This window comes from Dasypus novemcinctus, chromosome 2 (assembly GCF_030445035.2).
Source record: "Dasypus novemcinctus isolate mDasNov1 chromosome 2, mDasNov1.1.hap2, whole genome shotgun sequence".
NCBI classification, from domain to species: Eukaryota; Metazoa; Chordata; class Mammalia; order Cingulata; family Dasypodidae; genus Dasypus; species Dasypus novemcinctus.
Window position 1 is genome coordinate 184,810,418 of NC_080674.1, and position 144,179 is coordinate 184,954,596.

Genomic DNA, 144,179 nt, shown 5'->3' on the forward strand with positions numbered 1-144,179 from the left:
CGTCTGCTTGCCAGTGAAGTGGCTGGAGCCCATTTTCGACGTGATTTTGGCTTTGCTTTCCGGCTTCACAGCCAGCCCATCCCCCCACACCACCCCCAATCACTCGTCATTATTATCTGCCCACGAGCTTCAGCCCTTTGAGCTTGAGATCCCTGCTGTGGGAGAAAAGCCTTGTCACGGCTCTGGAGGGCTTGGCTCCAGAGAGGAGGCCTGCAGGGTCTTCGGGAATGCAGACCATTGTGGAGGGAAATGCTGGGATTCCACAGACCTGGGCTGTTGGGAAGCTGTGTGTGACCTCGGGCAAGTGGCTCCCCCTCTCTGAGCCTCGCTTTCCTCCTCTGTGAAATGGACCTAGTCATGCCTACTAACAGGGCAGTGTCAGGATTAAATCAGAGTGACGTCATCTACGCCAAAGGGCCTGGCACATAGAGGCCCTCCCCCAGTGCCAGGCTCCCACCTGTCCTGGCCTCGGTAGATCTCATCAAGGAGCATGGAGCCACATGGCGCCCAGCTCCTCACTTCACCACCACCTCCAACACCACCTGGAGGGCCTCCATCTTCAGGCAGCCTTTTAAAAGCGGAGGAGCCATAGGAAGCTCCTGGGCTGGGAGTCAGGAATTTGAGATTCATGCAGGCCCAGCTTTGCAACACAAACTCTCTCCATGACCTTAGGCATCTTCCCTCACTCTCCTGGCCTCCATTCCACTATGGTGGTGGTGGTGTGTATGGGGGGGAGTGCGTGGTGTGAAAGCCACAAGAGCACCATGGGGGGGGGGGGCCAATTAGGGAAGAGGAACTGATACTTGCTGAGTGCTCCTCCCAAGTCCTGGGAAAGCCAGCATCTGTGAGCATTGTACACAGCAACCCAATATGAGTGGTGAGATGGTGCCCAATGTGCAAAGGGGGAAACTGAGGCCAGCCAGGGGAATGGTCACACCCTAGTCACACAGATTGGAGAAGGAAAACAGAGGATCTGGAATCTGAATCCTACTTTGTCCCTGTAGAGTCTTTACTTTTCCCCTACTCCTTTCTCCTCCCTTCTTTCAGGGAGGACAGAGCCACCTCAGAAGACAAATTTGTGAGCAGTCAACACTGACTTTTCCAGGTTGATAAAAACAAAAAAAACAAAACACTACCTCAACAATCCTTAACATCATCTTGAGGCGGCCTTGTTAGTGTCTCTATTACACACAGGAGAAACTGAGGCTGAGGTGAGGTGATGTTCACTATTTTAAAATTAGAATACTCATTCCTTGCTGGCGGCAATATAAAACGGTGCAGCCACTGTGGAAGACAGTTTGGCAGTTTCTCAGAAAGTTAAGGATAGAATTACCATATGACCCTGCAATCCCATTTCTAGGTATATACGCAAAAGTATTGAAAGCAGGGATTTGAACAGATATTTGCACACTGATGTTCATAGCAGCATTATTTATGATAGCCAGAAAATTAAAGCAATCCATGTCCATCAATGGATAAACAAAAGGTGCTATATACATACAGTGGAATATTATTCAGCTGTAAAAAGGAATGAAATCCTGATTTGTGCAACAATGTGGATGAACCTTGAAGACATTATGTTGAGTGAAATAAGCCAGACACAAAGGGAAAATATTGTATGAGCTCACTGATATGAAATAATTAGAATAAGCAAATGCATAGTCAGAATCTAGAAATTAGGTTACCAGGGGACGGGATGGGGATAGGGAATGGGAAGTTAAAAAACAGAAACAAAAACCAAAAAAACACAACACTTTGACCCAATTCAAACCACCAAAGTTTCTGGAATGAGTTCCCTGGAAAGGGTTCTATGAATGTCCATAAGGAGAGATGGATCTGTGTTTGGGGAGAGTTTGATCTGGAGAGGAACCCAGTACAGATGGGTATTTAACAAAATCCTTGGATTCTGAGTCAAAGGGCAGACTGTGAGTTCATGGGAAAACGTTCACTCATTCATTGATGGACTCATTCATTTACTCCATTTACGCATTCACTCATTTGTTCAGGATATATGTCTTGAGTGCCTAGTAGTTGGGCAGGACTGGAGTCAAAGCAGAGAACAAAACAGAGTGCCTGGCTTCATGAAGCTTACACATATGAGAGGGACACCAAAATGCATAAACAAAATGCATAAACCCCTTGAGGAGGCGGCGGGCGCTAAAAATCGCCAAGACCGCGAAGTGAAGGGATGGAGAAGGTCTCCGAGGCGCGGGGAAGCACGCACCTCTCACGTCACGCGCAGGGTGGGCACTCCACCAGGGGGCGCTGCGGAGACCCGGATGAGCCACGGGGTCACGTGGTGCAGGGGGCGGGGCTCTCCATCAGGGCAGTGTGGGCGGAGACCCGGATGAGCCAAGGAGCTGGCCTGTGGTGTCTGGGGACGGGCATGCTTGGCAGAGGGAACAGAGGGTGCGGAGCTCTGAGGGGTGGTGAGGCGACCAGGAACTGGAGCAGAGAGAGCAGGGAGAGAGTAGATTGTCAGGGTCAGATTGTGAGGCCCTTGTGGGGCCGCCTCAGAGCTTCGGATTTTATTGTGAGATGGAAGCCGCTGGAGAGCTCTGGGCAGAGGAGAGAGGGAAACGATTCATATTCCCAAAGGCCCACTTCGGCTGCTTTGCAATGCTTTGCAACGGCAATCGTGGGGCAAGGAGCCCCCAGGACGCTGCCGAAATGGTCCCAGGGCCGAGATGACGTGCAGCGGTGGGGGTTCAACGTGTGCGGGTAGCCGTGGCAGGCTGGAGGTTGGGTGGCTGGATTCCTCACTGGGTGGATGGAGCGGATGGACTGGCCGTTCGCAAGATAAGGGGCCACGGCGGTCAGAGCCCCGGGTGGCCTTTGTGCTGCCAACCAGGCGCTCACATCTGTGCATCACTGGGTCCTCAGGACAGCACTATAAGGTGTGCGTCATGAGTGGCCCTTTACTGTGACCCTCTGAGTTGCGTGGGCTCTCCAGGGCGCACAGCGTTAGACCCCTAGAACTTTGACTGGGTAAGACAACCTCGTAAAGCCGGGTGAGCCTCGGGAGTGCCCTGGCCTCACCGCCCCTGCTGCAGTCGGCGTGGGACAGGCTCTCCCGGATGGCACTCAAAAGCCCACATCGGGCTGCCTTGCTGCTGCCGCCTGCCAGTGCGCAGTAACACGGAAAAATGCTGCCCCGGCCGCTGAGCTCCCAGTGGAGCCTCGGCACCTGGTGTCAGTGCATGAGTGTGTGAGTGCGGTGGGAGGGACAGGGCATGGCGGCAGGGTGCCTCGGCTCCCGTCTAAATGGCAGAGCCTGCCCTTACGGCTGCATGTGCCGGGAGGAGAAAACAGACCATCAACCTTCTCTCCCCAGGCTGATTAGGGAAGGGAGGGGGGTTTAGACACAACACAGTTGTCTGGGGCCTCCCGTGCACTCCCAGGACAATAAATGTGAATTGAATGAAGAGATGGATGGATTGTTCTTTTGTTTTGAAGCATTCTACCTTCATTGCATCATTGACTCTCACAAAACCTCTGTGAGGTCGTGAGTCCAAGTCTCATTTTACAGTGAAGAAACCAGGATTTAGAGAAAGGAATGCTGAGCTGATGGTAGCCTCCCATGTGGGGGATAGAGGAGCTGGACAAGAGGGGGAGGGGCAGCCTGGGTCTCTGTGCAGGCTTGGGACCCTGTCCTCACTCCATTTCTCTGCTGTGCTGAATTAGGGAGGAGAGCCCTGTGGTGTCATTTAGACCAGGATTCAAGACCCTGCTCATCCCACCTTCACTATGTAGTCTTGGGACAGTGTTTTTCCTTCCATGACCCCCAGCAGTATACTCTGAAAAATGGAAAATATAGTACAGACCTCAGAGGATTTGCCCAAGAATGGGATGAGACCATAACAACTATACAAACTGTAATAATAAGAGCTGATACCCAGCATTGTTCAAAGCTCTTTCTTGGTATCATCTCATTTAATCAGAACAAAGCCAGATGAAGGGAATACGATTATTCTCCCTATTTTACAGATGAGGAAACTGAGGTTCTTAGTGGTGCAATAACTGAAGTGTTACAGCCAATTGGCCTGCATGGAAGTGTGCTGAGTGGCTAATATTGTTATTCACCATCTTGAAATCAGTGCTTGTGGGGTTTGAGGCCCCTAAGGTTTGAACCTCAACTGCCGCCTCTTCACCTTCACCCCTCAACTCCCTGCGGAGGAGTTCCAGGACGCTGAGGTGCGGAGGATCTTGCCGGCTCAATGCTGGGTCTGCAGGTGCCTTGGCTGAGGCAACACTGCCCTCCAGTGGCGAGAAGGCAGCATAGCCTCTGGTGCCTGTGCTCAGGCCGCTCAGCCCGCAGAAGGCCCGGGGAAGGTTGGTGCTCTGTGGTGGTGCCAGAGACTCCTGGGAAATGAGAGCTGAAAGGTCTCCTGTGTGCTATAAAATTAATCCTTGTCTGTGCATGTCCCCGTGCAGGGAGTGAGCAGGTATTTTTGAGGGGTGGGGGTGACTTCTGACTTCTGGAGGCAGTGCCTGCTCTCCCCTGCGGCAGGGGCATGCTGGTAAAGGGTTAACAACCAGCTTTCTGTGGGAAAAGCCCTGATGCGCGGCTTTTGCAGGTTTCCAGCAGGGCCTGGCTTACAAAACGGCTCCCGGCAAAGGAGCCACACTAGGCGAACACAATGTGGTAACGTTAGTCAGACACCAGGTGTGCGTAGCTTGGACGAGAACTAGGACGAGAGAAAAAAAAGTGAGCTCTGACCAGTCAGCCTCAGACACGTTTCCTTCTGCCTCAGTGTTCCGGGAAGCCACCAGAACAGGTCTGCACCTGACAACCCCCAATTCCCTTTCTGATTTTTTTGACTGTACGTTCCCAATGCCTCCTGAATGCTTTGGAACACCTGCTTTTACTTAGTGCTGCCCAACTCATGAAATGCTACGCTGTAAATTAAGCTCTCTTCTTTCTATTTGCAGTAGCAATTCTTTTTTTAAAAAAAAAAAGTCTATTTGAGTCTTTCGCCCATTTTCAAATGGGGCTCCTGTGTTTTTTTTTAAGGTGGTACTGGAGATTGAACCCAGAACCTCATGTATGGGAAGCAGGTGCTCAGCCACTGAGCTACCCCTGCTCCCCAGTAGCGGTTCTTTTGACAATGGTTGGTGTTAATGCAGAGAAAGGCTATTATTTCATCAGTACCTCTAAAGGCGAGCATAACTAGGGAGGGGCGGGGGTTGTTTTCCAACCTCCCCGCTAAAATCAACGCAGGGAGCACAGAGCATCAACTGGGCCCAGCTGGTGAGGAGTCTCTGCCCGTCCCAGCCTCCTTGCTCAGGACTCAGCGTGAAGGCATAAGTGAGGCATGGTCTCAGGCCTCAGCAGGGCCGGACTGACTGTGTCCACGAGCAGGGCATCCTCGGCCAAGTCCCTCACCTTGCTAAACCTGGACTGCCAGACTCTTGCTCACCATGAGAGGCCAATCAAGTTCCCTTTCTCTCTTACCTCCTTTATTCGGAATGTTTCTGCTCATTCATTGACACCCAAATCTTCCCATCTGCACTTTGCCATCCCCCTAAGTCAAAGGCTCCCACCTCAGAAAGGAAAGATGCTTTATCCCGGTGCCAGCCGTGAACGGCGGGGTGGAACTGCAATCCTCCTCGCGGCTCTGCCTTCTGCTCCCCGGGCACAGGTTTGCCTTTGGAAACTGAGAAAGGACAGAACCGGTTCCTGGAGGATCATCAGTCTCCACTGCGGAAGCCGACAGACTTCCTAGCAACAGCAATTACCTCCTAATTATCCGTTCTTGTTTACAGGCCCCTGATGGACAGATGGAAGATGACATCACGGCTGCACCAAGCTGTTGTCCTTGTCAATTCACATTTCCTGAAATGCCTTCTTGCGCTGCCATTGTGGTACTCAGGGAGAACCGAGAGTAGATTCCAGAGGAATGGATTGTCTCCCAGAAGAGACTGGAAGGATTCTGGAGTCTCAGTTTGTTTTGGCTACTCCTGTCATTTCCCATTCATCCATCTATCCATCCATTCACTCACTTACACACGCGTGCATGTGTCCTTTTATTCCCAAGTCCTGAGGGAGTTCCAACAGGCCCTCTAAGCCTGGAAGAGCCACAAAGGGATGGAACCACGGATGGTTCATCACAGTAAACGTTTGTCAACTGAATGAATGAATGAATGAGTAGCTATCGAGATGAAGTCCATGCCTTCAAGGGAAATATAAACTCATGGCAAGAAGTACCATTGAGAGTGGGCAGGGCAGGGATCAGACCTCGTACATTATAGGTGGAGAAACTGAGGATGACCTGAGGCTAACGAATGAAGGTGCTGATTGCGGTAGAGTGATCTAATGAGCATCAGCTCATTATTTTGAACATCGATAATGTTGGTTTCCATGTACAGACCGTATTTCGGGATAACCAAATAGCTGGTGAGGATAAGCTCTTCTTTCGTGGAAGAATCAAAGTTAACAAATGCAGAAGGAATGACAGAATTGGAAAGTCAACCTTTCTCATACCAAATAAAACCCAATGCTCATTAATGGCTGCTAAAACTCTCAAGGCACAGATTGATGTGGGAGTTTATCCTTGATGGATCAGCCTGACACTATCTTGACCCGCTGAGCAATTTTTGTTGTTGTTGTTTAAAGATTTGTTAGCTTTATTTTACTTTATTTATTCCCTCACCCCCGGGTGGTTCCCTTGTCTCTCTGCTGATTGTTTGCTCACCTTCTCCAGGAGGCCCCGGGAACTGATTCTGGTACCTCCGACATGCGAGGTGAGTTCCCAATGGCTTGAGCCACATCCGCTCCCCACAGGCTGCAGTGACAGCTGGTTGGTGGTATCTGCTTGTTGCAGCAGGGTCAGCATCTAGTTCTCTGTGGCAGGGACAGCATCTAGCCTGTCTTCTTTTAGGAGGTACCAGGATGTGAAGCTGGGACCTCCCATGTGTAGGCAGGTGCCCAACTGGTTGAGCCACATGCACTTCCCCCACTAGGCAATTCTAACATCACCAATGGTGGGACAACCAGTCACGAGACATCTCAAGACAGTAAGAAGCACACAGCACCACCTATAAAGCATTTGTGCCAAAAATAACTGGAATCTAATCAAGCTTCTGGAACTAAGTTTCAAGACATATGTGAGAGAGAGGAACTTGTAAGCAACATCGACCAATGAGCCAAAACCATAAGGTGAGAAATTCTACAAGAAAAAATGACCCAGTTTCTTCAAGAAATGAATGGCACGTGAAGAAAAAGAGGAAGGCAACTTTAAAAGAGAATTGTGACATGTAAAAATGCAATGGTGGATCCTGATGCCAACAACCTGTTATAAATTGGCATTTTTGAGACAACTGGGGAGACCTGAACATGAACTGGGTATTAGCTGTTATTAAAGGAAATACTTTTTATTTTGTCTCATGGGACTTGGGCTATGTTTTTTTAAAAAATACGCTTAAGTGGCAGAAAATCATCTAAAATAGTGTCCAGAGTTGCTCACTGATGTTGACCAGTACTTTACCCTTCCTGCAAAGCTCTTTAGTTCAGTAGCAGTGCCACAGCCCCCGTGGTTGGGAAGGCAAGGAATTTGAACCTCTTGCTCACCTCCTCCCTCTCCCTCACCCCCTCCCTCCATGCTCCTCTCATCACACTGCCTCTTGATGCCTGGGCTCTCTCTACTCTTTCCCATCTCTAATTCCAGCACTCTCTTCCGGGTCACCTCCCACCTGGGCCACCACAGCCACTGTTGCTCCCTTCTAATTCATTCTGCACACAACAGCCAATGTGATCCTTTAAATGCCAGGTATTTGAGTTAGAATAACACTCGATGCTCTAAAGAGGAACGTTAAAATTCAATGGCTTCCCCCATCCTGTTTTATTCATGTCTTATGCCACTGTCCAATGTCAGCGATTCTGACTGGCAGGAAACATTCATGAGCTAATTTAGGAACCAAGATGCCTTTCATCTTGTGGCCTCACCTTTCCCCCAGGGCTTCAAAATCCCCTGCATCCTGTGATGGAAGGGGAAGAGAGTGCTAGGAAGGTTGACTTGATTCTTAAGTGCTCCATCCCAGAGGTGATGTGCATCACTTCTGCCCACATTTCATTGGTGAGAACTAATCACATGGCTACCTCCAGTTGCAGGGCAGTCTGGGAAATGTAGTCCCCTGGCTGGGCAGCTGTCCCCTGAGAAATAACACCATGTAAGCAACTCCACATGCAGAAGATGGTTGTGTGGGGTCATATGTATAAAGAGCCTAGAACCATGCCTGGCACATAGTAAATACCTAATAAATGTTATCGTTCATTTCCATTTAAGTAACATCAACACGATATTTCAAAAATTCAAACACTATGAAAACGCATACAATCAAAATTAATTCTCCCTCTCATCCCAGACCTCCAACCCTTTGCTAAGGAAACTGGTATCATTAGTTTCTAAAGCAGCCAGTGTAGTATGTGGTATGTAAATAAAATGCAAGCATCTATCTTTTTTTTTAAGTAAAAACGATACTCTATTTGCTTTTATTCACATAACGATACATGCTGGAGAGCATTCCAAATTTTCATACTTATATCTGCCACATGCTTTTTAACAGAGCATAGTTTCTGGTAGAATGGCAGGAAGGTAATTTATTTCACCAATCTTCTCCTGATCAGGAGGACATTATGTCATTTCCATTTCTTTGCTTATTTGGTAGAAGGAAGAAAAAAACTACTAACCTCCAGGCTGCCAGGCTTTGCATATAAAAATGAGAATGGAGGCTTTGATTTGGTGAGCTTTGCTAGGAGCTGTCACCGGAAGGCCTGGGTCTCTGACAGGTGTGTGCTCAGAAGCCTCTTCAAGCTCCCTGAGAATCCAGCGAGGACCCCTGCTTCCGCACCCTTCACCACCCAGCTGTTCAGAGGTTTTCGAGGGCACTCAGGATCTGCTGAATGGGGGCAGAATGGGAAGGGCATCTTCTATTTTTCCCCTCTTAGCACTTGTTCTTTCCATCCCACAGCCCCAGTATTTTAATGGGTGCGTTCGTGTGCACAGAATGTCATTTGCATGCAGAGAATAGCAAGAATATCCTGGCCACTTTAAATCCCACTATTTAACATATATGGTGTTCAGCAAACAGTGCCATGTGTCAGTGCCTCTTCATTGTCTAATGAGTACAATCAAAGCACTCAGGTGAAACTGGTATAGGTATCGTATGTGTGTATGAAAGTGCAGTCGATAGAAACTTGAGTTATATTTGCACTTCGAGTATTTAATGCTTTTCTTTAGTTGAGAGGGAGAAAAGTCTCTTCTAGCAGAGTGCACAGCTCTCCTGTTGCTCACAGGGCAGGAGGGTGCACCACGTTTAACTTCTGAAACGTTATTAAGAAATCGATGCATGTGTGTACTTATAGTTCATGTCCAGACAGGTTGACCAGTAGTTATTGCACACGAAGAACATTGGAATTAATAAAAGAATGGCACATACGCATTATATCCCATAGCGTGGATAATGTTACCATGTTCTGTTTTTAAGGGATGATTCTTGAAGGATGAAAATTAGGGCTGGGGTAGTAAGTGCAGTACACATATTACCAGGGTACTGGCATGCCCCGTCCCGCTGACCAATAGAGACTTGGAGAAGTAGAAGAGACCTGGATCAATAATTTGGCTAATTAAATAGACCCTCTCTGCTGCTTCTGCCTTAACATATTTTCTTGGCTGCCGCTGAGGCTCTCTGTCACACCATGTGACTGCTTCCAAAAAAAACGTGCCCAGGGAGGGAGGCCATAGGAAGTTACTTAGAGTGATACTGGGGATTGGCTCGTACCTCCCCTCCACAAAAGTCATGAAGATACCATTAGGTAAGGTGAGGACTCACTCATGAACAGATCTTCAGAGATTCTATTTAGTTGAGGCCACATTGAATCGGGGTGGGCCTTGGTCTACGTGGCTAGGGTCTTTATGAAAAGGGGAGAATTTTTGGACACAATCAGTAGAAGCCAGAAGTTGGTGGAAACCAGAGGAGCGGACAGAGAGAGAGAGAGCTCGCCATATGACGGAGGGTTGCAGAACCTAGATTCTGGGAGAGGACATGGCCCACCAACGTCTTGATGCTGGACTTCTGGCCTCCACACCTGGGAGACAAAGAATTTTGTCGTTTAAGCCAACCCATCTGTGGTATTTGTCACAGCAGCCCTGGCAAGCAAGACAAGGGCCAACGATCCTGTCCCAGCTCCCACAGTCATAGCCCTCGCTCAGTGCAGGCTGGGGATGACGTGCCCAGTGACCCCTCATGTCCCTACTTCTGTGTCTTCCCGGAGGTTTCCATGTCTCAAGCCCAAACCCAGCCCTGCAATCACTTATCCATTCATTCCACAAACATTTCCTGAATACTCATTTCTGTGGGTAGAACTGTGTCCCCCGAAAAATATGGTGAGTTCCTAACCCCCAGAAACTCAGAATGTGACTTCATTTGGAAACGAGGTCTTTGCATATATATTTAATTTAGGTGAGGGCACACTGGAGTAGGGTGGCGCTGAATTCAAAGTGAGTGGTGTCCTCATGAGGAAAGGAGAGGACACCCACATACGCGCACACACACATACACGGTAGAATATGGTTCCCTGCCATTACCAGAAGACAGAAGGAGACAAGGAAGGATTCTTTCCCAGAGCCTCGTAATTTTTGCATTTACCGACTGCAAGTGTATAGAATTGCAATGTCACATGGATCCAGGGAGAGGTGACGACGGGGCGACCAGCTGATCTCAGTTTGTCCTGGACTCTGCTGATTTTAAAGCTCAGTGTTCCTGGGCAGTGGATGTAGCTCAAGCGGTAGAGCACCTGCTTCCCACGTACAAGGTCCTGGGTTTATTTCTTTGGTACCTCCTTAAAAAAAAAAAAAGGAAAAAACCCACAATGTTCCACATCCGAGCAGTTCTTCCAGGCCCAGCCAAACCAGAACGTTTGTCACCCTAGGAAGAACCGAGGCCAATAATTCAATCTAGCACCTTGAGACGCCCATTTATTAAATAGCAGCAGTGTGCTAGGCCCTTCCTCCTTTACCTTCTCGTTTAATCACCACGGTAACCCTGGGAGGCAGCCGTTATTATCACCATCACCGAAGAGCTGCACAGACGAAGGCACAACGAGGCTCAGCGACCGTCCCGCATTGCACGCTTCGAAGGTGAGGGAGCTAAACTGGGTTCTAGAGAACTCTCGGGTTCCCCAGAGGCGCTGCCATGCTGCCATGAGGGCAAAGGAGGCTGCCACCCTCTTCCCCTGATGATACCCGCGTGTCCTCATTCCTTTTTATTGGAGTGGTTCACCAGTTCTCAAAGTGGGAACCCTGGGGCATCTCGAGGTCCTCTCAGGGGGGCGGCAAGGTTGACATTTGCGCTGATGGTGAAAAAGCAAGAGGGTAAAATTGCTCGCGCTTTAGTAGGAATCAGAAGGAGTGGTGTTAAACGGTTCTAGTCATCATTGTATTCTTCAGCACCATGCACTGGCTGCGAGAACAAATGCAAATTTCACTTAAGAATGTTCTTGGTGAAGCAGTACAAATTATGATTTAATAAATCTCGGCCCTTGAGTACATGGCTATTAAATCTCTGTGTGACGAAACGGGAATCAGCATGGAGCATGTCTGCTGCATATGGAAGTTCAAGGTTATCTTGAGGAAAATTACTTATAATTTTATGAGCTGAACTAGCCTTTTATTTTTTTATTTTTTTTGACAACCGTTTCTCTTGAAAGTGCATCTGACAGATAAACCAAGGTATTCAGACTTGAGTGAATGAAATGAGTGCATCACATCAAGGAAAGAAAGGACAGTATTTTTTGCCAATGATAAAACTGGATCTTTCAAGCAAAAATTAGTATTTAGGAAAGTCTGTATTCGCTACCATGAGCTTGACAGGGTTCCAATAATACCTTCTGCTAAAACATGTGGTCGTGTTAGTGAATTTGATCTTTTGATATTTTACAATGAAATGTGACAACATTTGGAAGGTCTGCAGGATGGACTGAGCCAATGTTTTTCAAACTATGAGTGCAAGGTATTGCAAAATCATGCATAGGGAAAGGATCCATCCAAAATGCAAGACAGAACAATGGATTTAATGCAATTGGGTAGGGAAAAATGCAATGATATGACTTCAGCTTCCACGTTGCAGCTAATCTTTAAGAAAGTGCCAAAGAAGAATGTACACAATTATCTGAAACAAGGCTATTAAAATAGTCCTCCCTTTCTCAACAATTACACTTATTTGTGAGACCAGATGTTCTTTCTATATTTCAACCAATAAATATAACTCAACAGATTGAATGCAGAAGCAGATCTGAGAATCTCCTTGTTTTCTATTAAGCCAGGCATTAAAGTGATTGTCAAACAGGCATCAAAGCCCCTCTTCTCATTCCATATTTTTTCAGGGTTTGGGAAATTATTATTTTTTCATCAAAATACATTACGTTAAATGAAATGGGTTTAAAAATGAACTGCAGTGAATATTTTATAAATGTATTCATTTTAATTTCTAATCCAGGAAATACTATAAGCCTTTCCCAGAGCTAGGGAGTGCAGGGCAGCTGGGAGCAGATGCGTGCATGCCCCCGATTCCCCACGAGCAGTTTCCTTAACCTCTCCCAACCTCACTCCCTCCTCTGCAAGCTGAAGAAAATATTCGTACTTATTTAAGAAAAAATGAGATCATGTGTGTAATGCACTTAGCACAGTGTCTAGTGCTAAGTGCTCCATGAAAGTCTTTTCTCCTCCTCCTTGTGACTGTCACATGCATCATTATTATTGGTATCACCCTCTTCCTGACTGTTAATGTTTTTATTATTAGCGTTAAATGCCAGCCCTCCTCACCGGAGCTGAAGGCCTCTTCCCCGGAGCTGCCTCTCTCGGTGCTCCCAGCAGAGGGCGCCCCTGACCGACGAAGAGGCCTCTTTCCAGCTGCCTTGGGCCCTGCTTAGCCACGTCTGCAAGGCGCCTGGGAGGGGGCTCTCCACGTGGCTGACGCGCCCTGACCCACTGTCACTGCCCCCACCCGCCTCACTGCCCCTCGTGGGGCTTTCCGACAGGTGGCAATGACTTCAGCAGGGTCGTTAATGAACGCTTAGCAACTCAGGGTTTCCAAAGGCGTCTTTGCATTCCCGTAGCTTCATCCTTACAAGAACCTGGGGAGTAAGACGTATGTTTAAACCCACTTTGTGGCAAAAGCATCAAGCTGGAGGGGGAGCGTTTTCTCAACGTCGTTGCGCTGTCTTCCCCGTGCGCAGTTTCTCTGTGCCAGGGCCTCTGCCCAGCTCTTGTAGGCCTCGTTTGGGTCCATCCTCACTGGACCTTACGAGGGAGCAACAACTGCTACTTCTGTTTTGCAATGGAGGAGCCGAGGCCGAGAGAAGCCAAGGAATTTGCCAAGGAGCCTGAGACACGATGTAGCTTCCCGAACTCCAGAACTCTTGCCCACCAGCCTATACGAAGAGCGTTCCAGAAGGTGCTGGAAGGAGTAGGGGACCATACTGCTCTGAGGACGGTGAGCCCCACCCTGGCTCTCATGACCCTCCATGCAAAGGAGGGGGGACTGGTTTTCCTACCAGCTTCATAGGATGATTGCTGAAGCTCATTTGAGAGAGAAGGTGTGACATTGTTTCCTAAACTGAGATGGCGGGAGGGGATTCGAGCGTGAGCCCACGTCTGGAATTCAGGCAAGCCTGGGCAGGCCTTCCAGGAGTCCACAGAGCACAATTCCTGGTTGGTTGTGGTTGACGGTGGAGAATGAGGAAATGGTTTTGCACACTGAGACTGGGGAAGGCCGTGGCCAGGAGCCCCTGACTCAGCTATGGGGGTCCAGCCCTGTGGGGAGAGGGGCTGGCCAGGAGCCTGAGGGACCCTAGGTAGTGCCTGCAGTGCCAGCGTGGGACTACAGCACAAAGTGACTTAGTGGGCAGTGGCCTCGCCAGGTGGCCCGGGGCAGAAGAGGAAAGGGCTGTGTGGGCTCTCGGGAGACTCCCTGGGGCTCCTGGGAATGAGTGAACATGTGGAGGGATGGCAGAGGGCGAGGAAATCTGGACTATCCCCCTGTCTACTCCCGCAAGGAGGATGAATCTGAGAGCGGCTGGAAGTGGCAGCTCAGGGGAGAGGCTGTCCTGAGCTAGGCACCAAGCCGGGGCCTCCCCACGCCTCGACCCTTCCTCAGAAGCTCCCTCTAAGGCCAAGGAGCCTAGGATGGTAGCTTGATTTTTCGAACCCGATGGAACTGGGTTTAAATCCCAGCAATGCTATTTACTAGATGTTAGATTTGGGCAAGCATTTCTAGAAAGCCTCAGTTTTCTCATCAGCAAAATGGGATGATAATGATATTTATGTCATAGAGCAGCCATGAGAGTAAGACGAAAGCACACAGGGGCACTCAGTAAAGGGGCTCCGTCATCATCATCATTTACAGTTGAGGAATTCCAAGTTGATGACCAGGTGGCTCTTTCTCCTTCTACCTGTCTGCGCCATCCATCTTTCCTTTCAACCAATCGCCACATCCTCTTGAGACTTCTTTATAAGTCTCTTTCGAGTCCACACCCTCCTTCCTCTCCATACTTGCACTTCCCTGGGTCATTCACGCTTGAGGTGGCCTAGACTGCTTAGCAGAGAGGCCCATCACAGAGATTTGACCCCCTCCTCTATTTACAACCCTCCAGTTGGGAAGCAGCTGTGGCTCCATCATGTGGGCTCCCGTCTACCATGTGGGAGGCCCTGAGTTTGTGTCCGGGGGCCTCCTTGTGAAGGCAGGCTCACCCGCCCACCACAGAGAGCTGCCCAGCCTCCAAGCGCCGCAGAGTGCCACCCAGCCCGCAGCCACCACGGAGTGCCACCCAGCCCACAAACGCCACAGGGAGCCGACTCAGCAAGGTGACAGAACGAAAAAGGGAGGCAAGCAAAAACACAGAGGAGTGCCCAGCAAATGGACACAGAGAGCAGACAGCAAGCAAAAAGCCACAAGGGGGCGGGGGGAGAGGATAAAAAAAACCTCCAATGGTCTCTGGCACCTTCTGGAAAGAAAAAAAACCATAGTGCCTTAGCAGGGAACTGTTGTTTGCCAGGAATTATTAGGTTGAAAATGACAGAAACCCAAGTCAAAATGGCTTAAGAAAATGAAAAGAGGCTGGGAAGTGAGTCCGTTCAAGTCCTCCTAAAAGCAGATGTCAAGAGGGAAATAGATGGGGAAGCGATCTGTTGGGGCTACATCTGTGAAGGTAAAGGAGCAGGAGCTGGGGGAGGCAGGGCCCTACTGGTCTGATCCTGTGAAGGTGAGAGGGAAGCAAGGAAGGTTGGGTAGGAAGAGGCTCTAGTCTATAGTGCAATTTCTAAAAAAAAAAAAAAAAAGGGCTGGCCAGGCCAATGGGGAATCCTAGAGGCCAAGTCATAGCAGTTGGGGGACCCACTGGATAATACTAGCACCCCAGGTTCTAGTCATTGGCTGGACTGACTGGGAGCAGCCCTGGGCTGTGGGGAGGGAGGAGCCTGGCCTCAGAGTGAATGCAATGGGATACTGAGGGGCTGTCAGTCACTTTGCTCCCTGAAAAAGAGATCTGAGTGGCACTTTTCCTTGGCTGCCCTGTATGGTGGCCTTACACAACCAAAAATCCAGAATTAGTGTTGGGTCCACCTAGGTTTTCAGATGTGGTCTCCACAATACTTCATCTCATGGTCTTGCTTTCCTTGGAGTGGACTCTATTTTCAACTGTGTTCTCTCCACATGGAGGTAAGAAGGTCTCCACAGCTCAAGGCTCACCTCCTCTCAGGTTCAACTCCAACAGAAAAAGCCGGTGCCTTTCTTTCCCAATCATTTGAGCCAGTATCCCAGGAATACCTCTGATTGGCTCTGATGGAGTCATGTGCCCAGCTCTAAGCCAATCAAATACTAATGATGCATGTGACAGGGGGATCCTGGCTAGGATGATGCCATGCTCTGATTGGCCAGCCCTGGGTTGCTGTCCAATCCTGGAAGAGGTGGAATCAGCTCCATCCCAACCACAGAGGGGGAAGGTGGGGGTGGGAGGAGAGGGGCGCTTCCCAAGGAACAGAGGGAAAAACTGGGCACTGTACCAGAAGAAGGGGGCCGGTCTTTGAGTAGAAACAACAGAAGTCCCTTCTCTTTAGGTCATTCTTTACATTTCCCCCTGAGGCACATCCAGTGCTGTTTCCGTTGTCTCTCGATGGGCAACAAATCACCCCTAAACTTAGTGACTTAAAACACAAGGACCTATTATGTCTCAGAATTCAGGAAGTCCTCTGGGCAGTTGCTCTGCCGGGCTTGCCTTGGGTTGCTCATGGGACTGCAGTCAGCTGGCAGCTGAGCTGGGCTGGAAGGCTTCCCTCGCTTATCTTGTGCCTCGGGCTCCTCCACGTGGCTTCTCACCATTCACCAGTGCGCCCGAGTCTCTTTAGGGCAGGACGCTGCTTCCCAGAGTGGCCGAAGCCCCGCCTGGCACTCGGTCCCTTCTACCACATTTGCATGGCCGAAGACCCCAGGACAGCCCAGATCCAAGGAGGGAGGACAAACGGCCTCAGCCTCCTGAAAAGAGGAGCCACACAGAATTGGTGATCACCTTTAATCCATAAAAATAGAGATGAGAAAGGGAGGTGGTTCCGAATTTGGCCAAAGCAGCTGCCGGGCTGAAGAGTTTTCCTCTGCCCCTTTCCTGACCAGGGCCACGGCGCTGCCGCTCACGCTCAGCCTCCTTCTTTGGAGATCTGGGGTGCAGCTGTGACACCTGTAGGGTGCTGGGCCTGGGTCATAGGCTCAGGCAAAGCGCTTGGTCCCAGCACCCTGCCAGGCTGTAAACCCCTGGGGAGGAGACCCTCAGGACATCTTCACCCTGGAAAGGGCAGACCCAGCTTGTCACCCTGCTTCTGCCACTGGTGTGGGTAAAGCCCCACAGCACTGAGGACCCGACCTGTCTTGTTCACGGCTGTCTCCCCAGCACCCAGAACAGTGCCTGCCCTAGAGTAGGTGCTCAATAAATAGTCGTTGGTTGAATGAGTGAATCTCTCTGAGCATTGTTCATCTGAAAAACGGTGGTAGCAGCAAAGGTGACCAGCATTACATAGGAGGAAGATTGGTAATGCCAAGACCCAGTTCCTCTGAGGGCCTCTGAGACCCCATGAGGCCTGTCTCGCATACCCCTCCAGCCTCCTAGCATGCCAAGGCCTGTGGCTTCCTGCACCCCAACTACTGAGGCCTGGTTCCAGTTTCCCCAACTCACCTGCCTCCTCACCGCAGGACCTTTGCATGTGATAAATGCACCTCCCTTCTCCTCTTAGTTAAATACTGGCCCTCTCTGATATCTCAGCCCCATTAGCTCTTCTTGGGAGAAGCTTCCCCTGATCTTCTGTACACATGTCTTTGCAGCACTGTCTTTTCTTCCTGACTCTTCTCAGAGGTGGGAGCTACAGATTTGCTTATTTCCCTTTTTTGGTTAGTGTTGGTGTTCCCCAGCATATCATTGGCTCTACAAGAACAGGATGTGACTGGTTTACTCTATAGTGTACATCTAGAACTTAGTGCAGCCATTGGACACACCTGGGGACTGGGTGGATTGATGGCTGGATCAGTGAGAGATCTGCTGGCAGGGTACACTGTGCCAAGAGAGTCACTCAGTGACTGTCTGTCCCTTCAGTGGGTATTCGCAACTATTTATGTAAATGAGTGAAGAAGGGAATGAGCCAGGGAATGGCTGGAACTGATCCGTAGCACTAATTTGTGGGAGAAGATGGAATCAGAAATGTAATTACAAGGCAGTGAGCACATGTCAGAAGAATTTAAGTCAATAACTACAACAGTTCTCCAGCTGTCCCTCTCATTGTTCTTGAAATAAGAGAATTTCTGCTGATGAGGTGGGAAAATAAATTAAAAAGCCACATGAATGAGGAGCAGCCACTCATGAGCCGGTGTCCCTGGAGGACAGACTGGAGCCTTCAGCGACTCCGCAACAAGCTGTCGCCGCAGCCCGGAAAAGCCAGCAGGGCTCCGCTCCAGCCATCCCAGCCATGCTGAGCCAAAAATGTACCCAAGTCCTGTCTGCAGTTGACCTCGGCCCCAGCGCCTTCCTGGGCATTTTTGAGGAGGCAATTGGGAAACTCAACCCAGATGTGGGAAAGGACATGGGCTGGGAGTGAGTATTCAGACACACACCTTCCCCAGCCTTCAGCCGGGGCACCGGCCGGCAGACACTCCGTGAGGCCCACGTCACACCCCAAAAACCCCCGGCAGGCTGGGCTGGGACTTGAATCCCCACACCAGTACGTTAGAGTTGAAAGGGGCCCGTGGAGCCTCCAGGCCTTTCCTTTTTGACAGATAGGGAAACTGAGGCTCGGAGAGGAAACAGGGCTTGCCCGAGGTCACATAGCAATCCAGAGACAGCTCTGTCCTGCAGAGCCCTACTGGAGCCCGCCCGAGGAGAGGGAGCAGTAAAAATACCATCCTGTCTTTATCTTTCATCTTGGTATTTTGTTTATTGTAGAGTCGTGCGTTCATTTTGATTTTTGAAAATGTCACGTCGAAACAGTGGGTATACAGAAGACTACGTTCTGGGGATGCTTCCTTAAATCCTGCAACCAAGGCGAGGACCTTGCTCGCCTCACCCCAGTCCCAGCCAAGGGGCGCAGTCTTGGGCGCACGTTCCCTGGGTGGGTGGCGGGCAGCCCTTTCTCAGACGGGCAGCTCAGGGCTCCATGTCCACCTGGGCCCTGGGGTCGGGCGGGCGTGGGTTGGCATCCGGGCTCTGGCACCCTCCACCCCCTCAGGCAGGTCCCGTTTTAGTTCTATCAGCACAGTGCTCGGCCCCAGGCGTGGAGCAGCATGTGATGTGACCGCGACTCTGATGATCTGCCGTGGAAGGCACTGCAGCCGCGTGGGAAAGTAGCCGGCGTGGAGCTCCGCCTGGCGCTGAGACCTCAGTAGAGGGAATAGCATTTGCGAAGGCCCAGATGCCAGGCTCGTGGCAACTCAAGCAGTTTTGCCCAAAGGGTAAAGGAAGGGGAGGCTGAGCTAAAGAAGGGGGCCAGGCGGAGGGCCGCTTCTGGGCCAGGTTGGGGAGTTTGGATAATAACGTAGAAGACGATCAGATGAGCGGGCTGGGCTGTCACCCTGCAGGGAACTAAGTCAATAATCCTCTCCCTCCAGCGCCCACAGGCACTGGATCCTCAGTAGCCTCCAGGCCAGTCTGTATTCTCTCCGGGGGCTCTGGGCGGGGGCAGGCTGCTCCCCTCTGCTCCCAGACGCTCCCTATCTGACCTCCAGCCTCTTGCAGCCTCCCCACCCGGGCCACATTCCCCGACTCGCAGGCGTGCGATAAGGCCGGGTGTCTCCCGTCTGGCCTGGTCGAGCCGGCGTTTGGGGTCTTAGATTTCTATATTTATAGCAACAGGGATGAGGGGGTGCGGGCGGGCAGGGGCTAGGGGTGGGGGGCTGGCCCCCGGCTTCTGGGTCTTGGAAGCCGCCGAGCCACGGGGGGTATTTAACTCTCGGTCCTGCTGGCTGTGACTCCCGGGGGCGGCCGAGCCGGTGGGGATCGGGTCTCCCGGGCTGCGTTGACAGGCCTTCAGCGGGCACTGTAATTGCAGAGTTCAAACCATTCATTTTCTTCCTGGCAAGCCGTTGTTAAAGAGGTGCTAGCAGGCAGCCGGCTTGTCTGCAGCCAGGCTGATCAAAGCGCTGAGAGGCATCTGTTTTGTCTCTGTTTTCTTTCACCACCCCCACCTCCACTTTGGGGGGGAAAAAGGGGGGGGCGGTTAAAAAGTAGTTGATGAAAATGAATACCTGTCCTTCTCCAGAGGGCTGAAAGCAGCCACATATTACAGATATTAAATGCGCACGGGGTGTTGTTTTACACTTCGGCCCATTCTATCACGAGAAAATTGGAGCCAGAGAAGGCTCCCGTTTTGTCCGTTTCCATTAAAACCTCTCGGCGGGGGGTTTACGTTCTCGGGCTGGACTTCTTGCACCCTGAGGATTTCCTGAAGATTAGACTCTCCTCCGCGGTCAGCCGGCCAGCGCGTCCCGGCCCGGCCCGGCCCCTCCCGGTGGGCCTGCCGAGTCACCTCTCTGCGTCTTCCTTGGACCCCGGGCAGGGGGTTGTCCAGGTCCTTCGCCTCCCCCCGGCTTCTCTGGCTCACCTGTCCTCTGGGCCCTGAAGCTTTGGAACTTTCTCTTCAGCTGAGGCCCAGATAGGCTTCCTGCTTAAACTGCACTCTGCCCACACCCACACGCTTCTCACTTGGTTTTTTAAGAAAAGGAAGGACAAGGGCACCTCCCGAGCAAAGGTGAAGAAGGTTCTGCTCGGGGGTCTCAGGAAATGACACACATTGAAGGAGAAACCTCAGGAGAATAAATCTTGTGTTTTTTTTTTTAAAACACCGCATTTGGCATCTCTAAGCTGCGTTGAAGGGGGGAGCAGTCTTGCCGGCCCTACTCCGCTCTTCCTGCGGGTCTGGGGGCCTGGGCTTGGCGTTGACTTGCAACTTGAGTTCGGTTTTTTATTTTTGCAATCCTTTACGCGTTAAAGTCTCTCCATCTCCCCGTTAAGGGGGATACGGAAAGCACGCAGGTCTGTACCCCCTGTTTGAAGGGCTCGCAGCCCCGGAGGAGTAGCCCCTCATCTTGCATTCCTTTCATACCCCTGAGCACCAAGATTTCATTCGTTGCCCAGTAAGTACCCCGAGAAGGACCATTTGCTCCCTGGGGGGTTCCAGCCTGGGTACCTTTTAGGGTTAATTCTCCTCCCCCTCCTCTTTCTTGATTTCTGTATCCCTCTTGGCACTCAGGATAAAATAAACTTTTCACCTGTGCACAGGGACTTTGTCTTGTCCAGAGTATTTTCCCAGCCCTGGTTGCAACTGAATCCCCTCCATGCTCCTTTGAGGCAGACGCACCTCTTTCCATTGCAAAGATGCGGATAATCAAGGCTCTGAGGGCAGAGGGCCTCCCAAGGCCTCACAGGAAGTTGCGGCAGGCGCAGCCGGACGGCCCCCAAACTGGCCTCTCCATAGCATCCCCAGGGTTTGCCGGTGAAAGGACCCGGCCTTGCCATGGGGCAGAGCCGGGTTACAGACAGACTGGCCGTGGGCAGGTGGCTTTCCCGCCCGGCTCGGCCCTTAGTGCTTGCAGGGGCGTGCTAAGGAGGGCCTCCGAAGCGTGCAGGGCCCCACCAGCCAAGGCCCGCGGCGAGGGCCCTGCCCTGCCCCCGACAGGGTGTGGTTCAAGGGGCTGCCGAGTCCCGGGTTTTCCAGGCCCCGCTGAGGCCGAACGATTCCCTGTTCCTCCCCGCCAGCCTCGGTGGAAGCCTTGGAAAGAACCACGGGGTCAGTCCCGCGGGCGTGGAGAGGCGCGGGGCTTTGGTTCCCCAGAGGTTTCGCCCCTGCTGGCTCCCAGCCCGCTGCGCCGCCTGCTCCTTAATAAAATTCATCTGCGTGTTTGTGTGGGGCCTGTGAACATTTTTCCGGCTCCCAAACACCCCCGGGGAAGGGAGGCTGTGCCGTCCCCACTGTTCAGGACGCTGGCACAACCGCCAGATCGCCTTTCTACAGTGAACCAGACCGGCCAATTGCAGTATTTTCAGCAAACGGGCTTAATTCTCTTCTAGAACGAACTCCCTGGCACATCAGCTTTCCATTCATTAGACTCTGCCTAGGAAAGCTGCCCTGGATGGCATGGGGACAGCCTCCCCTCCAACACCAGTGAATCCTGCCTGGGCCGACTTAGGGCCACCTTCCCTGCCTGCCCTCGGCAAACACTAGCGGGTTGGTTAGATTTTTGAGGCCCACTCCCAGCCGCGGGTCAGTCCTAGCTATAACAGAAGGAAGGAATTGGACAACTACTGTGTGCCCAGTGCTGCAGGAAGCCCTTTGTGAAGTAATCAGTCTATGATGCTATGCAATGTTTGTTTAGTGTGTACTATGTACCAGACCTTGAGCTAAATACTTTACATGCACTCTCTCTCGTTTAAGCTTCATAATTACCCTTTGAGCTATGTGCTGTTATTATCCACATTTTTTTAGGTGAAAAGAAAAAAAAAGGCCCCGAGCGTGAAGTAACTTGCCCTGGATGGCAGTTAATAAGCAATGGTGCCGACACACAGATCGAGGTCAGTTGGACTAAAAAACCTAGTATGTGAACTTATTTTATAAAAATAACATTATAATATTATCTAACGCGATCCTCCTAACCACCCCATGAGGATGGAGTGGTTAATTCCATTTTATAGATGAGAAGATTCAAGCACAGGGAGGGCTGTAACTTAGACCACTCTCCTGGGAAGAGGGAAGGGTGGGATTTGAGCCATGAAAGCCTCGCTTAAAACTATACTCCAAGACCCGGCAGATCTTTGACAGGCTAAACACCCTTCCTTTACCTGATCCAAGTGGTGAGCTTTTACTTATCCTTCAAGACCCAGTTCAAATGGCCCCATTTTCAGGAAAGACTTCCCTAATTATTCTCAGCATGTTAGTGCTTCCTCCTGTGAGTGCTTAGATATCCAAGCCTATCCCCAGGTATTACTTTTCATATGTAATCTGTCTCCCTCACTAAAGAGCATCTCTTCAACGATATTCTTAAATCGAGCCCAGAGCGACACCTAAATACTTATGGAAGGTAGAGATTAGCTCCTGATTTTTTTTTGTAGCTACCTTGGGAATCTTAGAATTATTACTTGATCTATTACATCCATATAACATATACATTATATAGGGATTAGTGTTTCTCAGTTGGAAGTGAGCATCAGAATCATCTATAGAATTTTTTAAAAATATAGATTCCTGGAACCTACCTGAAACCCTCCATACACCATCGTGGTTAAAAGGTGTGTCCACAGCCCCATCGCCCACCTTCCTGAACAGAGCCCGCCCCTTGTCGTAGAGGTGAGAGGGTCACTAAGAGGAACCCATCAGTGTCCTTCTCTGCGGATTTTCTGTCAGAACCATGGGGAAGCATTCCCTTTGTACTTCTAGTCATCAATATGGAAAGATGTGGCTTTAGGGCTGGGGGCAGCCGTATCCTCCAGCACATGAAAAGCTTGTCCACGACGGGAGAGAAAATTTAGAGGGAGCCAGCAGGGGCCAGCCAGCTCAACTCCTACCTTTTTGGAAGTTTGATGACACGCGCTGTGACAGTTAATCCATGTGTCATCTTGGCTAAGTTAGGCGGTCCAGTTACTTGGCAAGCACTGACCTGCTTGTACCCTGGAGGTATTTTGTAGATGGAATTTCCATCTATAGTGAGTTGATTGCATCTACTATCAACAGGGGAAACTGCCTTCAGCAATGAATGTTGTCTCCTCATCCATTCGGTTGAAGGCCTCAAAGGGACAGCTGATGATTTCAGCAGAAAGAAAGAAAAATTTGTCTCTACTCCAACTTCTCCTGGGGAATTCATGCTCACCTTCCAGAGTCCCCATCTTGCAGCTTATCCTGGGGAATTCAATGTCACAGCCTCATCGGGTTCCCAACTTGCAGCCTGTCCTACAGAATTTGGACTTGCCAATCCCCACCGTTGCACGAGTCAATTCCTATAAGTCTCTTTATAGATTTGATATTCTCCTATTGTGTGTGTATATATACATATCCTATAGGTTCTGTTTCTCTGGAGAACCTTAATACATGAGCCAAAAAAAATCTCCCTCTTTTCCTTAAGCTGGTTTGAGAGGGGCGGCTGCCATTTGCAAACCCAAGCGTGTGATGTGGTGATATGCATTATGTGCTATGTGCATATTTTAATGATACGTAGTGGTAAACAGTGCTTTTTAAATAAATAAGGAAAGAATGTTCATACCTTGCCCCGATGGTATAATATAGAATATTTAACCTGTGCCAGCCCCTCTGCCTGCCATTCTCTCCATAAATATGTCCCCGAGGCTAGAACTCACTTAATCTAGCCCAAAGCCCATGGAAAGAGTGTGTGGATGGCTGTAGGGGTTTCCCAGCCACGATGGTGGAATCCAATTTTCTGAAGGCAGGACTCTTCAGAAGTGGTATAACCTTACTTCTTCAAAGAGAAAACTGAAGGAAAAGTTGAGGGCTGTTGCAAACACTGGCCAACAAAACTCAGGCAGACTGAGAAAATCCTCTCTGGGGTTGGACACACAAAGCTCTTCTCACTGTTATTTCTAATGGATGATTTAAGGGATTGTCCAGGTGAGTCTTGACTTTTCTGGACACTTCCCTCACCTGCTGACTTCACGTCCACATGTAAGAGGTTGTTTCTCAGGGTTGTTTTTACAGAAAGTTGCTGTTGGCTCTTCAGAAACTATGAGGCGCTAACTTTCCCTCCTTCCCCGCTGCCCCACCAGCACATCTACCCTCCTTCAGGACCATCTCCTGCCCCACGTTTCCCTGCAGCCTTGTGCTCATCAGTGTCTTGAAGGAACGCATGCGCGTCATCCGCTAGGCCCTGAGCTCAGCACCTGCTTCGTGGCAGGCCCCGCGCTGGGTTCCGAGGGCCCCGACAAGCTCAGAAAGAGGTGGCTGCCGCTCTCGGAGAGGTCCCAGCCTCTGACAGGACACGGTCAAGGACATGGGTATCTTGTTCTGTGACAGTGGGAATCTAAAAAGGGAGGTCCTGGCACAGAAGAGGGGTCCACTAGCATTATCAGCAAGTCAGGAAGGTCTCCCAGAGCAGGGCAACTTTGATCCAGGCTTTGACGGATGTGTAAGAGTTTACCAAGTACAGAGAAGAACATCCTAAAACTGCATTGGAACATTTTATGATTCAACTTTGAGAATTATGTCCCCAAATGTTACCTCACAGTAAAGAGGGTTTTTTTTGTTTTTTTGTTTTTAATGAAAGAGGGGAGAATTTATATCTTTTGGAGATTTTGCTGGGACCCTTTCCTAACCTGTACAACCACCTCCTGATGGAAGGAGAATCTCATAGAATATCTTGTTTCTAAAAGCCGCAGAAGTACACAGAGCAGTAGCAAAGTTTGACATATAATTATTTTATATAAACGCATTTACAGCTCAATTTCCTCACTCTCTGACTGCCAGTAATTTATTGAGACAGCTTTAGCTGAAACCATTTCTTGCTTGATAGAATATTCTGGAAAGGTGTGTTAGAATTTTCTTCTTTCTGCAGGGCTTCCCTCTTCTCTTTCAAAAGAGCATTATTTCCCTTGACCTTCGGCTTCTGAGCTGGAGCAGGCAGGAAATGGACCAGTCCTCTGTGGCAGGAAAATCATACGGTTTCTCCACTTCTAGGCATATCAGTTCAGTTCTGATTCAGGTGTCCAGAGCCTCAGAGTTTATACCTGGCTTTCATCCACCCTTTACAACATCCCCGGGAGGTGGGACCTTGTGACTCACCCTGTTTTGCAGGCGAGGAAACGAGCGCAACAAGAAAGGAAGAAAAGTCCAAAGAAAGGAGAGGAAAGACTTAATGGGCACTTACTTTTGCCGGTACTTTTCACATAGGTGACCTAATTTACTCCTCAAAAACAACCCTAGGAACGAGGTATTCTGGGCCCCATTTTATAGCTGGGGAAACGGAGTCTCAGAGAGGTAAGATAACCCCGTAAAAATCCGCAAGGCCCACGTTTGACCCTGGTCCTGCGCCGAGCCCCTCTTTTCTGGAATCAAATCCCGAGGCCTTTCAACACCTCTTGCTGCCTCCCCAAGGCTCTGCCAAGAGCCTGCTCTGTGCCTATGCGTTAGGGGGTGTTGTGGGTTGAATTGCATCTCCCCCCAAAAGGTATGTCCAAGTCCTAGCCCCTGGTCCCCGTGAATTTGACCTTGTTCTGGAAACAGGGTCTTTGCAGATGTGATTAGTTAAGACGAGGCCACCCTGGAGTAGGATGGGCCTTAATCCAATGTAACTGTGTCCTGAAAAGAAAAACTCAAGAGACCGGGAGCAGAGACCTGGGGAAGATGGAGGCGGGGATTCGCAGCTGCAAGCAAGACGGAAGCCAGCACAACCAAAGGCAGCTGAATGAAAAGCACCTCCTCTCTCAGATTATGGTCCACCGGAAAGGTGGGGTGGGAGGTGAGGGCCGCGAGGAGTATGTCTCAGTGAAACGTCCCTAAGGACCGAGGGATTGAATTTTTTCCCTAAAAGCTGCCTGGATTTGGCAGGCACGCTCTTGCCCCGGGGCTGTTTCTCTTTGGTTCATTTGCCTACTCTGCGGATTTCTCCTCCTCATTTACGCCCTTTGAGGAGAACAGAATGTATTCCCGGGAGCGTAAGGAGGAAGGTCTGTGTGGGGAGCCAGGCAGCTCTCCGCTCCAAAAGGCTCTGGGAATCCCGGCCCGCTGGCTCCTACCCCTTTGTCTCGGGCGTGCCTCTTTCCCTGCCAGTATATTTATCAATTTGACTCCCATGCTTTTATATTTATGTATAGAAACATGTACAAATGTGTAGTTTTTACTCTGTGTATATTTTGTTGTTTGCCTACATGGGAACCCACTGCATGGACTATTCTGCAACATTTCTGTTAGGTTGCAACTTTTCTTTCTTCCTTACAAATATATCTTAGATTTCATTGTTAGACTGCGTAGGTGGCCCACATGCATTTTAAGGGAAGCCCAGTGTTCCACAGAAGGCATGGAATACAAAAATACAAAGGCTTAACCACTTGCCTATTTAAGGACATTTCTATTACTTCCAATTTATCACCATTCCAAGCATATGCCTGCAGGGATGTTATGGTGACCCGGAGACTCATCCATGCTTCACTAACGTATTTCTCCCCCCTCCACACACACACCTGGCCTGTGGAAGTTTCCGGGTCCTCTGCTACTGAGGCAAAGGTAATTGGAAGGCCTCAAAAATTATAATCTCGATTTGCCAAAAGGCGGCTCCTCCCAGGGGCCTGCTGAGAGCAGTTGCCTGGGGCTTTGATCTGCTGATATTCTCCACCCGCCTGTGCTAGACAGCTGGGCAGATTCAATAAAAATGGTATCAATCCAAAACTGCTAAGAATCTGGATGCTTCTGTGAGGTTCAATCACCAAGCCCTCCACCTCCCACCCCTACCCTCGCCTTAGCTTCTTTCCTCACCTGCTACGTTGACTCTACCATGAGCTTCCCAAGCTTTAAGGCATGCTCCTCCAGGCCAAGTGGGTGGGGTGGGGTGGGGTGGCAGCTTTCTTCTCTGGGCACCAAAGAGGCCCCTTCACAGCTGGTCAAAGGACGGGAGATCTTGTAAAGAGATACCGCTTCTGACAGGAGGGCAAAGCCTGCTAAGCTTTGCCATCCCTGGGACGAGCTGTTCAGCTGAGGCTCCGGCAGCACGTAACCTCCCAGGTCAAGTGAACTCGCTAAATTTCAAAGGCACATCAGGCTGAAAATATACCCGCTTTGAACAAGGCTTAGAGAGAGGCACTGGAACACCATCTCTGCCTTTCCCACTCAACTTTCAGAAGTCCAGCTTCCAACAGCCTCCGTCCTGTGGCTTGTCCACTTGTAATCTAATAGGGACAGGGAAACTGGTTACAGAATACATTGGGATTTGTCATTCAGAGCAGCAGGCCTCCAGCAAGCTATCCCACAGAGGCCTCCTTCGCTGTCTATTCAATAAACGCGTCCTAAGCGTGCCTATGATCTGAGTAGCTCATTTATTCCTCGCTGCCACCAAGAAAGTGGAAAACGTCCATGGGGCAGATGAGCAAACAGAAGCTGAGAATGGGGCTGGGTTCTCCCAGTTGTTAAGAGCAGAACCAGAATTTAATCTCATGCCTCCCTATTGCCAAAGTCCACACTTTTTCTACCAACCCTCTTCAGTATCTTTTTTTTTTTTTTTTAAGATTTATTTATTTATTTAACTCCCCCCCCCTCCCCTGGTTGTCTGTTCTTGGTGTCTATTTGCTGCGTCTTGTTTCTTTGTCCGCTTCTGTTGTCGTCAGCGGCACGGGAAGTGTGGGCGGCGCCATTCCTGGGCAGGCTGCTCTTTCTTTTCGCGCTGGGTGGCTTTCCTCACGGGCGCACTCCTTGCGCGTGGGGCTCCCCCACGCGGGGGACACCCTTGCGTGGCAGGGCACTCCTTGCGCGCATCAGCACTGCGCATGGCCAGCTCCACTCGGGTCAAGGAGGTCCGGGGTTTGAACCGCGGACCTCCCATATGGTAGACGGACGCCCTAACCACTGGGCCAAAGTCCCTTTCCCCCTCTTCAGTATCTTTAAGGCTCCAATCTTTTTTTCTTTTTCATTGAAAATATAAAAATAAAGCTCACCTATTATCCCATCACCCTAATGCAATTGCTTTTTGTTTGGGGCTTTTACCTCAATTGATTGTTCTGTTTTAGATACAGCACTGGTTGGATAGCTGTAAGAGTGGTGGATGGATGGGTGGATGGATGGATGAATGGATGAGTACATGGATGGATGGATGGATGGATGGGTGGGTGGATGAATGGATGAGTACATGGATGGATGGATGGGTGGGTGAGTGGATGAATGAATGGATGGATGGATGAATGAGTACATGGATGGATGGATGGGTGGGTGGGTGGATGGATGGATGGATGAATGGATGAGTACATGGATGGATGGATGGGTGGGTGGGTGGATGGATGGATGAATGGATGAGTAGATGGATGGGTGGGTGGATGAATGAATGGATGGATGGATAGATGAAGGGAGGGATAGATGGAGAGAGGGAAGGAGAAATGGATGGGCTGAGAGAGGGATGAATGGATGATGAATGGAGAGAGGGAGGGAAGGAGAGAAGGAAGGAAGAATGGACGGATGGGCAGGCTAATTCATTAATTTCTGTTCCTTTATCCAAGACGTCTCCTGATCTGACCCATCTCTCACTCCAAGTCATATTGAACGTCCTCACTGCCTGGCCCCAGCACCCACATCCATTCTCTCCCCACTTCACTGATGGGAAAGCAGGATTGAGGAGGCTGGCTCCTCAGTGTTCTGAGCACCAACATGCCTGAGGTTAGAGAGCAGGGTTGAGAACAGTGGCATCCTGAATCAGGGTCCTTCCAAGGCTGCTTGGCTGAGCTGCTGCTTATGTCGTAGAGTAGAGCTGAAGCTGCAATGCAAAGACTCTCAGAAAGGTGGCTGTTTCGAAGGCTGAGAGGCACAACCCCTGGGCTAGGAAGGAGATCTAAGCTGGCTCCAGTCCCCTGGCTCAGAGGCCATGAGTTGGGAGGACCTAGAAATCCTAGGAAGTCAGATGTAGCATCAAGAGCTCACCTCGCATCAGTTTAAGGCTGACTCAAACAGCAGGGCAGACAGGGACAGTGGAAAGAGCAATGGTTTAGGAGTCAGACAGACTTGACCTTGAGTCCTAACTTTGCTTCTGTTCTGGGTGTGATGGTTAGGCTAATGTGTCCACTTGGCCAGGAAATGGTGCCCAGTTGTTTGGTCAAGCAAGCACTGGGCTAATTGGAATACCAGGGCATTTATTACTCACCAGTGAGTTCATTGCATAAATGATTGATTACATCTACAATCAACTGAGGAGACTACTGTCAGCAACGAGTCTAGTCAATTGAAGACCTTAAAAAGTGATTTCAGCATTCAGAGAGAGAGCTCCCAGCTCCACTTAGGACAGCCAATACTCATCTAGGACCTTCATCAGAGCCCCCGGTATGCAGCCTGCCCTATGGAATTTGGACTTGTGCATCCCCACCGTCATGTGAAACAATTTTATAAACTCTCATCCTACTTACAGATATTTTCCATCAGTTCTGTCTCCCTAGAGAACCCTGACTAATACACTGGACAGATTTCATAGCTTGCTGGGTCTCAGTTTCTTCATCTATGAATCGAGAATGATGATCATACTTACAACACAGCAAGTTACCTGGCACAGAGCTGGGCTGAGAGTAGGTGCTCAACAGATGTTATTCTATCCATTCTCGACATCTCTGACCTCTGTGGTTGACCTCAGGAACACCAAAATGGGAATATCTCTGTGTACATACATCTGAGTTTCTATTTTCTTACATACTGGAATGGAAATTTGATGAGTTTGGTCTTGGCTTATATTTCACTTGCTAGATCTTGCATAGCTGAAGCAGAAGCCTCTCCTTAAGACAGTTGCAAAAGCCCTGAGCTTTTGAAAAATGTTTAGAATATGCTTCTGAATTTGCTCCCATTTCCCACAATGATACAAGAAGTTGCTTTTCTTCCTCCCACTCCACGGACTCGGCAGAGATCTGATCCCCTCATATAACAGCCCCGGCCCTGGACAAAGGAGTATTCCGTGCTCCCCATCTGCAGTGTGTCATGAAAAGGAGAGGAAAAAGAAAGAAACCTTGAACAGTTTGCCATATTGTATACTTTGGAAGAGCCTGGTAAACTTTCTAGCAAATTGCTTCTAATTATAGGAAACCTGCCTTTGGCTTCAGGAAACACCGCCAATGTCATTCCTGCTCTCAGTTCTTGGCAGTAGCAGAAGTTTCTTCCATTATCATCTCCGTTGGCTTGAGCTATTGACAACGCATTTATCAAATGGGGCATGAAGCTGCCTCCATGGAATAAAGTTCCAGAGAAGGCGTGCGTGGAGCCAGGTGAAATGGTCCAGCAGCTGACAGGGTCCTGATGCAATTTCCAGAAACTGTCAGCCCATCAGCCCTGGGGGTCTGTCCTATGATAAATTTTTGTTTTAAAAGTTACAGAATTTATGCGTGCCCTCTACAGAAATAAGTGTGGTAAGTATCAAATTTCACAGTTCTCCCTTCCCTAAGCCCATACCCCTCCCCAGCATAGTTCACCAGTCTTGCTGATTTTTCTTAACCCTGTTCACACCTTTCAAGAGTTTTCTTCTTCAATCGCTTTTCTGCTATTCCATTTGAAAGAGCCAACTGTTTCCTCCTGGGGCCCTCTTAGATACACTGTCCTCACCTTTCTCTTGACAATGTGTGCCTAGTTTTTATTTTTCATTGGAACCATACATTTAGCCATACTGCTTACTCACTCCACTTAATAGTACGGGAATATTAGCGCTCTCTCTTGTCAATATCTATATAATATTTGTCCATAGCAACCCTGTCCAGTAGTAATATAATGACTCACATATATCATCTTAAACTTTCTAGTAGGTACATTAAGAAAAGTGAACAGTCAAAGAAACAGGTGAAATTAATTTTAATAATATTTATTTATGTACAATATATCCAAAATATTATTATTTCAATATGTGATCAATGTAAATATTATTAACAAGATTTAAATTCTTTTCGGGGGGTACTTAGTCGTGGAAATGGGTGTGGTTTTTATACTTTAAGCACCTCTCAGTACAGATGCTAAATTCTCATTGGACATACTTGATCTGTATTTAGGTTTCATAAAATTGCAGTTGAAAAAGTTGATTTGCATGCCCAAGCTCTTCCAACCCTACTTTAAAATTTTTCAATAGCTGAATAAAGTGTCAGGTTTTTTAAAAAGCAAATTAATTCAAATTAAACAAAATTGAAAATTCAGTTGCTGAGTTGCACCGGCCACACTGCAAATAGCCACAGGTGGTGAGTGGTTTCCGTACTGAACAGCGGCAGGTCTGGTACTGCTGCTCAGTTAGGTTGGTTCACGTTTTTCACTGTTATAAATGACGTTACAAGGAACACCCTGTACAGTGATCTTTTAGCACATGCGACTATTTCTGCAAGATCAGTTGCTCAAAGTCAAAATAGCTTTCTCAAAAGGCCTATGCATTTTAATGGTTATGGACTCCACCAGATGCTTTGAAAAATGCTGCACCTCTTTTATTTGAACCTATAATTAGTGCTACACTTGATAAATATATGTCCCAGAGACTTAAATCTTTGGTCTGTTCATGTGCCAATTGAGCCCTGAATCTCAGCAGAGTTGCAACACCTACTTCCCAGTTCAATGGACTCACCCAGGACAACCAACAAGGAGCTGATGATGGACAACACCCATCCCGAGGAAGAGAGAGTGCCTGCAACTGCAAGCAAGATAGCTGCATCCATCTGCCCCATGGGACCTAAGACCCCTCTTAATTAGGAGCAGAGTGGGCATCACCATCCCCAATCCTCAAGATTGGGGAATGAATGATGGATTAAAGTAGACATTATTATTATACAGCAGATTTATTATTATTCTACCAATGGAAGAACTTTTATTGTTGATGTAAAGACAGTGGCCATCAGAGGTTCTGAGCAATGGGAGAGGGACAATTGGTGTAATATGGGGCATTTTCAGGACATTGGAGTTGTCTTGCATGACACTGTAGTGACAGATACAGGCCACTGTCTATTTTGTTATAACCTACAAAATTGTGCGTGGGACAGAGTGAACTATAATGTAAACTGTAGTCCCTGGTTAGTGGCAGTGCTTCAATATGTGTTCATCAATTGTAACAAATGTACGGCACTAATGAGGGGTGTTGTTAATGTGGGAAAGTGTGTGTGGGGGCGAGTATATGGGAACCCCCTATATATTTTATGTAACATTTATGTAATCTAAAGCTTCTTTAAAAATAAAATATACATATTTTTAAAAATGCTGCAGCAATGTACACTTCCCCCAAGAGTGTTTGAAAGTCATATTTTCCCTCACCCTTGACAGTGTTGACAGTTGTCAACTTTTTAAAAACCTGACTGGTTAAAAATAACCTGTGGTTTAGGGTTTACCAAGTGCTGTCTGAAATATTAATTGCTTCCCCGTCACACGCACCTGAGAAGAAGGGCCCAAGACCTCAAGCCAGGTACTGTCAGAGACCAGGGCACCTGCGTCAGTGAGTGAAATGAAGAAGCGGCACCCTATTGTGCTGTGGGTTAAGATGTGCCTTCGTCACCTTTTCCCTTTGCAACTTGGGTGCCCCGCACCTTACCAACCTTTGTCTGGAAACAAAGGTCATATTTATTTTGATGATGACATTTTGGTTCCTGCATACCCTGTCAGGTGTCATGGGGACTCACATCCCAGCCCTGCTGTCATTTTTGAGAGTCCCCAAGGGGTGACTTATACATCAGCTACAGTCACTGAATAACATCCATTCCCTTTCTCTCCGTTCCCACCAATTCCCACCCACCACCTCAAACAACTGCTTGGGAAAGTCTCTCCTGTACAGGAGAAGAATGTGAAGGTCCATGCTAAGGAGGTCATCTGAGGATGCTCCCAGGAAATCCAAGCCTTAGGGTGCCAGAAGGCTGGTGGCTTCTGTGCATAAGTATGAGGAACCCTTCCCCAACACATCACCACACCTTGTCCACTGGGCTTCCAAGCAATTCTTCCTGGACCCAGAGATGCTCAGTGTATTAGGCAAAAAGAGTGCTGACGCAAAGTACCAGAAATCTTTTGGCTTTTATAAAGAGCGTTTATTTGGGGTGGAAGCTTATAGTTATAAGGCCCTAAAGAGTCCAACTTAAAGTTACTTCTTCACCAAACTCTGTTGCCACGTGTTGCAAGATGGCAGGCAATGTCTGCAAGGGTTCAGCCTTCCTCTTCTTCTTAAGGCTCCGTGGTCCCAGCTTCTTCTGATCTCTGCTGTAGGCTCATCTGGCATAAGGCTCGTCTCTTTTCCTGGGTCTCGTTTCTTTCTGAGTTCAGCTGCTCTGTTCCGCTCTCTTCACAAGGTCAGCTAAAAACTCTCTGGCTCCTCTCTTCCCAGGGCTCTCCCATGTTTAAGGAGCTGCTTTCTTCCTCTGTCGTGTTTTTTTCTGTGTGTCTGCCCACCAAGGGACTGGGTGCCCTACTGAAGTGGCCGTATCAGAGCCCTCATCTTAATATAATCAAGTAAATGTAACCTTTGAATTTAATACAATCAAAGGGTATCACACCCAGAGGAACTGACCAGGTTATAAACAATTCATATCTCTTTTTGGAATTCAGAAATAATAGCAAACTTACACACTCAGGGTCCTTCTGGAATAGTTCTGTCACTACATCCCTTTCATACCCTTCCTCCCAATGATCTCCAGGCTAGTCCAAAGAACCCTGGACAAGGCAAACACTGATTTATCCTCCTCCATCCCTGGCCCCTCCCCTAACAAAAATATCCATTTCCCAGTGTCCCAAGTTCTTAACTATATAAATCAGTGTAAATAGTTGTTTGGAGAAGGGATAAAGGGGAGAATAGCTGTGAAAAGAAGAAATGCTAAATCAGAGTGTCTGGACCCCAACCGAGACATTTAAAAATGTTAAAGTTCATTCATTCATTCAGTGAGCCTTCAGCAACTACTCTGTCCAAGGTCTTTTTCTGAATTCAGGGAATGCATGATTCCTGCTTTCAGAGAGTTTACAGTCTTCTGGGTGAAACAGACACACAGTTTAACATGGTAAGTATTAGGTTAGCATTAAATTAAATTAAATGATGGCAAATCAGTTTTGCTTGAAGGACGGCATGGAGCCCAACTCTGACTGGGACGATGGGCGGTGGTAAGTCAGGAAAGGCAGCGATTGTGTGGAGTGTCCATCATTAGCAGGAGTTTGGCAGGTGGGGTAAGGAAGAAGAGGTCTTTAGGCAGAGAAAGCAATGGATGAAAAGGCACCGAGGTGGTTGGCACATTGGCAAGTTCATGGGGCCACAAAGGGTGTGATGGGGTTGGAGTGTGGGGCAAAGTGAAAGAACACACCCTGGAGAGTCAGAAAACCCAACCCAGCTAAATCCTTTGCAGCTGGTAGTGTTTGGTTGTTGTAGCCTCCAAACTAGATCAGAAACATGTCAAAAACCAAATTCACTATCTTTTCTCCAATGCCTGTTTCCCGTCACTGTTCCTATTCTTATATTGACCTGGGACCCTGTTGATGATCAAGTGAGAAACTTCCCTCTCCCTCAATCCTATATTTGAAGCCATCCAAAACGACCATCCAATCCAGCACATTTTCAACATCCCAGCTGTTGCCATGCTAATTTGTGCCTCATCACCTTTTGAGGGGTGTTGCAGCAGAATTGTTGCCCTGTGTTCCTAGTTGCTTCCACTAGTGATTCTCCACACTGTAGTCGGAGCAATCTTCCCAAAATTAAAATCTGCCCATGCCACTTGTTGTTGTACCACTGTTCAATGGTTCCCATTTACCTCAGGATAAAGAGAAAGCCCCTGGTTTAAAAATCTTTTTTTAAAGATGTGTTAATAAATGACTTTTCTAGAAGAATCTCCACTCACCCAATAATCCAGATTTATAAAGCAATCCCATTTCCTAAACAGATCAGTTTTCACATTTACATGCCTGCACTGTCTGGTTATCTCTGCCTGGAATTTTCATTCTCATGTGCCAGCAGGCTAATTTCTTCTACAATTTTAAAGACCCAGCTCGAAGACCTTCTACTTCCTCTAGCATAGTGCCCACCTCCCATCCAGGCAGATTAATAAAACAATGGTTCTTCATCTGTGTTCTCACACACTATGGTTCTCTCTCCACAGCTTACAATATCACACCATGATTGCTTTTGAAACTCAAGTAAACCTGGGAGACATAGTGGTCCTCTCTTGAACACAGGCTCAAGTACCGAGAAAAGAGCAATCCACAGATAACCAGTGTGTTAGAAATCTTTGCTGAGCTGCCCATGGAAATGGCAAAGAAGAGAAGGAATGGCAAAGAGAGAGAAATAGCATGCACCTTAAATATTACCTCCCAATTGTTAGTTCTCTTACTATCCTCCTCAATCAGTAGTTGTTTCCTAAAACTAACTCATTCACCCTCTCTCTCAGCCTCTGACTCCCCAAAGGTACCTCCGACACCTAGCTGGCAGGTTTATTCCTGCCTCCTCGTCAAGGGCACTGGAAGGGCACGCATCAAGGATGCCATTCATCCTACAGTCTTTAGAGTAGTGCTCCAAGTGATGCTGTTTCCATAGAACACTTTGTGCATTGTCCTCCTCAGAATTTTCCAATGCAGTAATCTCTTCCCCATCCCTCTTTCACCTCTATTTTGTTTTGCTCAACTTAGCATCCCTGGCTTATTTTATTTTCTTGATTCTCTCCCTTACCCAGTCTCTGGATGCTGACTCAGCAAGCAAGGATCTCTTCCCCCTAACCGCTATGGGTGAAGGGGGATGATGACCAATATTCACACGTCCATTATCATTGTCCACGATTCATTTGTTTTCAAGTCAATCTCTCTCACCAAATGGTCAGCTCCTCCGGGCTATGGACCATGTTTTATTTAGCCTGGTGGTCCCAAAGCCTACCAGAACATGCCAACTATCTCACCTGTTGAATCAAAGATTGTAAAAGGAAAAGCGCATATAAATGCTTAACTGGCAAGTAAGTTTCCCAAAATAAAAATAACACTGAAGTTACTGTCCTCATATCATCAATGTATCTGTTTTATCTCCTTTGAAGAGTTAGCTACTTTTGGTTATGGGCTTTCAAAATACAGTTTATATCAAACAAAAAGTTCAATGACAAAAGCTTGTTCAAGACATTCTTGTCTATTCTGCTTCTTTGTTTCATCCTGATTATTTTTAATTCAAAGCTGGCCATGATTGATTTCACTGTCCACCAATCAGCTGTGTGTTATAGTTTGCAAACACTGTCCTGGTTTATCTTCAGGAGGATTGCTTTTCAACTTTGTAGCATGCCATCTATGTGCTTCCCTGAAACAGCAGCGAGTCACCTGTCCTTTCACTGCCAGGTCACCAGCTGGCACTCCTGGCTGTAGTCTCCTCCCCAGGAAAACCATCCTTCCTTGTGGCTCCCCATAGAGAAGTGGATGTGGGACTCCAGTGCAGGGAGCAGTACTGAGGTTCTACATCTCCAAACACTGGCCAAGCTGGGCATGGAGCCACGTTCAGAGCCTCTTGAGCTCTTCTTCCCCATGGGTGTTGCAAGCCTGACTTCTTTCTTAAGGAGGGACAGCAGATTGAATCCAGGGCCTCGTACATGGGAAGCAGGTGCTCAATCACTTGAGCTGCAGCCTATCCCCAATAAGAGCTGGTTTTTTCATGTCTTTGTTTTTAGGAGGTACTGGGGATCGAACCTGGGACCTCATACATGGGAAGCAGGTACTTAACCACTTGAGCTACATCCGCTCCCAAGGCCTGCCTTTTCATTTGCCCACTATTCAGAGGGCAACTGTTGCTGTAGATGCCGTACACTTGCATCTACACATTGTGGTAGGTTGAATTATGGACCCCAAGGAAAGACATGTTCTTCATCTTAATTCATTCCTGTGGGTGTGAACCCATTGCAAATAGGACCTTTTGGAGATGTTATTTTCAGTTAAGGTTTGGCCAAGGGTGGGCCTTAATCCATATTACTGGGGATCTTATAAAAAGAGGTCAGAGAAAACCCCAGAGTGGTGCTCAGAGCTAGAAGTCAGCAGATACCGGAAGAACAGACACAAAGAGAGAGAGATTTCCATGTGACGGCAGGCAGAGGGACCCCAGCTACCGCAGTGAGCCCCCAAACTCTGAGGAGAAGGCACGTTCTGCCAATGCCTTGATTTGGGGCAAACCAAGGTGCACATCCATCCAACACACACATACACATACCCTACGAACAAACATGAATCATGAGAGAAAACGGGGTCTCAAGTCGTGAGGAGGAAGAGAAAGCTTTTCCTATCCACCACATAATTCATACAGTGCCTATTTCTCGATGGACTTGGTACTTCATGTGATTATTTTAAGTATTATTATGAGTAACAATATTATATTATTAATTCCTTTTCTTCATTTATCTACCTTTATTCCTGCTTTCAAATTGTGACTCTTTGGACATTCCAGGGATAGGAAAAGGGCCAGTTTTATAGCCTCAAAATGACTCTTCCACTGTGCTAAAGTGGGGCTGAGATTGCCACGCTGAGCAGAATTTGATTATAATCTTGGCTAAGGGCCAATGATGGCCTTGGTTTCTGTCTTCAGGGACAAATGGGGACAAAAGAACTTGGTCAGGTGACTCTCCTCAGAAGGTTCCAGAGACAACAGGCCCTGAGCATCCCAAAGTCGGCTCCTGTGGAATTCAGTTATTTTCTGAGCTGCCTTCCAGATCTGATATACAGATTCCAAGGATTACAGAAAACGAGCCCTTTCTGAGTTGTCCAGAGGATGCTGCTTCCTGGAAGCCCACCAGGCTCTCTGGTCCTGTCCCGGGGAAGGGGAAGGCATTTCCTGGTGGTGACTGCATAGGCCCTCTTCATTTGGTGACTTAGAGGTCGATTCCCAAACGTTCGGCCTTGGCTTTCATTCAGCGTCCTCACTGGCGTGTGGGAGCTGCTTGAGGTGGTTTGGGTCCTGGGGATTGGGCTTTTGGGTTTGGGAGACACGCCTCTGCTCTTGGAGGAGCTCTTTTTATTTTTGAATGTTCTCTGATAGCCGCTAATAGAACCCTGGTGGCTCCCCGGCCCCTTTCTGGCAAGAGAGATGAGCTGCCTTGGAGAGCGTGTCTGAGGCTTGACCGGGAGGCCGCCCTCTGAAGCAGTTACATCCCCCTGGGTCTGTTTTTAGAAGGCTCTTGAAGAGAGGAGATAAACTGCTCGGCATCACGTTTAGGAGAACAGGACAGGAAGGAAACTGGCCACTTGGGGCAGATGGTGGGGGAGCAGGAGTCTTGGGGACAAGGCATCACTCAGCGCCTGTCCCTGACCTCCAGCTCCAGGGGGTCGAGCCATGTATGCACCTCCTGGGCCAGCCAGGAGCAATCTCCGAAATGACAGTCTCGGCCTGCTGCCCCTGGCCTCCAGGACCAAGCCCAGCTCCTCGGCTCTCCAAGCTCGTCATGAGGCAGCTCCTCCCCTCCTTTCTGTTCCCTCTTCTCCTCTCCAGAGTTGCACGGCTACAAACATGACACAGTGATTCATGCCTCCATGCACTTGCTCGAGCTGTTCTAGAATGATCTTCCCCAGGTTCTCAGCTTTACTAGCTTCTTCTTGCCCTCAAGAGCCAGCGTGAAAATCACCCCTTCCCTGGCCTACAACCTCCACATGGTCCCAACGAGGCAGGGCCACTGCAGCCCTCATCTGTGGGCCCACAGCCCCCTACTTATCCCCTCAGAGCACTCATCACACAACTTGTTTATCTGTGGTCTTATTTCTCTCCCACTAGGCCGTGAACATGGTGAGGGCAGGGACCATGTCTGATCATCCTAATAGTCTCAGATCTGGCTCAGTGCCAGATTTAGTAACTATTTAGTAAAGGTGAAAGGAAGTCAATAAGGGAAGAAGACAACCAGGGAGTGAGAGAAGAAGGAAGAGGGAGGAGTGACTCCTCCAAAAGAAATAAAATGTCTGTAGCTCTTTATTGCTAAAGTTTCCAGGTGCCGCAAGAGCATATATTTTGGGGCCAGACTGTCTAGGTTCAAACCCCTTGTGATGGCTAATTTCATGTGTGAACTTGGCAAGGTTGTGGTGTCCAGTTTTCAAGCAGCACTGGCTTAATTGTTACTTTGGAGGTATTTTGTAGAAGGATTTAAATCCGTAGCCAACCAATTGTACCTATGACTGATTGCATCTATGGCTGATTGCATCTATGCTGATTGCATCTACAATCAACAAAGGAGTCTGCTCATCAAATCAGCTGGAGCCTTAAAGGGAGAACTGAAGATTTCAACAGTTGAGAAGAATTTCTCTCTCTCCTGAAGCCCAACAGTCTCTCCTGGGGAATTCAATGACCCTCATCAAGTTTCCAATTTGTAGCCTGCCCCATGGAAGTTGGACTTGCCTGTTACCACAGCTGTGTGAGCCAATTCCTATAATAAATCTCTTATATTTATGTGTATATAAATATTTAAAGATCTATTTCCTGTTGGTTCTGTTTCTCGGGAGAACCCTGCCTAAATCATCCCTGCTCTGTCACTACCTGTGCAAACCTGGGAGAATTGCTTAACTTCTCTTGCTTCAACCTCCTCATCTGCAAAGTGAGGATGATAATACTTGTAAAGATGAATAAATCATGTCAGATCCCTCACAAATGCAACGTTCTTGTAGGCAGAGTAAGGAACACTAGCTCCTGTAACAACTCAGTGCCCCGTCTCAGTGGCTTCAGGTCTCAAGTCACATTCCCAGGCCTGGGACGCATTCATTTCAGTGCTTCTCCTCCAGAGTGTCTCAGGCACCAGGCGCCTGCCTTCATGCTGCTCACCTTCTCCCAGGTCCTAAGGTTGCTGGCCCTTGAGCTGGCAGATGGGGAAAGAAGAGCAAAGATTATGGGAGGAAGCACCAGGCCTGGAAATGGTGGGGGCATCACATCCCAATCCAGTAGCCACTCCCGACCAGAAGAGTGACTCAAAAGTGGGGTTCAGCTGTGGGCACTGAGAGAAGGGGAGAGCACAGCCATCAATGGGTGCTGGAATTCTCTGCCTCAAATACTTCTCTGCACATTGTATGCTTCCAGTAAATAAAGGTGCTATGATATATTATGGGAGGAAAAAACTGCGGAAAAATATCTGCCATGGTTCTTGATGGAGAAGGAGGACATTTTGCATGAGGTCTCCTAGTCAGGGCATGGGTTCTGGAATCAACATATTTTCATTTGCCTGCTCTGAAGGCTCCCTTCACCACCACCTTTAATCCTCGCAGGGGAGATGGCTCAGTGCACATCTCCCTGATGAAGAAACAGCCTCAAGTTCACACTGTGAACTTGAGACTGAGCAGGAGCTAGGACGTCTCTCTGACCATAGACATCTCTCTTTGACCTCAGTTGCCTCACCTGACTGCTTTGGAGCCCAGTTTCTGCATCTGCACAACCTTTGGGAGGGGAGGGTGGCATTTTGGAAAAGATGATCCCAGAACTTCCTTCCAAGTTCAAAGCCATTCTGTGAAATGAGGTCACGTATAGAAAATGACTTTAATGGTGATTTTGTTGCAATCGAGGAAGAAATGCAAGTGGACTCTACCTGTAAATGCAACAGCCCCACTTCTATAGAAAAGAATTGTACTGATTTCTACGGGCACCTGGTCACTGCTGTTGGTGCCTCTGCCCAAGGTTGACAGTCTGCACGAAGTTGACCAGAGGAATTTGTTGATTATTTTCCCCTGGAGCATTTCTTTTTAATGGCAGTTGCAATTAAGAAGCAGCTGACATTTAGCTAATTGGCTTAAACAGACTCGACTGTCAACTGAAATGGCGAAGATACATGAAAAGCAGCAGCACGCTAAAGGACAAATTAAATGGGGTTTCATTGTTTACAAGACCACGATGCTCTCTTTGAAGCAGTGAACCTCTAGAAGTTTGCAGCGCCCTGGCCGACTAATCGGATCTGACGGGGGCATCTTGGTGTTCTGAAAGTTTAATATCTTTAAAGAACAATCTGATTCCAACTGTGCACGCTTTTCTAAGGTTAGTGAATATAGTATGATATACAGGGCCAGTTTCAGCAAATCACGGGCACTGCATGTGTGAACGGTAACTGTTTTGTTTTCAGCTCGCGTGCTTAATTAAAGTGGGGGGGCAAGTAATTTAGAGAAGCACAGATACCAGAGGAGGGCGGAGAATTCCTGAAACTGTGTCACAAACAATGGGTGGGCAAGGACTGCTCCTTGATCAAAATGCCCATCTGATCTAATAACTTTTCCCGGGGCTCCAACTTCCAAACCGTCTGCAAATGATTAGTGAGCTGGGCTCCAGTGCAGGGCTAGCAGGAACTCAGAGGCTGGGATTATGCAATTACAGACTTTATTTGTTCTTCATTAACAGTTTATAGATTTTGAAAATGTTTATGGGAGTGGGGAGAGGAAGAGATAGTGGAACAAAGGGAAGTAATAACCATCATGTGCCTGGTTTTAAACTCAGTCAAGAATTTGGGACAATATGACACCCTTGCTCTCTTAGGAGGAAGGATGGTGGGTGGCTTTTCAGCCAAATTTAAAGTATACTCTACTTTCTTTTCAGACACCTTGCATGAGTTTGGGCTGAACATGGAGACAAGATATGGTGGGGAATTTTCTCCTGGCTGTTACTTTTCCAGAAAAGCACAGCCAACCATACATAGTAGGTTGTATAGAGTAGCCAGTCCATACATTTGATGCATGTTTCTTGAGCACCTACTATATTCTGTGTGCTTGGTAAGCACTAAGGATATACTTGAGAGTAAAACCAACATAACATCTCCCTTCTGGAGCTTACAGATTAGTGGGGAAACTTACATTAGTAAAATCACCACATGCTACAAGAAAGTGTTGAGAACTTAAAATGGGAGGATCAATCTAAGTGGGGAGTCGGGGAAGTGAAGCCACCTGGCTGAGATCTAAAAGTGGCTAGATGAAGACCTGGTAAAGACTTTGGAAATGGTCAGTGAACAGTATTCCAGGCAGATAGGGCAGTCTGCGTATGCAAAAGCCCTCGTGTTGCGTGGCAGGAGGATGTGTTCAATAAATTCAAAGGACAGCGTGGCTGGAGGGCAGAGAAAAAAGGCACTGGCGATACAAGATGAGACAGAGAGCAGATCAGAGAGGGCCACCGTAGACCAGTTAAGGATTTCTCTATCCATGGGAAGCCACAGAAAGCTTGTGACATCAACACAAGTCCAGGCTGGGAAATAGGCAGATCTCAGGTCAAAATCTGGTTCCAGCACCTCCTCTTTCTGTGACCTTAGACAAGTTTCTTCATGCTGTGAGCCTCAGGTTCCTTATCTATAAAGCAGGTATGGCGCCTACTGTGCGAGATCATTTGGGGAGATTCAATGAAGAAACATGAATAGCATTGCTGAATACAGTGTCTGATACATGACAGCTACTCAAAGCATGTTGGACTGAGATAAATAAAATTGATGGTATTTCCAACCTGCGATGACAGGAGTGGGTTTGTTTCTCAGAGGGTGAGGACATTCCGTTCAGCAAGGGCTACAGAGACAAGACCCCTGCAGCTATTCATTCCAATGTCCTCTTTTTGGGCAAGGAAGATTTCTGCCATTCCCCTTGGAATTACAGAATCACAGGTTGTTACGTCTGCAAGGGACTTGGAAGGGGCTGAAACCAATACCTTTCCCATTTTCTCAGTGACAGTGGCTATTCATCGTTTGTAGTAGGACTGTATTTCAGTTGGCTAAAAGCTGCCCCAAAACAATATACCAGAAATGGGTGGGCTTTTACAATGGGGGCTTATTAGGTTGTAAGCATACAGTTTCAAGGCTGAGAAAGGGTCCAAATCAAGGCATCACCACCAGGCAATGCTCTCTTCCCGAAGACCAGCCGCTGGCGATCCTGAGCTCCTCCGTCGCATGGGAAGACACGTGGTGGCGTCTGCTGACCCCTGCCTTCTCCTCGGGGCTGTGCTGACCATGCCTTCTGGTTTCCTCTGGCTTTCTCTCAGCTTCGGTGGGTTTCTCTGTATCCTCTGTATTCATCCTGTGTGTAAAGGGCTCTAGGACGTGGATTAAGACCCACCCTGGGCCATGCCCTACTGAAGCAATTGAACCAAAAGACCCCTAACTGAAGTAATCCAATCAAAAGGTCCCACCTGTACGATAGAGTCAAACCCACAGGAATGATTAGCCCTCAGGCCCTGATCTTCTAGGGTCCACCCAGCATCGGGCCATCACAGGCTGATACCCATTTCCCTCCACCTTGGTCCCCTTCTGGGGGGTGACGCCTTCCTCAGTCACGGCCTGCTGGGGCTGCCCTGAGGTCGTCATTCTGCCCTAGTCAAGGGGCAAGGACCAGTCCCACGCCAGGTCAGGTGGCCACTCTTTCCCTGGAATTGGGATCTTATACACAGGGACGAAAGGACTGAAACTGGGTGGGGCTTCACTCCATGCCAGCAGAGGCCTCCTGGCCAGACCAGTTGTTCTGTTACTAGACTTCCCTTGAGTGTCTACTTTCCCTGAATTATTCAGTCCAGGCCTATTTTCCAACTACCCCTCCATCAAGACTTCCTTGGCTCTGTTGGCCCCTGCCATTCCTTAAAAACATCCCTATTTTTTTTTTTTTTTATTTCTCTCCCCTCCCCCTGAGCTGTCTACTCTCTGTGTCCATTTGCTGTGTGTTCTTCTGTGTCCGCTTGCATTCTTGTCATGTGGCACAGGGAAACTGCGTCTCTTTTTTGTTGTGTCATCTGCTGAATCAGCTCTCTATGTGTGCAGCACCACCCCTGGGCAGGCTGCGCTTTTTTGCCTGGGGTGGCTCTCCTTGTATGGCGCAATCCTTGCACATGGGGCTCCCTCATGTGGGGGACACCCCTGTGTGGTACAGCACTCCTTGCGCGTGGCAGCACTGTGCGTGGGCCAGCTCACCACATGGGTCAGAAGGCCTTGGGTTTGAACCCTGGGCCCTCCATATGGTAGGCAGACGCTCTATCAGTTGAGCCACAACCGCTTCCCCACCCCTATTTTTTAATTGCCAGCTTAAAGCCATTGCACACCAATTAACACAGCAGTGACGAAACTGGGATCCAGAGAAATTAAGTGACCTGCACAAGGTTACACAGGGCATTTGTAGATCTGGGCACAGAGTTGCTTCATCCCAAATCCAAACTCTTTCATCTATATGGCACCTAGAAACTTACAAAAGCATCTGGGGTTCTGGGAATAGGCTGGATAAAATATCCCGGTTTCCAGCTCAAAACCTGAATGGCTTCTGCGTGGGTCTGAGGTCTACAGACTATAAACGTGGCTTTCAAGTCCCCCACAGTATCATCCCCACCCATGTCTCCAGCTTCATCAGCCACGTGCAAGCTTCTGACTTTACCTTCTACATGAGTCGTGCCATTGGGCCAAACAGGCACTGTTCTTGCCCCCAGGCACACCCTTGACAGTCCTATCCCCCCTCTGCTAAGTCTGCTACTTCCACCTCATTTGCTTCCTTCTTTCTTTCATGATTACTGAGAGCTTCTCTGTGCCAGCCCCAGGAACTCAGCTGGAAAGAAGACACAGGCCTTCCCCCAAGGAGCTCACCGCCCTGGAAGTCACAGGCACGAGAACATACAGGTACGACGGGAAGAGGGAAAGGAGCTGGGGAGCGCCAGAGAGGTCTCCAGCTCTTCCTTGGAGCCCTGACAAAGTTGTCAGAGGAAAGCAGAAGATGAAAGGAAGAAGAGGAAGATGTGAATAAAAGCCATGGGGAAAACATTAAAAGGACACCAAAAGCACAAGCAATGAAGGAGAAACATGATCAACTAGACATCATCAAAATTAAAACTTTTGTGCTTCAAAGGACACCATCAAGAAAGTGTGGGAGAGAAGCAGTTGTGGCTCAACTGATAGAGTGCCCGCCTACTGTATGGAGGGTCCAGGGTTCGATAGCCAGGGCCTCCTGACCCGTGTGGAGCTGGCCCACGCGCAGTGCTGATGCACGCAAGGAGTGCCGTGCCACGCAGGGGTGTCCCCCGCATAGGGGAGCCCCATGCGCAAGGAGTGCACCCCACAGGGAGAGCCGCCCTGTCCGAAAAAAATGCAACCCACCCAGGAGTGGCGCTGCACACACGGAGAGCTGATGCAGCAAGATGACGCAACAAAAGGAGACACAGATTCCTGATGCCACCTGACAAGAATACAAGCAGACACAGAAGAACACACAGCAAATGGACACAGAGAGCAGACAGTGTGGGAGAAGGAGAGAGAAATAAATAAAAATTTTAAAAAGTGTGGGAGAAAACTTCTGCAATCATGTATCTGATAAAGGACTTGTATCTAGAATAATATATAAAGAACCCTTATAACTTAATAATAAAAAGACAAAGAACTCAATATCAAGGATTGCAAATTGGAGGTCCCTGGGCTGAATGTGACTCGCAGATTGGCTTTCTTGGGCCAATACCACTCACTGAACATTGGATTTGAACCCTCTAGCCATGTCCCCTTCACTTTGTCCACACTCCCACGTTTGACATTCATCTTTTCTGTGTATTTACATTACTTGTATGGTTCCCAAAGTCATTTGAGTTGGCAATTTTGGACATGCCTTTCCATCTTAAATAAGACGTTCTGTTCCAAGAAATTGGATAACACCTAATTTTCACTTTAACTGAGAGCTGGAGAAGTGGAAGGGACCCTTTCTCATTTATGAATGAGAAAAGTCAGTACTTGGGGAGGTTAAGTGTCTTGCTGGTCACAGAGAAAGCTGCTGGGATCGTGGGTCCTCTCTTGAATGCCTGAGCGAATGCCTGGTTGTATAAGAATATTGATTGCAACCCTCTTTATAAATGCCTGTGTAAAAAAAAAAAGCCCTAAAAGTCCAGGAACACGGTATTGCTTAAATACATAGTGGTAGGAGAATTGCATGCTATCTTCTTAAGCAGCAAATTGTTGAAAATCATGTTTTAGGAGTCTTTGTTAACAGGTGGAATGGTGCACGGCACTAGAGTACAGAGCCTGATTCAATTCTGCACAAATAGCCTGCGTCCCCCTGGCCCCGAGCCCCTGGGATTTAGAAAAGTCTTTGCGTGTTAGATGGCTTTACAGCACCACCCACAGCAAATGCCTCATTGCATGAGTTTTAGTTGAATGAGGGTGAAGCAACATCAGAGGGGAGTCTGGGGACAAAGACAGGGAGGGCACGTGAAGAGGACGGCGAGGTACCTGAGCCCCCGTCCCGCCCGGGGCTCCCGCCTGGACGGGAAGGAAGGGAGGTCTCCTGCAGAAGCTGAAGGAACTCAAGGACTCCTGAGCCCTAGAGCTCAAGCTGCACAGCCGCAGGCTCAGAGGACGAGCTGGGACCTGGAGAGGAGGAGGGTTGCTGCTCCCCAATTCTTTGGAAAATATGCTGGGCCTCATCTAATGTAGGTCCTGGGGACACAGCGTCACCCTAGCTCTCTTAGGGGCATCAGGAGCAGGCTTTGACTCCATCACCTCCGTGGGCACCAACATGGACTAGAGTGGCTGAAGAGATCATTGCCTTGAGATGCTCCTAAATGGGCGACAGTAGGTGGGGAACAGCAAAGTGGAACACAGGGCCCTACAGTGAGCTCACCTGAGGCTCTCCTGGGCTCACTGACGTGAAGTAGTTTTCAGCAGGAAGACTGGTGGCTGGAGGCAAAAGGCACCTACCCTGGAGCTAACTGGCCTCCTTGGCACATGCAGGCTGATGTAGGAACTTGGGAATATATTGGAATTTGCATCACATTATAAATATATCCAACTATTGACAGAGTCCCTTTGTACGGTAGACTAGCTGAAGGTTCTCATTTTCCACTGGATGGTTGGCTGCCTTTTTTTTTCTCCCTCGATGGAACAGGGTTACTTTTTTTAAACACAAAAATCCAAATTACATTATTTTTAAAATGCATCGTTGATAAAGGTCAGGCATTTTCAGTAGGGACCCAGAGAATAAGCTCCTAAGAGCATGACCCAGGAGGCTGGAAGCAACTCCAATCTGTGAAAGGTGACTGGGTGAATCCCCAGGATATAAGTTTAAATGAGTATTATTAGTTGTACTTTAAAAGTGGAGAAACTGAGTCTCAGAGCCCCTGATAGAACAGGTGGGTAGATGGATGTTTGTGATGGAGGTAACTAACTGCTAGTCAGTGGTGAGAGGAGTCAAACCAGGGATTTCCTGTCTACTGTTGCCCCCGTGATTCTCTAAGGGAGGTGTCATTTTGCCATCTCTGGCTTCTAGAGTATGGAATCTTTATCTGGCTTTAGGAAGGCTTTTTTTCCCCCTAAAGCTTTATTATTTATTTCTTTATTTATTTATCCCCCTCCCCGCCCTCGTTGTTTGCACTCACTGTGTCCATTCGCTGTGTGCTCTCTGTATCTGCTCGTCTTCTCCTTAGGAGGCACCAGGAACCGAATCTGGGACCTCCCATGTGGGAGAGAGATGGTCAACCGCCTGAGCCACCTCAGCTCCCTGCTTTGCTGAGTCTCTCATTGTCTTTCGTCTTTGGGTCTCCTTGTTGTGTCAACTTGCCATGCCTGCCCATCATGCCAGCTCACCGTCTTCTCCAGGAGGCACCAGGAACCGAACAGGGAACTCATGTGGTAGGCAGGAGCTCAATCTCCTGAGCTACATCTGCTTCCCCAGGAAGCCTTTTAAACCCCTTGAAATCCGATCCAGAGATTTGTATGCATCTGCTTTTTTCTCAAAGGACCATCCCCAGGTTAGCACCCGCTCTCCATTTAAGAACTGCCTCTCTGTTCTTGGAGGACATGGACAAAGTACTGGTGATAGGCCGTGTTTCTTGAGCAGCCATACCATGCGAGGATTTAATGGTCAACAAACCAGAAACACGGGGATCGAATTCCCTTAAATGACGCATGTACCGAATAATAGGAATGGTTTGGCAAAATTGTGCTTGGCGTTTTCTCAAATCCAAACTGTTGCTGGGGAAAAAATGTCGGTACACTTGGTAAATCCCAAGCAGGGGCTCTGCCTGGGGGATTAGAGGTCGGGCGGGCGTGTTTGTGGTCTGCGTCGGGCGTTGTGTGGCTTTGACTCGGGGCGCTGGCTTGGCGGGGACGGGCGTTGTGGAGTCGGTGGCCTGGTGGGGGTGGAGTGGCAGGGGTGGCGTGCCTGAGGCTGAAAGGGGATCTGCTGCTGCAGTTGTCTGCTACCAGGAAGGGTTTGCCCACCGAAGCCATCGCTGCCAGACGGGGAGGAGCTGGGCCTCCCGCACCAGGCCAGGAAGGGAAGCAGCCGCACTGGTGGTGTGCGCGTGAGAATCGAGACCACAGATGGCCTTTTGTTGAAACTCAGTAAGAAGAAAAGAGACAGGCGGCTCTGATCGCGCGTCTGACTCTAAAAGGGCACTGGGGGAGTGACCTGGTCCGACCCAGGTGCTGATAGTCCCTAAACAATCAGATGAAGGTTAAGAGGCCCTGAAATTCCAAAAAATAAAATAAAAACAACCCCCCAAAACAGGCGGAACAGGTGTAGCTCAGCGGTTGAGCACCTCTTTTGCACGTTCGAGGTCCCAGGTTCAATCCCCAGTAACTCCTTAAAAAAAAAAAAAGGTGCCCTGAATTTACTTGAACACCTGTTCTGTGCCAGGAGCAGCTCTCTGGTGGTAGACGAGGAGACACACCACCCCCAACCCCCTCAAAAGCCCCTCCCAGGCAGGACTGGCCGCCCGGCAGCAGGGAGGCGGGTCTGCGGACGGCCTCTAGCTGGCCGCCCCTTCAGGGGCTGCTCGGCCGCACAGAGCTCCCACCTGGAGGCACACCCGTCCTGGGGCCCCCCCGTGCTGGGAGCTGGTGACTGGGCAAGGCAGGCTTAAAGACTAGACGTTATGGCCCAACGGGGACATTCCGATGAGCAATCACTATTCCAGAGCCCGCTCTTCCGTTGGCCCAGGACCTGTGGGGTCTGAACTGCGGTTTTTCTTCTCTGCCCTACCTTGCTCCCGCCTCCTTCCATTCACAAGAGTTGAGCCTTATAAACATCTTGCACCCCAACTCCATCTCACTCTTCCTTTCTGGTGAGCTCAAACTGCGGCATCTCAAGACGACCATGAATGATTATAAGAATTATGATCCCCATTTAACAGGTGAGGAAACTGAGGGTGAGAGTGGCAAAACTCTTTGAGAGGTCAAGCATCTGGGAGGTGGGATGTTGGAGAACCCACATTTGAACTCAGTTTCTTTTGACTCCACATTTATTGGATATACCACTGCAGTCTTTCATATTCCTCAGGGATTTTATTTCTAAATTCTCCACCGTTTTGGCATTCGCTGTTAAATCCTAGTACGAACAGGTATTGCTGTTTAACAGGGAGCAGGCAATAAATTAGCTGCATAAAAGAACAGTCAGCATAAATGATACAGGGGAAATTCTAGCAATTATTGGGTGCTTACTTTGTGCCATGGAATTTACATATATTATTAAACAATGATAATAGCTGAGATGCAGTGATATCGATAATGCTGAGCACGTTGCATGCCTGAGCTCATCAAAACCTCATATTAAAGGAGGAAACACTCTCACTAAGGAAGAGCTAGGTGTCACTAACCTAGGTCTTTTCCTTGTAAAGGCCAGCCTCAGCGCATCCATTCCAGACCCTGCGTGCTCATCGCTTGGCTTTGCTGCTCAACCATGGCTGACCCTTCGTGTCCCCATTCTATAAGGACAGCCAAGCCCCAGAGTGGTGAATGAACTTACCCAAAGGCTTCGTTGGTTGAGCCAGATACCAGTTGAAATTTGCTCCAAAATTGTTCTTTTCACTACCTGATGTTGCCTTTCTGGGAAGAAGCAAGAGACATAAAAACTCATCTGTGATCTCAAGGGGGCACTCAGGCGAGACAGTGCCCTTAGGTCAGGTGCAAGACTGGCAGACTCCAGAGGGAAGGCGTGGCATTGCCGGGAGAGAGGGGGATGCTGCAGAAAGGCAGACGCCATGAGAAATGACAGCTCTGCGGGCCAGGAGTCTGCAGAAGACATCTTGAGCCAGGTGGTATGGGCGAAGCATCTACTGGGTGCTGACCCCTGTCTGAAGTAAGCTGATCCTGCCCGCAGCCATCGCCCTCTCCAGACTTCTCTCCTGACATCTGGAGTAGCCCCACATATCCACCCAACCTCCCTCCTGGACGGCTCTGCCTTCATTCATTTATTCGTTCACTCTGCAGGTTATTTGTGACGGGCATATGCGCAGGTTTTGCAGCTTGTGCTGAGGACCCAGTGCTGAGCAAGACATGGATCTTACCTGTCAAAAAGTGCAGCGGAGCGAGAGGATATGGCTCAAGCAGTTGAGCTCCTGCTTCTCACAGGGAAGGTCTGGGGTTCTGATCCCAGCACCTCCTAAAAAACAAACAAAAAAAAAAACAAGCAAAACCAATGAAAAACCTAACTCAGGGTAGCCAATGTGGCTCAGTGGTTGAGTGATGGCTTCCCACATACGAGGTCCCAGGTTAAATCTCTATACATCAAAAAAATAAATAAAATAAGTGCAGCGGGGGAGGGGGAGCAGGTGTAGCTCAGTGGTTGAGCACCTACTTCACATGTTTGAGACCCTTGGTTCAATTCCTGGTACCTACTGAAAAAAAAAGTGTTAGACCTGGTAACAGGCCACTGCCACCACCATCACTTGCACCCCTTTCCATGCAGAAGGAAACAGGAAGTCTGTTCTTCTAGGCTAGTTCTCTTTCCTCTAGGCTCTGAAAATCTACTCCAGATCAAAGGGGGGAAGCCCGCATCAATGGGAGCTCACATTAATGGCCCTTGGATTTGTCATCTCTCTTTCAACACAGTGCTATCATGATGTGCTCATCTCTAGAACAAGGGCCAGGTCTGCCATATGTGCCCACATGGCATCACAGGCTCTTCAGTGCCAGCCCTGTAACACCCAGCCTCCTCCCACTGCAGCAAACAGGCCCTACCTGTCAGCCAGGAGTCCACACCTAGGCTCTGCCTCTCCTTTCCCCTAACCTGTCCTCACCCCAGATCCAATGGCGGTATTGCCATCTCTCCAGTCGTCCTCGACTCCTCTGGTCCTTCGCACATTTTGGTCACCATGAAGGAACACCAAGGAGAGCTCTGATTTGATTCCTTCAAATCTAACCTTCATTTCTGTCCCCACCATTCAAACCCCTGACTGTCCCACCTCACTCACTGGTCTTCCTGCCTCCAGCCTCTCCCCTTCTCTCCGTCTTCACCCTCAAACACAAATCTTGCCATGTGTTCTAGCCTGCGGGGCTGCCGAGAGCAATATACCAGAAATGAGTTGGCTTTTACAATGGGGATTTACTAGCTTCCACACCTACAGGTCTGAGGCTGTGAAAATGTCCAAATCAATGCACCATCACGGTGATGCTTTCTTCCTGAAGACCAGTGGCCTGTGACCCTGGGCTCCTCTGTCACATGACAAGGCACATGGAGGCATCTGCTGGTCTTTCTTCTCTTCCACATTTCATTTCTTCCAGCTTCTGGCTTCCATGGCTTTCTCTCTCTCTCTGTCTGAATTTCATTCTCATATAAAGGACTCCAGTAAGGGATTAAGGCTCGCCCTGAATGAGGTGGGTCACATCTTAACTTAAGATCCTACTCACCCAAAGATCCTACTTAAAATAGGTCCATACCCCCAGGAGTGGATTAACGTTGAGAACATGCTTTTCTGGAGTCCATACAGCTTCCAACCATCACACCATGTGACATCCATACTCGAATGCTTTCATCTCTCATTCTCAGCTTGCCATCACAGCTTTCTATGCTCTGGGTCCACTTCTCCTCTGCAGCTCATTTCCGGCCCATCCTCCACCTACCCTACTACCCTCTTCGTGGCTCACCAAATGTACCACGCTCTCCCATGGTGTTCCCTCCAAATTCACCCCTGCTGGGATCCCTCCCTCAGCCTCCCCACATACTCAAGCCCCTCTTCTGTGGAAGGTGAGCCCCTTAGAGCAGGAACCATGTCTTCTGCAACGTGAATTCACGATGTCTGGTGCATGATTTGTACCAATAAATCATCCATCCATCCATCCATACACAATCTGACACACTTGTTGGTTCTAGGATGGGGAGAAAAAACTAAATAGTTTGTCCCCACCCCTGCGCCAGCCCCAAGCTTATCTGAAGGCCAGCTGCCTGTGATCCTGGAGTCCTCTGTCTCACCACAAGGCACTCTCAGCTGCATCAATCGCTGCGTGATGTGATCCTCAGCGAGCCGCGGTAAATCATTTGTGGTGGCCAAAAGCACTCTTTAGAGAATAAGTCATTGGGTCATTGCATGCACCGGCTGGTGACCCGCTGAGAGTTTGTCTACAGACACCTTTGTGGGCAGCCATTCGATTTCCTGAGCATGAGGAGGTCTTGATTTCAGATTCCAAACTTTATTGCAACTTCTGAGTGACTGCCTGACCCCATTTGAAACCTCCCAGCATTTACGATGATTCATGTTTTCAGGAAACGTGGTCTCCCCTAGGTTTGCCCAGTAATATCAGGGCATGAATGCTGGGTGGGAGTGGAACAGGAGAGAAGGGGAAAGCCCACTCCTCGCTATTCCATTTGCAGTCCCAAGTGAACTGTTAGAAATGGGGGAGAGAGTGAAATGGAGGGGGGGGGGGTGGACCCTGAACCAGCCCCCTGGGAATGAAATGGAATGCCTCATCTCATTGCTGGTCTACCCACTCCAAGAAGCCATTCACTGAGTCACCCAGTGGTGCCAAACCATTTTGATTTGAATGTTTCTCTTTCTGTCCCAACACGTGACCTCATCAACTCGCCCAGATTAACCGAAAAGAAGTGGTGCAGCGTCATTCAAAATTCTGAAGTCGAAGTGAAGTGTGCTATATATTTTTTTAATTATTGAAGAATAACACACATGCAGATAGGGACACAAATCATAACCATGCAGCTCATTGAGTTATCTCGAAAGCACATCTGATGTTGAATTCTCCCCTTAGCTACCAAATTTTGGCAAGTCACATGTCCTCTCTCAGCCTCAGTTTTCCTCAGTTCTCCAATGGAGGTAAAAACCCAGCTCTTACAAGTCAGGGTGGTGGGAATGTGGAGAAGCATGGGAAAAGTTCACTTAATGTAACTTAAGATTGTAGTTAACAGCAATGCTGTAATATTCTTGCATCAATGCCAAAGATGTACTGCATTAATTATAGAGGGGTATGGAAATAATATGCCAAATGTATGCTATGGACCATAGTTAGTGATAATAGTCTGATGATATTATCTCATAATCTCTAACAAATGTTCCACAATGGTGTGATGTGTTGATGAAGGGTCGTGGTATAGAAATTCTGCACATGTTCATGAGTGTTTCATAAGTTCACAACTTCTGTAATGAAAATATATTTCTTAAAAATACCCAGCCCTTGTAGAGTCATACCTTCAAATGAATCTGAAACTGTACCACTCGCCCTACCCCTGCCATCACTCTAGCCTTTCACAGTGGGCTTTATTTTAATAAACAGAGCTCATCACCATCTAACATGCTATATGTGTATTTATTTATTTGTTCAGATTTGCTTACCATCTCTCTCCCAATTAGAATGGCAGCTCTCTGAGCAGAGAGAATTTGTTTTATTAACTACTTTATTCCCACAACTAGAACATTGCTTGCACATTGGGGGTGCTAAGCGAATATTTGTAAATGAATGCAAGGGGGTGGTTTTGAGAACTTTAAAGTGATGTACTAAAATGTGAGAAATGCCGTGGCTTACTAACCAGTAGGCACCAGTAAGATCCCTCCCCTCCACCCCGTGCAAGTGCAACTAAGTCCAGAAAGTCTTCCCTAACCCAGGTAGTGTTATGATCACATGATCTCCAACTGAGTGTCATCCTGTCTAGCATCCACGTCATGTGTGTGAGTCTCAGATCTCCAAAGAGAATGTAGGGGAGGAGGAAAAGGGAGAAGAAACTGAGATGAGCCAAGTACCTACCACATGCCAGGCCTGGAGCTGGCGGCTTTACCCCATCCTCTCATTTCACCCTCAAAACGGCCCTTGGCAGTGATTCTGGTTTTAGAGGCGAAGAATCTGAGGCCCAGAGCAAGGTTAGATACTCGGTTGTGTTTGTTCATTCAACAGAAATTTACTGAGCATCTACCATGAACTTGTCACTTTGCCCAGAGCTGGGTATCCAACAACAAACAATGAGGCTGAAGAGCTGGAGGTGGGGGCGGGCAGATCAGAGCAGGCGTGATTAACAAGAGGCTTGTGAGCTTGAAGTTAAATAAAAATTTGAAAAACCATATTATTTTTGTGGGAATGTGTTGGTACAAGTGTGATATATTTATTAAATGATACACAGTATAGTGTGGACTTAGTAAGGGGTCCATGGAACAAAAAAAGCCTAAGAACCCCTGTCATAGAGGGCCTTAGGGACCGGACTAAGGAATTTGCGCTTAGTCTTAAAGCCAGGAGGGTCAGCGGAGGAGTTGGAACTGGGGAATGAGTTAGAAAGCTTGTGTGGGTATCACGAAAGAGTGGACTGAAGGAGAGAATGTAGAAAAGGGTTCCTAATTAGGAGCCAGGATTGGAACCCACATTTATCTCCAACACATCTCATCAACCTTCCATCACAACATGACCCTTCTAGAAGGTCAGGAGTTAGGCTTATTCCCCACCTTCTCGTATCACTCATGATATCAGGGAGCTTAGTGAGCCCCACGAACCAGTGGTGGTGGAAGGGACACAGCCCAGGCTCAGCTGGCCTCGAGGATAAACAGTCATGTGTGTGCCTCTGGAAGCATGAGAGGCAGCCATCCTCACTTTTGTTTGGGAAGGGCTCTCTGTCTCAGAGTTTTCCATTAAGTTAGGTGGCTGTTGTCAGGAGATTTGCATGTTGCAATTGTAGCCAGTGAGCCAGAAGATGAGATCTGAAAAGGGAGCGTGGAAGCTGTTGCAACTTGATTTGGGAGTTTAGATACTACGGACTGATTTGCATTTTGCAAAATTCTAACAGATCCTCACATGCCTACCCCACCCTCTGCCCAGGTTTATCATATCCATTTTCCCTGGAGCACTCCATAAAGAATTTGGGTCTAGAATGTGCCATTTGGAATCCAATTATTATCAGCAGTAAGATCTGAATTTGAGGAGAAGATGCCTTGCTCTCTGCTTAGCAGTTCTGAGCTGTAAGAGAGGACTACAGTAGTGAATTTAATAACAGGTACATCATGGGTCCATGTACCTGTCCATCTACAGACTGATCAAATCACAGCATCTAGTTCATTTAGCTCCCAAGAGTACTTCTAGAGATACCTTCTCACTGCAAGATAGGGAAACCAAAGTCCAGGGAGGAAATGGATGGGCTCAAGTTAATAGAAGGGCCAATTGTAGAATCTGTATTTTATTGATTGAACAAGTATTTATTGAGTCCCTACTATGTGCTGGGGAAACTGAGATACAAAGGAAAGATCAAATAAAGTCTTATTGGCTAGGAAGCCTGTGCGGTCCTACTCCTTGTTAAGGAAACCTCAATTTGGATTTGGGTATGTATCCACTTGTGTTTTTTGATAAGAAACTCACATGAATTGATCACTTGTTCTGTATCAGAGACTATGCTGGGCATTTTTCAACCATTATCCTCTTCAATTCTTACCAAACTTAGAAATAAATGTCACCATTCCCATTCTACAGGTGAGGAAATTGAGGCCCAGAGCGTCACATTGTCTTGCCTAAGGAGGCATAGCTGGTAAAGAACAGAGATGAATTAGAAGCCTTGTCTGCAGAGGGTCTTGACGTCCTTGGGCTAACCCCTCTACAGAGGATATTCCTTGGTTTCCAGTTGGTGGTAGCTTAGAAACTCTTCATTGAATGGATCCAAAAGGGTTCCCAGAGCCCATGAAATTTCTTCTGCAGCAGAAGTTGGTAACCACTTTGCCTCTGTTCCCTGCCCCACTCCACATGGGCAGCTTAAAGAGGCAAGGAAGTATTAAACTGGTTTCTGGATAGAGCCAATTGGCTGATAACTCAGCCTGCTGTCTACCATTTGTGACAGTGTGCTAGGCACTGTGCTAAGGGCTTTGCACACACCAATTCTTAAGTCCTCACAGCATCACCATGAGATCTGTACTATTGTTCTCCCTGTTTTACAACTGATTAAATTGAGACACAGAGAGGATAATCATTTTTCTGAGGTTCACAAAGATTTGGGGAGCCTAGTTCTGTCTGGAGTTTAGTCTCCTTATAATTGCAGCCCATCCTCATTTTTCATGGAATGCATGTTTTCAAATATACCTACTCATTAGAATTTATTTGTAACACCCAAACCAATAAACGCGGTGCTTTTATACAGAATGGTAAAAAATTTGAGTCCCCTGACATATTCATTCCTAACTGAGTCTGAATAAGGCAACACTGCTTGTTCCAGTTCTCATACTGTAAACAAGTGTCCTTTTTTGTGGTTTGAAGCCATGTTTTTCACATTTCTCCTGCCTTTTTTTTTTTTCTTTTGGTAATACCGCCATTTAAATAGGCTCCTGAGTGTAATGCTGAAGTGCTGTCTAGTGTTCTTGGGTTCAGAAAGGCTTGTGGAGAAATAACTTCATTCAGGCATGAGTTATTTCTGCCTGAAATAAACACACTGTTGGCTGTGACCTCAGTGTTACAGAAACACACATAAAACAAGGTTATACATTAATTGGTTGATGAAAATATTATGACCAGAGGCTCTAGGAAACTAATGCTGTATTTCCCCTAGGAAATGAATTAATTTGGTGTTGGTGGTGACTTTATACAACATAACTACCATGAATAATGAATAAAGACCAAAAAGTTTGACTGTACTTCATATGTTCAAGAAATGCCTATTGACTGAGTGGCTCAAATTATTTTTTAAGCCAGTCTTTGTGTCACTTTTCCTACTTCCCCGGACTGTGACCTAGCATTGGGCAACCTGCACCAGGCCAGATGTGTAGCATCCCCCAAAGCCTGCAGCCAGGCTCTTAAATTCTCTAGTGCTCTAGGGAAAATGCCACCCTGCCGGGAATTCCCAGGGCTCCATCCTTTATTTTCCTTCTCTGCTTCAGTTCTTTGATTCATAATGGCTTTAGCTCATTCCTTTGTGCCCTTCCCTTGGGGTTATGTCACTCCAGGTGAACAAAGTGTCTTTTCAAGGACCCTGAAGGAAACTAGATTGTGTTATGGGCCCTGCAAATTAGAGGCCTGGAGAGTAGACCTCTTATTTGGGGATAATCACCATTCTTTGTCTGTTTGATGACTTATTTCGGGATAATCAGAGCTTCACTTTCTTTACTTGAAACAATCTTTTCTGTTTTCTCTTGTCTTCCCCGCCAGCCCTGGAGCTGACTCATAGAGCAGCTTACGGTGGGGCACATGATGTCTGGGAATGCATTCTGGGTAAGAATCCTTTCACAAGAGCTGTCAAAACAAGGGTCACGTATCCAGCCTTTGATGTTTGGCACAAGCAGTCTATGTAAGATACAGGTTTAAATCTTTTACGCGTCATTCATTCATTGACCATCTTTAACAGACACATTTACTCTTACTGTGTGTTCAGCACATGCAGCTCTAGGTGTTGGAGATACAGCGGGGCAAACAAAGACGAGGACTCTGCTTCATGGAGCATATATTACAGCTACGGAGACAGAGAAGAAGAGCAGGGGAGCTTGACTCAATGAGGAATACAAAGAATTTTAGAAATAAAGAAGTGTGTTCAGAAAGTGACACAATATTAGGAGAAAGAATCATCATCATACTAGCAATATTAATATTAATAATATTAATAATCAGATTTTATCTCAGGAAGTACTAATGACTATGCCAAGTTTATTTATTTTTCAACTGGACGTTGCTGTGTAGCATATTGCTAAAAGTTAGTGACCAAAATCCAGGACCTAGAAGTACTTTTGTTAAAACTGATTTGTTTTTCATTGTTGTACGATACAGCCACAGGAAGTGAGAGCACCTGGGGAAAAGAGGCTTTGACTAACTGAATGTTCTTGGCATACTGTGCAGAGCTCACTGTTAAAAAATACAGTGATGACTTGTGATCTTTCTAGGCCTCCAGATCATTGTTCCAAATATTAATGATTATGCAATTCAAGTCCATGAATATTCATTTGCATGAGGTCAGTTACCAGGATGAGAAACCAACGGAGGAACTGATCTCTATGGATAAATAGATTTAGGGAATTGGAACAGCATGTACTCTCCCCAGCAAATTTTGGGAATGAGGGTTTTTTCCCCTATAATAAATCACAATCTTGGTTAAGCTTCTCTGTATATAATTTTTAACTCTGTGTCCCTCGGGAGTGATTTTTTACATGGTCAAATTTAAAATGAGATGAATATGCAGTTTCTCAGTCAGAGAAAGAAGTAAATTCAATTAGGAACTGACAAGTTCACAATCAAAATGGAGATTTTGGTATGCCTCTCAAAGAGAGAGAGATTGAGAAGGAAAATAAATAAGAAAGATGTGGAAGATTTGTACAATAAGCACATACACGCAAACTTGAGCTGATGAACATATATAGAACCTGGCATCCTACAAACAGAATATATATGTATTTCATGTTTTCATGGAATATTTGCAAATATTGCACAGATATTAGGCCTAAAGAAAGCATCAACGGATACTAAAGAATCAATATCAGAAGGATTACACTCTCTAATCACAATGCAACAAATTGAAAATAAAATTTAAACATACATCTAGAAAATTTTAAAAATTACAAATAATTTGCCAAAGAATAAATCAGAATGAAAATTACTAAATTATAATTAAAGATTTATTATTCAAATATGTGGACTAAATGGCAGTTAGATGGACACTAAAATGGCATTTAGATGGACATTTACAGCCTTAAACACATATATTGGAAAAGGAAAAGATAGAAACATTAATGAGATGACCTTTTAATTTAAAAATTAGAAAAATAAAGCTCAATTAGAATAGCTGTAACAGAAATCAGACCAGGCTAATGTAAAAGACTCGTAACAGAAGGTGCATTAGTTATTTATTGCTGCATAACAAATCACCCCAAAATTTAGCAGCATAAAGCAACAAAAAATTATCTCACATTGTCTGAGGATCAGGAATCTGGGAGTGCTTTAGCTGGAAGATTCTGGCTTAGGTTTCTTAGGAGGTGAAGCTGTCAGGTGGGCCTTCAGTCATTTGGCAAGTCAGCTGGGGCTGAAGGAGTCGCCCAGGGTCATGCACGTGATTGCTAACAGGCCTTAGTTCCTCAATGACTATTGTCCAGAGATTTCAGTTCCTTATCACATGAGCCTTTCTATGCCATGTTTACCACATGGCACCTATCCTTCCCCAGACTGAGGAGTGTGAAAGCCACAGTCTTCTATGATGCAATCTCAGAAGCGAATGTGCCATCACCTCAGTCATATGCTACTGGTCACACAGACCAACCCTGGGAAAATGCGTGTGTGTGTGGAGGGGGAAGAATTACACAAAAGTGAAACATGTAGGAGGCAGGGGTCATTTGGGGGTTATCTTCAAGATTGGTTATCACAGATGGAGTTGCAACGAATGAGATTTTTGCTTGGTTGCTAATCCTCACCACAGATGAGAATAAGTGAAACTAATCAGTTCTAACAGGACGAAATCATTAGGACTTACATTTGGGATTCAAATGATGTAGAAATAAAACAGCAGGTAGAGATTTCAAGGGTGAATTTCTTGGCATTTGTATTGAAACTTAAGTGAACTCTGTTATACTTTGCTTTCACCTCTTAAAAATACCTATTTCCCCCAAATAATTTTAGTCCACCAAGCCCCTTAAGACATTTGCCAAGACATTTTCCCTGTCATATTAAAGTTGATGTCTCCTTGAAAGGAAATTTGATTTAAATGTTTTTTATTCCTTTTCATACAAATATTGAAACTCCAGTGTAAGAACTATTCAATGGCCCACAAATTCTCCAATTTCATGTGAAAGTTTTGAGGCCCATTTTTCCTCTAAAATATGAACTCAAACTTTGCCAGAGTCTATAAAAGACTGACTCATTGAGGGCTAGGTTTAAACACCCATAAGTCAAAATAATTTGCTAACTTTATGGCAAACGTTTTTTTGTTGGTTTAAAATTTTAAACTGACCGTTCCTACCCACTCTTCAATTTAACTTAATTGTAAAATCATCTTCTGTCTTGTAGCCATGCAGACGTGGAAAAAGTGAAGTGTTGAAATAAGATAATTCAATTTCTTTAAATACCTCGTCTCCAGTTTTGTTTGTTCCTACTTTAGTCCATGATACTCCAAACCTAGTGGTGTCTTACTGCAACAGACAGCCAGTCTTACTTAGTCCCTTTTTCTTACTTTTTCACTGCCTTCCAAACCTGCACACCATGGAATTCACAAGCCTGCATCATATAGTCCCAATCTCTTTCCCTAGCCTCTTCTTTTTCTGTGCAGGTTTAACTCCAGTCATGTAAGAAAGGCTGGAGTTACAGGTTTAACTCCAATCATTGCAGTTCCCCGAACAGGCCATGTACTCTGAGATCCAAAGTCTGTGCATAGGCTATTCCCTCTTCCTGGAATGCCCTTCCCTTACTTCTTACAACAATCCATTCTTTTTTCAGGGCACAGTTCAAACGTCATCTTCCCTTTTCTGAAGTCTTCTTTAACCCATCTCCCTCTCAACACCCAACAAACCCTCCAATTTGATGGAAAACTCTAAGACCTTTTTGTCTACATAGGAGGTAGATCCGCATTTCCATATTCTATAGACTTTTGTATAGATCTGCATAATGGCACTTTCCTGACTGTGTTGCAACTCTTTATAGAATTAATTGAGGTAGTGCTAACTGCTTCCACAGATGAACCCCAGAATCTCAGAGCTTTAACACAATAGAGTTTCTTTCTCACTCATGCAAAAATCTGACTGGCGGCTGGCAGGGTGATTATAAAAGCCTTGCCTTCTTCAGCCCATGGCTTCTAGCATTTTCCTGTGTGTGGACAGCCAGCCAGCCGACAGGGAAAAAGAGGTAGAAAATCAGGCAGGGAAGAATATGGGCAGACTGGGAAGTAACACAGTGCCCTTCTACTCACATTCCATTGCAGAACTCAGTCACACCGCCTCACCCAGCTACAAGGATGTTGAGAAACAGAGGTAGCAGTGCACCCGAGAGGAAAACAAAATAGTCTAGCAAACAGGTAACTCGTCTCTGCTGTCATTATCATCAATGAATTTTGACCATCTCCTAGGAAGGCGCCGTATCTTTTCTATTGTTGCATCTTCAACACCTAACACAGTGCTTTAAGGAACATATTTAGACCTTCAGTAAGTTTTTTGTTAAATACATGCATTAACAGATAAAACTTTTTGTTGTCAAAATTACTTGAAAATTATCTTTATCTCTATTTTGCCTCTGTGGGAATAGAAATAGTCTTAGGCTATATGTGTGTAGCTCAAATAAAACAGAAAATTGAGTCAATTATCTTGATCATCCAGTCAAAAGGTCTTTATAACAACTGGTTAAAGAGAATTACCCATTTTCCCTCCAAACAAAAATAATTGCTTCAATACCTAGTCTCTTTTCATTTGATTGGGCCAAATTTTATATGCTTTTTCCCTAAAATGCAAAGTCATTTTTCAGGGTTTGCCTTTGACACAGTAAAAGAAGCCACACACCTTTCCTCATCCCAGGCAACACTGTAACTGAAGCTAAGCCACACCTAACTTCCCTTGGATTTTCATAGGGCAGTGCTTCTAGAGCTTGGGGAGGAACAGAGAATGGGCTCCTTTTTTTTTATTTATTTATTTCTCTCCCCTTTCCCTCCCCCCGCTCCCCCCCCCCCAGTTGTCTGCTCTCTGTGTCCATTCGCTGTGTGTTCCTCTGTGACCGCTTCTATCCTTATCAGTGACACGGGAATCTGTGTTTCTTTTTGTTGTGTCATCTTGCTGTGTCAGCTCTCCGTGTGGGCGGCGCCATTCCTGGGCAGGCTGCACTTTCTTTCACGCTGGGCGGCTCTCCTTATGGGGCGCACTCCTTGCGCGTGGGGCTCCCCTACGCGGGGGACACCCCTGCGTGGCAGGGCACTCCTTGCGCGCATCAGCACTGCGCATGGGCCAGCTCCACACGGGTCAAGGAGGCCCGGGGTTTGAACCACGGACCTCCCATGTGGTAGACAGACGCCCTAACCACTGGGACAAGTCCGCTTCCCTGAATAGGTTCTTAATAAAGATGGTTTTGCTGTGTCACTTCGAAGAGTCTGGAAGCTGACAATGGACTTGAGGAATTGCTTGGCTTTGCGGTGTTAGTAACGCCGGCATGTGATATCAAACATACCTGCTTGTAAACCTCGGCTCTGCCATCTGCTCTATGTGTGACTTTGGACCAGTTGCTCCATTTCTCTGTGCTTCTGGTATGATGTGTGCTGATCTCTCCATAAGGAGAGTGTGCGGATTAAATGGAATGCTCTCTGTAACACACCTGACACGTCCTGAGGGCTAGATACCAACCAGTTCCTTTACCTCAAACTCTCACTTTCTGAACTGTGCTAACGTTGTGGGAAGATTTCACAGCGGGTAGAAGGCTGGTCAGCACAGACATACAGAACTGTCAAATGGTGAGTGCCTCCCAGCTGAGTACACCTGCCGCAATTCCACAATCACTCCCATCGTACTTCCCTGATGGCATTACTTGGCCAAAATCTGAGTAGAGAAAGAGCTTCAAAATGTGCTTCTGTTAGAACTTGTATCATTGCTCTAAAGGCAGTGGCCACCAGAGGTTCTGAGGGGAGGGAGGGGGAAGACTAGGGGTACACAGGGCATTTGGGGGACATTGGCATTGTCCTGCATGACATTGCAATGATGGACGCAGGCCATTACACATTCCATCAAAACCTATAAAATTGTGTGGTGCAAAGCAAAAACCATAATTTAATCTGTAGACCATGGTTGGTAGTAATGCTTCAATATGTGTTCATCATTTGTAACAAATGTACCAAACTAATGAAAGATATTAATGGGGAAAGTGTGAGAGGGGGAAGGGGGGATATGGAAATCCCATATATATATAATTTTTTTTTTTTAATTACCAGGGCTGGGAATTGAACTTCAGACCTTGTATGTAGGAAGCTGGTGCTCAACTACTGAGCTGCATCAGCTCCCCTGAGTTTTTTTGTTGTTGTTTTGCTTGTTGTTTTTTTGTTTTTAGGAGGCATTAGGGACAGAACCCAGGACTGCTTATGTAGGAAACAGGCCCTCAACTGCTTGAGGCACATCTGCTCTTTCCCCTATAGATATACATACATTTTAAAAAATATTTATTTTATCTATTTTTTCTCGTCCTCCTAGTCTTGTTGTTGGCACTTGCTGTCTGCTCTCTGTGTCTGTCCGTTGTGTGCTCATATTCCTTTTTTTCAGGAGGCGCCAGGAACGGAACCTGGGATCTCTCACGTGGGAAGGAGGCGCCCAATGGCTTGAGCCATCGCTCCTCTCCCTCCTGTATTTCTGATGTAACATTTATGTAATCTAAAGCTTCTTTTAAAATACATATATGTGTGTATGTATCTATCTCTAGATATACAGATATATCTATCTGTTCATGTATTAATGTGCTTCTGTTCAAACTCAGGCTCTGCCTCTTCCCCGCCACGTGACTCTGGCAAGTTGCCCAACCTCAGGGAGGTCACAATCCCTCCCTGTCCTGTGCTTACTGCCTCACTCAGAGCTACACTGCAGATTGGAGAAAGCTAAGAAGAGAGTCTGGTACGTAGAAAGCATTCAATTAATGAAAGTGATTCACAGTAGAGGAACCTCCAGTAATAGTAGCACTCACAAATGAGAAGCATTTACAATAGTATTTGGACACTGAACTCAACTCTCAAATCCATGGGAATTCTATTAAAAGTGGAACTATCTTCTACGCTGGTCAATGAAGTCAACGGTGCTTGCCAAGTGTCTTATTCTCAAAAACAAAACAAAATGACAATAACAACAACAACAACAAAAAAACCAGAAGGGAGGCTTACCAAAACAAAACAAAGAAAATGCAAATACTCTTGTTTATAAAACAAAATTACATAAGGATGGTGTCTGAGACAGCTAAACTCAGTGGGAAGAACTGGAGAGCCATAGTCTCACATCCAAATCCCAACTCTATCACTTTGGTAGGGAGTCCCTGGGAAGTAATTTTAGCAACTCAAGCCCCAGTTTCCTCATTTGTAAAATAAGGATTATACCTACTCCCAAGAGTGTTATAAATAATAAAGAATAGTAGATGTGACCATCTTTATCTCAGCCACTGCAAGTGCTTTACCTCTTTCTCCCTCCTTTCCTAAGTGAGCAATGCCTTGAAAGAACAAAGATGTCAGCATCTCATTTATGTACAGATCGTTCTATCTAGCCACCCATCCATCTGCCCACCCAATCACCCAACCACACAACCGCCCATCCACCCATCCAACTACCCATCCAACCATTCATCCATCCATCCACCCATCCACCCAGCCATCTATACACCTATGTACTTATCTATCCATCTACCCACCCATCCATCCACCCACCCATCCACCCATCTACCCAGCCATCCACTCCCCATCTACCCACCTATCTCTCCACCCGTTCATCCATCCATTCACCCACCCATTCAACCACCATCCATCCACCCATCCATCCACCCATCCAACCACCACCCATCCTCCCATCCAACCATCCATCCATCCATCCATCCATCCATCCATCCATCCATCACCTGTATCTGGCACTTAGTAATATTTTTGTGGTGGTGATTATAATGAAACAGTGGAAATGAAAATGAGCCTGGTATTGGAGAAATGATATTTAGCAATAGATATGAATTTTCTTTTTCTTTTCTAGCATGTGGTCAATTTGAGTGCAGGGGTTTTTCTTAATCATTTTTTATTTCCCCCAATAAAGACTAGCACACTATTTTCCACATAATAGGCCCACAGAAATATTTATTGACTTAATTTTGTGCCGATTTGAAAGATGATCAAGAAAAAATACTGACTTCCTCGAGTAGGTCTGTTGGCATCAGACCGAGCACTCAAGACAACAGAAGGTTGGGAATCCTTGAAACGGACAAAATTAGAACTCCCTGGGATAAGATTTCTGAACCATCACCTTCCAAGAAGCTGGTGTGATGGACTGACACTAGATTAGCTTAGTAAACCTGTTGCCATGTCTGCATCTGTCCAGACAGTGAGATTGTCACTATGAACTGTTAAAGAAATTACGGTCCCTCCCCCATGATACACCATGTGTCTCTCCCTGCTGTGCCTTTGTTCACGTTTTTGTTTCTGTGTAGAACAAGGCCTCCCTTCCCTTTACCTCTATGCCCTGCTCCCTTCTCCTTCTCCTTCTTTATCATTCTACACAGGCTTCCTTGAAGACTTTCCAGCTTTCTCTGGCTTTCACAGCCCCTTTGATTCTTCTAACAAAGCATTTGCTGCCCAGTGATTTTGTTACCTGTTTACTCGTCTGCTTCTTCCACTTGACTGTGTGCTCCCTGAAGGGAAAAATTTCCAATAATTATTCCTCGAAAAACAAAATAAAAATACAGATGCCCTGGACACATACAGCTTCAGGACTAATGCTTTGGCATTATATATATATATTTTTTAAAAGTCCTTCCAAAATAAGAAGAAATAAGATGTGACAAAGTGGTTTTACAAGAACCCATTCCAAGGCTCTTCTTACAATGTACCATAGACAGTCCTGTCAATGAGTTGGGGGTGGGAAGTTTGTCTACAGGTCTAGGTGCCCTCCCCTTGAACCTAGGTAGGTCTTTGTGACTCTCTCAACCACTAAAATATGGTGGAAATTACCTCATGTGACTGTGGTTTGATGCTGGATAGACAGCAGAAAATCACGTCCTTAGAGCTAATCCATTCTTGTGGGTATGTACGTGGAACCTTTTGATTGGATTACTTCAGTAGGGCATGACTTGGAGTGGGTCTTAATTCTCTTACTGAAGTCCTTTATAAATAGGATGAATATGGAGAAAGACGCAGAGGGAAACCTCCAGAAGTCAAGACAGAAAGTCCTGGAAGCCAGAAGTTGGAATCAACAGAACACAGAAGCCAGGAGAGAAACCCCTAGAAGCTGAGAGGGAAAGCCATGGAAAGCAGGAAGCTGAAAGTTGACTAGACCCGGAGGAGAAGGGAGACAACACCATGTGCCTTCCCATTTGACAGAAGAGCCCAGGATCTTTGGCAGCATTGTCTTTGGGGGAAAGAATGTCACCTGATGCTTTGATTTGCACATTTTTCTCAGCCTCGGAATTGTAAGCTTGTAAGTTAATAAATCCCCATTGTAAAAGCCAACCCATTTTTGATATATTGCTTTCAGCAGCCTTTAGCAAACTAAAACAATGGCTTTCAAGACTAGGTCATAAAAGTGAACGTACTTCTGCCTTATTCTCTTGGGATGCTTGCTCATGGAACCCAGCCACCATGATGTGAGGAAGCTAAACAGCCACACAGGCAGGCCAGCTCTGACATGTGAGCAAGGGAGTGAGAATTCAGATGATTCCAGCTCTCTGTTTCCAAGTCACCCCAGCCTCTGAGCTGCCCCAGTCAATGCTGAAATCAGCTGTCCCCTTTGAGTCCTGCCCAAATTGCAGATTGTGAGCAAAATAAACGATTGTCAGTATCATGCACAATTAACTGTGATGTGGTTTGTTACCTAACAATAGATAAGTGGGACAGGAGGGTCAAAGAGCAGAGCTACAGGGAGGCAGGAATATAGGGAAGTTCAACAGATGTATAATTGTGGGGTCTGGAAAAAAATGCAAGTGAAAAACCTTATAAAAAACCTCTCCTTATGGTTCAGTTCTTGTTATTCCTGCTGTCACTCTAGCCTTTGTATCTCTTTTTTATGCCACTAAATTCTTGGTCCATTCCCCTTGTAGAAATGTGCATTCATAGCACCTCAAAAAGAATCTCATTTTAACCTAACAGTCCATTAATTTAAAATAAATAAATAAATCAGCAGCTATTTCTTCTTCTCTCAGCATAGTCAAATCTCTTCTTGACACTCAATAAAAAGATGATGATGATGGTAGATGGTAGATAGTCACATACAGAGAGACAATAGATAAGTAATGGAGAAGATAACTAGAGACATAATAGATAATAGATGATAGAAATATATAGATAGAGCCATGCATTTAAGGATATTTCACAACATTTTGAGAATAAGGTTCTGATATTTTTGAGAGCTTTATCGAGTACTCTTTTCCTGTATGTCAAGTTGCGGTGAAGGATTTTTATGCATTGATTCATTTATATCCTCCTACAAATCCTGTGAGCTATTAGGGTCCCTTTTTTACAGATGAGGAAACTGTCCAGGTCACGGGTCTCGGTGGTTAAGCCAGGTGGCCCGAGGAAGTGATTCCAGAGCCCACCCTTTAACATCCGACCTCAACCTCCATCTGAAAAGCCCTCCTCGGTATACCGGACCCTGAGGAGATAGTCAATAAATGCCCCTCTCTCTTTCTCAACGAGAAAACAAGCTCCTACGCATTAAACAACAAAAAGTCTGCATGCATTTACCTTAGGTTTCTGTTCATAGCAGAATTTACACACAGCAGGTGCTCAATAAATGCCCATCAAGTAGTAACTCTTGCAGAGCAATAGTCTTTTGCATTTGAAGATTCAAAGGGCCTGCGGCGTGAGGGTAGGAGGGTAGCTCGGTGAGGAGAGAGAGCTCAGGGCTTCAGAGCAAGCAGGAGAAGGGCTTCCTTTGTCGGTGATTTTAGGGAGACAGAACATCTTGGACACATTAAAAAGTAGCATGAAAACAAATGGCACCTCCGCTCCATCTTCATCCAGCGGAGGGGGCCTCCCGGGGGAGAAGCAAGCTTCCCTTTTAAATGAAAAGAGAAAGAGCTGAATGAAAGTGCGTGGCAAGCCCCGGAGAAGGGCGCCCCTCCCAGCAGGCTGAAAAGGCATTTTTCACCAAGCGCCCGGCAGACGGGGGCCAGCGCTGGTGCACGGCGCCCCCGCCGCGTCAGGCCGCCTGGAACCGCGGCGGCCGCGAGCCCCGGCCACTGTTGCGGCGCAGGCCCGAGGCGCGTCAGGGCCGATTAGCGTCAACCAGCAACATCTGCACTTAGGCACCCGCGTTACTTAATGCAAACATTTCGTAATTACAGCCCCTCGCGCGCACGGCGTGTTTTGAGATGTGGTGTCCCAGTGTGAATCGCAGCCGCATTTTTCAGAGTGGTGGCGGAGTCCGTCTGGCCGGGAAGCCGCTCGCCGTCTGCCCGGCAGAGTATTTAGCTGCAATATTGAATTAAGCCCAGTCCAGCGTTTGCCTCTTATCTGTGAAATCTTGCGGTTGGGCTTGACTATTTTTGTAAAATGAAATATATAAAATATATAAAATGCAAATAAAGTTGAGGTTAGAGTGGGGGGGGGGGTCCCTCCACTTTTTTTTTCTCTCCTGAGAAAGACATCTGTTTTTTCTCTCCTGTTTCCTTTTTCCCACCGGTGTGTTACGCTGAAATGTGAAGGTTCAATTGTTGAGTGCAGCCTGAGGGGCTCCAATTCCAACTGGTTTTTCACCTCATGGACAAGTAAGCCTGGTTGTGAGGATACAACCGTCTGCGGGTATTTTCTCAAGCACAGTTCTTCCTGGGCAGAATGACCAATATTGGCTCTGGAGTTAAGGGAAATCCAATAGCCCTGAATTCAGAGTTGAACATAATTTTTAAAAATTTGTATGGTGCATTCAGTAAGGCCACATAGAAATAGAAGCTATTTACTGGGGCAATGAGAACATTATGAATCCATCCACAAGCTTCAGCTGTAACTGTCTGAATAGGCGTTTTTACCCATAAGCCATCATGCCCAAGGGAATTCTCTGCATTGCTGCTTTGTGGAGATACCCTGGCTTATTTCTAATCATATCTCCTGCCCCTGCCCCAATTTAATCATTAGATGGGACCCCAGAAACTGCTCTCCCAGCTGGATCTTTCCTCTTTCTCATATAATTCCTGCTTCCATTTTGAGAATGCCTGGATCCAGCTGGATGGCTGGGAATCCATCCCAGCAGAGCCAAGGGCTCCTTCTCCAGACCTACCCTTGTTCTATGACAGGGTACAGGGCTGACACCAGGAGAAAAGAACTTGCCAAAGCTATGGCTGAGACTTTGGACCAGCCAGTAAATTCTTTTTAATCAAACCCATTACACCCTCTGGTTGCAAGTGACAAAACCCAACTCAAATAAACAGCAACAACCAAAAAATGCGTTGATGGGCAGTAATATCCAAGCAGAGGATGAGAGACCAAATTTCAGTAAGGGCAGGAGTCACCTGGGCTCCGGGACAACACCTGTGCCAGGACACTACTTATTTTCTGGTGACTTACCTCTGCTTCTCTGTGGGTCAGCTTCATCCTCTCTTACTACAAATTGGCTCTCCTTTTTATTTAATTTTCTTAAACTTTCAATGCAGCTAAGATGTCAGAGCACTGATTTTACCTCTTCCTCCTGATATGCACAACTCTAAACCCTTGAAATGGGGCAAAAGACAATCAAAGGAGAACCTTGAAAAGTGATTTTGAAAAAAAAAAAAGGCACGCTGCTTTGGGCCCTTAGGACTGGAGGAACAGCATAGCAGCTGGGCATCTTGAGTCCTGCTACCCAGAAAGGCCACCAGACCCAGTGCTTTCCACTCCCAAACCTAGCAACAAAAGGCAGCCCAGGTATGCTCAGTCCCTTGTATCTAACAGGAGTCCTTCAGATAATATCAGGTTAGCCTAACACCCCTGGCAAGGGATATCAATTGGGAATCCTGCCAGAAACAGGCAGCCAAGGAGGCACTCTCCATCTCTACCAGAACTGGGTCTCCCCTTCTCCAATAAGAGATACTAAGACAGGTGAGAGGGACTGGCAGGAGCAGCCCAGCTACAGCAGGCAGTCGGAAACTAGAGGCCTCTTTGCCTTTGTGAACCCGATATTTGCTTCTCCTACCCCAAGGCACCATGGCAGCCAGGAAGCACCAGTAGGTGGGATCCCACCACATGTCATGCCTACCAAGACCCCTAGGTGACCCAGCACCTCAGTGGTCTCCCAGCGGGGACCATTGAGAGCCCCAGTGGGATCAAATAAACCAAACAGACAAAATATCATTGCAAATGTCCTGAAATTTTAACTGCCATTAGAAGCATAGTCCACAAAAAAATAGGCCAATACCTATGTATTGTTCTAAAAGGGTGATATCTTTCTAAAATAAAATACTTAAATAGGATCCAGAGTCTCCTAGCATAATACACAAAATGTCCAGGATACAATCATAAATCATCTGACATTCCAAGAATCACAAAAGTCACAACTTGGGTGAGAAAAGACAATTGATTGATACCAACACCAAGAGGAACCAGATACTGAGATTATATTCCTGACAAAGGTTTTAAAACAGCCATCATAAAAATGCCTCGACAATCAATTACAGACTCTCTTGAACCACGTGAAAAAAATAGAAGCTCTCAGCAAATAAATAGAAGTCATGAAAAAGAACCAAATGGAAATTATAGACCTGAAAAATACAATCACAGAAATTAAAAACTCTCTGTTTAGGCTCAATAGTAGAAGGAAATGACAGAGGACAGACTCGGGGAACTTGATAACACAGGAATAGAGTCCACCCAATCTGAACAACAGAGAGAAAATAGACTGGAAATAAAACGAAGAAATCCTCAGGGACCTGTGGGATAAAAACAAATGATCTAATATTTGTATCATCAGAGTCCAAGAAGGAGAGAGGAAGAAAGTTGGGTTGAAATTCAAAGAAATCATGGCTGAAAACTTCCAAATTTAGTGTAGGAGACAAACCCACAAATCAAAAAGTTAAGCAAATTCCAGACAGAATAGCCCAAATAAAAATACATCATAATTAAACTTTTGAAAATGAAAGAAAAAGAAAAAAATCTTGAAAGCAACCAGACAGAAATGACACATTACCTAAAAGGAATCACCAATTTGAATGACAGCAGATTTCTCACATGAAATCACGGAGACCAGAAGAAAGTGGTGTACTTTTCGAGTGTGTTAAGAAAATAACTGTCAACTAGGAAGTCTATATCTGGTGAAACTATCCTTCAGAAGTGAAAGAGAAATAAAAACAAAGAATTCTCACTAGCTTAAATATAAGTTAAAGAAAATTCTTCAAACAAAGGAAATTACAAGGAAAGCTGATTTGGCTCAACTGATAAAACGTCCGCCTACCACATGGGTCCAAGTTCAAACCCAGGGCCTCCTGACCCATGTGGTGAGCTGGCCCATGCTCAGTGCTGATGTGCGCAAGGAGTGCCCTGCCACGCAGGAGTGTGCCCTGTAAGGAGAGATGCCCCATGTGAAAAAAGCACAGCCTGCCCAGGAGTGGCGCCGCACACATGGAGAGCTGACGTAGCAAGATGATGCAACAAAAAGAGACCCAGATTCCCGGTGCTGTTGACAAAAAATGCAAGTGGACAAAGAAGGAACACACAGTGAATGGGCACAGAGAGCAGACACATGGGGGTGGGGGGAGGGTGGGAAATGGGAGAGAAATAAATAGAAAATAAATTTAAAAAAAGAAAGGAAATAACAAAAGAAGCAATCTTAGACCATCAGGAGGGAAGAAAAAACAATAGAAAGTTTTAAAAAAATGGATATATACAGTAAACTATCCTTTTCCTCATGTTTGATAAATCATATTTGATGATTTAAACAAAAAATATAATATCATCTGCTATCTGAGGCAATGATATTTGAAAGTGGGTATGGCAGTTTGATATTATTTATGAATTCCAAAAAAAAGATATTAATTATGTTTCTAAATTGGTCTGTTCCTGCTACTCTCTGTATCTTCCTATAAATTGGCTTTGCTTTTCTTTTTTATTTAATCAAGTGAAGTATGGAAATGTCACTTCTGGGCATGATACCCTTTGATTGATTTAAATTTAAAGGCTTTACCTTTACTTGATTAAATCAGGATTAGGGCTTTGAATCTACGGCATCATTAGGGTGTGGTCAGGGTTGAGTCCCCACCCCCTTAGTGGGCTACATAAATGGACACTGGCTCAAGGAGAACGCAGAAAAAGATACAGAGGAAGAGAGAACTCCATAGACACAGAAGAGGAGAAAACTTTGATCCTGCGACCTGGGAAGAGAGATGAGTCATTTACTTGATGGTTTGCAGCTGAAGAGAACAGAGCAGCTGAGCCCTAAGCCAGCCTCCAGCTGAGATGGGAAGAAGCTGGGCCACAGAGCCTCAAGAGGAAGGAGGAAGGCTGCGCCAGCCATCTTGTTTCAATACGTGGCAAATGACTTTGGGTGAGAAATCAACCTCGAGTTAGACTCTTCACAGCCTTGTAACTCTAAGCTTCTACTCCAAATAAATACCCTTTATAAAAGCCAACAGATTTCTGGTACTTTGCATTAGCACCCCTTTGGCTGACTAATACCATGGATTAAGTAAAGGTTTTTAGATAGGCACTAGCCATGCCTTTCAATCAAAATGGAAGTGACATTTCCATACTTCACTTGAAGTGGTAAATGTTGATAAGTAGATGGTTATAAATCGCATATTCATATTCTAATACCTAGAGTAACTACGATGCAAACTATGCAAAGAGACACTCAAAAACACTAAATATCAAGATGGAATCCTAAAATATGTTCTGGTAACCCATAGGCAGGCAATAAAAGAACAACAGAGGAACTGGATGGGGCTCAAGCGATTGGGCTTCCAACTACCATATGGGAGGACCAGGGTTCGATCCCTGGAGCTTCCTGGTAGAGGCGTGCCTTGAAAGGCAAGCCAGGTGGGTGACTCAGCAAGATGATGAGGCAACAATAGAGAGAGGCAGGGGAGAGGCAAGGCGGCATGAAACAGAAACCAGAAACTGAGGTGGCACAAGTGACAGGGAACCTCTCTCCCACATCAGAGGTCCATGGGATTGAATCTAGGTGAAGCCTAGAGGAGAAAACAAGAAGAGAAGACTAAAAGAAACAGACACAGATGATCAGACAGCGAATGGACACAGACAGCAAAAAACAGCAGGTTGGGGGGGGTGGGGAGAATAAAAAAGAACAACAGAGGAAAGAGAATCAGAAGGGGAAAAAAATAGAAGATCTAAGTGCTGACATATCAATAATTACTTTAAATGTTAGATTCACCAGCCAGAACAATGAAGACCCTCTAACCTGTTGCTGGATCTGGTTTCCCACTCCAGAATTCCACCTACTTAATGGAGAATCCTCTCTCTCTTTTTTTTTTTTAAGATTTATTTATTTTATTTATTTAATTCCCCACCCCCTCCTCCCCCGGTTGTCTGTTCTCTGTGTCTTTTTGCTGCGTCTTGTTTCTTTGTCCGCTTCTGTTGTCGTCAGCGGCACGGGAAGTGTGTGCGGTGCCATTCCTGGGCAGGCTGCACTTTCTTTCACGCTGGGCAGCTCTCCTTATGGGGCGCACTCCTTGAGCATGGGGCTCCCCTACGAGGGAGACACCCCTGCGTGGCAGGACACTACTTGCGCACATCAGCACTGCGCATGGGCCAGCTCCACACGGGTCAAGGAGGCCTGGGGTTTGAACCGCGGACCTCCCATGTGGTAGACGGACACCCTAACCACTGGGCCAAGTCCGTTTCCCAAGAGAATCCTCTCTTAAGGGTCCAACTTCCTCTCTGAAACCTGACTTACACTGCTCCCCTCCAGCTATAGATCTGAACCTTTTGTGGGCTTGATTCTATATACACCAATCAAAAGATAGAGATTGGCAGAGCGGATTTAAGAAGAAAGAAAAAAGATGACTCAATTATATGCTGCTTACCAGAAACTCATTTCAAATTCAATGAAATAGGAAAGCAGATGAATGGAAAAAGATAAGCCATACAAATATTAGTCAACCTGGTTTTTATCCACATAGCAACAAATGTGACCCACAATTTCTACTACTCTCTCTCTAATCTTGAGAAAGGTGTCCACTTGGGATAGTTAGTGTCTGGGCCAACCAAGGGGCAGGGTCTTGTGAGAATATGATGCCTTTGATAGAACCACATGGTTGGAGTAGGGAAAAAGCAGCTCCCAAGAGAAAGAAAAGCACTGTTCATAGAGGGTGAGCTAGCTGGGAGGCAAAAGCTGTAGGTGCTCATTATGAAATGCATCTCATCTCTTTGTATCTGGGCACAAGCTAACATACCATCCAAAAAAAAAATCAAAATAATGCAAAATTAAATAAATAGTTGTTTCTTCCATAAGAGGGAAAATGTGCAAGGCATATCTTCTTTCTAGTTGACTGTTGGGTCATCTGTACACCTTTACTTTAAGCATTCTCCCCTGTGGTCTTTCCAGGTTGAGCAGAGGTGAAGGAATATATTATACTCTGCAGCCTTCGACCAAATTTTGGTTTTCATGGCCGAATGGGGTTAAAAGCCATATCTAACCAACCCCTGATTAGGATTTAGAGTTCACTTCCTCAGAACAGGCACAGTACATTGGGGTTCTCCCCAATTTAACCAAAGACTGAAGAAGAAATTTATCGAATTCTATGAACTAAAATCAATTTTAAAACACAACCCTTCTCTCTCTCAACAGTGGAGCACAACTTTCACTGAAATTCAAGTCATTTTTTCATTATTGGTTCTTTAATCCAGTTATGCATGTTTGGTGGAGGAGAGGAGATGAGTAGGTAAATTTCAATTCATTCATTCACTCAACAAACATTACTTAGCGTCTTCATATGCCAGACCCCTTTCTGGGCTGAGGATACATGGAGAATATGGTCCCTGACTCAAGGCACTCATGATTGAATGGAGTGGACAGATACATAAACACATACTAAGAAAAATGAAAATATATCCCAGGGCTCCTGGTAGGGCCAGAGCTAAGAAGCAGGCTGTCTTCTTAGTTTGCTAGGGCTGCCACCTTATCACAAGTTAGGTGGCTCAAAACAAGAGAAATTTGTTTTCTTGGGCTTCAGGAGGCTAGAAATCTGGATCAAGATATTGGCAGGATCTGTACCTAAGAATTTTTTCCATGCTTCTTCTGGCTTCTAGTGGTTTGCCAGAGATTCATGACATTCTTCCCACAGTCTCCCTGTCCGTGTCCAATTTCCTCTTCTTATAAGGACACCAGCCATGTTGGATTAGGACCCACTCTAATCCAGTTTGGCTCCATCTTCACGAATAATGTCTTCAGTGATCTTATTTCCAGATAGGGCCAGGTTCATGGGACTGGGGCTTAGGACTTGAACATGCCTTTTGGAAGGACACGATTGAACTCATAATATCTAGAACAAAGTTGAGCATGCCCCTCTCCATCAAACATCTCTTAATATTTACATCCTTTGTCTTCCCCTTCTCTGAGGGGGAGGGAAACTAAACCATGCCCACAGCAGGTTCAAATCTCTACAGACATCTCTGATGATGGTGGCACCGGAAGGGAGCAGTGGAAGTCAGTTTCGGGGGGAAAGGGGACACTTGGGCCCCAAAAAGAGGATTTCCTGTAATGGGGGAAGAAGCCTGGTAGGAAAAACCAGATTCTTCCAGATTCTCTGAATCGAACTGGCCCCAAATCAGGGACTCTGGAAAAGTACGGGAAGAGAAGAGTCATCCTAAACGCCCCCACACTTCAGGGCACCAGGATGCCTCTGTGGTCACTTTCCTACAACTGAGAGTCGGGTATGATAGCCGGGCCCTGAGCCTCAGCAGACTTGTAACTCCTACACTGTGGTTTATTGGACTTACCCCACTCAGCTAAGATGGAGGTGAAGAGGGTCAACCACCACCCCAGGGAGCCAAGAGTGCCTACAGCTGGAAGCAGGAAAGTTGAATCCAGCATCCATGTGGACTCTAAGGCCCCTCTTGATATAGAGGTGGAGTGGACACAACCATTCCAAGGTCCACAGGATGGAGGAATAGAGTATGGATTAGAGTGGACTTACTGATATTTTATTTATGAACTATTGTGATTAGTAATAGAAGAAAATATGGCATTGGTATGGAGAAAGTGGCCATGGTGGCTGCTGGGGGTAGGGAGTGGGAGGAAGAAATGAGATGTGGGGGCATTTTTGGGACTTGGAATTGTACTGGGTGGTGCAGCGGGGACATTCCACTGGGCGGACTGTGGGAGAGTGTGGGCTATGATGTGGACCATTGACCATGAGGTGCAGCGGTGCTCAGAGATGTATTCACCAAATGCAATGAATGTCTCATGATGATGGAGGAAGTTGTTGTTATGGGGAGAGGCGTGGGGTGAGGAGGGTGGAGGGTGGGGGGTATATGGGGACCTCATATTTTTTGAATGTAACATTAAAAAGATAAAGACAAAAAAAAAAAAAGAGTCGGGCAGGGGACTGCTGCACTGCTGGGTCCCTGCGAGTGCCTAGAGCATCAGGGGCTGGATAGGGCAAGGCCTGAGCAGATGGGCAGGGGCCAGGCAAAGAAGATGTTCTCAAAGAGGTAAGATTCAGTAGGAAATAGAGTCAGCCTTAATTTATGGTGCAGGTAAGAGCCTCCTTAGAGACTTGGATGAGGCAGGTCTTTCTAGGCTTTGCCTAATTTTGGTTCTTACGGTATGAGCACTGAGATAGAAATCTGAGAACACAAGGAGACTTAGAGGATGGACAACAAGTTGCTCTCTTGCCCTTTATGTTATAATCCATATGGCACTGTAAACACACAGCTATTTCCCACACAGGTTTTGGATTAGGATGACAAAATAATAATTTATCATTCAAGCCTGTAATGTAGAAAAAGAGAATTTAAAATTATACTGCAATAGCAGGTGTGAGATGTGACCATCTTGGGCAAATGAGCCTACAGAAGTTTGATATTATTTATGAATTCCACAAAAAGATAATTGATTATGTTTGTAAACTGGTCTATTCCTTTGGGCATTTTACCCTTTCATTGTATTAAATTCAGAGGGTTACTGAATTTACCTTTTTTAAAAAAGATTTATTCATTTTTTATTTATTTCTCTCCTCTTTCCCCCATTGTCTGCTCTCTGTGTCCATTCACTGTGTGTTCTTCTGTGTCCACTTGCATTCTTGTCAGCAGTACTGGGAATCTGTGCCTCTTTTTGTTGCATCATCTTGCTGTGTCAACTCTCCATGTGTGCGGTGCCACTCCTGGGCAGGCTGCACTTTTTTCATGCAGGGCAGCTCTCCTTAGGGGCACACTCCTTGCGCATGGGGCTCCCCTGCATGGGGGACACCCCTATACAGCACGGGACTCCTTGCGCGCATCAGCACTTGTGTGGGCCAGCTCATCACATGGGTCAAGAGGCCCTGGGTTTGAACCTTGGACCTCCCATGTGGTAGGCAGATACCCTATCTGTTGAGCCAAATCCACATCCCTGAATTTACTTTATTAAATCAATATTAGGTCTTTGATTCGACCACATCTTTAGGGCGTGGTGGGGATGAAACAGATCTCACACAGAAGTAAAACATACAGAAGCAGATATGTGGAGAAAGAGAGAAGGCTCCATTAGACAGGATCCTGAGGCCCTGGGAAGAGAGATGAGCCTGATAGTGTACAGCTGACCTTATGAAGAGACCAGAGCAGCTGAGCCGGGAAAGAAGCCCCAGGAAGAGAGACAAACCTTATGCCAGTCTACAGCTGAGATGAGAAGCAGCTGGGCCCACCGAGCCTTAAGAGGAAGAAGAAGGCTGGACCCTTGCAGACTTTGCCCGCCATCTTGCATCAACACATGGCAACAGACTTTGGATGAGAAACTACCTCTTGAGTAACCTTGAGTTGGACTCTTTAGGGCCTTGTGACTGTAAGCTTCTGCCCCAAATAAATCCCCTTTAAAAAAGCCAGCGGATTGCAGGTCCTTTGCATCAGCATCCATTTGGCTCACTAATGCAGGGCCATAAGATCACTCTGTTTTTTGTCCTCTGCTTTTAAGATTTCTTCTTTTTCATATTTTTAAGCTGACCTGAACCCCTTCAACTCTGGGGGACAGGACCTGTGAGTTTTCCCCACAGCCAGGAATCGACTTCTGAAAGGGAAGGAGATCTTTTCCTTCTTTTAACCTATTCTGCCGGCAACATCCAACCTTCAGCACCTCACATTTCAGGCAGGTTTTGGCCTTCAGTATCAGTTTAGTCGTGGCATGTTTTTTTAAAAAAAATTGAGATGTAATTCACATGCCATAAAATTCACCCTTTTGAAGTGTAAAATAAAATCCAGAACAATTCCATCACCACAAAAAGAAATCCCACACTCGTGAACAGTCAGGGCCCATTTACCAGCCCCTGGCCCAGCCCCTGGCAATCATCCATCTTCCATCTCTATAGTCTTGCCTATTCTGGACATTTCACATAAATTGGATTATGTAATATATGTCATTTTGTGTCTGGCTTCTTTTACTTAACATAATGAAATGTCCAAGTTTCATTCACATTGTCACATGTATAAAGACTTCCTTCTTCTTTATGGCTGAATGATATTCCATTGTGTAGATAGACCACAATTTGTTTAGCCATTCTTCTGTCAGTGGACAGATTTGGGTTAGCTGCCTGATTTTAAATATACATTTCTCATAAGAATTTTGCAAGAATCACATGTTATATTTATTGCACACATGGGAATTTATCTTTCTGGAAAATGTGTACATCTATCTCACTGTGGTTTGCTTTAGAAAAATCATTAGTAGTCCTATATGCATTTTTTTTTTCAGATTTATTTTATTTATTTCTCTCCCTCCCCTCCATTGTCTGCTCTTTCTGTCCATTTGCTGTGCGCTCTTCTGCATCCGCTTGCATTATCTGGCAGCACTGAGAAACTTCATCTCTTTTTTGTTGTGTCATCTTGCTGCATCAGCTCTCTGTGTGTGTGGCAACACTCCTGGGCAGGCTGCACTTTTTTCACGTGGGGCTGCTCTCCTTATGGGGCACACTCCTTGTGCATGGAGCACCCCTACGCAGGCGCGCCCCTGCGTGGCACAGCACTCCTTGTGCCCATCAGCACTGCATGTGGGCCAACTCACCACAGGGGTCAGGAGGCCCTGGGGATCGAACTCTGGACCCTCCATATGGTAGATGGACACTCTATCAGTTGAGCCACTTCTGCGTCCCCTTACATGCATTTATTGCCATCTTTTCCCCAAAATTATTTGATAAGGGAAAACTATTCAATGTGAGCTTTGTGTTAATGGAAGCTTTGAAAGTATAAAAGGAAATTTTTTTTGGAATGAGAATTTATTTGCAGAATTATAACATACAGGCAAACCCAGAAGAGATGAATAAGTCTGACACTCCAGCTTCCCACCAGTATTTCCTAGAAAGCACATTTAAATGGATGCCGTCAAGGTACCATCTCTATTCTCCTTGACAGACAATAGTGAAGCTCTCAGGACACACCTCTTGCTGCTACTCCTCCTCTGCTGAGAAATCTCTCTCAAAAATGTGCAATCCATGAAGCAAGAGTTGGGTCTCTTGGGGACAAGGGGATGCCCCTTTCTCACAGTCCCAAAGCCCAAAAAGCTGAAGGCACAGAGCAGGGCTGTTCAGTTGTCTTGGTTCTCGAGGAAGCAAATCAGAACATGGTCTACGTGGAGATGACCCGTGGCAAACTTGAGGAGATCTGCAAAACAATCTTTGTTCCACTTGAAGGTCTCGGTATAGCTCAGCACGGATCTCCCATGAACGTGTGTGGCATCTGTGAGCCTGGACTGGACATTGACAATTCTCGTCGCGTTAGTAGGCATTAGTTCCTATGTGCCATTCAGCCAGTTATCAGGGCAAGACAAATCAGCTGAGAGACTGGGATCCCTCTGACCCTTCCCTTGCCCACCTGGAATCTTCAGAGGTGGGTGAGGCATGGCAGGGGCACCACTGGGGCCCTGGACACAGGTTCCCATAGAAATTCAGGGAGACCCTGGAACTCTGGCTACTTTGGCCGCCGTGGCGGTGCAGGCTGAGCATGGCATGGTGCAGCTGGCTTGGATGGTGGCGCTGGGTTCATCCTCTTCTTTCTGGTGAAGGAGTGGCTGTTGAAGGTTCACTGCAGGGCGGATCCCACCATCCAGCTGCTGGGGACTGAAACCAGGAAAATTTCCGCCTGCACCTCTGTGGCTGCCGCCCGTCCATCGGCCCAGAAAAGGCAATTAGACCAAGGTCCCATGAAACAGATCACGCCAAAACACCTGGCGAGCCTGCGAAGGGAATGGAATCTGCATGAGCAGATGGGGCTGGAGCTAATGAGTTTGAGGGTAAGTATTAAGGGGTTGACCTTCGAATTGCAGAATGAAATTCAGATGAGAACCATGAAGGTCCTAATCTGTTATGGGGGCAAGAGGGAGGGAAGCAAGAGCCTGGATGGCTGTTGCAGAGAGGAAAGAACTTTGGTAAAGAATCTAAGGTTTCTTGGACCTAACACCCAAACTACGTACAACAACAACAAAATAGATAAATGGGACCGCCTCAAAATTAAACACTTTTGCACCTCACAGGACTGTGTCAAATAGATGAAAAGGCAGCTGACTCAATGGGAAAAAAATATTTGGAAATTGTATGTCCGATAAATGTTTACTAGCCATGACACGATATGCATTGCTATACCTTGATAATAGAAAGACAAACTACCCGATTGAAAAATGGGCAAAAGACTTGAATAGACGTTTGTCTAAAGAAGAAATACAAATGGCAAAAGAACACAAAAAACGTTCAACATCACTAATGATAAGGGAAATGCAAATCAAAACTACAATGAGGGAAGTGATTTGGCTGAATGGATAGGGCGTCCGCCTACCACATGGAAGGTCCAGGGTTCAAACACAGGGCCTCCTCACCTATGTGGTGAGCTGGCCCATGCACAGTGCTGATGCGTGCAAGGAGTGCCCTGCCACGCAGGGGTGTACCCCACATAGGGGAGCCCCACATGCAAGGAGTGCGCCCATAAGGAGAACTGCCCAGCGCGAAAAAAGTACAGCCTGCCCAAGAGTGGCACCACGCACATGGAGAGCTAATGTAGCAAGATGACGCAACAAAAAGAGGCACAGATTCCTGGTGCCGCTGACAAGAATACAAGCAGACACAAAAGAACACACAGCGAAGACAACCGGGGGCGGGAGGGGGGGGCGGTGAGAAGGGGAGAGAAATAAATTAAAAATAATTCTTAAAAAAAAACTACAATGAGATATCATTTCACACCTATCAGAATGGCCACTATTAAAAAGGCAGAGGACTACAAGTGTTGGAGAGGATGTGGAGATAAAGGAACCCTTATTCACTGTTGGGGGGAATGCAGAATGGTACAGCCACTGTGGAGGATGGTGTGGCAACTTCTAAGGAAGCTGAATATAGACTTGTCACATGACCCTGCAATAGCACTACTGGGTATATACCAAGAAGAACAGAGCAGGGACATGAACAGACATCTGCACCCTGATGTTCATAGCGGCGCTATTCATGATTGTCAAAAGCTGGGAATAACACAGATGTCCATCAACTGATGAAAGGGTAAACAAACTGGTGTATTCACACAATGGGCTATTATGCAGCTGTAAGAAGAAATGATGTAAAGCATACAGCAACATGGATGAACCTGTAGGACATTAGGTTGAGCGAAGCAAGCCAGACACAAAAGGACAAATACCGTATGACTGTGCTACTATGAACTCGATATATTGTGTAACATATTGTATGATTCCATTTATATAAAATGTAAATATAAATCAATTTATAAAGATGAAATTAAATTAGTGGCTATGTAGGGCTGGGGAAGGCCTGCTAAGGGGTGTGGAGTTTCTCGTTTTGGAGTAATGAAATGGTTCTAAAATTTTTTGTGGTGATGAATGCCCAACACTGTGATTATACTCAAAGCCATTGATTATACACTTCAGATAGATCATATGTTATATGCATACATCTCAATAAAACTGCTTAATTAATAAATAATTGTGCAAGAATAGCCAGAAATAGCCGCTATGTTCAGCAGGGGGAGCATAGAGAGATTGAGAGGTGAAGGATTTTCTTGTTTATTTGTTTGTCTGATTGTTGTTTATCATTATTATTGAATTAATGAAAATGCTCTAACAATGACTGAAGTGATGAACGCACAAGTATGTGATTATTCCAGATACCATTGATTGTGCACTTTGGACGAATTGAATGTTTGATTAATATGTACCAATAAAATTAATTTGTTTAAAAAAATAGAAGATTGCTAGGAAAACAAAGGAGGAAGGAAAGCATTTTAGAGAGAAGGGTGAGCATCTGCAGTGACTTTGAGGTATGAGACAGAGGAACCCGTTTTGGGGATCTTGGGTAGATCATTCACCCAGATGTCTAAACACTGGAAACAGCCAAACGATGGAATTGGTCTAGAATGATTTTCATGACATTCCGTCTCACAAGCACGCCATCCCATTCCTGCATGGCACAAGGTGGGGTGTGACCCACCAGGCTGGGAAGTCACCCAGTGCCCTGCAAATCAGGTGGTGCAGAAGGTACAGTCCCCAGTGACGTCGTGACTGTCTAGCTGGAAAAGCACAGCTTGTCAATGTCTTGGCTGCTTACACAATTCAGTGCAGAACAATTGTTTCATTGGGTTGAGCTGCAGTGGGGGAAAAGGTACAGTTTATATATATTTTGGTGCCGGGAAGCAGACTTGGCCCAGTGGTTAGGGCGTCCGTCTACCACATGGGAGGTCCGTGGTTCAAACCCCGGGCCTCCTTGACCCGTGTGGAGCTGGTCCATGCGCAGTGCTGATGCGCGCAAGGAGTGCCCTGCCACGCAGGGGTGTCCCCCACTTAGGGGAGCCCCACGCGCAAGGAGTGTGCCCCGTAAGGAGAGCTGCCCAGCATGAAAGAAAGTGCAGCCTGCCCAGGAATGGTGCCACACACACGGAGAGCTGACACAGCAAGATGAAGCAACAAAAAGAAACACAGATTCCCAGTGCCGCTGATAAGGATAGAAGCAGTCACAGAAGAACACACAGCGAATGGACACAGAGAGCAGACAATTGGGGGGGGGGGGGAAGGTGAGAGAAATAAAAATAAATAAATCTTTTAAAAAACCCACATATATATATAGGTGTGTATTTTGGCACATCTTCTTTTAAACCCTGTGCCCTTCCACAGAGCAGATATTTAAACTTCTGAAATATTATTAATCTGAACAGGACTGGCCTGGGACATTCAGAGGAACCATCTCTAGCAGGTAAATGTAGTTACAAGTGCCTGGAAGGGGGGCAGCTAAGGAGATACATAGAGGGGCTGATGGGACCAGTTGTTAGGCACCTTCAAGTCCAACCAAGAGGTTTTGGCTTTACCCTAGACCAGGGCTTCTCCGGGGAGCTTGTGAGATGCCTACACCCAGACCACAAAGGGTCTGGTCGATGGGCCTGGGGGGTCACTGGAGCATTTTAAGCAAGGAAATGTCATGTTCCTTTCAAGGTATATTTTCAACCATCTATTACACTTTAAGCTGCTCCTGGACAGGGACTGACTGTATCTTCTCAATCTCTGAAACCCAAGGTCTGATCGGAGTCTGGCGCAGAGCAGGTCCTCGGCAAATGTTTGTTGAATGACTGCACAATCATTCTGGCTGCCCGGGTGGGATGTGGACTTGAGATGGTAAGACTGGAGATGAGGGTTGAGGAGTCCATTGCCCAGAGAGCAAGGATGAGCCCTGAACCAGGACTGCAGCAGACAGGTGGCGTAAGGAGAGTGGATTCTGTTCCCTGCTTCCTGAGAGATTTGAGGAAGGAGCAAGAGATCAGACCCTGGCCAAGCAGAGTCAATGGGTTTACCAGTAGCCAATTTCCATGGGCTCTGCCAGAGCCTCCCAGCACACAGCTGCCCTAGGGGAGGGTGCCCCAACAGCTGACGGCTCCCCAGGGATCTGGAAACCCCCAGAGGTGTTCAGACTCTTCTCTGAAACCAGAGGCTCCTGAGTGCTTTGGGGCTGGGCTGGGACCAGAGGTGCCAGGGAATTGCCAAGGGTATTGAGTAGAAGGCAGAACTTGGGGCCAGGAGCCAGGGAGAGATGGGTGGAAAGATATGAAGGCATAAGAAAACTTCAGCTTTGGCAGACACGTTCAAGGAAACAGTTTGCCTGTAGAGCCTGCGGGCTGCCATGGAAAGAAGGTGCATCCTAGTATCAGGCCCTGGAAACCCAGCTCCACCCCCACCAGCTGTGTTGGCCTTGGCAAGTTCCTGAATGCCTGGAAGCCTCAATTTTCTCACCTATAAAACAGAGATAGTAATAACTCTCTTGTAGGAAACCCTACCCCCACGGATTATCTCAGCTGTTTTACTTATGATTTTTAAAATATTAGGGTACAATTCCAAACAGATACTGAGTAAGCAGATTACCATAATGAAGCCCCATGTACCTATCATCCTAGTTCAACAATCAACATTCTGCCATTCTCGTTTCAGTACACTTCTCCCACTTCCTACTCTACCCTTTATTTTCAGTCAAATTCACATGCACTGAGATGCACAACTCTTAATTGCACAATTTTTAAAAACTTTTTAAAATTGTGGTATATATACATATACTGATATATTGATATAAATTGGATCAAACTGATATTGATATATGACCTAAATTTTGCCATTTCAATCATTTTCATGTGTGCAACCCAGTCGGACTAATTACATTCGCAATGTTGTGCAGTCATCACCACTATTTCCAAGAAGTCCCATCATCGCAAACAGAAACTCTGTACCCATTTAGCAGTAACTCCTCCATTGCCCCCCCCCCTTGGTTCCCAGTAACCTCTAATCCATTTCTGCCTCTATGATTTGCCTATTCTAGATATTTCCTAAAAGTGGAGTCATCCAATATTTGTCCTTTTGTGTCTGGCTTATTTCACTTAGCAGAAGGTTTTCAAGGTTCCTCCATGTTGTAGCATGCATTTGTTTTCATGGCTGAATACTATTCCATTGTATGCATGTTCCACATTTTGTTTATCCATTCATCTGTTGATGGATGCTTGGTGTCTTAGTTTGCTAAGAGCTGCTGGGAGCAATATACCAGAAATGGGAATTTATTAGGTCAAAAGCTCACAGTTCTGAGTCCATGATAATGTCCAAATGAAGGCATCATCAGAGACACTGTCTCACCGAAGGTCGGCTGCTGGCGATCCTGGACTTCTTCCGTGCGTCAGGGCACGTGGAGGCATCTGCTTCTCTTCTGGGTCTCTTCTCCCCTGGGCTCACTTTCTCCCTGAGCTCACTGTGGGTGCTCAGACATAGGCTCGTCTCTCCCCTCTCCTCTGGGTCTCCTCTCTGTGAGTCTCTTGGGGGGCCTCTTTTGAGCCTCTGTGCTCCGCTGATGCCAGCCTCCAGTCTCAGGACATCTCTCTCAGCCTCTCAGGGTTTCTGTGTCTCTGCTGCCTTTTTCTGTGTGCCTCTCCTTTCATTCTTCCATTTATAAAGGACACAAGCAAGACAACTAAGACCTACCCTGGGCCACGCCTCACTGAAGCAAGCCAGTGAAACCCCCCCCAGCTGAATCCAATCCAGTCAAAGGGTCCACACCCACAGGAATGGATTAGCTCCAAGAATATGATCTTCCCTGAAATCCACAAAAAGCTTCAAACTGTCATGTGTGGGTTGTTTCCACCTTTTGGCTATGGTGAATAAGACTGCTGTGAACACTGGTGTACCCATGTCTGTTTGAGGCCTTATTTTTTATTACTTGGGGAACTTTACACAGGAGTGGAATTGACAGGTCATGTGGAAGTTCTGTGTTTAACTTTTTAAGGAACTATCAAATTGTTTTCAACAAAGAATGCGCTATTTAACATTCCCACCAGTGATCTATGCGCATTCCAGTTTCCCCACATCCTTACTAATACTTCAGTTTCTTTTTTTTAATATATTTTTATTTATTTTTAAAAGATCACACAAAATATTACATTAAAAAGTATAGGAGGTTACCCTATGCCCCACTCCCCACACCCCCCACTTTTCCCACATCAACAACTTCTTTCATTAGTGTGGTACATTCATTGCAATTGATGATACATTTTGGAGCACTGCCACACAGCATGGACTGTAATTTACATAGTAGTTTACAGTCTATTCCTGTCCACTCAGTGAGTTATGGCAGGATGTATAATGTCCTACATCTGTCCTTGCAACATCATTCAGAACAACTCCAAGTCCCCAAAATGCCCCCATAGCACACCTTCTTTTCCTTCTCCCTGCTTTCAGTAATTCCTGTGGCCACTGTCTCCACATCAATGACGCAATTTCTTCCATTGCAAGAGTCTCAATAATTCCATAGTAGAATACCAGGAAGTCCACTCTAATCCATATTTTATTCCTCCATCCTGAGGACCCTGGAGTGGTGACGCCCACTCCACCTCTCAATTGAGAGGGGGCTTTGATCCCACACGCTTGGTGAATGTTCAGTTTCTTTTAATAAGGACCATTCTAGTAAGTGTGAAGTAGTATCTCATTGTGGTTTTCATTTGCATTTTCCTTATGACTAATGATGTTGAGCATCCTTTCATGTGCTTATTGACCATTTATATGTCTTCTTTGGAGAAATGTTTACCCAAGACCTTTGTCCATTTTCTTTCAGGATTTTTTTTTTAAGATTTATTTTTCTATTTATTTCTCTCTCCTTCCTCCCCCCACCCCATTCTCTGCTCTCTGTGTCCATTCACTGTGTGTTCTTCTGTGTCTGCTTGCATTCATCTCAGCACCACCAGGAATCTGTGTCTCTTTTTTGTTGCTGTTGTGTCATCTTGCTGCGTCAGCTCTCTGTGTGTGCAGCAGCACTCCTGGGCAGGCTGCACTTTTTTTCGCGCAGGACGGCTCTCCTTACGGCGAGCGCTCCTTGCGCATGGGACTCCCCTATGCAGGGGGCACCCCTGCATGGCACAGCACTCCTTGTGCGCATCAGCACTGCGCTTGGGCCAGCTCACCACAAGGGTCAGGAGGCCCTGGGTTTGAACCCTGGACCCCCCCATATGGTAGGTGGATACTCTATCAGTTGAGCCAAATCCGCTTCCCGAGGTTATTTTAATTCATTTAACAATGCATATAAATGGCCTGGCATATAGCAAGTGATTAATTAAGGTTTGTTTCTTATTAAGTAAGTATTTCAAGCGTACATTAAAGTGTAGAGAAAAATATAATAAACTCTCACTAGCCACCAACTGGCATTGCCAAACCTAGCCTTTTACCTTATTTTGGGTCAATGTTCTTTTGGAGAAAAAAAATCATGTCAGATATGGTTGGCCCTCCCTGATTGTATCCTCACCTGCTCTTCATCCCAGGTATGTTTAACATATATATACAATCTAAAAATTTATAGCTTTGTATTTTGCATGTTTTTAAAGTTTCTATAAATGCTACCATAATCTTTACATCTTTCTCCAGATTTCTTTTCCCATTCAACATGTTTTTAAGACAAACGAAGCTCGAGTTCTTTAGTTATCACTGATGAATAGTAAGTCACTGCATAAATTTTTCACAGTGATTTAGCAACTCTCCTATTGAACAGTTTTAGAGTGTATCTAAGTTATCACTATTACAAGGATTGCTAAGATGGCCATGCTTACCTGAATCTCTCAGCAGGCTCTTCCTGTAAAGGAGAAGTTTCATTGCTTCAAACCAACAATTGATTTTTATCAGGCTTTTAAATTTTTGCCAATCTGATGAACATTCATTTCTTTTTCTTAAGAAAAAATATAGCAGGACCTATACCTTTGGATTTTCCGGGATTGTCCTACTTTAAATGTATTGTCCTGCTGGCCCCATAAGTAGCAATCACACTGGTTAGGAAAGAGAGTGGATATTTAGAACAGGAGCTACGGACCACTGGAATTGGAGAGTCTGGCAATCTGGGGGTGTTTTGGGGGAGGGGTTGATTGGGCAGAAGACAACATTGGGGGAAGGGCATCATCTTTTCTGATCTTGACCCTGTTTTGTTGTTGTTATTTTCAAACTTTTTTTTTTTAGGAGGTACTGGGGATTGAACCCAGGACCTCGTACAAGGTGAAACAGGCACTCAATCACTGAGCCACACCCATTCTCCTATTTTCAAACTTTTTATTTTGAAATAGTTTCAAACTTACAGCACAGTTGCAAAAATAATAAAAGTTCCCTACGGGGATTGGATGTGTCTCAAGCAGTTGAGCTCCCACCTCCCATACGGGAGATCCCAGGTTTGGTTCCCAGTGCCTCCTAAAAACAAGCAAACAAACAAAAACAACAACAAAGAAACCAACTCATGGTAGCCTATGTGACTCAGTGGTTGAGTACTGGCTTCCCACATACAAGGTCCCCGGTTCAATCCCCAGCCCCAGAACCTCAAAACAAACAAACAAACAAAATCATACAGAGAATTCCAACATACCCTCCACCCAGATAACCAGATCCACCAACTTCTTAACATTTTGCCACATTTGCTGTATCATTCTATATCTATTGATTGATCGATCGATCCATTCATCCATCCACCCATCCATCCATCAACCTATCCACCCAACTTCTTGACCCTGGTTTTACCTGCTTTCCTAAGAATTAGAGTCATGCTGATGCAATTCTTGTTTGGATGGTTTGGTCTTTTCTGAAATGAATCACTGGGGAAGAAATGGATTTTTACAAATGAAAAGACTTCCATTTGCACACAGAGGGTTGCATGGATGAGTCAGACCCCATCCCTGTGTTGGTGGAGCTCAGGGCATCAAAGCAGGGGTGCAGGCAGAGTAAGGGGCACAGAGCATGGTGGGAAGGGCAGAGGAGGGGGGACTGCTGGGGTGTTGCTCCACCTGAGGGTGATCCTCCCGGGGAAGGAGACGGCGCCTTCTGCATATCCCTGCGCTGAGCACCGGAGCGTCAGGAACCAGGAAGGCAGGGGAAGGGGAAGTAGCCTCGGCCAAGGAGGGAAGCACGGGAACTGGAGTTGCAGACCTGGGCCAGAGGGACGTGACTCTACCTGATCGAGGCCTTGAACGAATCCAGGCTCAGGTGTGCCAGGTCTTCAAGGGGATTTTGCAAGAGGAACCAGAATTTCCTTTTGGGGTTGGGGGGTGCTTAAAACCTGTGCTATTTTAAAATAGTAACTAATTCGATTTTTCAAGTAAACACCATGTGGTCCCAAAGAAACCCACTAGGTGCTGCGCCTGGCTCACTTGCTGTCGTTTATGACCGTGAGCTCCACAAATGTTGCTTTTTATGCCCTCTCCTAAGAGCCATCTATGGAGCACCCCACTCTGGGCCCAGATGCTGCTAAATGCTTCCCTCTTTTTTTTGAAGATTTATTTATTTCTCTCCTCTTCCCCGTACCACACCCCCCGCCCCAGTTGTCTGTGTCTATTTTGCTGCTTCTTCTTTGTCTGCTTCTGTTGTTGTCAGCAGCACAGGAATCTGTGTTTCTTTTTGTTGTGTCATCTTGTTGCGTCATCTTCTCCGTGTGTGCGGTGCCATTCTTGGGCAGGCTGCAATTTTTTTTGCACTGGGCAGCTCTCCTTACAGGGTGCACTCCTTGTGCGTGGGGCTCCCCTACGCGGGGACACCCCTTGTGCGCATCAGCGCTGCACATGGGCCAGCTCCACACGGGTCAAGGAGGCCCGGGGTTTGAACCGCGGACCTCCCATGTGGTAGGTGGACGCCCTAACCACTGGGCCAAGTCCACTTCCCTAAAAGTGTCCCTCTTATCCCATGCCATGTCACCTCTGCCGATGGGAAGGAGCTGAGGTGATTTGGGGGTGGGGGCGGCAAAGGAGACTTTAACTTTACCTGTACTATTCTAAGTTTTAAAAGAGAAATGTTTGGGTTTCTTAGGTCATTAAAAAAAAAATTTTTTAAAGAAAAAAAGCCTGGGTTTTGCAATCAGACAAGTTGGGGTGCGGATCCCAGCTCTGCCGCTCACTGGCTGCGGGGCTTCAGCCACCGTGGTGGGCGCAGTCACGGCTCCCTGCAAACGCCAGGCCCTAATCCCTGGACGCTGTGAATATAGGCCCTTATCTGGCAAAAGGGACTCTGCAGATGTGATTAAGGGAAGGCCCTTGAGATGGGGAGCTTATCCTGGATTCCCCGGGTGAGCCCTACATGGCATCACAAGTGTCCTTATGAGAGGGAGGAAGAGGAGGGGATGGAGGAGAGAAGCAGAGTGAGAAAAGGCGGTGCGATGCAGGACCTGCCCCCGGCACTGATGACAGCCTCCAGAAGAAAAGACACGGAGTCCCCCCGGGGCCTCCAGAGCGCCTGCGGCCCTACTGACACTCGATTTTGTTGCGGGAAATCCAGTTTGGACTTCTGGCCTCCTGAGTGGTAGAGAATAAATGTGCATCGTTGTAAGCCACTAACTTGGTGGCAATTCGCTACAGCAGCGATGAGGTATGAATACGGCAGGTTCTTTAACTCTCCTGGGCACCCGTTGGCTCGTCTGTAAAATGGGGAGGTGTCTCCGGCTTCACAGGCTGTTGTGAGGAGCAGAGCTTAGGATCAGCAGCACTGCAGCGAACATGGAATGGGCCCTTCGTCTCCGCCCACCGTTGTCACCAGGAAGGCTTCCAGGAGGAAGCTGGACAGCTAAGAGCTCAGGGTCCTGCCAACCCAAGCCCCTGCTCTGAACATCCCAGGGTAGGGTCAGTCCCGTGGCTGGTGCAGAGGAAAATGCAGCTGTGATAAAGATGCCCCTGCTAAGAGATGCAGACCTGGAATCCCTGAAACTTTGCAGGAGGGTCTCCATGCAGAAGGGGCCTCCCCGCGTCTCGTTTCCCTTCCCAATGGTCTCCTTCTGCATTTCAAGAAGGACCGATTCTGTCTCAGGAAATCTGGAACCAGTTTCTTTTTTTTTTTTTTTTAAGATTTATTTATTTATTTAATTCCCCCCTTCCCCAACCTGTTGTCTGTTCTCTGTGTCTATGTGCTGCGTCTTGTTTCTTTGTCCGCTTCTGTTGTCGTCAGCGGCACGGGAAGTGTGGGCGGCGCCATTCCTGGGCAGGCTGCTCTTTCTTTCCCTCTGGGCGGCTCTCCTTACGGGGCGCACTCCTTGTGTGTGGGGCTCCCCTACGCGGGGGACACCCCTGCGTGGCACAGCACTCCTTGCGCGCATCAGCGCTGCACATGGCCAGCTCCACACGGGTCAAGGAGGCCCGGGGTTTGAACCGTGGACCTCCCAGGTGGTAGGTGGACGCCCTAACCACTGGGCCAAGTCCGTTTCCCTGGAACCAGTTTCATCACGGCTTCCAGAGGCCAGGCCGATGCGTCTCTACCATATTTGCTGATTGCCATCGCCCAGTGCAGTCATACGCTCAGGGAATTAGATCCCACTCGGGCGTGAACATCAGAATTGAATTCCAAGACTGCAGGGCCTCCGATGGGCTGCCCTGATGTTAAAAACAAAGAAGGAAAACTCCCCTCTCCCGAGTCTGTGAGTGGTGTCAAGAGGGAGAGACGACGTCCCTGGGAGGCCCTGCTGCCAAGCCTGCGGTTTAATGCTTAATGTCAAGAAGAAGGCAAAGGCAGAGCTCTCTCCTCCCTTTCCTATCCCAACTTCCCAGCCTCAGTAGGGCTAGGTTCCTGGAGGGAAAATGGCTCGGAGATAACCCAGCTGTAAGCTGAGACAGGAAACCCTCATCTGATGTCAGCCTCAGTCAAAAAGGAGCCCAGGCAATTTGGCATCGTAGCACCTGTGCTTTATCAGTGGACTTCGTCTCTGAAAGCACCAGAACCCTCCAGCTGTAGGCACTCTTCAAATCTATGACTAGAGAACAGCTGAGAAGCTGTTCATCTAAAATGCATTCCTTTCTTTTGAGCATGTTCCCTTCAGCCCACTCTTCATGATGATTTGGGATGATTAGGGTAAGGTGTAAATAGATTTCTGTTAAATAAAAATATGTTGGGTGGTGTGGGAGGGTGAACTGTGTACCTCAACAAGCATGTTCATGGGAAGTGGATGTGGCTCAAGCGATTGGGCTCCCATCTACCATATAGGAGGTCCTGGGTTCGATTCCCAGGGTCTCCTGGTGAAGGCAAGCTGGTTGGCACAGCAAGCTGTCCCACGCAGAGTGCTGGCCTGCAGGGCAAGCTGGCCCAAGTGGAGAGCTGGCACAGCAAGATGAAACAACAAAAAGAGACACAGAGGAGAGAAATAAGAGATGCAGCAGACCAGGGAGCTTAGGTGGCACAAGAGATTGAGCACGTCTCTCCCACTCTGGAAGGTCCCAGGATTGGTTTCCGGAGCCACCTAAAGAGAAGACTAGCAGACACAGAACACACGGTGAATGGACAGAAAGAGCTGACACAAGGGGTAGGGGTAGGGGAGAAATAAATCTTAAAAAACAAACAAACATGTTCTTCATTAGAATCCATGTCCCTGAGTGTGTGAACCCCTTGTAAGCAGAACCCCTTGAAGATGTCCTTTTCAGTTAAGGTGTAGCCCCACTGAATGTGGGTGGCTCTTTATCAGGATTACTGGAGGCCTGATCAAGAGAAGAACCAGAAGCCACAGGAGTGAGAAAGGAGAGGACATGGTCATGGAAGTCCAGCATCAGAATGCTACACATGCGGGGAGACAGCAAGCCTTGCTGCTATCTGGGTTTTGGACTTCTACTTTCTGAAACTGTGAACCAAAAAAAAAAATTTCCTGTTAAGCCAACTCATTGTGTGGCATTTGTCATAGCAGCTCAGACAAACTAAGACAGGTTGGGATGGGGAGGAGATGGTGATTGAGAAGGGGGATGACGAGCGCAGCATCACCTGGTGTTAATTATTTGGCCCTGGAGCAGCTTTACACTTGGCCTTCTCGTTGCAAGCCCCCGGGGAGTTTGAAAAATCCCGGTCCCAGGCTGCACCCAAGATCCAGTATAAGCATCTGTCTTTTCTATGCTCCTGGGTGATTCCAGCGGGCAGCCATGTTTGAGAACCTCTGTTCCACAGACCTGGTACCCACAGTAGAGTCAACAGAGAAGCATTGAGAAGAAAACTGCCCCTTCCTGAACCCCTGTCTAAGCCCAGCTCTTGATGTCGATTCAAGCGCCCAGCAAGCTTGTTAAGTGTGCATTCTGAGTTCCCAGGCTGGGACAAACCCAGCTGACACCTGTCCCAGCAGTCCTATTACTAAGCTACCTTTTCACTTTCAGAAATGTCTCAATTTAGAAAATAAATTATATGATCACCTGCCTGTTAGGTGGGTGTTATCGTTCTCCAATCTGAGCACAAGAGAGCTAAAGCTGAGAAAAATGTGGACACACCTCCAAAATCACACAGTTGTTCACGGGTAAAGCTGAAACTTGAACCCGGATTTCTCAATTCCCAAAGCCCTGGCTCTTTGCCCTGTGACCACCTGCCTACCTGGGAGCCAGATGCAAACATCCATTTTCCAGGAAATTCAAAATGATTGCATTTTTTAAAGAGAATTTAAAAAATGGTATTTCTCACTTTTTAAAAAGGATAGAGAAATGGGGTAGAGTGGAAATAAAATGTCCATTTATTTATGCCCCTTTATTGAGCACCTGCTATGTGCAAAGGACTGCTGTAAATACTGGTGATTCATAAGTGATAAAAAAAATTATCATTGTGCCCATGGAGTATGAAACAAACACAGAGTCCCTTATCCATCACAATCGGTGCTGTGGAGGACAAACAGGGTGTTGCCAGGAAGGTGAGGGGCAATAGTCAGTGAAAATTCTCCAAGGAGGTGACAGTTAACTTGGGACTGGAAGGAGCAAAAAAAACTGTGCAGGCAAACTCTCATCCCTTCATTAGCAACCTTTTTTTTTTTTCTTAGCCTTAGGAATAGATCTCATTTTCTACTTTCTTTTTCTCATCTTCTCATTTCTTGTGAAAATATGGCTCGTGTTTTTTTATAAGCTCCCCTGGTAAAAGCCCAGCTCTGAATTTATAGGAAGTTTCAGCTGGAGATGCCCAGAGCTCAACAGAGGAGAGTGAACCCCAAATCCACACCCCTGGATCTGCACCACAACCACCAGGCATGATCGTTCCAAGCAAGTGGCTTCACCTCTCCAAGACTCTACTTTATCGTCTGTGCAATGGGAAGGAGAACCTTCATATCACCACCTCAAGGGGATGTCCAGATGCATTAAATACTATCCGGCAACATTGGCTTCTGCAGCCTTTCTCCTGTCCCAAAATGTCTTCTACTTATATACAAGGATGAACTCTTCCACTCCTGCCATTAGGTTGTCTCTTTTAGGTAATTCTATTGGTTTGTTTGTGGAACAGAATTTTCTGGAACCACCACCACCACATAATGGTTTTCATCTACTAGGAAATCAGGTTCCCCTTTCACCTTATGCTTTTCATATAAAAGATCCCACATCTGCCTGTACCCTCTACAGTCGAGAGACTGCCAGTCGCTCTTACAGTTTTGGGTCCATGGCACTCATTGCTGGCTACAGCGCCAAAAGGGCATCCCATGTCATCCTTGTACCCTTGGCGTGTCAGAACTCAGGCACTCCCTTCCTGGGTCTGGAGGACAGGTCTCCCCTGCTGCTCTCAGTACCTGCCCATAGTAGGATTGCTGTGCCAAATGGAAATTTCTACTGAAGTCAAAGGCATGTGCAGAAAAATGCATTCCAGTGAATTTTCACAAAGTGAATACCTGCATGTTCAAGGTCAAGAAATAGAACACTGGCACCCTAGACCCACTGTGTTCCATTCCTACCACGAATGCCTCCCTCTTCCCCAAGGCAATCACTAGCCTGACTTCTAACACTATAAATTCACCTTTGCAGCTGGCATTTATTTTAATGTCCTTGGCTGCTCCAGCAAATACCAATACAATGGTTCAGCTTAAATAATTTATGGTTTTGAGGTTAAAAGAAAGTTCACATCAAGTCATCATCAAAGCAATGCTTTCTCCCAGAAGATTGTGCTGTCCTGGGGCTGGCTGCTGGCAATTGCTAGCAATCCTTGCTCCTTAGCTTCTCACATGGTAAGTAAGGTCAATAGTGACATCTTCTGACCTCTTCTTTCTCTTCCAGGTTCCATTGATGTTCAGCTTCTGGCTGCTTCCTCTGTGGCTTTCTCTCTTCCTCCCTGAATTTCATTCTGCTTATAAAGGACTCTGGTAAGAGAATGAAGACCTATCCTGATTGAGAAGGGCCATGATCAGGCAGAATAACCTCATCATCAGGTCCTATTTACAATGGGTTCCCACCCACAGGAATGGCTTAGGGTTAGGAACATATGTCTCAACTTCAAACCATCACAGCATAAAGTTTCTCATGTTGTAATTACTTAATCTTCTCCTTGTAAGTACCTGAAGCACCATATTTCCCAAAACCCACAGACCAGCTCACTCTCACCCTTTAATTTTGACTGATCCTATGGATGAAAATGATGAAACGATCTCTTGTGATTCTTTTACTTTGCATTTGCCATGATTGAAGAGATGGAAGAGTGCCTGGTATATTTAATGGCCATTCAAATTAATTATTGCTTAACTATCTGCCATCCCCACTGGAAAGCAGTAATTTTTGTTGCTTTTGCTCAATGATGTTCCCTGAGTGCCTCTAACAGAGCTTGGATATAGGAGATGTTTGTTATGTATTGACTAAATGAATACATTTAAATACATATATTAAATATATATATATATAGCCAAAATCATCAGTCCTTTCCTTTAAGTTTATTGTCATGGCCAGAAAGCTCTTCTTTCCTCTTGGATATTAATTTTTCACCCATATAGTTTCCCAGATGGTGGTTCTATTTTGTACACTTCAAATTTTAAACTATTTAGAATTTATTTATTGTATGGTGTGAGGTAAGGAAAACTTTTTTTTTTAATTGGGGGCTCCATGACCTGTTGACTCTTATTTTTTTAAATCATTGTGGGTAGATGTATTAGTCAGTCAAAGGGGTGCTGATGCAAAGTACTAGAACTCTGTTGGCCTTTATAAAGGGTATTTATTTAGGGTAGATGCTTAAAGTCACAAGGCCATAAAGCCCAAGTTACATCCCTCACCAAAGTCTGTTGCCATGTGTTGGAGCAAGATGGCTGCCGATATTCAGCTTTCCTCTTCCACTTTTTTTTTTAAGATTTATTTATTTATTTCCCCCCCCCACTTCCCCTCCTCTCACCCTGCTGTTTTTGCTGTCTGTGTTGTCTTCTCTTTCCATTTTCATTCCTCTAGGATTCACCGGGATTCCTTCCTGGAGACCTCTGATGGGGGGAGAGATTTCCTGTCAATCGCGCCACCTCACTTCCTGGTTTCTGCTGCACTTCACCTTGATACTCCCCTTGTCTCTCTTTTTATGCATCATCATCTTGCTGCGTGACTCACTTGCACGGGCACTGGCTCACCGCGCGGGCACTCGCACGGGCACTGGCTTGCCGCATGGGCACACTTTCTCTTCTTTTTCACCAGGTGGCCCCAAGGATTGAACCCAAGTCCTCCCATATGGTAGGCGGGAGCTCTATCACTTGAGCCACATCTGCTTCCCCCTCTTCCTCTTGAGGCTCCACGGTCCTAGCTCCTTCCATTCGTAGCTGTAGGCCGCTATAAGGCTTGTCTCTTTCCCTGGGGCTCATTGCTTTCTGGGCTTTCTCAGCAGCAAACTGTCAGGTGGACACCTTGGCTCTCTCCCTGGGGCTCCAGCATCCTAAACTAAACTTGCTGTGTTCTCCTTCTCCATGAATCTACTTCCATGTGAGAGTGTGTTTTATTCCTGCCAACGGGGCAGGGACTCAACCCTGCACATCCCAATGACATGGTCGAATCAAAGCCCTAATATTGATTTAATAAAGAAAAAGTGAAACTTCTGAATATAATAATCAAAGGGTAACACGCCTGAGGAAACAGACCCGTTTACAAACATAATCAATTATCTTCCTGTGGAATTCATAAATAATATCAAACTGCTACAGTGAATGACAGGGCCTGCCTGAAAAAGCTGTGAAGATCATGAGTGGGGAGCTGGGGGGAGAGCTGAGTATTAATTACATAAAGCGGTCCTGTCAGGAGTCTCCGAAACCTGGGCCCTGGGTGCCCCTTCCACGTATCTGTAGACTCAGTTCCTTAGCAGTTTAGAAAAGAGGTAAAAGATCATCCGATCTAGGGTAATAATTTTTTTTTTTTAGATTTTTTTTTTAATTTATTTAATTCCCCTCCCCTCCCCCGGTTGTCTGTTCTCTGTGTCCATTTGCTGCGTCTTGTTTCTTTGTCCTCTTCTGTTGTCGTCAGCGGCACGGGAAGTGTGGGCGGCACCATTCCTCCAGGCTGCTCCCTCCTTCGCGCTGGGCAGCTCTCCTTATGGGTGCACTCCTTGCGCATGGGGCTCCCCTACGCGGGGGACACCCCTGCGTGGCAGGGCACTCCTTGCGCGCATCAGCACTGCGCATGGGCCAGCTCCACACGGGTCAAGGAGGCCCGGGGTTTGAACCGTGGACCTCCCAGGTGGTAGACGGACGCCCTAACCACTGGGCCAAAGTCCGTTTCCCTAGGGGAATAAATTTTTAAAGTTCATGATTTACCTGTTTTCTGGTATCTTCTGGTATTCTCTGATTTAAGATGCTAGTTTAAATTTTTTAATATGTTCATTTGTTACTTCTGTTTCTTCTGTTTCTGGACCTTGACTTACATTCATTCATCTAATTATTTACTACTGCAACAATCAACAAACTATTTTAATTATATTAAAGGCATGTATGTGACTTTCCTTCAAAAAAATCAGAACTTCCAGAACTTTGTCTCTTAAGTCGGTCCTTCCAAGAACTGGTTCTCAGATCTATCAGTTCTATTGAGTATTTGTTTTGCAGCTAACTGATTAACTCACACTTCTGTTTTTAACAATGCCCTTTTTAAAAAAAAGGCTTTATTATACTTTTCCCCTCATTTTTTTGATGGATGCACTGCTCATTTATTTTCATTCATTCAAGAATTCAAGGCTGTCTTTTCTCTGAGTTCAGTTTTGAGCACATGTCTTATGATTTGGTATTGTTTTCATAGTTATTGTCTCAATGGTCCATAATTACACTTTCAATTTCCTCTTTTTTCAAAAGTTGCTAGAAGATGATGTTTCCAATTTCCCATAAATCTCCTCTTATTGTTACTTTAGGATTATCATTTTGCTTCAGATCTCTATTATTGTGGTCAAAGAATGTGTTCAATAAATTTTCTAATTTTGAAAGGTTTTTCTGTGATTTTTCTCAATGGTTCAGAGACTGTTCATTTTCAAATTTAAAAGTCCCACAGAAACTTGAGAAGAATGATACATAGCCATTGACTTGAGCTCAGCAAACATTTAATCCATTTCCCTTTCTTATTTCTGTGCTTGCTTGACTCTCAAAGACAGGAAAGGTTGTCTGATGATCTCTCCCTCTGCTCCTTCTGCTGATTTCTTCTTGCAATTTTTAACTTTTTCTTTTGTCCTTAATGTATTTCGAGTCTTTGTTTTCTGGAACGTCACTGATGATGCCCTTATTCTGTGTAAGTATATTTTGCTGGTACAGCTTCTATTGGTGCCATTTGTCAGTTTCTCTATTGGGAGGTTTACTTTCTTGACCTAAAAGCTAGCTCTCTTTATGTTAAAGTTTCGAACTCCCTGCCATGTATGTTATAACTATTTTCCATATTTCTTGCTTGTTTTTAATGCTGTTAACGGTACATTTCATTTAATCTTTCTACGGTCAAATATTATTCTTTGACTGAATTCTCAAAATAGCGTGCTGAAGGGATTTGGGTGAGCCGTATGTGTTTTGGTCCCCTCTCCTTGCTTGGTTAAGTACGTCCACCCGGTCTCTATTTGCAAGCACTGGTCTCCTGTTTTCTCCCTCTTCTTCTGACCCTTCAGGATATTCGGAGCAACTCCTTCCTCAGGGAAAGCAGAAACTCCTTTTATCTTGCAGAACTAAAGACCTAAAGATGTCATTAATTAAGGACCAAGGACCACATTTGTCGCTGCTGATCAGTATGTAGCTAAACTGGGGTGTGCTCCTCTGGCTATTCCTGCTCCGAAACTCTGCCCCAGGTCTTCATGATTGTATCACTGAGAGTATAGCAGATTTTTCTAATGGGTTGGAGGATTCAGAACAGTGGTTTCACCTACGCACCCTCACTGGATACCTTAAAAATTAAGATTCTTCATCTCTACTCTTAAAATTCCACCTCTGTTTTTGGCCACCCCCTTTCTTCTTGCCTCCCTCCTCCCTCCACTCCTGAATTCCTGCTTAGATCTAATTCAAAGCAGTCAGGACTTTTTTTTCTGCCTTGCCTCTTGCTTGTAATTAAACGTATTTTTCTTAAGTAAAGCAGGTTACTTCTGAAGAGGAATTCTGATGTCAACTGTTAATGTAACATTTTTCTATCCCATAGCAATTATAAAAGTAATACTTACGATTACACTAAAAAAAAAAAAGTGTTCCCCACAATAAAAAGGTGAGGAAAATAGAACGCTGAGAGTAGATGCATTTCAGCGTCATGGCCTTGAACAAATCGTTTGATCTTCTTGAATCTCAGTTTCTAAACCTGAGTGATCCAGTGTCATTGGATCTGGGCTGAATCTGAGGAAGTAAAGCTGTGGGTCCTGGATAAGAGCCTGAACCAGGACCTTTCTCACCAACTAGCCAGCTAACCAACAGGCGACTTGAAATCCACCACTCCTAACCAGCACCACTCTGCATCACCTGTATCATAGAGCCCAAACTACCTCCAACTTATGTGTTAGAATTTTGTCTACATTGAGCTCAACAGTTTTACTGACTGTTCCTTCGTTCCTTTCAATATCAACAAAATAGTCTATAATTTTTTTTTGTCCTATCTAAGGTCACCAGTGATTTCCCCAGCATCCAAGTCCCCCTTGTATCTTCCTATCAGCACCCCGATTTTGTCCCAAGTGTCCACACAACCCCATGTGGCCATGTCCATCTTGGAGAGTTGTGCCCACCCCACCATCAGGGATGGGGCTGATTGGTCCAGGACTGATTCCAGTCCCTTTACCAGTGATTGGGTAAGGAAAGATTATGTGACCCAGTTCTGGCCAATAAATGTGAGGGAAAGTCTGTTCAGGTGCTTCTGGGAGAAGTTCTTTATTCCTAAAAGATGGTCAGGGAAGGAGTGTTGCCTCATCTGCCTAAGAGGCTGCCAAAGGCTGCAGCCACTGGAGGAGGAAGCCATCACTGAGGATGGCAAGCCGAGAAAAAGAAAGAACCTGGGGACCCGATGACATCTTCAAGCCACCGAAGCAACCATGCCAGAAGCCCATTCCTTATCTGGATTTCTTCCTGAAGAAGAAGAATTGCCCTTATTGCTTTTATTGCTTAAGGCATTTGGGGGACAAGATAGTTATTACTTGCAGCTGACAGCATTCTACCTGAAAGACATTGTTTAATCATTTTGTAATACTTTCCTCGAGTTGCTCACAGTCTGATTGGTAGGTACTAGATTTGATACATAACTATTAAATTGAGCTAAACAATCATGCCATCCACCTCCTGTATCCATTTCCTATGATGGAAGTAGCTGTTCAAACAAAAGGTTGTTGAAGAGGCACTGCCCATTGGGGAAAAAGTAGTGAATGCACAAAGAGCCCCCGGAGCCTGGAACAATTTACTCTTCCATGGTGCATCAGTCAGCCTAAGGGGTGCCAATAAAAGTACCAGAAATCTGATGGTTTTTATAAAGGGGATTTATTTGGGGTAGAAGCTTACAGTTATGAGGTTCTAAAGAGTCCAGATCAAGGCTGCTTTCTCACCAATGTCAGCTGCCATGTGTTGAAGCAAGATGGTGGGCCGTCTCTGCCTGGTCTCTTCTTCCTTCTTCCTCTTAAGGCTCCGTGGACCTGGCTTCTTCTGATCTCAGCTGGTGGCTGGCAAGGGGCTTGTCTCTCAGGGCTTCCTACATCAGCTGCATTCTATCAGGTGAATGGCTTATCTCTCCCCAGGGCCACAGGATCAAAAAATGACAAAGTTCTCTCTCTCTTCAGTGCTGTTTCTATCAGCCCACCAAGGGGGCGGAGACTCAACCCTGAGCCACGCCCTCCTGATGTGGTTGAATCAAAGCCCTAATCTTAACAGGTTATTTAATCAAGACATGTCAGCTGAATCTAATGCCTGAAAGGGGATCACACCCAAGGACCAGGCCGGTTTACAAACATAATTTCTGTTTTGGGGATTCATAAATAATCCCAAACTGCCTCTGAAGCCAAGTTTGGGGTGAGTCTGAAGGCTGAATAAGAAGTTACAAGGGGCAAAAAGTGGCCAAGGCCTTCCTGAGAGAGAAACTGACATGTAACAGATGAGGGATGCTTCACCCAACAATCAGAGTGCCACTTGCTTTTCTTGAGTAATGTGGTCTCATTGAGAGAGGATGGGAGCTCATTCATCCGTTCACTCATTTGGCCACTCATTCATCACATCTTTTTAAGCATCTGCCATCTGCCAGGCACTGTTTTGGCTACTGGAGTTAAAACATAGAGAAAAAAAAATGGAGGGCCTGCTCTCATGGAGCTCACAAATAAACACTCCCCATCCCAGCTAGTACACTCACCTTTTGGCCTGGTATTGGTGGATCCTCTCTCACTGCCACTAAGAGAAGTTGTAAAATCATCAAGTGGCTGATGTGGGTCTGAAGCATCCCCACCTCCCTGTTTCCAGATCTCTCCCTCCTGGATGAGGGCCTCTTCCCCACATGCCCTCACCCTACCCATCATCCAGTCTTGCCAGTGACTCATGTGTTAAACTTGGTCCATTCATTAGGATTTTAATTTTACCAAAATTCAAAGCTGTGAGACAAATCAATAAAGTACTATTAGTCAATTTCTAGAAATCAGCCAGAAAATAGGGGTCAAATTCTTTGGGAAACAGGAGCTTCTCTAGACTGCTGTCTGGTCTTCTGCCAACCCTTGTTGAATAAACGATTACAGCAAAATAAGCTCAGAGAATTTAATTGTGACTCCTTGGTCCTTGTACAAATCTAGCCTTGATCCACGCAAGAGACTCCTGTGGTCAGGGAGCATGGTGCAGTAGATTCTGGAGACAGACCATCTAGATTCAAATCCTAACCTATCTGTCGTTCTCGTGACCCTGAGCAAACCACTTAACCCATCGAGCACGGAATTCCTCGCTGTGATTTGGGACGGATAGTGCCCCCTCGCAAGGCTGGCGTAGGGATTAAAATAATTTGTATGACTAAAACATGGTCAATGCTGAATTAATGGTTGTTACTATTTATTTATTAGAAATAGTAGTAGTTGTACCCTGGATTTAGGAAGCCCTTACATTGGAATAGAGAGTTTGGAGTGGCTTCCTTAATTGGCTAAGTGGGTTATAACTCAGGTCCTCTAGCTGAAACTTTCGTCATCTGGAAATTTCCTGTGGCAATAGGAAAAACAGAAAAAAGAGAAACAAAAAGCTTTTCATTATTGGGAGAGAAAACCTCCTCCACCCAACAAAACCAACCAACCATTCATTATGTCCATCTTGTTATTAAAGGTCAATAGGATTAAAGAGCTAATTGTAGTGTCAAGGGTTTGGCATTATCTATTGTTACCAGGACCGAGTCACACCTGGTCCCTGGCTCCTTAAGAACCAGCAAGATTTAGCATTTGGTTCACCTGGGTATGTTTCAATTTCTTTGGCATAATTAAGCACAGGAATTAGCATTTGCAAAGTCACACCAGACAGAGCAATTCCGGCTTAAGATAGAAACTTGGCGATGTGCTGTTCTTCCTGGCCTCCTTCACTGGCTACCCCAACCAGGCTCAGGGCATATATTAGCTGAGTTTTGGACAGTGAACGAGGTAATTGTAGGCTAAATATATTCCGAGAATCTGAGATATAAACTTTCCCACCATTCTTTTCCCCTTGTAGCCTTTAGCTTTTCTTAAGATCTTATTAATTTGCAAACAGGCTAATTACAACTCCTCCGGGCTAAATATCTGTGCAGTTGGCGCTGTAATAGATGAGTAGTTAGAGCTGAGTGAGCAGGTCCGGGTTTTTTTCTTTGCCTATTACACACATTGTTTTAGGTAATTAACATCCACTTTGTAGTGGCCGCTCTGACGCCTCCCTGTCTGAACAGTGTCTTGGCTGACAGCCTCTAAAACAGCCCTGGTGAACTTCTTGCAAAATCATAGGATATTCTTATATAATTCTCCCGGATGAAAGGTGCAGAGAAAATTTGCCCATTAGCTGAGTGTGAGCTTCTGGAGCTGGATGCACTCAAACAAGTGACTTTTTGAAGGGGTGTTTTCTTGTAGCCATGAGGGAGGGGGCTGGGAGGGAGGTACAAGGGAAAGCCCTGGGTGTGAATTCTGACATTGCTGTCATGGATGAGATGAGAACTTCTGGTCTCCTGGGGCCTCTGAACATCCAATGAGGGGTTTTTTTCCTAAATTTTTATTTTATTTTTTTCCACATTTTTTTGTTTTTAAAATTTTGTGATTCTTTAATCTGCTGCTGGATTATGTTTACTAACTTATTTTGTCTTTGTTAGAGAAGTTGTGGGTTTGCAAAACAACCATGCCTGGAACACAGGATTCTCAGCTTTGTCTCCATTATTAACTACCTGCACTGCTGTGGCACGTTCGCTACAATTGAAGATAGCACAGTTTTATAATGGTGCTAGTAACAACAGTACATGGTTTAATTTAGGGTTCACTGTTTGTGTAGTATAGTTCCATGGATTAAAATTTTTTTTTATTCTGTCAAACTTTCTACTTTGAAATAATTTCAAGCTTATAAGACAGGTAGATCTATCTATCTCTCTATCTATCTCTCTATCTATCTATCTATCTATCTGGTCATCCACTGCCTGCCTATCTGTCTATTTTAACAGTAGCTGGCAAAATTTCCATACTTAATAAAAATTAATATAGGGGAGTGGATGTAGTTCAAGTAGTTGAGCCCCTGCTTCCCGTGTATGACGCCCAGGGTTTGATCCATGGTACCTCCTAAAAATCAAATCAAACAAACAAAACGAAAAAGCCAACTCTCATTGGGGAAGACGCAGCCCAGGGGTTGAGCGCCTGCTTCCCATGTAGAGGGTCTGGGTTCAATCGTTGGTACCTCCTAAAAGAAAAAAGAAAATTCAAAGAGACACTTTCAAAAGAATCTATGATTTGTTTTTTCTTCTTGCTTTTAAGCACCATTTTGAATGAAAATTCAGAACTCTGGGTCTGATGGATCAACTGAAGACCTCAAAGTTTGTCCAATGCCCCTGGCTTAGGCAGATTTGCAGCTTTGATCTGCTCTCTCCTCTCTCCTCTCTTGCTCGGTGTTTCTTTGGAAGGGCCTCCATTTCCTGGCCGACTTGGTTAGTTCTTCTCAGTCTTGAGGCACGTGGAGTGTTCCCTTTCAGGATGTTTTCTGAAAGCAGCACATTTGAAACACAGTGCAGTTCTTTGCTTTCGGGAACTGCTGGACTGCAGAAGAAATGGTGAGGGGTATCTTCAACCCTTTATCCCCTGCCTCACTTCTTTAAAACGACAAGTTTAAAACAAATGTCGTTGCATTTGTTTAAAACCACGACAACAGCAAGCACGCCGACAAGATATATGGCCAGCACCGAGCAGTGGGTAGCAGGCTGACCAACAATTTATTCTTGTGCTTAGGGCATCTAAGGGCGTTCATCGATTAACAATTCATCACGTTCTCTCTTCCCCTAAAGTTGGAAAACAGATGGGTGTGGAGGGGCACTGGGTGACTCTATGGTGGTTTTCTCTTCTCTATTTTATTTTAAAGCTGATGGGGAATTAATTCTTACTAAACCTCACCTCTCTCTAAGCCCCAGTCCTCCTGGAAATAGATCACACCACCCAGGGTGGAGTTACGGGGCTCTGATGCCCCTTGGGATGGAGCTCCTTGCCTCTTGCGGAGAACGTATTACAGTGAGTAAGCACTGGGAGTAAATAAGAGCTGCCTCCCCGTCTTCTTTTGGAAAGACCAAAGGACTCTGGGTTGAAAACACAATAGATCAAAGGGCCTACAGGTCTGAACAGGGGCAAGAGAAAAGAGAGGCCAAAGCGAAGAGGTTCGGGGGCGGTAGAAACTAGCTTTAAAATTATTCTTATTGGCTCTCCATCACATGCCATTTAATCCCAAGTACGTCAAACATTTGGAGAAACTGGGGGATATTAATAACATTCAAAGAAACTTGGACTGAACGTGGGTTCAGCGATTTACACAAACGCACACAGCAACTAAGTGGCAGGCAGGAGTCCATTCCTGGTCTCTGCAACTCCGGTCCAGGGCTTCCACTGTAGACCATGCACCCGCCATTCTCTTGAAGAGTGGGGAGTGGGGAGCCAAGTGGGGGGCGGCGAGAGCTGGAGTCAGCTGTCTGTACTGAGGTGGCCGGCCAAGGGAGCTCAGTACACTTAGATCGCCCCAATTCTTCAAAGCTGGACTCTGTTTACTCTAGAAACCTATATCACAGCACAGTTAAGTCGTATTCTCACAGCATAACTTCCACTCACTCGCATTCCAGTACATCAGAGGTCACAAACTGGCAGCCTGTGGGCCAAGACTGGCCTAAAGATATGTTTTGTTTGGCTCTTAAGTGTTGGATCACACAACACATTTTAAAAATTACAATTAGACGCCAACACTGACAAATCAGGGGCTGAGTCTTTTGCTTCTAGCCAGGACGGACGAGCTTGTCTCAGACCAACCCTCCCACTAAGAACTATCTGATGACACTGAAAAGCTAGTAAGGACACGGGGCGCGGAGGGGCCGAGTTCTCAGGAGGAAGGACATGGCTTCCAGATGAACCCGACGTTCTCGAGGCATTTGCCGTTCAAAAGCTTCGCTGGTGCTGGAGCTCGGGGAGCTGAGCGGAGCTTCTGGAGGTCTCCTGGGTATAGGGAGATTTTAAAAATGGAATTCAGGACCTACTGAAGAGGAGCGGCCCTGGTGAATTCCAAGGCTTCCAGTTAGGACCCCTGAAATGTAAGGCCTTAGCAATGAGGGCAAACCAAACAGAGGCCCTGCCTTTCAGACGCTGAGACCCAGCCTCACAAAACCTCCACCCCAGAGTGGAAAAATTTGATTTGGCCCTATTCCGACTGCCTTCCAGAAGCAATTGTGTTCCTCTCTGAAGGGAGATAACATCATCCAGAACGGCTGCAATATTTCATCTGTATCCTGTAGACATTCGGGCTACCACACCCAGATTAGGCGATTATGAATGAAAGAGGACAGAGAAATAGATTGAGAATCAGAGAACCAGGAAGTGTTCGTATTACTCTCTGGTGTGTGGGTGCCAGGAGAAAAAGAGATAAGACCTGTGAATATCCTCGTTCTTAGGAAATGTACGTGGAAGTATTATGTGCCCAAAGTACATGACATATACAACTTACTCTCAAATGCTTAGATGATAATAGATAGATAGATAAATAGATAGATAACTGATGATAGATAATAGATAGTTGGGTAGGTAGATAGAAGCAGAGACAGGCAGACAGACAAACAGATAGATATGGATAGATGGGTGGATAGATGATAGATGGATGGATCAATCACTCGATAGAACAATAATAGCAAATGTGGCAAAATGTTAAAAATTGATATATCTGGAAGCTATGCTGGAGTTCTCTGTGTGGGTTTTGTATAATTTCTGCAATTGTCCTTCCTGTACATTTGAAATTATTTCAAAATAAAAAGATTAAAGGAAAAAGAAAAAAACAGTCACATTCAGCTTCCCTCCAAAGCAGGAATTCACACTCCAGAATCTCTGTGACGCTTCTGCGCAGCCACGTATCAGAGCTGAGACTCTCCCTCTGAGCATCTCACAGGAGCTAGCACACCCCTGGACACAGAGGGTGCCCCAGGAACGCCTGTCGATGTGAACTGCATTGCACGGCCAAGCGCTGAGGCTGCAGCTGGCTTGTGAGGCGCTCCCACAAGCGAAACCAGCCAGTGAAGCACTGGTAGCCTGAAATCAGCCATGGAGGGAGAATTTACACCCTGGGAATTGGCAGTGCAATAAATCAGGCTCCCCCACACTGGACTGCCAGTTGTTCAACATTCTCCAGCACACCACTGTTCACAGACAGTGTAGGTTAAGGCTTTTAAAAGTGGTGATAGTGGGACTGCTAATTTACAGGTATGCGTATAGCTTCTTTGCTTATCCATAACAAATTGAGCCTCTGCTTTGCTGAACATCAGTGGGGGCAAGAAGAGGAGATCAGCAGTAAATTGTTACCCAGTAAATTCAGTCTGATTCAATAATTTAGTTCTTTAGGTATTTCTGTCTCTTCGGGGTAAAATGCTCAGATACTGGATTTTTCCCCTTCCCTTGTGTAACAGTTTAAGTTCCCAGAGATATGAACTTGCAGATTGAAAATCAAGTGGAGAGAGTTTATTGGAAATGCTCTCAAAGTCAACTCTGTCGGAGCAGGAAAGGAGCAGACTGAGCAGAGAGAGAAGGGGGAGTAAACATGACAAAGACCTCATAAGAAGCCACAGATCAGATGCGTCATAAAGGTCTGCATGGAGCTCAAAATTATTCCTAATTAGTTCTCAGCATTTTAGTAGCTTTCCATAAAAATTGGGATTCTCAGAGTCTTTTGAAGAGTTGGAATATATGGCATGATTGGCCAAAGATGGGGCCAAGTTACTGCCAGCTACTGCCGGGCAGCTTCATAATAATTAAGAGGAATGATTTGGAGTCAGTTAGCTCCCAGCAGAAACCCAGGTCTGCAATGTAGTAGCTGTGTGATCTGAGGAAAGTCAGTTAACCTCTCTGAGCTTTAGTTTTCATGTCTGTAAAGTGAGGATAAAAATAAATGCCTACCCCACAGAATTGTTGCAAGGACTAAACGAGACTGTTTTTGAAAGTTCTTGGCACACAGTGAGTGTGTAACGAAGAGTACCTATTTATGCTTTACCACTTTGAACTGCCCCTGAATTCTCTCTGGATTTTCATTTACTTTGGGAAAATTTTATTTATTTTTTATTTTTTATTTTTTTATAAAGATTTATTATTTATTTATTTGTCTCCCCTTCCCTCTCCCCACCCCTCCCCCCCAGTTGTCTGCTCTGTGTCCATTTGCTGTGTGTTCTGTGTCCACTTGTATTCTTGTCAGTGGCACCAGGAATCTGTGACTCGTTTTGTTTCATCATCTTGCTGCGTCAGCTCTCAGTGTGTGCGGTGCCATTCCTGGTCAGGCTGCACTTTTATCGCACGGGGCAGCTCTCCTTACGGGGCTCACTCCTTGCGCGTGGGGCTCCCCTACGCAGGGGACACCCCTGCATGGCAGGGCACTCCTTGTGCGCATCAGCACTGTGCATGGGCCAGCTCCACAGGGGTCAAGGAGGCCCGGGGTTTGAACCGCGGACCTCCCATGTGGTAGGCGGACGCCCTAACCATTGGGCCAAATCCGCTTCCCAAAATATTTTTTTAAAATGGCTGGCAGTAGAGCTTTAACAGCCTGTTGAGTTTTCTGCTCTGTATTTTACAGCTATAAACCGATAAACCTTTCATTTTATGGACATTATAACTGCAGATATGAATTAGTTCCATAAATTAAGTCAACCTTCTGGGTATGTCATCAACCATCTAGGCAAGCAGGATGAAAACCAGAATAAGAAAGTGGACATCCCACTTCAGGAAAAATAAATAAATTCAGCAACCCCCAAAGAGAAACAACTCAATGAAGACAAGACATTGTGTTCTCATTGGATTCATTTCTTCTTCACCTTTCGGCTAATTCAATTTCGTTGGCAGTAGATACCCTTTAATCATCATGCCCCCAAGTAAGAATCATTCCAAGTGAAAAGTACATCCAAGAAGGTCAGGGAGCGGGGGAAAAGCCCTAGCTGATATCAGAACATGGTTTTGAGTACATTTCTGGTGCGTATTATGTGGATAAGTACCTTTTTTCATTCTTAGCCCTTTTCATCCCAACAAAACCCTGAAAACTAATTTTTTCTGCCCTAATATCATGTATAAGCCAGCATCGTCCCATAGGCAGCCTTTTACGTTATTTACCTGATTCTCAGAGGAATGAAGCAGGGAGGGCCCTCTCTGATAGTTGTTTCAGAATGGGAGTCGTGATGAGAGCAGGGTTTGCAGAGACCTCCTCCCACTGGGATTTCTGATGTGTTCCTAACCTGGGGGTGATGGCAGATAACTTGCCCCTTGGTAAACTCTGCCAAAAAATACAAAATCATTTTCTGAGTCATCCCTTTACTTTTAGCTCAAACATTCATTCATTCCATCAAGAAGCTTTAATGAGCACTTATTCTGTGCCAGGCACTCTCAGGATAAGATCAACAGTGCCTGGTGGGAGAGACAGACGTTAGAGAGAAATAGTTATACTCCAACAGGATACTTAACTAAAATCCCAGTATGTGCAAGTCCAATGCCTTGAATGGGGAGGAAGATGGGGACAATTCTGCCTGCAGGCCTTCGAAAGAACTCATGGGGGAAGGACTCTGAAAGGAGTTCCTTCATGAATGGAGAGGAACTCACCAAGTGGGACCGTGAATTGAGGCAGAGGGTTTGGGGAGCTCTGAATGGTTTGGCTGGACCTGAACTCTCCCTATGAGGGAGAGTGTAGGCCCCGGGACTGGGAAGGTAGGTCAAGGGCCAGTTCTGTAGACCTTAAAAGCCAGACCAAGGGTCATGGACCTCTCCTCCTGGCAGAGGGGAGCCATGGATGCTTCCAGCAGGGAGGTGTTTTGTCAGCTGCCCCTCTAGAGGTAGGACTGTTGATATTCTGTCATTTCTCATTATGTTGGAGTTATATAAAGGTAATCCTCAGAAGACAGCAAACCTGCTGGAAAAGGAGAAATCAGGTAAAGCCATACTGTACGTTCAGATAGAACGTTATTTTTTTAACAGTTTCCGTCAAATTTTTACCGTCTATCTAAAAATGGATGTAAGGAAGTGTAAGTAATTCAAAATGTCAGCAACCCCAAGGGCCCCTTTTATGTTTTAATCAGTCCCCGGTATTTATGATTAAGTATTGTGGGTGTCACAAGTTCTGGGAACTCATTTCAAACAAAGCAGTGGCATCTCATCCAGGAATAGTTAGAAAGCTGTCTAGTAAGTCTTCTTCTGGGCTCAGAATCATCTCAAACCATTGCAAACCAACCACCCAACTGACCAGACCTGCATAAATACACATGAGAAAATATCAGGCAAGGTAGATGGCACATAACAGGCCCACTCTCCATTTTCCATTAAAATAGTGGTTCTCAGATTCCAGCATGCATCGGAAGCACCTAGAAGGGTTTGTAAAACATAAATCTTTAGGCCCAAGCCCCAGAGTTTCTGATTCAGTAGGTCCCGGCTGGAGTCCAAGAATTTGCATTTCCAGCAAGCTCCCCGCTAAGGCTAACGGGGACCACACTTTGAGAACCACTGCCCTAAATAATGTTCCAGAGATAGTGCTCAGGTTCAGAGGGGTCTTTCTTATACAGTAAATCCAAAGTGGCAGCATATAAATTGCCCCAGGCAGGCAGTGAAATCTTTTCTGTGTTAACTGTCCATTTTGCTCGGGCTTGGTCTGGAGTCGCTCTGCTGGAGTGATGGAGGCTGGGAGTCCCTCCCCCATTTTCTTCTGAGCCCCCGATTCCTATCCCATCCCGATCGCGTGGGCTACGTGCTCAGTGTCGCTTCCTTCCAGCAACCTGTTATGAGATCTGACTAGCAAATTCAGGAATGAGAGCCGACCGCTGTCGGGAGCTGGATGCCGGGTCCTGGCATTCGGAGTGAAAGCAGAGCCAGCATGCCTGGGGTCAGCTGCCGAGTCAAACAGGCTGGAGCCGCCCAGTCTGATGACTGGTTAACCTGAGCTCCAGAGATCAAAGTGCAGGAGCAGGCGTCAGGGCTGTCCCGAGGTCCTGGAAAAATTTGAGGAAGGCTCAGTTGCTTGGGGAGGACAGCCCTCGCTTGGGTCCCACTAATCTCCCTTGTCTTGTCTTCAAGGAGCTCTTCTCTGGACGCAGCATCCCTTCTCTTCCATCCCTGGCAGACACGGAGCAGGGACCTGAGGCTCAGGCTGTTCCAGAAAGCAGAGGTCTGCTTGGCTTTAGCAAAGAAACTGCTGAAAGGAACCGGGTCCTCTCCTTTGGGTTCGGACTGCCCAGTTTTCCGCTCATGGTAGGTCAGTCCGGGGGCCCACACTGCAGCACACGAGGCATGCATGAGGTTGCCTACATTGGGGGAGGAAGAAAAGTTGAGCAAAGGTTTAAAAACCCTCCCTTGCAACCTTCCACCTGCGCATCGCGGCTGAAGCACTTGGACACCAGAGGGCGCTGCAGCACCGGCTCATTCCAGAAGGTTCCTCCCAGGCTGGTCTGAGAGGCTCTAGTCCCTCCTCTCCTTCTCTCCCACTCCTCTTGCTCCCACCCCCAACTTCACCCAACAGTCACAAGGGTTGGAAGCAACCCAAGAAATGGGGACTTGGTCTTTTTTTCGCTCACTCGGAGTTGCCACTGATGTTTCGAAAATTTTTCTGGAGGAAAGGAAATAGAAAGATATACCCATAGAGGTTAAGACTTCAGACAAGTCCAAAAAATTGAGAAGATTAATGTATACCTTGAAAATGAAACTGTGGTGAAATAACTCAATAAAATCTGCAAGGATCTCTGCAGAGGCCTATTTGCAAATCATCCCCCTTGCAGGGACTCATTACCAATTAGGAAAATTCCAAGTGCTCATAAATAGCTGTAGACAAGACTTTACTTGACTTCAGTGAAGGAGTCTAACCTTTCCACTTGAGGTGAAACCAAGTGGGAATAGCTCCTATTTATTGTACACATACTATATGCCAGGCACTCTGCTAAGTAAGCTGAATGACTTGCATGGATTATCTCATTTCATCTTCACCAAAACGCTCCAAGACAGAGATCATTTTTACAGGTTAAGAAGCTCAGGCTGGGGAAGCGGACTTGGCCCAGTGGATAGGGCGTCTGCCTACCACATGGGAGGTCCACGGTTCAAACCCCGGGCCTCCTTGACCCGTGTGGAGCTGCAGTGCTGATGTGCGCAAGGAGTGCCCTGCCACGCAGGGGTGTCCCCTGCATAAGAGAGCCCCACGCACAAGAAGTGCGCCCCGTAAGGAGAGCCGCCCAGCGTGAAAGAAAGTGCAGCCTGCCCAGGAATGGCACAGCACACATGGAGACCTAACACAACAAGATGACACAACAAAGAAACACAGATTCCCGTGCTGCTGACAACAACAGAAGCAGACAAAGAAGAAAACACAGCAAATGGACACAGAGAACAGACAACTTGCAGGGGGGCGGAGGAAGGGGAGAGAAATAAATAAATCTTAAAAAAAAAAAAAAGGAAGCTCAGGCTGGAGGGAAGTGGATGTGGCTCACCTGAAAGAGCATCCGCCTAACACATGGAGGGTCCAGGGTTCAATCCTCAGGGCTTCCTGACCCATGTGGTGAGCTGGTCCATGCGCAGTGCTGATGTGTGCAAGGAGAGCTGTGCCGTGCAGGGGCGCCCCTGCACAGGGGTGCCCCATGCGCAAGGAGTGCACCGCACAAGAAGAGCCACCCTGCGTGAAAAAAGCACAGCCTGCCCAAGAGTGGCACTGCATACACGGAGAGCTGACGTAACAAGATGATGCAACAAAAAAGAGACAGTTTCCCAATGCCGCCAGATAATGCAAGTGGACACAGAAGAACACACAGTGAATGGACACAGGGAGCAGACAATGGGGGTGGGGGAGAAGGGTAGAGAAATAAATAAAATAAATCTTGAAAAAAAAAAGAAGCTCACCCTGGAAAGCAGATGTAGCTCAGGCGACTGGGCTCTCACCTACCACATGAGAGACCGCTGGTTCAGATCCCAGTTCCTCCTAAAGAAGTCAGTGAACTGGCATGATGGGCAGGTACAGCATGTGGACACAAGAGACACAAGAAGAAAAAACATAATGAGAGATCAACAAAGTAGGAAGCAGAGGTTCACGGTGCCTCCTAAAGAAGACAGCGAGCTGACATGACGGGAAGGCGCGGAGCACTAACACAACAAGATGGCACAAGAGATCTGGGGAGAAAAAACATAATGAGAGATACAACAATGCAGGGAATGAAGGTGGATCAAGTGATTAGACACCTCCCTCTCACATCAGAGATCCCAGATTCAGATCCCAGTGCCTCCTAAAGAAACAAGAAAGATGAACAGGCACAGTAAGAGAGAAACAACAAGGGGGTGGGGAGAAATAAAGAAATAAAATAAATCTTTAAAAAAAGGAAAAAGAAGAAGAAGCTCAGACCCAGAATGGTTGAGGAGAGCAAGAGCAGCTGGTGAGCAGTAATGCAGGATGCAAACCCAGGTTTGTTTGAAGGAGCTCCCTGGACCTTAGCCCTCACTGCCTGTCCTTCTATCCACCTCTCAGCTGTGCACCCCCAGCAGGTGGCAGAGGCACCCCCCGGGGACAGCGGGCATTACAGACCTGCACAATGGTCAGTTTAGAGTTTAGGGGATCTGGGGGGCTTGGTTTACATTCAGATGAAAGAGTGCTGTGCAGAAACCAAATGAAAGAAGTTTTCTGGGACAGTCTGATTTCAGGTATTCTGAAATATCTCTGGTCAGACAAGGCGCAGAGGATGGGTCAAATGAGGCATCCTGATCTGCGGTCTGGAAATTTATGAAAACCTAAAGCCATTTTAGGGAGGATTGACACTCTAGATATAGGAGCTGAAGTGTAATCCAGGCTTGGCAGTGCCCACATCAGCCGCATTTTATGAGATAAATGAATGAAAAGGCTATTGAAAGTAGAAAGTGCCATTCGAAAGAAAGGGATGATTATATGAGATCCAGATCAAAAGCACCCTCTCTCTCTCTCTCTCTCTCTCACACACGTAAGAACACCTTCCCAGAGAGCGTGGTCATGGTTCCCTGCAAACAAACCTGGACTGAGTCAGAAGTGGGCTCAAATCTCCACTCTGCTGCTTCCAAGTTGCACAGCCTTCAACAAGCGGTCTCTCTCTCTGAACCTCAGTTTCTTCATCCCTTAAGTGGGAATAATAACCACCCAATCTTACGCAGTAGATGAGAATATTAACAGCACGCATTTGTCACATGCGACAAGTCAAGCCCCGTGCTCATGGCTTTACACATTTCAACACAGATCATCTTCCCAGCAGACGCTAGGAACCAATTTACCCTGGAGGAGGGAGAGACCTGGAAGGGTCAAGCAACTTCCCAGGGGGGCACGCCCACGTTGAGGTGGGAACTCAAATATGGGCTTAGCAGCTCTCGAGCTCGGTGCCCCCCCACCCCCTGATGGTGCTGCAAGGAGCCAGTGAAACTCAGTTACAACTGAGAGGGATGTGACAGGTTGGAGTTTGTACAGCAAGAAACGAGGCTTCTGACAATTGAAAGGATGTCTCAGGTCCTCTAGATAATCTCATGGTGGAGTGTGAGGTTTGTTGAAGAAAGAGAAGAGAGGATAGAGGGGGAAAAGGCTTCCTTCCTTCCTTCCTTCCTTCCTTCCTTCCTTCCTTCCTTCCTTCCTTCCTTCCTTCCTTCCTTCCTTCCTTCCTTCCTTCCTTCCCTTCCTCCCTCCCTCCCTTCCTCCCTCTCTCCCTCGTTCCTTCCTTCCTTCCTGTCTTTGGGCAGAACTTTTTATTTTCCAAGACTCTTCTCATTATTCAATTTCTTTTGATCCTGATGCTATTCCAATGAAGCACACAGGGCAGATTTCCTGATCCCCATTTTACTGAAGATCAATGGGCCCCAGTACTAAGCTAAATGACTAGGCAGAGACCCCCACTGGTGACGAAGGAGCAGGTAAAATTTCACAAGGTTGTTATTGGAAAGATAAAAAGAGACAAGTTATAGGCAGGGACTCGACGAGCCCACTAGCACATGCCAGGCACTCAGTAAATGCTTGCTGCATCCAAGTGAATTTGAAATGCCTGCCCAGTATATCCCTTCACTCCTCCCCCAAGGGCGGGATCTGCTGCCGTGTGCGTATATGAATGCCCCTGCCCTGCTGTTGCCTTACAATGTTCATGAAATCAACGCAATTTTTAATTTAAATGAACGTCGCTCAATGGGATGGTCATGAAATCGTGGGTTTGATTTGTCAGGTATTGTTTTTTCTCATCCATACATATGTTCCAAATCATGGCTTTCTAATAAATACCTCACAGTTAGGAAATAGAAATGTGTCCGTGTTCTACACTTCTGGAAACTCTGACACCTAAAGGAGAAAATTGGGCATCAGAGAAGAAAAGTGGCTTTCTCAGCAGATATTTAGGGGCACAGGGAGTCCTGAACTCAAGTCTCCCACCCTAGAATCTGGGCTTCTTTGCCACTAACTGTCCCCTTTTTTGCCCTGGAGATTCCTGGAATTACTTCCTAGAATATCAGAAATGAAAAATACACGCACACTCCACAGGCATCCCAGTAGGTTCCCTCTTGTTGAAGGTCGAGGGGAGATAGAGTGTTCTCCTTCTCTGTACATCAGTATTTTCTCCTGAGTGTGCAATTGCTTATGTAATTTTTGGTTGCTGCACTAAAAGGAAGGGAAAGTTATTTTTAAGTGTTTATAGTATTTCTGTCCCATAAATCCATTGCCCTTAAAGTTAAGGGGGCTCTTCCCGTGCTTGTCACTTGCCATGTGCTTACTTTCTGATGATAATGCTGGTTACAGTTTGTCGGGCATGCAGTCGGCATTAGGGATGGTGCTAATCATTTATTCAAATAGCTTAATTCTCACAATCTTGTACGGTGGAGATGATTGTCTGTGTCTCCCAGCAGCCCGCGTCCGAGGTGGAAATGGGAACTGAGCTCAGAGATCACTCTCCCACCCTGAATTCTTGTCTCAAGGCAGCTGGGTAATTTTAGAGACAGGCCGGCTGCTGTTCGTGACCTGATATAGCATCTTCACAGCTGTTACTCCTCCGAGCCTGGCCTGGGAGGTGGCTGGGATGATTTTAATCCCCATTATCCAACTGCAGAAGCTGAGATGCAAAGAAGTTCCACGGATTGCCTGTAAAATCACACAGTGCAGGCCAAGACCCCAGACAGGGAAGCGGATGTGGCTCAAGGGATAGAGCTTCCGCCCACCATATGGGCGAACTCGGGTTCGATCCCTGGGGCCTCCCGGTGAAAAAGAAAAGAAAGGGTGCCCGTGTGGCGAGCCAGTGCCTGTGCGAGCGCAAGTGACCGCGTGGTGAACCAGTGCCCACGAAAGTGAGTCACGCAGCAAGATGATGATGCATCAAAACAGACACAAGGGGAGAGTCAAGGTGAAGCGCAGCAGAAACTGAGGTGGTGCAACTGGCAAGGAAGCTCTCTCCACATCAGGGGTCTCCAGGATCAAATCCCGGTGAATCCTAGAAGAGAGAAAATGAGAAGAGAAGACAACACAGACAGCAAAAACAGCAGGACAGGAGGAGGGGGGTGAGGGGGAATAAATAAACAAGTATTTTTTTAAAAAGCTCCCAGACGTTTTTGTCCCTAGTTCCTAATTGCTATGCCCACTGCTGACAGTTGCTCGGGTGCATTTATATTTAAAGATGGGAGGAGAAGTAGCTGAGCATGCCCAGTGCAGACCGCGCCTGCCGGTGCCACCAGGACCCTGTGGAAGGGGCGCCCGTCTCCCGGCCTCCTTACAAAGGGCGACTTCAGAGAGCCTTGTCATCTGATATTTAACCACTCATCCTGCCTGTCAGGTGGAAGTCAAAACACAGTTAAAGTTTTAGTGGACTTAATCTAGTTAATAGTAAAAAAATAATAGCCCAATTAATAGCAATCCTGTGCACTTTTATGGGCACTTTCATCTGGGAATCAAAGTGCTTGGGAAGAGGAGCCATCATTAGGCTGATTTTACAGATGAGGAAGAGCCGCATCAAGAGGTTAAATGACTCGCCCAAGGTCAGGACCTGAGTCAGCAAAGGACCATGGGGAGAAGGCAGGACTCGCGTTCTCTCTCTGTGCTGGCACTCTTGCAGTATCTTTCATCTGAGAATCTCAAATTAATCTTCCAACAATTATCGCCATTCATCAGGGGCCAACAACAACAACAAAATCTCTGCCCGGCTTGCCAAGCAGGGGAGGTCTCGGTGCCTGGTGCTGCCGCCCGCTGGGCTGAGGGCAGCAGCCTGCACAGAGGATCTCCTGGGTCTCTCCACACCGAGGGCCTCGGTCACCCAGGGGCCCGCAGTGGCCAAGGCAGCAGTTCCACAATTTGAAGTGGTTTCCCACACAGACATCTCACCATGTTTGAGATGCTGGCTTCGAGTTTCTGCTTCTCCGTTTATTTATTCCAACTCAAATAAATCCAGACATGATGGCATGGGCGAAAGAACACAGATGCTGGAGTCAGACACACCTGCACTTGAATCCTCTCATTTATTTGCTGCGTGCCCTTAGACAAATGGCTTTATTTCTCTGAATCCAACGTCTTCATCTGTAAAATTAATAGAGCTGTAACTTAAGTGCCCTTGACTTCTCCAAAGTTGGCTACGTATGCTGCCTCCTTGATGTAACTGAAAACATGGTAAAATTTTATTTTGCAGCTACAGCCCTCAATATACTGTATACTGCTGTTTCCTTGGTATATGTGTATACCTGAGTTACGGAGTGTACACCCAAACATGGGCATACCAGAATTTATGGCTGAATTTTAAAAGGGAGAATTTTCAAAGAAAAATTGAACCACACTCACCTTTTGCCTTACACTCTGATTTGGAGATGGACTGTGGTTCCACCATAATGACTTTTCACAGTTAGAAAAATTGCATGTGAACTGCTGAGCAGGGCACCTGGTAAGCAGCTCCACCAGTGACCGCAATTTTTATTAGGAACAGCCTAACAGAAGTAAAAAGGTTAAAAGACCATTCCTCTTATCTCTAAGAAGAAGAAAGAGGAGGTGAAAGAAGGAAGAAGTGAAAGAGAAAGGAGAAAAGAGCCCACCTGAGCAGGGATGGGCAGGCCCGAGGCTGGTCGGGGCTGCTGAGAAGGTTCAGGTCCACACGGCCACACAGCCTCACAGAAAGACAGGTGGGGGGTCTTGCCCTGCAGATGAAGAACAGGCTTGGAGGGTGGGGGGACTCACCCCAGCTCACAGAGCCAGCAAGTGGCCAGAGGGATTTGAGCTCCAGCCTGTCTGATCCCCAAGGGGAGCATTTGCAAGTCTTCTTCATCAGAGAGGGCCTTTTTAGAGCGGATGGCGAAGGGGGTACCCTGTGATATCACCCGGGGTCCCAGCAGGAAACCGCCGACACCTCCCCTAAGGATGGTTTGGGGCAGGGCTGCACAAAGGGATTCTTTCCTAAGGTGTATGTGAGGTAAGGAAAAGCAAAGGTGGGATGCAGTACCTGGGATTGCTACTTCCCCTCGGCCCAAAGGGATGAGGGGAGGCAGGAGTTCCAGGAAGCTGCAGGGAGAGAGTCTGTAGCGAAGGCCGCGTGGGAAGAACCGTGACCTTCAGAAGGACACAGACAGCGGGTGATGGCGGTGGGGGAACAAATGCCCTGCCCTCACTCTTCTCCCTCCCTCAGATCTCCAGGGGGCTCCCTGAAATCCAGAGGGTATGGAGCCCATTTTCCAGGCTAGCCTCCTGGGCCAAAGCGGAATGGAGAAGCAGGGAGCGTGGATGTGGGGTGAGGACGGCTGAGGACGCGGGTCTGCCTCCGATTAAGAACCGTCCCCGTAGTAAGAACGCCTCCCCTCCTGGAGCCAGGTGGTGATCTTCCTTCTGGCCGGCCCTCATCCTTCGCTTGGGCGCCTTGAACCATCAGTACACAGTTAAGCGCCCCTCTGACCTGGCCGGGGAGGGACCACCTGTCCATGTCACAGAGCAAGAAGTTGAGGTTCAAGGAAGCCGAGAAATGGGCACAAACACAAGGGATATCACCAGAAAGAGAAGTTGGAGCGTAAACGGCTCCTTCTGGCACCTTCATTCATTTTTTCGTTCATTCATTCATTCAGTCAGTGATATTTAATTATTTACAGAGAGAAGTTGCTATGTCCTGGGCTGCCCATTGAGGGAAAGCCTCCCCACAGCAGTGTGAGCATGCCGGGAGTGGTGATTTTTTTTTAACCCTCCCATGATGCTTCATCCAGCAGGTCAATTATTAATAGGTATAATCACTGACATTTATTCCGAGCCTACTGTTTGCCAGGGACTGTGCAAAGAGCTTGCTTGCATTATCTCATTTAATCCCCACAATAACTCTCAGAGGGAGGTATAATTGTTATTGTCTCCATTTTACAAACAGGAAACTGAGGCTTAGTGGGATTAAGGAACTTGCCCAAAGCCACCCAGCTGGGAAGGGATGGATCTGAGCTCAGAGCCTGGTTCCTTCTGCCTCCAGAAGCTAGCGCTCCTCCGCCGGGGCTGGGCTGCAGACATTCAAACCGGCAGCCTGTCGGCCAGGAGTAGCCCACAGCCATGCTTTATGCTATTTTTATTGGTAATTAAGCCAATATTCAAAACTCAAGAGATTTCGTTTCGGCAAATCCACAGTTCTTACTAAGAAAATAACTAAAAAGCATCAGGAGGTTTGGAGGCACGGGCTCTGCGTTCCTTCCTGGCGTGGTCAGCCGTGGCTGAACCACGCCCGGCTCCCTCATTGCCCGCCTGTGCAGCTTTGCCCATGAGCATCCCCTGTCTCGCCGTAGGCGTTGCAAACCCTCCCCGGGCAACCTCTTCAAAATCAACACATGGGACGAGTGTCCCCAGGACGGGGACCCGGGAAGGTCTCTTTGCCTCTGCGCTCAGTCAAATCCCTGGAAACCCACCAACACTGAAGGGCCACGGCGGTTGACAGCTCATCCTGCCCCTTTCCTCTCTGCTCCTCTTGGCCAGTGCCCCCAATGCCAGGAAAATGCCCAGTTTCCAAAAAAAAATAAGACCCGTCTCTAAATGCAGCCCATGGCAACCCCATTGAAGGCAGATAAAACACTTTCAACAATATCGCCTTTTATCTTCACTTTGTGGGCCAAGGGAATAAAACCCAGTTGCCAAACACAAATTAATGTGTAATTATTTTCCTCGCCTGACTCATTTTCTTTCATGTGTCAGAGCATGCTGAGCAAATAGCACCACGCCTTGGACTTTAATTGTGGTGAGCACGGCTCTGAGCCACAAGAAAGTCTTTTCTAATACCTCCTTCAGTGCTGACTTTCAAGTTAAAGCAACTGAAAATTTTCCCCTCCTCTTTTTTTTTTTTTTTTTAAGAGAAAGAAAAAAATATATTGGGTGAGGTCCCAAGGCTGCTGTAACCAATATCGTCCCCAGTGGGCCGTGGGCCCCCCACCCACCCCAAATACAAACACAGCAGCCTTTGACGGGTGACCTACTGTGCTAATGGGGGACCCATTCTCTTTTTTCAGTTAATGACTAATTATTTGCTTGGTAAGTTTAAGACTCCCCCCTTTGTGTGTCTTGATGCTATAATGGGCTACGTATCATATTGTTGATCTGCTAAGATGGCCTTGAAGTTTGATGGTATGAGACCAGGAAGGGGGGAAGAGAAGCGAGGGCTACCGGTGGGTGTCTGTCTCAAAGAGTGTCTTTGGCACCTTCTGATCCTCTAAGCCTTGTGCTGTAAGTTATTTTGAGCCGTTCTTTCTTCTTTCTGTCTCGGCGGGCATGAGGTAACACTCCCAGGTACATGATTGTTTGAACACCAGAAGCAAGCTCTTTGCTAATGGGAAAATTGCCTCCCTCTTGTCATTGGGGGTGACTCCGTTCAAAGACCTTGGTGGAGAATCCAATCACCACTGTGTTTCTCCATGACCTCAGCCTAGACCTGGCAATGTCACTAAGTAGAAGCTGCATCAGGTCTTCCCGAGAAAGATTCGGGGTCCTTGGAGGGTGAGAGGCAATTGTGGGGTCCGTGCCTTTGCTTTTCTCTAAGTAATATATGGATTTGGGTGCTCTTTGGAACATGACACAGAAAGAATCCTTGAATCTAGATGTTCTTATCCTGTCCTTTCTATTGTTCTTCATGATGATGGACCCAGGCCAGAAGCGCTGGTGTCATCATGCTTGGCACAGAACAAGTACTCAGTAAGATAGATGAATAGAGGAATAAAACATGCATAAATGAATATTTTAAGAACGTTGTTCCTGACAGGGATTGGCAGGAGATAGGGATAATTCTCTATTCATTCATGTACACACTCATTCATTTATTCAACAGTTATTGAGTGCCTATTCCAACAAGTGGGGACACAAAGAAAAAAGACTCCACCTCTGCTCTCAGCAGGAGCCCAGAAAAGGCAGATGTAGGCAGCAGGTTTCAGGAGCCCGTGGGTTAAGTTTACTCTGGAAAGAGACACAGCCAGCTCTAGTGGCATGGAGACCAGAGGTGTGTTGCCGAGTGTTTAACAACTGGACCTCTGCGTATAGTTCAGGCATAAATGTTGGCTGATATTTTCATTTATATGAATCAGTAAGCAAGAGTAAAATAACAAAGATGTATGCCAGACCTTCACCCATTCATCAGTGACATGAGCAAGGTCTTTCCTGAAAGGGGTAATACTTTTCAAATACTGGAAGAATATTTCTTCAAAAATTTTTGGTGGGGTCGGGGGCTATTCACCATATAATTGACATAGCATGCTTATAAATTTAAACTTCATTATTAACACAGTTTTCATCACTTTCTTAAGTCTAGACAATCAACAAAACAATAAGCCAAACCCTTACTTGTAGAGTTGGCCAATTGCCATGGTGTAAGTACCTCTACCATGGCCCATTTCACAGCCACGACCATGGCATCACTGAAAGAGCCAGAGTAGCACACCATTATCTAGTCTTTCCAGCAGATGCGATAGGCATAAATAATCTTAAGAGCATAGATGATAGTAAAAGGTAATAAAATAATTAGAAAGTGATGAGTTTGAGTACTTATTACTTTTGTTTTTAACAAACATTACTTAATTATGGTTTTATAATTTAATTCTTATTAAGGGCTATGTTTAACAACTGCCTTGCACAATTCCTGACAATTTAACAATATAATAATTGGCTCCACAGACTGGTAAGGGCAGGCTCTGGCACATTCCTTCACCTAACCCAGGCCAGGGAAGGCTTCCTGGAGGAGATTTCTGGGCCAAGGAGAAGCACCATGGTGCAGTACAAAAAATGGGCTCCAAAGTCCAACTTTGTTGGGTGCTGGCTTTGTGTCCTTGTTACTAACTGCTTCACCGCCCTGGGCCTCCGTTTCTCATCCTTTCTACCATATAATAATGCCTAAACCATAGGGTTGTGTGAGGATGTGTGCGTATTCTCTCGAAGGTGCCCTCACATACTAATTCTTTTTGCTTTCAATAATCCAAGTAGGAATCCTGGGGCAAGCGGGGTAGTGTGGAGAGCATTCCAGGCAGAGAGAGCCGATGAAAGAAGGCAGAGAGGGAGAGAGCCAGCTGCTGGTGGAACCGCCAGCTGTATGTAGACACAACATCCAGGAATACACCAGCGATACCGGAAAGATAGGCAGGGGCCTTGAATGCCGTGCTCAGAAATTTTACCTGGGTCTCGGAGGCTGGTCCTGAAGCTCTAGGGGAACTCTCTCTGGGCTTGTCTCCCCTTCTATAAAAGGAGAGCTTGCTCATTCCACCCGATCCCTCAGAACTGTTGAGGAGAGGAAGGGACCCCGGGCTGTATGGTCTCTGCACAGAAGGCGGTCAGCATTGAAAATTCAAGCCAGCCCTTGTTCTTGTTGTTCCCAGGGTCCTACTCAGTGCCTGGGAAGGCCAGGAGCGCAATCAGTGTTTGCCATGCCGGGCAGCCTCAAGCTGAAGCCGAGATTCTCCCCCATCCCAGGCGGACTGCCCCACCACCCCAGGCCCTGGTAGAAGCACCTAAGGCCTCCAGGTGCCCTGAGGGGGCAGTGGAAGGAAGCATCCACCCCGCAGGCATCTACTGACTGTCGCAGAGCTCCAGGCAGCCGTGCTTGCCCCAGAGCTAGATGTGGAGGGCACAAGAGGCCAGCACCCCGGGGACCCCTTCAAGTGCCTTGGAATATTAAGCCCACGAGGCTGCTGTCAGGTTCCCATCCAGCCTCCAGCTGGGGGGCCCGTGATGCTGGGCACAATCTCGCCCTTGGAATGGCCATTTCTTCCAGGGCTGGGTAGACCTGGCTTTAGTTTGAGTCAACGTAAACCAAGGGCAACGGAGATGCCTGGTGATTGTCTGCATCCTTGAGGGCCCTCGAGGCTGTTGCTTGTTTGTTCTGCATGAAATAACCTGTTTGCCTGTTTACAGAAAGCTCTTCATTGCCTGCCCTGCTGTTTCTTGGGCCTGAGCAGACACAGCCAAGAACTAGCTGTTGTTTGTTTAATCAAATACCTACTATGTGCCAGGGGCTTTCACAAGGCTCTTCCCAGAGGAGAAACTTAATCTTTGGGATGCATGGGTTACCTTTATTTTCTCATTGCACCCTTAGGACAACTTGGTGGGCCGGCATTATTAGGTCTTTCAGAGATAAGGAAATGAAGCACAGAGAAGTGAATAATGATGCCGGTGAAGATTTCTTTGAGTGAAGTGGTTTTACAGGCTTTAACCCTTTCTGGCTTTTATTGCCACTGGGTGGAGTAGGCGCTGGTACTACCATCCTATTTTTATCATCTGGGGCTTAAGACAGATCTCCGTTGAAAAGTGAGGGGACACGGAGCCCGAAAGGGTATCAGTCCAAAATCAGAGCTCTTAGCCGTAAGCGGCACGAGGCCCGGGGGCTGGCGGTTGGAGTCGGGCTTTGAAACCAGCTGGGACTGTGTCTCAGGGCCTGTGTTCTCTCCATTACCGCCACGGCCACCACTGCCCTCTGCCTTGTACGTGGATTTCACCCTCCAGAGGCAGAAGAATGTAACGTGGGGCTAAACCCTCACGCCCAGCGCTGTGTGGGATCAGGTCATCTGCTGTTCCTGGGGCCGCCGGAGCCAGTTCTCATTCATTTCTCAACTCGAATCTAGAAAATCATTGTGAAAAGAATGCCCACCCCTTGCCCTCCCTCCCAGCTGCCTCTCTGTCCCCCATGGAGGGGCAAGCTGGGGTGAGTGAGGAATGGCCCAAGGCCCAGCGAGGGCTGGGGAGAAGGTGCTCCGTAAGCGCCGTGGCAGGTTCTGCGGGCCCACCTGGGCGCCGAGCTGCCAGCTCCGCTCTGCCTCCCCGCAGCCTCGGCTCCACGCCTAGACCGGACCCTTCCTAGCCTCCACCTGCTCCAGGCTGCGTCTCAAGGTTTCCTCTTCTCTCTTTTTTATTTTTTGGCCAAATTAACTCCAATTTAAGAGTCCTTGCGCCAGCCTCCTCAAGAAACCAAAGCACAGAGCGTAGAGCTGGCAGAGCTGGAGGAGCAAGGAAGCCCTGGAGATTCACATGTACGCCGTGTCCACACTGCCACCGGGGGAGACGCCTCCCCAGGCTTGTCGCCTGGCCCCAGTGGAATCTGTTTTCACAACGAACAGACCGCTGGGAAGGAGAATGACCTGGCAGACCTCAATCCAAAAGATTCACGGCAGAGGAGGGAAAGCACTGGGGGGACAACAGGGTGGAGGGTGGAGGGGCTTGAAATTGTCGCCGCCTGCAATCCCAGCTCACAGAGGCAAGGGGCTTGGCGTCACTGAGTGTTTGCAGCCTCCCCTGGGAAATGGAGAAGGCAGGTGGGGACAGATTAAATCTTCCCTGATGGCCAGGGTGGCTGAGGAGGAAGTGAGAAAGCTCTTTCCAGGTCCTGGACCAATGTAATAAAAAAAAAAAAATTTTTTAAGAGGAATATTATGCAGCAGTAAGAAGAAATGAAATCGTGAAGCTTATGACAACTTGAATGAACCTGGAGGACATTATGTCGAGTGAAACAAGCGGGACACAAAAGGACAAATACTGTATGATTGTGCTGTTATGAACTAAATATATTGTGTAAACTCATGGCGTTAATAATCAGAATAGAGGTCACCAGAAAATGGAAGGAGGGTAGAGAATGGAAAGCTGAGGGATAATCTGTGCACACTTGTTTAAAAGGTTGTTTGTAAATCTTGGAAATGAATAGAAATGGTGAAAGCATATCATGGTGTTTGTAACTAGCAGAGCTATTATATGACAGTGGTTGAGAAGGTAAGTCTAAGGTCATGCATATTACTAGAAGGAAAGCTAAAAACCCTAACATGGAAATGTATACCATAGTAAAGCCCCATGTAAAACACACACACACACAAAAGCCACCCTCGGGGAGGCGGGTTCAGGCTGAGTGCAGCTCACACTGCGTCTGCTGGAATCACTCCCTCACCCGCCCCTTCTTCTCAGGTTGCACTTCAGGAAACCTAGGCTCAGAGTGGTTCAGCAGCCTAAGGGGTCCCTGCCTGTGGACCAGAGCAGGGCTGGGATAAGATTCCCAGCTTCACCCATCTTACCTATCTGCTGTGCTACTTCTTTTCGTTATTTACTTTTATTTTATTTTATTTTATTTTATTTTAAGATACTTAGATTACATAAATGTTACATAAAAATATAGGGGATTTCCGTATGCCCCGTTCCCTATGCCTCCCACATTTTCCCACATTAGCCTCCTCCATCGGTGTGGTTCTTGACGGTAGGCGATGATAAGCTATGAGCTAATACTAGCCTGAAGCTCACTGGGCACCAGGCACTCGTCTTAGATATGCTCATTAATGTAATCTGCACAGAAATTCCTCTTTGTGAAAACGATTATAGGCCCCATTTCTCCGATAAAAATGGTGGCACAGCAAGGTTAACTAACTCATCCAAATTCACACAACTAGAAAATGACCGAGCCACGATTCAAACCAGGCCATCCGGCTCGAAATACTCATTACCTTTCCTTTTCCTTCCCATGGCTGAATCTTTCTGTTTATGTCCGCCTGGCACCAGAGAGGAACCAACTCTGGAGATGGAAATAGCCAAATGTTTATGGAGCTCGTGGTTGACTCGTCCTTGAAGCTTGTATATGCTAATGACAATGTTGCTGTTCAAGTAGACCCATGCAAGATTTGTGGGCACTCTGAGGACCCAAGGACATCACAATTACCCAATAACTTAGTAATTGAACCCTGTGTAGAATAGTTCAGTATCATCCCTCAGCTTCTGAGAAACTTGGAAGTAGGGGGTCCAACAGCGGACTGGCTCACCCACACAAGAACCTTGCAGGAGAACCACTCTACTGCTGGGTTCCCCCTCACCCTTCCATTATATAAGCAACACCTTTCCACTGTAGAAAAATTTTCAAATGCATCCAAGTCAAAATGATAAGTTAGGGGAGTGATTGTGGCTCGAGCAGTTGAGCCCCTGCCTCCTACATGGGAGGTCCTGGGTTTGGTTCCTGGTGCCTCCTAAAGAAAACAAACAAACAAGGCGCAGACAACGAACAAAAACAACAAGCAAACAAACAAAAACAATGAGCAAGATAACAAGCAAACAACAAGCAGACAAAGAGCAAAAACAAGCAGGGAGCAAATGTGCCTCAAGCAATTGAGCACCCACCTCCCACATGGGAGGTCCCAGGTTTAGTTCCCTGTGCCTCCTAAAGAAAAAACAGACAATAAGCATAACGAAACAGTGAGCAGACAATGAGTGCAAACAACAAACAAATACAACGAGGAAACAGATGAAGTAACCATCTCTGGGTGGGGGGTCATTAATAATAATAATAACTTTTTAAGCCACCTATCATCTTATCCACTCAAAGGTGACAACTCTTAACTACCGGTAAGCATCCATTATTCTAAACAATTTTTTATGTATATAAATATGGCCTTTTAAAAACCCATGGAACTATACTTTACAAACAGTGAATCTTAATCTGAGTCATGTATTTCAATAGTACCAGTATAAAACTGCAATTATTAATTATAACAAATGTTTCATACCAATGCAAGATTCTGGTGGTGGGGTATATGAGAATCCTGTATTTTGTGCATGATTGTGCCGTGTAAACCCACAACTTATATAATAAACGAAATATATATATATGTATATCACATAAAAAAAATATGTCCTATGAAATATCTGACAAACACAACAATACATGATCCATAAACTTCTGTTTTAATTTTTGGTGGAGAAAGGGAAATAGCTTTAGGAATTGATATGATTATAGATATACATTGGAAAGAAAAAAAAAAACGGGTTCAGTGTAGGAAATGATGAAGAATAAAGTAAAAATATCACCCGAAACCCACCAGCCTTAAGTCCCCCACAGTTAGCCTTGTGGGGTGTATCTTTCTCAGCCTTCCTCTTTGTAGAATAATGTCTATACACTATAGTTTTTGTAAAAAAGGGGCCATACTTGCAGTTTTCAAATAGTTGTTTTTTCTGTAATATTATATTGTGGGTATTTTCCCATGTCAATAAAGACAGCTCTACGTTATGGTTTTTAATCATCCCATGGTATTTCATTTTACATGTGTCAAAATTCGTTTAACCATTCACCCATTCTCGATCATTCAAGTTGTTTCTGTCTTTCTCTTTTTATAAACAGAGCAGTGCTGAAAAGCCATAGGGCTGGTTTTTGTTTGTTTGTTTTAGCATTCTTAGTTCCTTAAAATAAGTTCTAAGGATGTGGACTGCTGCCTTTAAAAGCACACATGCTTTAAAAAGACATGGTCTTAGAGTGGACTTAGTGATGTTCTACGATGGAACTATTGTGACTAGTAATGGGAGAAATTGTATCATTGATGTGGAGACAGTGGCCATGGTGGTTGCTGAGGGCAGGGAGAGGGAAAAAGAGATGTGATGTGGGGGCATTTTCGGGACTTGGAGCTGTCCTGAATGATATTGCAGGGACAGATGCTGGACATTATATATCCTGCCATAACCACTGAATGTACTGGGGAGAGTGTAAACTACAATGTAAACTATTATTCATGTGTTGCCGCAGTGCTCCAAGATGTAATCACCAAAAGCGATGAATGTGCCACAATGAGGAAATAGTTTGTTGATGTGGGAGGAGTGGGGTGACGGGGGGTGGGGAGTATACGGGAGCCTCTTATATTTTTTGAATGTAACATTTTTTGTGATCTATGTATCTTCAAAAAAATTTTTTTAAGTTGATGGGGTTGGGGGCGTGGGGAGTGGGCTATATGGGAACCTCTTATGTTTTTTAACGTAGGTATTTTTGTGATCAACTAACTTAAAAAAAAGATAATTAAAAAATTAAATTAAATTACAAAAAAAAATTAAGTTTATGTGTGAGGAAAAAAAAAAAAACCATGGTCTTAAATAAGAAACCTGCTCCTGGGCCACCCAAAAGTGAAGATTCTTCAGGAAGATTCTTCAGGAAGTGGAGTCCCTGAGAGAAATGCATCCTTCCCAAGGTCAGGACTCTACAGGATGAATCGGAACAATTAGCATTTATTCCCCCTTGAAAAGGGGGTGCTGTATCTCAGCTGGACTCGATCTCTTCCTTTTTCTAGTTGCACATCGTGCGTGCTTTCCCCCACAGCTCAAGTGTCAGCAAGGCTCACCCCAGCTCCTGAGCCCCGTGGGACCACCTCCAACCCCAGCTCCATGTCTTCCCGAGCTTTCTAGATTTCCAGCGTGGACCCTCATAACTCCAGCTCCTGCTACCATGTTACCCTGGGCAGATCTTGGCCGGTTTCCCCAGGAAAGCCCTGCCCATCAAGCACTTCCCCCATTCCTGTTGAATTTCCTCAAGCTCTGGAGGATTCTGAGAAGGAATCACATTTTGTTTGTTTTTTTTTTTTTAAAGATGTATTTGTTTATTTATTTCTCTCCCCCTCCCCCAGTTGTCTGCTCTCTGTGTCCATTCGCTGTGTGTTCTTCTGTGACCACTTCTATCCTTACCAGCTGCACCAGGAATCTGTGTCTCTTTTTGTTGTGTCATCTTGTTGTGTTAGCTCTCCGTGTGTGCGGCGCCATTCCTGCGCAGGCTGCACTTTCTTTGGCACTGGGTGGCTCTCCTTACGGGGCACACTCCTTGCGCGTGGGGCTCCCCTACGCGGGGACACCCCTGTGTGGCAGGGCACTCCTTGTGTGCATCAGCACTGCGCATGGGCCAGCTCCACACAGGTCAAGGAGGCCCGGGGTTTGAACCGCGGACCTCCCATGTGGTAGACGGATGCCCTAACCACTGGGCCAAGAAGGTATCACATTTACCCCATTCCACTACCAACCATTGCCACCGTTAGTCCTCTCTACAATTCCAGATTCCCTCTTCCCTAAAGTTGTGTCTGCTTCTCCTGGGGCTTCTCTTTCCCCTAAGTCATGCATAGCATCCAACTTGCTGTCTGCTCTCTTTCTCCCTTTGTGTTTCTCCCCAGAAACAGATTTGTTATTTAAATATTCCCCTAGAGTCTCACACATTTTCCCAAACGAGATTTTAAGGTATTTCTTCCAAACAGATCCAGTGCTTCCTAAAAGAAGAATTTTGTTCAATAAAATTTTCTCCATTTGCCTTACATGTCTCTGTTTTACTCATAAGGAATCTATGGGACGGTCCCAATTTAAAATACTTTGTTTCATTGTGCCAAAAAAAATCTAAGCTATGTCTTTAGAGATTGCATTGCTATTCAAATTGCCTTTGTGGGCCAAAGTGGATATATACTTCATTTAGCCTTGGTTTGCATTCTGAAATGATAGTTAGCACTGGAAAAAAGAAAAATGAAATAAAACCTGTATAGCTCCAGCTCATATCTCAATATGCTACCTTGCATTATGGTGGTAATATTTGTTTACATTTATGCTTCCAATTTCATTCACCACTGAACTGTAACCTTCGTTAAGGTCGAAACAAAGTTATTCAGCTTTGCAGCCTTTACTTCCCTCTGCAATAAATGCCAATGTATTTAAATGGCTGTGATGGCCTTGGGTCCTCAAGGTGTCCACAAAACTTCTCGCGTGGGTCCATTTGAACAACATTGGCATTAGCCTATACAAGGTTCCATGGACTGTGTCAACAACGAGCGGCATCAACATTTGGCTATTTCCTTCTCCAGAGGCGGTTCCTCACTGGTGCTACGAGGACATAAACAGAGCCCTGACTCAGAAGATTAGTGGTTTGGGATAACCCAGGAAAGGCTTCCATCCCAGTTGGTTTACACTGGAATTTGGCATTATAGAGCTAAGGGGTAACCAGCTTCTCTCTCTCAGCCCATTTGGATTTCCTGTATCTAACCAGACTTTGATTTGGAGTATGTTTTCCACATACAGAATGCAAAGATGCCTAAAAGGCAGAAATTAGGAATTTAATTGAGGCCCCTTTCTCTGGGCCAAAGAAAGGCCAGGCTCTTCCACCCACTTCTCCAGAATTCTTCCATTTTCCATAGTTTTCGTCTACCTCTTTTGCTTTATGCTAAAATTTTAAATTTGGAGAGAAAAATACTATATAAAATTTAAGACAAAATCTATCCTATACCTGGAGTATAATTCTTGGACCCATCAAAGGTTATGAACTTACCTTCTAATACAAAAACTCCATTTGCCCAAATCCACAACTTGGCGACATTACTAGTTGCTTTTACATAGATTGCCCTTTTTATTCCTTAAATTGGCTCCATGCGGAAGAGATGATAATGCCCATTTAATAGATCAGGAAACTGAGGCTTAGGAAGGAAAGGTGGTCTATCTGTGGCCAACTGCCAGTATAAGGCCTGATCAGCACACCTTGATAAAATGAGCTTGCAATCATGTTCTGGTTGCTGCTACATATATGCCTTGTCTTTCTCAATCAGTATTATTAGTTCCTCCAGGAATTTGAAAATGTGTTTAAATTGTGTGCCCCTTCCAAAACCTAGAACGGAGTTGAATTCACTGTCAAGTTCATGAGGCATAATCTGGGGTTTGTCACTCACTTGCTCAGAAGCTATGTTTCTGATTTCTTGTTAAAGAAAATCCTAAATTCCTTGGCCTGATACCAAAGGACCTCTGTAATGGCACCCATTTGTCTTTCCCACATTTTCTTTCAACATTCTCTTAAACAAGACCTTTGTTCCAGCCAGAGTGAGTGCTCGGGATTCCCCAGTCCAGTCTTGTGCCTTTCTACCCCAGTACCTTTGCACACAATATTCCTGCAACCTGGACCATCCTCCCCTCCCTCCCTCCCTGCCTCCATTCCTCACCCACTAACTTCCTCAGAGACTGATGTCAAGGGTTGCTTTTTTAGGGACTGTGTTGGAGGACACACGGTTGTGCCATTGGTTGGTGGAAAAAACAACATAAAAATAATGCTCCAGCCTTGCACTGCCTTCTCTGTGCATCTCACAGTCTTACCACTGACAGGTCAGTCACACGTTATACACTTCTTCTTCCACTAACATCTTTTTCATCATAGTCTTAATAATAATTTTGTCAGTAACTATTACCTGTAGAAATCATAAAAGGAACCGCTTTTGAGAAAATACTTGGGAAGAGTATGTGTTTCAATCTCCTCCCCCTTCCCTTCTACGTTGTTAGAAGACAACTGCTGAGCAGTTTCCTACATGCCTGACGCCGAGTCAGATGCTCTCGTGGTATTCTCATAGCCCTGGGCCTCCCCCTACCCGGACGCTTACCACGTTGAACTGTAATTGTACTTTTGCTATTTCGTCCTTTTAACCAGATTGTAAGCCCTGAAAGGGCAGGGGTCGAATATTTCTCTCTGTAGCCCCCAGAATCGGCATATCCCTGGCGCACGTGGATACCAGGAGATCCTTAACGAACTCCTACCTAAGCGGGGGGAGCCTTAGCCACGGACTCTCCCAATTGCTGAAGCTCTTATCTCCCCCCTGCTGTGGATGGGCGACAGCTCCTGTGAGAGCTTCACAGCTTCACACATGTCAAGGGCTCGGGCGCTGTGAGGTCTGCGCCGCCCTTGCCAGAACAGATGGCATACACGCAAATGTCATGTGTAATGTACACAAAGGCTGCCCGCGCAAAACGCGATCACACCGTCCAACTGCCACCGCTGGCTCGTGTTCGGTATCACTTCTTGAGAAGAGGTGTCCTGATTTGCCAGCTGCCTTGTTTGCTTGAGGCTTGCCCCTCTCCGGGGTGGGCCTGAAGTGGGACAGCCAGAAAGGAGCTCTTTGCACCCAAATAGGCTGTCGACTTACTGATGACTTCAGATGCCAAGAGGCTTTGATCAAGATTTCTGCACCAGACCCTGTATAACCACAAACACTTCAACCCGACTGCTTCTCATTAGTATGTGAGCTCAACCCAGGCTGCGCTGATATTTTTTTTCTTAATCATTTAGCTGGTAATGACTTGCACGGAAAGAGATGGCTCATTTAGCTCTGCTTCTTTTCCAGTTTTCTAATGGGGAAGCAAGTCTGTGCTGGGGAAATGGATTTTGATATATTTCATGTTCTCCGTACACTACTGCAGTGGACCGTGATGTCCTGGGCTAGTTTGCATCTATTAGGAAACCCTTGTGGGATTTTGATTGTCAAAGTGTGATTGGGTGCTAGGGTTGGAGTTGATGAGGTAGGAGCAAAACAAGGCCAACCCCTTCTCCTCACAGCCAGTCTATAACAAGCTGGCATTTGTTAGAAGACATTTTCATATGACAAATGCTGGAAATCGTAATGGCCTTTAATAAAGTGTAATGGGCAATTCATCAAACACAGAGCAGGTCAACTCCCAATGTGGGCAACACTGATTTTCTGCAAAGGGTCTCTGCTCCCCCCAACAAGAAACAAATAATAAGAGGGAAATCCTGTGAGTCTCTAGAATGAATGAACAACAGGCTCCAGGTCACCCTCTTGAAGAAAGAAAGCTCAGGAACTTCTGGAAGTTATGCTGAATTTTTCCAGTGGCATGCCTAGATTACAGATGATTCTGGCAAATGATGGGTCATGAGATTTAATGCAGATCCTATGTCCTGTTTGGGTCTCAGTGTTACCAAAGGTAAATTAAAGGAGAAGCTATGATAAAAGGGTGCCTGGGTCATTACCAAATCTGTGACCCTCAGACCCTCTTCTTGTTGGACTCAGTAGCAATTAGTTGGATAAGGCCATGGGCATGGGATCAGGTAGCCTGGTTTGGTGCCAGCTCTACCTAATGATGTAAGTGTGGTGAGTTGAGTGGGTGACCCCAAAAAAGATATGCCCATGCCCTAATCCCCTGAACTGGTGGATGTCACCTTACTTGGTGTGTCAGTCAGTCAAAGGGTTGCTGATGTAAAGTACCAGAACTCTGTTGGCTTTTATAAAGAGTATTTATTTGGGGTAGAAGTTTACAGTTACAAGGCCCTAAAGAGACCAATTCAAGATACCATAGGAGGTACTTTCTCACCCAAAATCATTGGCCACATGTTGAAGCAAGATAGCGGGTGGTGTCTGCAAGGGCTCAGCCTTCCTTCTTCCTCTCAAGGCTCCATGGTCCCAGCTTCTTCTGATCTCCGCTGTAGGCTGGCGTAAGGCTGGTCTCTCTCCCCAGAACTTGTTTCTTTCTGGGCTTAGCTGCTCTGTTCTTTTCACAAGGTCAGCTGTAGACTATCAGGCTCATCTCTCTTCCCGGGTCATGGCTATGGAGCACTCTCTCTTCCTGCATATCTGCTTCTGTATGTGTCTTATCACACTTTGACTTGCACTCTAATGACATGGTTGAATTAAAGCAGTTATCTTTTTCTGTTGTTGTTTGGTTTTGTTTTTTTATAAATACTTAAAAAAATTTTTTTAAAGATACTTAGAATATAAATGTTACATAAAAAATATAGGGGATTCTCATATGCCCTGCTCCCTACCCCTCCCACACTTTCCCATATTAATAACATGTTTCATTAGCATGGTACATTTGCTACAATTGATGAACATATTTTGGAGCATTGCCACTAAGCATGGATTATAGTTTATGTTGTAGTTTACCCTCTTCCCCACACAATTTTGTAAATTATGACAAGATATACAATGGCCCGTATCTGTCTTTGCAATGTCATTCAGGACAATTCCCAAGTCCTGAAAATGCCCCTATATTACACCTATTTCTCCCTTTCCTCCCCCCAGAACCTCCAGTGGCCACTGCCTCCACATCAATGACAAAAGTTCTTCCATTGCTAGAATCACAATAAGTCTATAGTACAAAAACAGTAAGTCTGCTCTAGTCTATCATTCATTCCCCAATCCTGAGGATTCTGGGATGGTAATGTCCACTCTGCTTTCAACTGAGAGGTGTCTTAGATCCCATGGGGCAGATGGATGAGACTATCTTGCTTGCAGTTGCAGACTCTTTCTGTTCCTTGGGATGGTCATTGTCCATCATCAACTCCTTCTTAGTTGTCCTGAGTGAGTCCAATGAACTGGAGAGTAGGTGTTGCAACTCTGTTGAGATTCAGGGCCCAAGTGGCACATGACAGACCAAAGATTTAAGTCTTTTGTAAATACACCTATTAACTCTAGTACTAACTATAAGTTGAAATAGAATGGGCAGAAGAGCCATGTGTAGGGAAACCACAACTGAGTCCAACTCTGTCACCCTGGGGAGCATATTTCAAAGTAGGGTCCACTGGCAGGGTGCCAAACTCCTGAGCTGTCTGCCCTGCCTATAGCGTCTGGAGGTCTCCAGAGCCCTCAGGAACCCTGCTATTTGAGGCAATATTTACTGTGGCAGTCAATGAGGTCCTGCTGAGACGTGCGTAAACGTAACCTCTGGGAAGACCTCCCAACTCACTTTGAAGTCTGTTAGCCATATAAATGCATTTGTCTTTACCTTTCCCCCCTTTTGGTCAAGGTCTTTTTCCAGTTGCATTGCAAGTTGGCCCTTGGTAGTAATCCCTTGGTGCCAGGGAGGCTCATCCCTGGGAGTCATGTCCCACATTGGGCGGAAGGTAATGCATTTATATGCTGAGTTTGAAAGCCCTGATTTTAACATAATTTAACATTTCAGCTGAATCTAATACAATCAAAGGGTTATCACACCCAGAGGAAGAGACCAGTGTACAAACATAATCTCTCTTTGAAATTCATAAATAATCCCAAACAGCAAAACTTGGGAAAAAGATCTTTGTGGATAGGATTAAGTTCAGGGTCTTAAGATGATGTGGTCATTTTGTGTCAGTATAAGAGGAAGGCAGATAGAGATTTGGCATAGACAGAAGAGGAGAAAGCCATGTGACCATAGGGGCAGAAACTGGAGCGATGGTGCCTCAAGCCAAGGAACGCCAGCAGCCAGCAGAAGCTGAGCAAGGCTAGGGACAAAATCTCCCCCAGAGCCTCTGGAAGTAGCCCAGCCCTGCTGAGACCTTGATTTCAGACTTCTGGCCTCCAAAACTGTGACAAAGTACATATTTGTTATTTTCTAGCCACCAAGTTGTGGCCATTTGTTAGAGCAGCTACAAGGTACTAATAAAGTACGGGTGAGCTAATACCTAACCTCTCTGAGCTTCCATTTGTTCCCTGTACATAGTGCCTGAGTAGCTCTGACCTCACAAAACTGTTGCTAAGAATTAACTCCGCACAAGAAAATGTCCAGCACATCACAGGTGTGCAGCACCTGTAGCTGAAAGGAGCAAGAAACAGCGTTTGCCCTTCCTGGAAATTACTAGATAGGCCTTTTTGGCTGCCAATGATGAAGGTACAAAGTGAACTAGATTACATTTGTTTGAGAATTAGTTGGCAGGATCCTGCAACTTCAGAAAGGTAGGTATCTGTATAACTGAATTTCAGAGAAAATAAAACCAGAGTCTCCAAAACCTCTGGAAGTCTCCCCTACCTCTCTCTGAGTGCAGAAGGCATTATCTCCCCTGCAGACTGGTTTTCTCAACCCAGCAAAGTCACAGCATCAGGCTTACTCTTTATTCTTATTTTTTAAATCAAAACAGCATTCCCTCCTTCCCTTAACACTGGCGGAAAATCTCCCAGGGCAAGATTCTGAATGGTCAGGCTTGAGTCAAATCCTGGCCCCACCTGTGCTGGGAGGTGATGAAATGGAAGATGTAACTGTAGAAGGTGCAAGTTCCTGAATTGTCAAGCTGTGCTTACCCCAGAAGAGACAAAGAGAGCAGAGCAAGTCAAGCAATAGATGTCTGCCACCACCCATCTGGCAATGTTTAGGGATGCAGAATATAAATTTTTCTTTCATCAACCATCTTCCCTGTCAGTATGATTTAGTGGAAATGCTCAGAGCTGAGAAAGTTCAAGCTTTTACAGTATTTGGCATCTTTAAAATACAGCAACCGACTGGACAACCCAGTGGATTCTGATTCCCCTTCAACAGATCGTCCCCCAGGAAGCATGTATTTCCAGTACACAGAGAGGAGAAGGTAGGAGGGAGGAAGACTGACTTATACCGCTGAGACGACTGGGCTGAGCTTAGAGAATTTGCACCTAAGTTCTGGCTTTGTTGCTAACTCTCTGGGCCCAGTTTCCTCCTCCATAGAATGACAGTGGGGATTACCTGTGCCTTCTCTAACTGAGACTCTCCCAGATGGCTACAGTTCTTCAAAGACATCAGTGAAAGTCTCACTTTCCAGTTTCAATTGAAGATGCACATGTCTCCAGGGTCGTGAAAACATCAGGAGTCTCTGTTATAAGTTGGATTTAACTCAGGGTGGTTACTCTGGTTATTTTAGCCTTACCATCAGCTATACAAACCATTGACTAATAAAATTCGGGGGAAATTAATTATTCCATACTAAATTCAAGATTCTCTTTAAATGAAGTATCTTTTAAGGCACAGGGAGGGGGAAGCGGACATGGCTGAACTGACAGAGCATCCGCCTCCCATATAGGATGCCCAGGGTTCAGTACCGAGGGCCTCCTGACCCATGTGGTGAGCTGGCCCACGTGCAGTGCTGCCACAGGCAAGGAGTGCTGTGCCATGCAGGGGTGCACCCCGTGTAGGAGTGCCCCATGTGCAAGGAGTGCAACTTGCAAGGAGAGTTGCCCCTGCAAAAAAACTGCAGTTGTCCAGGAGTGGCGCCGCACACATGGAGAACTGACACAACAAAATGAGACACAGATTCCCAGTGCCGCTGAGAATCCAAGGAGACACAGAAGAAAATGCAGTGAATGGACACAGAGAGCAGACAACAGGCAGGGAAGGGGAGAGAAATAAATAAAAAATAAATCTTTAAAAAAAAAAAAAGACACGGGGAGCAAAGCGGATGTGGCTCAAGCATTTGGGTGCCCACCTAACACATGGGAGGCCCTGGGTTTGGTTCCTGGTTCCTCCTAGAGAAGACAAACAAGACAGCTGACCTGATGGACTGGTACAACGGGCTGGCGTGGCAAGCTGACGCAACAAGAAGTCACCAAGAGGAAACACAATGAGAGAAACAACAAAGCGGGGAGTGGAGGTGGCTCAAGTGATTGAGCCCCTCTCTCCCACATAGGAAGTCCTGGGTTTGGTTCCCAGTGCCTCCTAAAGAGAAGGCGAGCAGACACAGAGAGTGCACAAAGAATGGACCCAGAGAGCGGACAGCGAGCACAAGCAATGAGGTGGGTGGGGTGGGCTAGAGATAAAAAAATAAGTGAATGTTTAAAAAAAGAAATAAGACACAGGGAAAGGGACAGACATGGGGAGAAGGAGAGGGGAAGGGTGCAAATCTGAGCCTCAGAGAGGTGAAGAGATTTGCCCAGCACAACCCAGCTAAACAGGGGCACCCCGCCACCCACACGCGAGCCAAGTCCCCTCCTTTCCACCATGGCTCAAGTAGGGTCTGGTTCAGGAGCCTCTGGCGTCCCTCCTCCTCCAGCCATCCTGGGCAGGGTCAACATTCTGACCCAAGTTGCTCTCCAGGGGCCATCAGCCCCGGGGCAGCACCACTAAGCCAGAAGGCATTGCCAGATCACTAACCTTCAGGGTTTTTCTAATCCATCAAGACACTGAGCGTGGAAGGCATAGACTCTTTAGGAAATCCAGATGAGCGAGTGCCAGGTCTGAGTCGAGCCGGCACAGACAAACCTCACCTCCTTGCCTTGCCTCTGCCGGAAAGGGACATGATCAGTGGCAGAATCTTGGGGTTCTACCCAATCTTCAGGGCCCAGATCTAAAATATGACCTTTGGCCACCATCCATACCTCCCCGAGTCATGAGCCTTTCTCTGTCTCTCGGAAGTGTTCCCAGGACATCTTGTTTGTCTCTATCCCTATTATGCTATATTACAATCATTTTACTTTTCTGTCTCCACTAGCCTGAGCTTCCAGTGGGACCAGGTTGGCACTCAGGAAATATTTATTAATTGAGTGAATATATGGCAAAGTAACGGAAAAAAGAGACCTGCTTCTTCTTGTCCTATTTCTTTTTGGCCAGAGGGTTAAAGTAACAAGGTATACGACTTCTTCAGTGACCCTGTGTTAGTTTTCTGGCTGCTAAAGCAAATACCATGCAATAGGTTGGCTTCACGACAGGGATTTATTGGCTCAGGGTTTCAGGGTCCTGAAGACTCACTCTCTCCTTCTGGGGTCTGTATTTTCTCACTGGCTGTCAATCTTGGGGGTTCCTTGGTTTTTCCGTCACATGGTCATGTACATAGAAATATCTTCTCCTCCTTCTTCCGAGTTCTGTTGACTTCAAGCTCCGGGCTGCTGCCTCTGTCTCCTCGTGGCTTTTTTTTCTTATGAGGACTTTAGCCATCCTGGACTGAGGCCACCCTTATTCAGGTAGGAAGCATCTTAACTGAGAACAACGTCAAAGGCCCTATTCCAAATGGGCTCACACTCACAGGGCCAGGGCCTGGGGCCTGAACATGCCTTTGTGGGGGACATGATTCTATCCCCAGCAGACCCCAACCTACTAACCCAGCCTACCCCGATCTGAGCATGGCATGCCCGAATCCTAAATGGTTTGCTTGCACCCTGGGAAAGGCTTTGTCATTCAGAGTCCTGTATCGTTCTTCACGGCGTAAGCAGTCTCCTCGGGACCTTTGGGTGCCAACAATCAAAGTCAAAGGCTTCTCTAGGGTGATTAAATGAGGCCTCCCAGATCTCCAAGGGGAAATAGGAAAAGGTCCCTGTCTCTGCTGTGGCCCCACGAGGTGGGGAGGCCACATCTGCCTTATTGGCTGCTGTATCCCTGGGCTTAGCACAGAGCCTGGCACCCAAAGTGCTCTGAAGATACTCCCTTTGTCTAAGCTTAGGCTCTGCAGAGTTGGCGCAGGGTCATGACAGGAGGAAAGGAAATTAGAAGGTGGCTGAACACGGTGGTCCCAGGCCCTTAACCCTGGAGGAGCCCCGAGGATGGGTTCACAGTGATTTCTTATTTGCATCCCTCTGTTATGTTTGTCTCCAACTCTCAAGTAATCCCAAAAGGTGACCAAAAAAAAATGACATGCATTTTGTTTTCAACCTTCTCTCAAGCTTGGAACCTGTGTGGTTGGAGGAGTAGAGAAATCTCCAGAGAGCTTCCCATTTGGTCCATGCTGATGTGTTTCATTCCAACTAGGAGGCAGTGGCAGCAGCAGGCAGCCAGCAATGCTTGCAAGTCAGAGCTAGTGCCACGTAACGCTCGCCTTCTCTAACACACATGTTCAGGCAGAAAAAACAAACAAACAAAAAAGTCCATCCATCTTTCTGGGATAAGATAGAAAAATAATGTTGGGAAGTAGGGGTGTAGCTCAGTGGCCAGCCTCTCACATACGAGCCTCGTCTGCCTCCCACCTATGAGGTCCCAGTTCAATCCCTGGTATCTCCTTAAAAAAAAAGTTAAATTCCTAATATTTGACATCTGAATTCTTTTAAGGGAGGGAACTCTCAGACCATCATTAGTGTCTGTGGGAAGAAGTTGGGATCTTGAAACCGGGATATTAGGTAGCTTATCATTTCAGGGACAAGTGTGTGTTGGGAGGCAAAGGGCAGGGAGCTGTTGTCTAAGACAAAGACACGGATTCGTTTGCTCCAGGAGAGGGCAGAGGGATGAGCAAAGAAGAAGGAAAGAAGTGGGAGAAATATTCTGAGCCAATAATAATGAGAACGTCTGGGGCTCACTGGGTGAAAGTTCCCAGAAACACCCCATGAACAAGTGGCCAAAGGACACTTTAAGAGCTGTGGACTCTCCTGCTGCACTTCAAGTCATTTGCGCTTTTGTGATACAAATCCCTCCTCTTCCTCCTCTACCAGCTCCATATACCAAATACCAACAAAGACATTGAATTCTCGGTAAATTTTCCTGGCCCACCATCCTCACTCTGACTTTGCATTGGTATGAGATTTTTGATAGGAACCTAAAAATTTCAGATTGTGCGGAACAGAGACCCAAGGAGGTGAAAACCCAAGGAAGCGAACGCCCAGGACGTAAAGGTGAAGAGTTGAAGCTGTAAGGTCCTAGAGACAAAGCTTGGGCGAGCCTTGGACTTCAGGTTCTAGAAAGAGAGAAATGGAACAAAATCGACCTGGTTTTCAGGAAGCTAGGATATCTAGCTGGCTTCTATGCTTTCTCTCCTCAGAATGCCTCTGTCTTCCCGTGGTGTAGGAATGAGCTGTCTGGTGGATGGACTACGAGGGACCTTATCTTAAAGCCACGTCTGCAGTGCCAGGCACGTTCCTCCTTAGACTGTGCTTACTTAGACTGTGGCTGGGGGCTGGCGGAGATCAGGCATGGCATCAGCCGTCCACCCCCAAGCCGACACTTGGAGCTTCCAGCCAGTAACACCCCCAGACCCACACTTTAGAGGACCCTGTCTATCAAAATCACACCCCGAACACAGAAAATAGCACGAGGATGGTGCAGTTGCCGTGGATCTCACACACAGCACAACACAGCCTCAACATCCACTTTCATTGCTCACTGCGGTCAGGTCCCCGGGAAAGGATTCTCCACGTCCTTTGCCGATGTCCTTGGGAAAAAAACAACCATCCACGGCCACATCCAAAGGCTGGGCAGGGGTGTAGGTTGTATTACTTGAAGATGCTGCTGCTACGGAGAGCGGAGGATGTGTGAGCTACAGGAGAGCTCGGGAGAGAGAAAAGACAAGTTCATGAACTCCCCAAATCTTTGCTCTCAGATTGTGTGAATGTATGATTTCACAGAAGTGTCATGTTTCCCATTTTATGACCTCGTTTTACATCCAAAGCGTGACCTGGCATTTGCAACAGTTGCCCGATAAACTTGACCAACACTTTGCAAGATTCCGCCGCGATTGCTTTTACTCTCAAATTTGCATGTGTGCACATCTTGACGTCAGGTGGATGAAGTATAATTCTGATTATATTAGCAGCCACATGTGAAATGTTTCACTGATAAAATATTTCAAATGTTTTCAAATGTTTAAAGATTCTGTTTTGTAAGATAATTTCTATTAAATGCTTGATATTCATTAATTATTTATATTTTAATTTTAGCAGATAATTTTGAATATTTTAGAAGAAAATATTTTTTCAGATTACTTAAGAAATAATGTCAATTGTTTAACTTTGTATTTATTTTACATTTTTGATAAAATGCTATCATATTTTGTACTCTTGGAATGGAACCATTTTATTTAATAGTCTGTTAGCTTGATTAATAGCTGTTAAACATTAAGACATGCCATAACCTGCTTTCGTTTATCTTGTGTTCCAGATTGCACAAACATAAAGACCTTCCACTGGCCTGATGGTTGATCCTTCCTGGGTGTCTTGCTACTTCCCAAACACCTTAGTGTTATTATTTTCACTGACAACCCTGCCTGGAAAGCACTTTCTGTCCATTCTCTGCCTCTTAAACTCCTAACCATACCTCAAGGCCCAGCTCAAATGATGCCTCCTCCAGGAAGCCCTCTCAGTCATCTTAGATCCAGCTATGTTCCTAGCTATGCTCCTACATCCGCATGACCACCTGTCTCATACCTCAGTGCAGTATGGTTTTGTCTCCTCATCTGTTTCCCATTCCAGGCTATAAACTCCCTTGAAGGCATAGCCTCTGCCTACATATTTACTTCTCAGTCATCTCTAATTCCCAGTGAAGAGTTTGTCAAGTGGCTGTTGGAAGAATTCATAATTTCTTGATACTGTAGAGTCGTTATTTTAAATATTAGGAACTCTTATATTTACCTCCACTCTGAGCGTTCCCTCTCCACTCTGCCTTTGGGGGCAATGCACCCTTATAACACCATTTGTCACTACTGGCTGCCTGGGAACAGCAACTCTCATCACCTTTCTGATTTGCTGCTTAAGCAAACTAAGAACAAATCTGTCTAAGGAAGGAGGACCTCTGAGGTGATGTGTGGACTTTTGTGTGTGAGCTTTGGAATACTAGCTCCCCAGAGGATTCCTTTTTCCTTATTGCTGCTATGTGGGGACACCAGATACGTAGAGACCGGACACCCTTGTCTGCCATGCTTAGTCCACCTTTAGTTTCACTCTGCTGGGCTGCCGAAAGCAGCGTGCCAGAATGGGTTGGCTTTCACAATGGGGATTCATCAGCTTACAAGCTTGCGGTTCTGAGGCTGTGAAAATGCCCAAATCAGGTGATGTTTTCTCTCCAAAGACGGGATCCTGGACTCCTCAATCACGTGGCAGGGCACGTGGCTGTGTCTGCTGGTCTCTGCCTTCTCTTCTGAGTCTCATTGCTTCCAGCTTCTGACTTCCGTGGCTTTCTCTCTCTTTGTCTGAATTTCATTCTCTTATAAAGGACTCCAGTAAGAGGATTAAGACTCACCCTGGACCACGCTTTAAAATGAAGTAACCTCATCGAAAGACCCTACGTATAATAGGTTCCCACCCACAGGAGTGGAGTAGCTTTCGGAACATGATTTTTCTGGAGTCCATACAGCTTTGAATCATTACACACGCTATTGTCCCAACATAATTATTAATATTGCCCACTTTCACTCTGAAAAGTGTCCTAGTCTGTGGAGCAGGTGCAGCTCAGCGATTGAGTGTGTGCTTTACACGTACAAGTCCTGGGTTCAATCCCCGGAATCTCCTAAAAAAAAAAAAAAAAAGTGCCCCAAGGATGATAAGTTCCGTGGTCACTAGAACTTAGTGTCCCCCACTAAGAGTCAGGGGATTGAATTGCAGCCCCGAAAAAGATATGTCGAACTCCTAACCCCAGGACCTCTGAATGTGTCTTTATTTGGAAATTGGGTTGTTGCTGATGGAATTTGTTAAGATGGGACCATCCTGGAGCAGAGTAGCCCTCATTCCAGGGACTGGGGTCCTTGTAAGAAGAGGAGAAGAGACAGACGTACAGGCACTGGAGGAAGACAGCCATGTGACGACAGAGGCAGAGGCTGGAGCCAGGCTGCCACAAGCCACGGAACGCCTGGGGCCCCTGAGGCTGGAGGAGGTGACCAGGGAGCCTCTCCCACACCCTCCAGAGAGACCACCACAGTGCCGACACCTTGATTCCCGGTGCCTGGCCTCCAGATTGTGAGATAATACATTTCTGGGGTTGTTTTTGTTTTTGTTTTAGGAGGTACCGGGGATAGAACCTGGGACCCAGTGCATGTGAGGCAAGCGCTCAACCACGGAGCTCCACCAGCTCTGCAGTGCCTGTTGTTTTAAGGCGTCCCATTTGTGGTTCTTCATTACAGCAACCACAGGGAGCTAGGACAATCACGTCCAGGCGAGTAACCTCTAAAAACCGTAAGGTCACATTGCCCTTTCTGGGGCGTGTCACGACCAAAAAAAAAAGAAAAATGGGGGAAATATGTTCTAACCTGTTGTAGCAGCGCTGGAAAACGAAGGCAGTTTTAATACCGCAGGATGGGTTGGCTTAACAGAAAGCTATTGGCTCATGGCTTGGGAGGCTGTCAGCGCCTGGTGGGGGTATGGGCGGAGCTGGCTTTCTCCCAGAGGCGCCCGGGGCCCACCACACCTCCTCACCCGGCGCGCGCTCCGCTCCCCTTGCGTCTGCTACTCGGGGTTCTGCTGGCTTCTGCCCTCTTCCTCCATGTGCAGTTGTCTTTGCTTATAAGGGCTCAGGTCATCCAGAGGGAGGCCCACCCCGATTCTCCTTGACCTCCTGTAGAGATCCTGTTCAGGAAGGAGTGCACCCTTAGCTAAGAATGTCTCCAAAGGTCCCACGTACAGAAGGGTCCGCACCCACAGGCAGGCGGGTTACGACGGGAACGTGCCCGCCGTGGGGGACCCGGCACCTTGGAAATTCTGAATAGGGAGCTGTTCTTTCCTACCCCAAACGCCTGAGTGGATCGAGCTTCCCAGATAAGAGCTGAGCGCCCGCAACGCACCCCGCGCTCCTCTCTCCACCCGCCTGCCCCAGACAGGAACGTGAAACTCGTGATCTAAGACGCCTGGAAGTGCCTAAGTTGCAAGGCCTCCGAGGGCAAGCGGGCTCCTGCTCACCTTGGCCACAGGCAATCCTGAGCAGAACCTACGTGGGTCTGGAACACAGACTCTGTAAGCAACACGGAGGCGTTGCTGTTAATAAGCTACTGCACGATACGCAAAATACATTACCCAGCCCTCACTCAGGGATGAAAGAGACA

At 46.5% G+C, this 144,179-nt stretch overlaps 1 pseudogene; it reads right to left on the minus strand.

The window, feature by feature from the left end:
- Positions 1-2,227: 2,227 nt before the first annotated feature.
- On the minus strand, positions 2,228-80,078 carry LOC139440076 (ornithine decarboxylase antizyme 1-like; annotated as a pseudogene).
- Between the last annotated feature and the right edge of the window lie 64,101 nt (positions 80,079-144,179).